Genomic DNA, 121,896 nt, shown 5'->3' with positions numbered 1-121,896 from the left:
TGCCGTCTTGCATTCAAAGATATGTCAGAGTATTTCTCTGCCAGGACCAATTGTTTTAGTAAAGATTCTGAGAACTTAATAACAACCTTTGGATGCTTTTAACTGAATGAAAGCTAATTATATGTTTCTATTCTTACCTTTAGGACACCACCAAGGACCCAAATAACGACAAGAGGGTTAACTCTGTTTCCATGGTGACAAAAGGAGTACCAGCAGATAACAATGTCACACTTGTGTTACAGGTCTGAAATCATTCCCAGTTTCTGTGAATGTTTTCTCACAGTAGGTAATTCTCCATCTTTTTCTTCCTCCAATATGCCTGAAGGAATTAATTATAAATTAGGTGGGACAAGTTTTTTTTTTTCCTTTCTATCTCCGCGTCACAGGAGGAATGAAAACCCCACAATAGATTTTTACCTTAATTCTACTGGCTACAGAGGTCTCTCCCTTCCTAATTTTCTGAAAATAAGCATTTTCCCATATTAGATGACAATTGATCATTTCTGTAGGGGTATACTAAAAAGCTATAAGAGAAAGCACAAATGCAGGGGAATTAAGAAGAAAAGCAAGGGTGAGACCAGGTAGCATGGGCACGTTCTCAGTCACTCAGTCGTGTCCGACTCTTGGCAACCACACGGACTATAGCCCACCAGGCTCCTCTGTCCATGGGATTTTCCAGGCAGGAATACTGGAGTGGGTTGCCATTTCCTCCTCCAGGGGATTGTCTCCACCCAAGAAACCAGGTAGAAGGTGATGCAAAATCTAGGACCAGTGAATTAAAAACATTCAATTACTTCACAATGGAATGAAGTGACAGTGTAAGGTCTGAGTTTCTTCCAGCTTTGTTGAAACATTTGCGTCTTTTCCCTACAAAGTGTTCCCTTCTTCTGCTATTGAGCAATGGGAATAATCCCAGAGAAAGCTCATAGTTGTGGAAGCTTTGAGAAAGGTCTGGAAAATAAACTCTGTAGTCTTAGTTTCCTTTTATAATTTCCTATAGACAATAGTCATTTTCACATCCATTATTTTTTGTTTATTCCTCAATATTTCATTCTTTTTTAAAAACTTTTAGTGGCATATCACACTATTTTGTTTATTCCTAGGTGTTTTATTTTCTTTAAATTTTATTGACGTATAGTTGATTGACAGTGTTGTGTTAGTTTCAGGTGTATGGCAAGTTCAGTTCAGTTCAGTCACTCAGTCGTGTCCGACTCTTTGCGATCCCATGAATTGCAGCACGCCAGGCCTCCCTGTCCATCACCAACTCCTGGAGTTCACTCAAACTCACGTGTATAGCAAAGAGATTCATATGTGTGTGTGTGTGTGTGTGTGTATTCATTCTTTTTCAGATTCTTTTCCCATATAGATTATTACAGAATATTGAGTATAGTTCCCTGTGCTATGCAGTAGGCCCCTGTTGCTTACCTGTTTGGGTAAATAACAGGTGTGTATATATTAATCCCAAATTCCTAAATTGTCCCTCCCCAGATCCCACATTTCCCTTTTGGTAACCATTAGTTTGTTTCAGAAATCTGTGAGTCTGTTTCTATTTTGTAAGCACACTCACAATTTTTAAGTTTATTTTTTTCCCATTTTGGTTTATCACAGGATAGTAAATATAGTTCCCTGTGCTCTACAGTAGGACCTTGGTTTTTATCCATCTTATGTTTAATAGTTTGCATCTGTTAATCCCAAACTCCCAGTCCATCTCTCTCCTACCCCTCTCCCCCTTGGCAACCACAAGTCTGCTCTCTACGTCTGCACACTCACTATTTGTATGGCAGGAAATAGCCGATTCTTTTGACAACTTCAGCAACATCATCAGCCAGTCATCTCAGAGACGCAAGGAAGAAATTGCCCGTTTAGCAACACGGTATCTTCACAGAGTGCAGTCGGCAGCCTATGAAGCTGCCCTCAATCTACCCACAGAAGGAACACTGAGGAGAGAGTCACAATTTATGGGTAAGCTGTAGTTATAGATACTCAGAACCATGAGAAAGACTTTTGAACTTAAATTGGGTTCAGGAAATGTTGGTTGAGCTACTATTTCATTGGCAGAAAATAGCCTTCTCTTTCTTTACACTGGCAAAATCTGTGTATGTACTTGACATACACTTGACATACACACATCTTATTTCTCTTCAGAACACTAAGTTTACATTGGATGAGGCTTGAAAGTTCATTTGACTGGACCATCCATTCATCATTCAGGTCTAACCTATTTTCAAAGTGAATCTTTCGTGGCTGTGTGTACTGTCACTTTTAATCCAAGAGTCACCCTAGAGTTATGTACAAATCTTTATCAAGGATACACTGAAGGATGAAGCAGCCTTTAGTCTTAGGATCAATAAAAGTTGGGGGCATAAGCAGCACCTAGTAAAGTGTCTGGTACTTCAAACCATTTACTAATCAATAAACGAATGACTGAATATATGAACAGAAAAAAAAATGTGGTGCTATCATCAATTAGAGGATAAGATTCCACTTTTTTGGAAAAAAATTATTTTATTGAAGTATAGTTTCCCCCCTCCATATCCTTAAGTTTTCAGACATTTTTCCCGTGATGACATTATGAGTAAGCAATGGTTTCTTGCTATAGTTTTATGTGCATTTCACTGATTACTAATGGACTAGAAATTGGATTTCATTTCTGTAATTATTCTGATCTATATTCTTTGTTCATTTTCCCTTATCCAGTTGTTCTTCGTCCATTATATTTTTGGTTTTCATCTTATTGAATTTGGGGACCTCTTTACATATGATGGACTTCATTTATGTTTCTAAATATCTTCTGCCAATCTGCGGTTTCTTGAAAGGACTTTTGGGTGAAGGTGTTTCCACTTTTAATGTAATCATATTTTTCTGTCTTAGAGATGTGGGGAGGGAGATAGCAAATGCCAGGGAAGCAGTTTGTGATGCTAATTAGACTGATTAGAGTAGGCTTGGAGAGGAGGTGAGATTTGTAAGAAGACTTGAAGGAAAAGAAGGAGTGAGCTACATGCATATCTTATGGAGAATGATCCTGGGCAGAGGGGTTGTGGTGAGCATTCCTGGTGTGCTAGAGGTACTTGCAGAGTGTCTGGAAGTGACTGGTCAAGGAACTGATGTAAGGCAAGATCAGACAGGGTCTTCCTGGGAATTGTAACAACACTGGCATTTATTCAGGGAGACACTATCTGAATCACATTTTGAAAGGATCCGACTGGCTGCTCTGGAGGAACAGTGAATGCAGTTATGTGATTGGGATCAGCCAGGAGAGATCTACTGGGGGTCTAGATGAAGTCAGTGCCCCCAGTCAGATTCACACCAACACTGGTGTCTTTTCAGCAAAAAGTGTGAATTTGCTGCCAGGTTTGAGAGAAAGAGAAAGGTTGGTGCTAAAGCTGATTAATGTGTAGGTGATTAAAATATTTGGCTTGTTCAAAACAAAAGAGACAGAAGAGTGAGGATGAAGAGATGGGGGGAAGGAGTAAGATGCATTGTGATTCATTTTTTAATTAATTTTTATTGGAATATAGTACTTTACAGGATTGTGTTAGTTTCTGCCGTACAGCAAGATGAATCTGCTACATATCCTCTTTTTCTGGATTTCCTTCCCATTTAGGACACCACAGAGCACTGAGTAGAGTTCCCTGTGCTGTACAGTAGATTCTCATCAGTTATCTATTTTATTTGTTGTTATTGTTCAGTCACTAAGTCGTGTCCAACTCTTTTGAGATCCCATGGACTGTAGCCTGCTAGGCTCCTCTATCCATGGGATTTCCCAGGCAAGAACACTAGATGGGTTGCCATTTCCTCACCAAGGGATCTTCCTGACCCAGAGATTGAACTCACATCTCTGGCATCTCCTGCACTGGCAGGCAGATTATTTACCACTGAGCCACCTGGGAAGCCCATAGTATCAATAGTAACTGACTTATATGCCTTGTGATTCTTCAGCATGTATCAAACTAAGTGAAAAAGTGTATGGTTAGTAAATAATAGCCTCTTAAACTCTTTAATTAACACCTCCTCTTGAATGGTAGTGTGGTCAAAAGAAATCAGTCTCATGATTAGAAGAGATGAGATGATCTCGCGCCAGCCTCACTCAACTCTACCATTGAATCTGTTCCCTCCAATAAGAGACTGGGTGCCCAAAAAAACCCAATAGCTTCTATGTGTCCACTCCAACTCCATCACCCAAACTCCAGTTTTCATTTGAAGCTCCTGCAGTTGTCAAAGTCTTCCCTGATAGCTCAGCTGGTAAAGAATCCACCTGCAATGCAGGAGACCCCGGCTCAATTCCTGGGTCGGGAATATCCTCTAGAGAAGGGATAAGCTTCCCACTTCAGTATTCTTGGGCTTCCCTTGTGGCCCAGCTGGTAAAGAATCCACCTGTAATGTGGGAGACCTGGGTTCAATCCCTGGGTTGGGAAGATCCCATGAGGAAATTCCTATGGGAATTTCTACCCACCCCAATATTCTTACTTGAAGAATTTCATAGACTGTATAGTCTATGGGGTCACAAAATGTCAGACACTCCTACAGTCATCATTTTTTAATTTAATTTTTTTTTTTTTTTTTTTTTTTTTGCCACACCACACTGCATGTGGAATCTTAGTTCCCTGACCAGGGATCAAACCCATGCACCTTGCATTGGGATCATGAAGTCTTAAATACAGGGCCACCAGGGAACTCCTTGTCAATTTTTTAAATGAGATGGACAAGGAAATTATATTTTATAACAAGTGTTTATAAAGATTTCCAATATTCACACAGATTTTTTTGTTTTTTAGTTATTGAAGTGCTGACTATCAAGAACAGCTGTGAAACAGAAAATGAGATAGTTAAATTACAGACTGAAAAGGAGGCAATGGACATCGATTGCAGTGTTGTCACTGGAGGAGGAACTGGAGGTAACAGAAATTACCTAGATTATCTCAACATCTCTAGAATTGTGGGGAGGGGAAATTTACTTTTATTTTTTATTGAATTATATTAATAATTAATACACAATACTATACTAATTTCAGCTGTACAACAGGCTGATTTGATACTTTTATACATTATGAATGATCAAATCACTGTGCAAAATTGTTATAATATTACTGACTATATTCTCTGTCTATAATTATATCTTTGTGACATATATAATTCCAATCACCCATCTTCTCCCCCATGCCCCCTTCATATTCTTTCCTCTGGAAAACACCACTTTGTTCTCTGTGTCCATGAGTCTGTTTCTCTTTCGTCTTGTGTTTTAGATTCCACATAGATGTGAAATCATGTGGGATTTGTCTTTCTCTGTCTGACTCATTTCACTCAACATAACATCATACCCTCCAGGTTCATCCATGTTGCTGCAAATGGCAAGACTTTTTTCTTTTTTGTGGGTCCGTCTAGACAAGGCTACGGTTTTTCCAACAGTCATGTGTGGATGTGAGGGCTGGACAATAAAGAAAGCTGAGTGCCGAAGAACTGATGCTTTTGAACTGTGGTGTTGGAGAAGACTCTTGAGAGTCCCTTGGACAGCAAGGAGATCCAACCAGTCCATCCTAAAGGAAATTAGTCCTGATATTCATTGGAAGGACTGATGCTGAAGCTGAAACTCCAGTATTTTGGCCCCCTGATATGAAGAGTTGACTCATTGGAAAGACCCTGATGCTGGGAAAGATTGAGGGCAAGAGGAGAAGGGGACAACAGATGATGAGATGGCTGGATGGCATCACTAACTCAATGGACATGAGTTTGAGTAAACTCTGGGAGTTGGTGATGGACAGGGAGGCCTGGCGAGCTGCAGTCCATGGGGTCGCAAAGAGTCAGACATGACTGAGCAACTGAACAGAACTGAACTGAATATTCCATTGTATATATATACCACATCTTTATCCGTTCATCTATGGAGGACACTTAGGTTGCTTCCATATCTTGACTATTGTAAACTGCTGCAAGAGACACAGAGGGTATCTTTTCTAGAATCCAGACATAGCCTTATCATCCTGCAAGTGGAAAGGCTTTGAAATCTCCCCCATCTCTTTTTCATGGATGTATGATCTAACAAAGTAGGGTTTAGGATTCTACATTCTGTATTTGACTTCTTAGAGACTTGCCAGATAAATTCTTAACTTTGGCTACACATTCCCCAGTCTCCTCCACAGGTTGATTGTATCCTTGCTTCTTTCAGGTGCTGTGGTCTTTATTTCTTACAAGTCTTTCGGGTCCATCTTAGATGGCTCCTTTGTGTCTAAGGAAAACCTAACTCTTGATGAAAAGCTGGATCACTTTCAACTGAATTCCAAGGTGATAAGTGGTACCACAGGATGCAAGAAGAATTGTTCCCTGGCCAAACCCGTGAACTTCACATTTCACCATATACAGGTGGGCAAATTATCAACTTGTTTGAGCACCTAGAGATTTCTACCAATCACGCTTGTAAACCCAGTAGTGAAAAAGTATGTTTTTTGTAGTCAATTCTTTCTCCCCAAGCTGGTTTATCAGGAATTCCCGATGGAGATTGGAAATTCAGCCCAGTGCTTGGTTACTAGCTACTCCAAAAATTACATGATGGGAATTATTCCCTCAACAGACTAAGAAATGATAAAAACTGTAGCCTTATTTACTGTTGGGAAATGAAAAGATAAAGACAACTCTTTGCAATCCCATGGACTATAGCTTGCCAGGCTCCTCTGTCCATGGGATTTTCCAGGCAAGAATACTGGAGTGGGTTGGCATTTTCTCCTCCAGGGGATCCTCCCGACCCAGGGATCAAACCCGTGTCTCCTGCACTGGCAGGCAGATTCTTTAGCACTGAGCCACCTGGGAAGCCCAAGATGTTCACAACAAGGTCTCTTAAAGTGAAATCATCAAGTCACATACTTTAAGTATGTACAGTTATATTTGTCAAGTATTCATCAATAAAGCTGGAAAAAATAAAAGACTCAATAAAAAAATTAAAAGTCAGATGAGAGCTTCCCTGGTAGCTCAATGGTAAAGAATCCACCTGCCAATGCAGGACACACGGGTTCGATCCCTGGTCCAGGAAGATCCCAAATGCCTCAGGGCAACAAAGCCCCTGTGTCACAACTACTAAGCCTGAGCTCTAGAGTCCTCTGGCTGCAACTACTGAGCCCACATGTCACAACTACTGAAGCCCACGCACCCTAGAGCCCATGCTCAGCAACAAGAGAACCCAGCCATCACAGTGAGAAGCTCTTGAGAGTAGGCCCTGCTCTCTGAAACTAGAGAAAAGCCTGCACAAAACAAAAACCCAACACAGCCAAAAATAAATAAATAAACAAATTTTGAAATCAGATGAAAGGGTTTTTTTTTTTTAACATTTGGAAGGATTTCATTTCTGACCCAAGAATTGAAACTTGAGCCTCTAATTAATTGAAGAAGAATTTGAAAATACATTATCTGGTCTTCCAGTTCTAAGATACTTTATATAACAAAGTCTATATTGAATATGGTATTTTGCATTTCAAAATTTGTTGAGTGTAGATCTTATAGTGTTCTTACCACAAAAACAAACAAAAAGCTGAAACAAAGGGACACAGGAAACTTTACGAAGTGTTGGGTATGTTTTGTTACATTGGTGATGGTGCTGGCATCACAGGTGTTTGCATATGTCCAAATTCATCATGTTTTATGTAGTGTGTGCTTTGTGCTCGGTCGTGTCTGACTCATGACTGTAACCCACTGGGCTCCTCTGTCCATGGGATTCTCCAGGCAAGAATACTGCAGTGGGTTGCCATTTTCTACCCCAGGGGATCTTCCCAACCTAAGGAGTGAATTCACATTTCTTGTGTCTCCTGCATTGGCAGGCAGATTCTTTACCTTTGTATAATAATTATACCTCAGTATAGCCATAAAAAAAAAACTGAATCCCATTACTTTTAAAACACATTAAAAATTGTCCTCACAAGATATTTAATGTAGGCCCCTGTGCTATATATTAGGACCTTGCTGTCTATCCATTCTAAATGTATAGTTTGCACCTACGAACGCCAAACTCCCAGTCCATCCCTCCCCCTTCCCCCTCCCCCCAGCAACCACAAGTCTGTTCTCTATGTCTGTGAGTCTGTTTCTGTGTAAACACAATTTTGCAATAATTATAAATGGAAAGTAACATTTAAATTGCATAAAAAATTAAAAAACAAAAACTTTAGTATAAAAAATTTTATTGGAGTATAGTTGATTTGGAATCAGTGAATTTAACTCAGATGCCCATTATATCTACTACTGTGGGCAAGAATATCTTAGAAGAAATGGAGTAGCCATCATAGTCAATAAGAGTCCCAAATGCAATCTCCAAAATGACAGAATGATCTCTGTTCATTTCCAAGGCAAACCAGTCAATATCTCAGTAATCCAACTCTATGCCCTGACCAGTAATGCTCAAGAAGCTGAACAGTTCTATGAAGACCTATAAGACCTTCTAGAACTAACACACAAAAAAGATGTCCTTTTCATGATAGGGAACTGGAATGCAAAAGTAGGAAGTCAAGAAATATCTGATAAGTGCGCTAGGCAGCCCCACGAATCTGTCTCTTGCTTCAGCAGTGCTTGGACAGAACAGACCCAGGGACACCCCTTGCTCCAGCCTCCGACCACCCTCCAACCTTTTTTCCAGTCGCAACCTCAGGAGTCAGCCACTCAGCGGTCCGTGATCACCAGGACCAGCCACCATTTTTTAACTCCTTATTACCAACCAATCACAAGCTCCCCTATTTGTCAGAATTATTCTACCGAAGTGGAGGCTGCTGTCAACCGCCTGGTTAACATGCAACTGCGGGCCTCCTACACCTACCTCTCTCTGGGCTTCTGTTTCAACCGCGACGATGTGGCCCTGGAGGGTGTGGGTCACTTTTTTCGCAAATTGGCCAAGGAGAAGCACGAGGGCACAGAGCATCTCTTGAAACTGCAAAACCAGCATGGCAGCCACGCCCTCTTCCTGGACGTGCAGAAGCCATCTCAAGATGAGTAGGGTAAAACCCAGGACGCTATGGAAGCCGCCCTTCTCCTAGAGAAGAACCTGAATCAAGCCCTGTTGGATCTGCATGGCCTGGCTTCTGCCCTCAGAGACCCCCACATCTGTGACTTCCTGGAGAACCACTTCCTAAATGAGGAAGTGAAACTCATCAAGAAGATGGGTGACCACCTGACCAACCTCTGCAGGCTGGCTGGTCCCCAGGCTGAGTTCAGCAAGTATCTCTTCGAAAGGCTCACCCTCAAGCTCGACTAGGAGCTTCCGTATACCAGTGGCCTTTGAAGAATCCGTCTAACATCAGGGCTGCCTGAAGCCCCTCTCTCCAGCTACTAGGCAGCTTTTTAACACCCTGGAGCCCTCTCTCAAGCCTTGGACCAAATGGAAACAATAAAGCTTTTTGCAGCATAAAAAAAAAAAAAAAAGAAGTACATGGAGTAACAGGTAAATTTGGCCTTGGAGTACAGAATGAAGCAGGGCAAAGGCTAATAGAGTTTTGCCTAGAGAACACACTGGTCATAGCAAACACCCTCTTCCAACAACACAAGAGAAGGCTCTACACATGGACATCACCAGATGGTCAGTACCAAAATCAGATTGATTATATTCTTTACAGCCAAAGATGGAGAAGCTCTATAAATTCAGCAAAAACAAACTGGGAGCTGATTGTGGCTCAGATCATGAACTCCTTATTGCCAAATTCAGACATTAATTGATGAAAGTAGGTAAAACCACTAGACCATTCAGGTGTGACCTAAATCAAATCCCTTATCATTGTACAGTGGAAGCGACAAATAGATTCAAGGGATCAGATCTGATAGAGTGCCTGAAGAACTATGGACAGAGGTTCATGACATTGTACAGGAGGCAGTGATCAAGACCATCCCCAAGAAAAAGAAATGCAGTAAGGCAAAATGGTTGTCTGAGGAGTCCTTACAAATAACTGTGAAAAGAAGAGAAGTGAAAGGCAAAGGAGAAAAGGAAAGATATATCCATTTGAATGCAGAATTCCAAAGAGTAGCAAGGAGAGATAAGAAAACCTTCCTCAGCAATCAATGAAAAGAAATAGAGGAAAACAATAGAATGGGAAAGTCTAGAGATCTCTTCAAGAAAATTAGAGATACCAAGGGAACACGGAACATTTCATGCAAAGATGGGCTCGATAAAGGACAGAAATGGTATGGACCTAACAGAAACAGAAGATATTAAGAAGAGGTGACAAGAATACACAGAAGAACTATACAAAAAAGATCTTCATGACCCAGATAATCAACATGGTGTGATCACTCACTTTGAGCCAGATATCCTGGAATGTGAAGTCAAGTGGGCCTTAGGAAGCATCACTACGAACAAAGCTACTGGAGGTGATGGAATTCCAGCTGAGCTATTTCAAATCCTAAAGATGATGCTGTGAAAGTGCTGCACCCAATATGCCAGCAAATTTGGAAAACTCAGCAGTGGCCACAGGACTGGAAAAGAGTTTTCATTCCAATCCCAAAGAAAGGCAGTGCCAAAGAATGCTCAAACTACCACACAATTGCACTCATCTCACACACTAGTAAAGTAATACTCAAAATTCTCCAAGCCAGGCTTCAGCAATACATGAACTGTGAAATTCCATATGCTCAAGCTGGATTTAGAAAAGACAGAGGAAACAGAGATCAAATTGCCAACATCTGTTGGATCATTGAAAAAGCAGAGTTCCAGAAAAGCATCTCTTTTAGCTTTACTGACTATGCCAAAGCCTTTGACTGTGTGGATTACAATCAACTGTGGAAGATTCTGAAAGAGATGGGAATACCAGACCACCTGACCTGCCTCCTGAGAAATCTGTATGCAGGTCAAGAAGCAACAGTTAGAACCAGACATGGAACAACGGACTGGTTCCAAATATGGAAAGGAGTACATCAAGGCTGTATATTGTCACCCTGCTTATTTAACTTCTATGCAGAGTACATCATGAGAAACACTGGGCTGGATGAAGCACAAACTGAAATCAAGATTGCCAGGAGAAATATCAATAACCTCAGATATGCAGATGACACCACCCTTATGGCAGAAAGTGAAGAAGAACTAAAAAGCCTCTTGATGAAAGTGAAAGAGGAGACTGAAAAAGTTGACTTAAAGCTCAACATTCAGAAAACGAAGATCATGGCATCTGGTCCCATCACTTCATGGCAAATAGATGGGGAAACAATGGAAACAGTGACAGACTTTATTTTTCTGGGCTCCAAAATCACTGCAGATGGTGACTGTAGCCATGAAATGAAAAGATGCTTGCTCCTTGGAAGAAAAGTTATGACCAACCTAGACAGCATATTAAAAAGCTGAGACATTACTTTGCCAACAAAAGTCCGTCTAGTCAAAGCTATAGTTTTTCCAGTAGTCATGTATGGATGTGAGGGCTGGACTATAAAGAAAGCTGAGCAATGAAGAATTGATGCTTTTGAACTGTGGTGTTGGAGAAGACTCTTGAGAGCCCCCTGGACAGCAAAGAGATCAAACCAGTCCATCCTAAAGGAAATCAGTCTGAATAGTCATTGGAAGGACATGCTGAAGCTGAAACTCCAATACTTTGGCCACCTGATGCGAAGAACTGACTCATTTGAAAAGACCCTGATCCTGGGAAAGATTGAAGGCAGGAGGAGAAGGGGAGGACAGCTGGATGGCATCACTAACTCAATGGACATGAGTTTGAGTAAACTCTGGGAGTTGGTGATGGATAGGGAGGCCTGGCGTGCTGCAGTCCGTGGGGTCCCAAAGAGTCGGACATGACTGAGCGACTGAACTGAACTGATTTAAAATGTCATATTGGTTTCAAGTATACAATATAGTGGGCTTCCCAGGTGGCTCAGTGGTAAGAATCTGCCTGCAACTGCAGGAGAGGAAGGAGATATGGGTTTGATCCCTGGGTTGGAGAGATGCCCAGGAGGAGGAAATGGTAATTCACTCCAATATTCTCGCCTGGAAAATTCCATGGACAAAAGACTCTGGTCGGACACAACTAAGCATGCATGCATGCATACAATATGTAATCCAGTATTTTTGCAGATTATATTCCATTAAATGTTACTACAAAATAATGGTTAGAGTTTCCTGTGCTATATAGTAAATCATTGTTGCTTATCTATTTAATAGATAGCAGTTTGTATCTGTTAATCCCATAGTCCTAATTTGTCTCTCCCACCCTTGATAAGCACAAGTTTGTTTCCTATTCTGTGAGTTTGTTTCTGTTGTTTATGTTCCATTCATTTGTTTTATTTTTTAGCTTCCACATATAGGAGACACTGTAGAGTACTTATCTGCCTGACATTTTACTAAGCATAATATCCTTTAGGTCTATCTGTGTTGTTGCAAATGGCATTCTTTCTTTCTTTCTTATGGTTGAATAGTATTTCATTGCATGTGTGTGTGTGTGCATATGTGTGCATGTATATGTGGGAAGCTTCAGATTTTAAATGATAGTGTCTCATGAAGAGCAATTTTCTTTCCAGATGATAGAGGAAAGCAAAAAGTCTCTTTGTGTCTACTGGGATGAGCTGGCCTGGTCTAATGAAGGGTGCCACGTGACCTTTTCTGACGGAGCTCAAACTGTATGCAGCTGCAGCCATCTGTCCACCTTTGCCGTCCTCATGGCCTCGGTCGAGCTGAAGGTACGTGTGTAAACACACATGACGCTGAAAGTCAGCTCTGCTGCAGGGTGGTGCTGGGGTGGAAGGCAGGGATCTTCAAAAAGAAGATGAAAAAATATGAGCAGAGGAACAGCTATGTTTCTTCCTCTCTTCTTCCTTTTTTCTTTTCATTTTTTTAAATTCAAGGATAATGCTTTACAACGCTGCGTTAGTTTCTGCTGTACAGCAACATGAATATGTACACATTCCCTTCCCTTTTGAGTCTCCCTCTTACTGAACCCCCATCCCACCCCATTAGGTCATCACAGATGCTATTGAGCATCTTCCAGTTAGCTTTTCTTTCACACATGGTAGTGTGCTTGTTTCAGTGCTACCTGAGAAGTCACAGTGTATATGCTCCAATGCAACTCTCTCAACTGGTTCCACTCTCTCCTTCCCCTGCTGTGAACACAAGTCCATTCTCTATGTCTGAGTCTCTATTCCTCCTCTGCAAGTACATTCATTCATCAATACATTTTTTCTAGATTCCACATGTATGCATTAATATAAATTTCTCTTTTATCCTGTTTAAAAAAATACTACCCTTTTAGGAGGTATGTAGTGGCATCTCATTGTGGTTTTAATTTATATGACCCTGCTGACTAATGGTGTGGAGCCTCTTTTCATATGTTCTCATGGGATAGAACTTGTGAGTGAAACATCCCTTCTATCTGGGAAACCTAGTCATCCAAACCCACTGCATTCAGCCTTTAGGAATTTGGTGAACTTCTGGTGGGTTTCTTCACACCCACTCCTGTAACAACTACCTGTTCCTTCTGTGCTCTGTTAAAACGGAAATAGTTTCCATGTCTCATCTCTCTTGGAAAGAATTTGAGTTAATGTCTCCTCTTTGCTGTGCAAACTCATCTTTCCAATGAGATCGAGAAAAAATACGATTTTATTGGCTATCATTTTTTTATTGTTTGGATGAGTGTCATGTTTCACTGCAATATTCTACATCTTTTTGAAAAATTATTTACTTTCAGCTGCCTGGGTCTTCACTGCTGCACATGGGCTTTCTCTATTTGTGGCAGTCAGGGCTACTCTCTAGTTGTGGTGCCCAGGCTTCTCATTGTGATGGCTTCTCTTGTTGCAGAGGAGCCCAGCAATGGGCTCTAGGGCACATGGGCTTCACTAGTTGCAGCACACAGGCTCAGTAGTTGCAGCAAGTGGGCTCAGTAGTTGTGGCACACGGGCTTAGTTGCCCCGCAGCATGTGGGACCTTCCCAGACCAGGGGTGGAACCCATGTCCCCTGCAATGACAGGTCGATTCTTCACCAGTGGACTACGAGGGAAGTCCAGTCCGACCACTATTGATCTGCTCAGTTTCTCACGAGGAAATTAACACCATGCATTGAGAGTTCTTATTGGAAACCACAATTGGCTTATTGGCCTATTGGGAACCACAGTCTCCAAAACAAAAACCAGTTGGAATCTCTTTTCTCCTGCTGCATCTAGGAGGATCCCGTGCTGACCATGATCACCTACGTGGGGCTGAGCCTCTCTCTGCTCTGCCTCTTCCTGGCGGCCCTCACCTTCCTCCTGTGTCGATCCATCCAGAACACCAGCACCTCCCTCCACCTGCAGCTCTCCATCTGCCTCTTCCTGGCCCACCTCCTCTTCCTCGCAGGCATCAAACGGACAGAGCCCAAGGTAGGAGAATTAGCCAAAACCCTTTCTTACTTATATTTTCTTTTGGCCGTGTTACATGACTTGTAGGATGTTAGTTCCCCCACAAAAGATTGAATCTAAGCCCACAACAGTGAAAGTGCCAATTCCTAAACTGGACTGCCAGGGAATTCCCTTATTCTTTTTTTATTTTTATTTTTAATTTTTTTTTTTGAACACCCAAATCTTTTATAGAGGGGGGACAGTTCGGGGAGGCCTCTCACTGCACAGCCTGTTCGTTGGCGCTGCTTCGAGTCCTGTGGCTTCACCACGTCTGGCAGCTCAGGCGGGCTGGGCCTCAAACGCCTCATCTGCCCTGAGGGCTAGCCCACAGTGGCTGGGGCCTGAGGCCGTGCTGCCTGGCTGCTGAAGCCACACTCTCCCAACGTCTTGCCGTCTTCGTCCAGAAGCTGTTCGTCCTTGTACAGCCGCTGCTCATCCGGCGGCCGCTTGAGGATACCCTAGACGATGCGCTTCAGCTCGAACACGATGCTCGACTCCTTGGCGTCCGTGAAGACGGTGGTCTTGTGGCGCCGGATCATAAGGAACACGACCTGGGGGCGGCGGGCCGGCGTGAGTGCGGAGCCGGGGTCCACCCCCACCCCCAGCCCCAGCCCGGCCCCGGCGCCCCTCCCCCCACGCTCCTCTTCTTTTTAAAACAGTGTTTTCTTTCAGTTTTTTTGGCGTATGGTTTCCTTACAAGGTAGTGCTAATTCCTGCTGTACAGCAGAATGAGTCAGTCAGAACAGTGCGTTAAGGAGAGTTCCCTGTGCTTACAGCAGGCTCTCCTTAGTTATGTTTTACACATGGTATCAACAGGATAATTCATCCGTCTGTAATTTGCCCTTTTTAAATGTACACCTCAGTGGCTTTCAGTATATTCGTGGAACTGTGTACTCCCATGGGTTACTTAGTACTCATTACATGTTCATACCCTCAAACTACATCCACCTTATCCTTACCCATTTTTATTTTTAGATAAGAGATTATACAGTATTTGTCTTTGTCTGACAATCTCCTGAGCATAAAGCTCTCAAGGTTCATCTGTGTTGTTGCAGAAGGCAGGAATCCTCCCTTCTCATGGTTAAATAGTATATTAGATATGTTGCTGGAAAATTCCACAGACAGAGGAACTTGGCATTATCTATGTCTATAATAGACATAGATACGTTGTTGTTTAGTCGCTAAGTTGTGTCCGACTCTTGCAACCCTATGGACCACAGCCTGCCAGGCTCCTCTGTCCTTGGGATTTCCCAGGCAAGAATATGGAAGTGGATTGCTATTTCCTGCTCCAGGGGATCTTCCTGACCCAGGGATCAAGCCCACATCTCCTGCACTGGCAGTCGGGTTATTTACCCACCTGAGCCACCAAGGAAGCCCAGGTATAGAGACAGAGATATAAAACCATCACCCTGATCAAGATAGAAAACATGCCCAGAACTCACAGAGTTTTCTTCATGTCCTTTCGCCAGTTAATTGTCACTTTAAAAACTTGTACATTACTTTACAATAATTAGTCTCCAACTAAAATAAATAATTTTTTTTAAAAAAGAATAAAACTGAAGAGGCTTAGATGCCTTAGGTATCTTCATAATATATTGAAAGGCAAATTATGGGATAAAATATGTCCATAATTGTTAAAACTGCTTATAGAGGGATCATGAAAAATTGTAAATATATAGGAAATAAATGTCTGAGGTGGTTCTTATGTAAAAAAAAATAATAACTTGTACAGACTGAATGAATGACACACAGTGGAGCTGGGTCCTGAGGGTCACTGATGTATGATTCCCAGCTAGCAGGTTTGATATCAAGCATTGTTTCATGCAACAGCATCTCCGAGGAGTGAGGGGGAGAAACCAGGAAGCAAATCGGGTTTTACAAGGAATGAGAGGTTGCTGGAAAGACTCAGGACATGATTCCAAAGAAAGGAGGGTTTTATTCATCGTGAAAAGAGAGTCAGTGGTCCAGAAGAGATCATGAGAGGTGTAGAGGAAACCCAATTCCCCTCAGACAATGGACAGTGGCCACTATTCTCTTGAAATGTGTGGAAAGCAGTGTCCTCAAACAAAAGTCAGGTTCTACTTTTATCAAAGACACGGAGTGGCGGGGAGGCGTCATTTCCCTGGTGGTCCAGTGGTTAAACTCCACACTTCCAGTGCAGGGAGCATGGGTTCAATCCCTAGTCAAGTAGTCCACAATCCGTAGTCCACATGCTACGTTGTGCAACCTAAAGAGAGGGGAAAATATGATTTTTTCAAGTTCCAGTGGTCCTAAAGACATGGAGGGAACATTCAGTGAATATGAAGAAGGGTGGGGGAGGGTTTGCTTACTATGGAAAATGTCATTCAGAGCAGATGCTTTCATAGTGGAGGAAACCATGAGCTGTTGGCTCAAAAGAGAAAACTATGGGGCTTTATGGGGATAAGAATATTGAAGGAGTCACTCATTCACTCACTCATTCATGTACCCAACATATATGCCACACAGACCAGAGTGACTTCAGTCCTGAGCAGTGACCAAGATAGAAGAGATGGTGATCACGGCAGGACAAGCAGGCTATAAGCTTTCTATGAGGATTAATTTCATCCTCAGAAGGGGAAAGGGGGCAGGGAGGTGGTTAAGGGTTCTTGGGATGGAGACAGCCCTGGCCAGCACCAGCTTCATCCGACTCAGAGAAGTCTAGTATCCATTAGCCAACAGGCAAAGGGCTATCTGATTTCTGTAGTCCTTAACACACTTTGAATATTGTCTTCTTCCATTTTAAGATGGACAAAGATCTCTTTGAACTTTAGTTACCTAGTTAGCTATTTTTGGCTGCGTTGGGTCTTTGTAGCTATGAGCTCTCTCTAGTTACAGCAAGTGGGGCTCCTCTTCCTTGCAGTACATGGATTTCTCATTGCAATGGCTTCTCTTGTTTCAGAGCATGATGTTTGGGCTTAGTTGCCCCATGGCATGTGGAATCTTGCCAGACAAGAGATCAAATCTGTGTCCCGTGCCTTGGCAAATGGATTTTAAGCCCTGGACCACCAGGGAAGCCCCCCATTGAACTTTAAACATGATACATTTCAGTTTTTCTTGGGTGGCCCAAGTGACACTCTGCCAAGGCATGGGAATAGACAAGGGGGACCATCCATCTGTTTGGAGACATGACTCTAAGAGAAGAAGGACATGTGAAGAAGGCTAAGGAGCATCTCTCACCAAAGTTACCCAGAGACAACCCTGGTGAAGAGCAGGTGGTGAGGTCATTGCACCCGGGAAACACTCCAGGGGCCCCCCTCTCCCCTCCAGGTGCTGTGCAAGGTCGTCGCCGGTGTACTGCATTACCTCTACTTGGCCGCCTTCACCTGGATGTTCCTCGAAGGGCTGCACCTCTTCCTCACTGTCAGGAACCTCAGGGTGGCCAACTACACCAGCGCAGGCAGATTCAAGAAGAGGTTCATGTACCCTGTAGGCTACGGGGTCCCAGCAGCGATTGTGACTGTGTCTGCAGCAATCAACCCCCAAGGATATGGCACCACTAAGCAGTGAGTCCGGTGCTGAAAATGTGCTGTCGGGGACGTGGGTACACACCTGTCTCCGTGGGAAACTGAGGGTGGAAGGAAGGGTTGAGTAGGTCATGACAGGCTGAGAACAAAGATGCTGAACATTTATTTCTCCAGCCCCTGGGGCGAAGTGTTTCATATATACCATTTCTCATGTCTATCAAAACGTCCCTAGAGGAAAGTTCTCCAATTGTTCCCATTTTGTATACTAAGCAAACTGAGGTTTAGAGAAAAAAGGTGAACGACTAGGGTAAAGTAACACAGACAGTAAACTGGAAGGAGCATGAATTCTTATTTTTTATATAAATGTCTATATTTATAAATGTCACATATTTATAGATCTTTACTACTTCTATTCCCAAAGTAATAACTGGTTTTATAAAAAATAATATTCTAATAAAGAACCTCTGTAATACCACTAAGCCCAGTATGTTTGTCACTCAGTCATGTCCAACTATGCACCCCCATGGACTGTGGCCCACTAGGCTCCTCTGTCCATGGAATTTTCCAGGCAAGAATACTGGAGTGGATTGCCATTTGCTACTCCGAAGTATCTTCCCAACCTAGAGTTTGAACCCGTGTCTCCTGCTTAGGCAGGTGGATTCTTTACCAACTGCACCACTTGAGAAGCCCTTATATATGTATAAATATACATATAAATATATATTTTTATAAAAATGGGATCATGATAAAGATACTGCATGTAATTTGTTTATTCCCTTAATACTCTCCAGGCTAGAATACTGGAGTGGGTAGCCTTTCCCTTCTCCAGGGGATCTTCCCAACCCAGGGATCAAACCCAGGCCTCCCACATTGCAGGCAGATTCTTTACCAGCTGAACCACAAGCGAAACCCAAGAACACTTGAGTGGGTTGCCTAACCTTTCTCCAGTGGATCTTCCTGACTTAGGAATTGAACCAGGGTCTCCTGCATTGCAGGTGGATTCTTTACCAGTTGAGCTATCAGGGAAACCCAATGTACATTTTATACATATAAATATATATATTTTTTATAAAAATGGGATCATGATAAAGGTTCTGCATGTAATTTGTTTATTCCCTTAATACTATGTAGTGGACTTTTTCTACATTAATAATACAGATATACATCATCATTTAATGTGTTACATTGTATATTCTTACCAACATTTTAAAATTAACCTCTAAGTGATAGACATTTGAAATTCTTCACAAATCTTTGCTGTCATAACCAAATGCTTCCATAAACTTCAAGGAGCATGAATTCTAGACTTGATTACCTGGTTCCAAATTCAAGGTTCCTCACTTACTAGCCTGGTGACTCTGAGGACAGTTAAATTCTTTCCTAGGTTTTCTCACCTGTAAAAGAAAGTCAGTAATACTCTCTACTTCCAAGTATTAGAATGGTGCCTGACACAAGTAAATGCTATATGCATGCTCAGCCGCTTCAGTTGTATCCAACTCTTTGTGACCCTATGGACTGTAGCCCACCAGGCTTCTCTGTCCATGGGTTTCTCTAGAATACTGGAGTGGGCTGCCATACCCTTCTCCAGGGGCTCTTCCCCACCCTGGGATTGGACCCACATCTCCTGCATCTCCTTGCATAGAAGATGGATTCTTTACCAGTGAGCCACTGGGAAGCCCAAAAAGTCCTATATAAATATTTTCTGTTGCAGGTCACTTATTGTATTCCATTACCTTTTTAAATGCTGCCACTGTTGCTTTCTGGTTTTCAGTTGCTGGATCAACCTAGAGAAAGGATTCATCTTGAGTTTCTTAGGACCCATATCAGCAGTCATCTTGGTAGGTTTATAGTGTGTGTGTGTGTGCCTGCCTCAGGTGCCATGTGTGTATAGAGTATGTGTGTGTGGTATGTAGTATTCAACTTAATTTGAAGATCAAAAGAGGTACTATTTTTTATTTTTTATTGCAGTATAGCTGATTTACAATGTTGTGTTAGTTTCGGGTGTACAGTAAAGAGATTCAGCCATATATATATATATAATGGAAAAGAATCTGGAAAAGTATATATCTATGGATACTTTTATATATATAAAAGAATATATATTTTTTTCTGATTCTTTTTCATTATAGGTTATATCAAAGAATTGAATATAGTTTCCTATGCTATACAGTAGGTCATTATTGTTTACCTGTTTGTATATAGTCATGTGTATACGTTAATTCCAACCTCCTAATTTGTCTTCTCCCCACTTTCCCTTTGGTAACCATAGTTTGTTTTCTGTTTGTCGGTCTATTTCTCTTTTGTATTTGAATTCACTTGTGTATTGTTTTCAGATCTCACATATGAGCAGGAGCATATGATATTTGTCTTTCTCTGACTTTGCTTCACTCTGTATAACCTCTGGTTGTACCCATGTTGCTGCAAATGGCATCTTTCACTCTTTTCATGACTGATTAAGATCCCATTGTATATATGTACCACGTCTTTACCCATTCCTCTGCTGATGGACACTTAGGTTGCTTCCATGTCTTGGATCCTATAAACAGAGCTGCAGTGAACATTGGGGAGCATGTATCTTTTCAAAGTATGGCTTTCTCTGGATACATGCTCAGGAGTGGGACTGCTGAATCATACAGTAGTTCTAGTTTTACTTTTTTAAAGAATCTCTATACTGATCTCCATCCCGGTTTTACCAATTTACATTCCTACCAATAATGTAGGAGGGCAAACTAGGTACTATTTTAACATTCATTTGTTTCCTTTTAATAGCAGATGTTTGAGCATATGTCTTTATTTACATTTTTTGAGCCTATTTTTGCCATCAAAAAGTCTACAAACAATAAATGCTGGAGAGGGTGTGGAGAAAAAGAAACCCTCTTAAACTGTTGGTGGGAATTCAAACTCGTACAGCCACTGTGGAGAACAGTGTGGAGATTCCTTAAAAAAAAAAAAACTGGAAATAGAACTGCCATACAACCCAGCAATCCCATTGCTGGGCATACACACCAAGGAAACCAGAGTCCAAAGAGACACATGTACCCCAATGTTCATTGCAGCACTGTTTACAATTGCTCGGACACAGAAGCAACCTAGATGTCCATCAGCAGACAAATGGATAAGGACGTTGTGATACATATACACAATGGAATATTACTCAGCTATAAAAAATAATGCATTTGAGTCAGTTCTAATAAGTGGATGAAACTGGAGCCTATTGTACAGAGTGAAGTAAGTCAGAAAGAAAAGCACCAATACAGTATATTAACACATATATATGGAATTTAGAAAGACAGTAATGACAACCCTACAACAAGACAACAAAAGAGACACAGATGGAAAGAACAGACGTTTGGACTATGTGGGAGAAGGCAGGGTGGGATCATTTGAGAGAATAGCATTGAAACATGTATATTACCACATGTAGAACAGATGACCAGTGCAAGCGTGATGCATGAAGCAGGGCACTCAAAGCCAGTGCTCTGGGACAACTCAGAGGGATGGTGTGGGGAGGGAGCTGGGAGGGGGCTTCAGGATGGGGGGACACATGTGCACGCATGGCTGATTCATGTCAATGTATGGCAAAAACCACCACAATATTGTAATTAGCCTCCAATTAAAATAAATAAAATGTTTAATGATAAAAATAAAAATTAAAAAAGGAAAAAAAACTTGAGCATATTTAAATGCTGATGAATAGAGACGAAATCATCCTTGTATCGCTAATATCTAGCGTGCCATATATACTTAATCTATATTTGTTGAATAAACAAATGAGTGGATGTGTAAAAATATAATTGTGACTATAATAAAATTCTGTGATTTGGAAGTTATTTCACCAAGTGTTCTTAAATCTTCTTCAGTTTGTTCAACTCTTAGGATATAGTCTGATGATTAGTCAGTTTAGGCTAAAGTATGCTACAGTGACAAAGAATTCCCAACGTCTCAATGGCTTGACAGAGCAAATATGTTTTTGTGTGCTATTTTCGTAAAGTCCAATGTGGATCAAGAGGCTCTTCCCCATGTGAGATTCAGCTTTACTTTTTTTTATGACTGTGCTGGGTCTTCGTTGCTTTGTGCAGGCTTTCACTAGTTGTGGTGAGTGGGGGCTACTCTTTCTTGGGTGCTCACATTTCTCACTGAGGTGGCTTCTCTTGTTGTGGAGCACAGGCTCTAGGCATGAGGGCTTCAGAAGCTGCAGCACATGGACTCAATAGTTCTCGCACATGAACTTTGTTGCTCCGAGGCATGTGGGATCTTCCCAGACCAGGGATTGAACTCGTATCTCCTGCATTGGTAGGCAGATTGTTAGCCCCTGTGGCACCAGGGGAGTCCTCAGCTTTTCTTTTATGATTCTATTATTTTGACACATGACCTCACTGGTTGTTGCTGGAGGGGAAGACAGTTGAAGACTGTGTAGGATTCAGGCATATGTCACTGCAACCAACATTTCATCCACTAGAATTCAGCCACATGCCCCAGACTATCTGAAATGAGGCTGGAAAATATCTGCCCATGGCCCATATGTGCAAGGAAAGGCATTGATGGAGACACCACACTGCATTGTGTTTGTGCCACCTGACCACTCACACATGTTCTTTTGTGGGCTTTCAGGAGCTCCTTGGTGATGTTGTACAAGTATCCCCAGTCTGCTCCAAAGGAATTTCAATATATTCTCTTTTCTAACTTTTTGGCTGTGCTTGAGGCATGTGGGATCCTAGTTCCTGACCAGGGATGGAACCTGCATCCCCTGCATTGGAAGCATGGAGTCTTAACCACTAGACCACCAGGGAAGTCCCCAAGTTTCAACATATTCTAACTATAAAATCTCATACCTTTTCCCATGATCTTCAGTGCTTTCTAGTTTGACTCTATTTTTTCCCTTAGGGTATACTTGCCTTACGATGTTGCACAGCAAAGTGCATCAGTTATAGCATGTAGCATGTTAGTCACTCAGTCATGTCCAACTCTTTGCGACTCCATGGGCTATGGCCCACTAGGCTCTTCTGTCCATGGAATTCTCCAGGCAAGATCACTAGAGTGGGTTAGCATTCCTTTCTCCAAGGGATCTTCCTGACCCAGGGATCAAACCCTGGTTTCCCGCACTGCAGGCAGATTCTTTACTTTCTGAGCCATCACATATATCCCCTCTCTCATGGCCCTCCTTCCCACCCACCCCCATCTCACCCTTCTAGGTCATCATAGAACACCCAGCTAGGCTCCCACTAGCTATCTGTAGCTATCTACACATGGCATCTTTACACATGGCAGTACACATACGTCAGAGAAAACCATTAAAAAATTGAAATGATAATTCTCAGAATGGGAGAAAATAATGGCAAACAAAGCAACTTACAAGGAATGAATCTCCAAAATATACAAACCTCTCAGAAAACTCAATATGAGAAGAAACACACCCAATCAAAAAATGGGCAGAAGACCTGCTTAGACATTTCTCCAAAGAAGACACACAGATGGCCAAGAGACACATGAAAAGATGCTCACCATCATGAGCTATCAGAGATCAAAACTACAGTGAGTAGTTCACCTCACACGGGTCAGAATGGCCGTCATTAAAAGAAAACTTGACTTTGTATGTTGGTCCACAGTTAGTATCTTTTTTTTCTTTCAGATAAACTTTATCTTTTATTCGATAACCCTGTGGATTTTGAGGGACCGACTCTCTTCCCTCAATAAAGATGTGTCCAAGATACAAAACACAAGGTAAAATGGGTTTAGACAGTTTAATGGGCTTGACAGTTTAATGGGCTTAGCATAGGTTGTAGTTCTAAAGGATTGCTTTTTCAAGCATGCATGCATGCTCAGTTACTAAGTGGTGTCCACCGCTTTGTGACCTCATGGACAGTAGCCCACCAGGCTCCTCTATCCATGGGATTTCCCAGACAAGAATACTGGAGTGGGTTGCTATTTCCTCCTCCAGGGAATCTTTCTGACACAACAATCAAACCCATGTCGCCTGCATTGGCAGGCAGATTGTTTACCTACTGAGGCACCTGGGAAGCCCCTAAACAGTCATCTGTAAAGAGTTGCCTACCATGTTAGCCTGCTGCTGCTGCTGCTGCTAAGTCGCTTCAGTCGTCTCCGACTCTGTGTGACCCCATAGATGGCAGCCCACCAGGCTCTCCCGTCCATGGGATTCTCCAGGCAAGAACACTGGAGTGGGTTGCCATGTTAGGAACTACTGTCAAATGAGAACCACCCGTAAAATCATATATATGTGAAACTTTGAAGTTAATGAGAAGATTCAGAGAACCAGAAAGTAGAATTGATGTTGCCAAGGGCTGAGGGTAGGAAGGAATGGGTATTTATTGTTTTTTGGTACAGAGGTTCAGTTCTTCAGGGTGAAAAAAAGCTCAGTAGAAAGATAGTATTGATGGTAGTACAACAATGTAAATGTATTTAATGCTTCTGAACTGCATGCTCAAATACAGTTGTAGTAAATTTTGTGTTATGTGTTTTTGCCACATTAAAAAAATATAATGGTAAAATACCTTTCCTTGAGGAGGAAATGGCAACCCACTTCAGTATTTTTGCCTGGGAAATCCCATGGACACAGGAGCCTGGGGGACTACAGTCCACTGGGTCACAAGAGTCGGACACGACTTAGCAACTAACAACCACCACCACAAAATATCATTCCAATTATAAATATTCATATTAGAGGAAAACACCATGGAATGAACTCATGTTCATCTATTACAGTTTTTACAGTGGAAATGATAGCCATTACTTCCAAATATTGCGCTCACAACCACAGTTTCTCCAAGTCCATCCTGGCTTGAGAAAAGTTCACAAGTAATTAGAACGGTGTCCCAGGTGGCTCAGTGGTAAAGAATCTGCCTGCCAATGCAGGAGACATAGGCTTGATCCCTGGGTTGGGAAGATCCCCTGGAGAAGGAAATGGCAACCTATGGAAACCTACAGTATTCTTGCCTGAATGATTCCATGGACAGAGAAGCCTGGCAGGATACAGTTCATGGGGTCACAGAGTCAGACACAACTTAGGGACTAAACTACTACACTTGGAGAGGAAGGCAGATGGGGCCTGAAGACAGGACAACATACTACTCAAGAGAGAAGGTGGTGGGTTGCTGACTGTCCTTGGTGTTAACAGGATGCTGACGTTTAAAGCCATTGCTCAGCTCTTCCTCTTGGGCTGTTCCTGGTGCCTTGGCTTCTTTCTCACTGAACTGATAAAGGAACCCCTCAGAACCATCCTCGCCTATGCTTTCACCATCACCAATGTCCTGCAGGGAGTCTACATCTTCCTGGTCCACTGCCTCCTCAACCAGCAGGTAATAGGACCCATCCCGTCTTCTTCCCAGCTCCCAGCTGGGGTCCTCTCATGCATTTACCTGGCTAGCCCTTCTCTCCCACGTGATACCCTCCTGCCTGATGGTGTGTTCCCATTTTCCCCAAGCCTACCATTCTCCACTGAGTCCGAGAGTTCAAGCCCCTGTTTGTAGAAGCATTTTTTATGTATCTGTAGGGTGAGGTGAGTTCCACATCCTACCACTCCACCATCTTGATTCCCCTTTGGGAGTTCAAGTCTCCGTTTTCCAATTTTCCAGTTTCCCAACTCATGAATCTGTAATGAGTATTGGATGGTAGCGTCCCCGTTCTTCTCAGGTCAGGAATATGGGGTCTGACAGCAGCAAAACTAAAGTTTGGGGGACAGTGGTTTCCATTTTTTAATATTCAAATTGGATTTTAATGATTATTAGTTGCTTGGCTCTGGGGGATCCAGGGGCTGCTTTCTGAACAGTGAAGAAATCAGAAATGGGAAACAGCATAATTAGACATTGAATAACCAACTGTGATTTGCACCATGGGGAAAATTGTTAGGGGGACATTAAACTACCACATAGGGCTTCCTTAGGCTTGACAGTGAGGGGCTTAATGTGGGTGGGAGACAACCAGCCAAAGAAAGGAAGTAAGGCTGATGTGGAAACCCTTGCCAGTCCCAGAACCCAAACAAAGACATGTAGCAAGGGCAGTGCTCTGAGTATAGGAGACTGTGGTGGTAGTGAAGATCCAAGTGCCAGCATTGACTGGACCATATAAGCTTTTTAAGTAGTGATTTTACATTGCATTCTGACTCAATAAATAGGCAGATATCTCTAGGTTTCACACCAGTGGAGTTGTATGGATTTCAGAGAGACATGTAGTCAGGTATGAATGTGAAAGTGGTACCATAGAGAAGGCTGATGCTGAAGAATCAATGCTTTCAAACTGTGGTGCAGGAGAAGACTCTTAAGAGTCCTAAGGACAGCAAGGAAATAAAAAACAGTCAATCCTAAAGGAAATCAGCCCTGAATAGTCATTGGAAAGACTTATGCTGGAGCTGAAGCTCCAATCCTTTGGCCACCTGATGGGAAGAGCTGAATCTTTGGAAAAGACGCTGATACTGGGAAAGATTGAAGGAGGGCAGGAGGAGAATGGGGAACAGAGGATGAAATGGTTGGATGGCATCATCGACTCAACGGACATGAGTCTGAGCAAATTCAAGCAGATACTGAATGACAGGGAAGCCTGCTGTGCTGCAGTGTAGGACAAGACTTAGCAACTGAACAACAACAACATTGAGAGGAGGAAGCAATTCTCAGTAGTTACAGAAAATGCTCATGTTCTTAGGGATGATATAAATGCTATGCTATCATTAACATGAATATGAACGGGCTGATCCACAAATAATATCTCTGTAATTACTCATAGGGGGCCTCTCTGGTGGCTCAGACACTAAAGAATCTGCCTGCAGTGCAGGAGACCTGGGTATGATCTCTGGGCCGGGAATAGCCCCTGGAGAAGGGAATGGCTACCCACTCCAGTATTCTGGCCTGGAGAATCTCATAGACAGAGGAGCCTGGCAGTCTACAGTCCATGGGGGTCTCAAAGAGTCAGACATGATTGAGCCACTAACACAATCACTCATAGTTCAGTCTGTTTGATATAGCCTCTATGGGTTATCTGCAAATATAATTGGAAAAATAAATACTATTTCTGGTAGCATTCGTGCATATATCTAGAATGTATTTAAATGCAAGATTTTCATTTACCATCTTTTCCAGGTGAGAGAGGAGTATGTAAAGTGGCTTAGAAGTATGAGTAAAAAGACAGAGTCTGACAGCTACATCCTTTCCAGCTCTACCATCCAAACCCATGTGGTAAGATGATTTCCTGTCCCCGTCCATGCTGTTGCCTAATTTGAAATATTCTCTTCTGCTGGCAGTTGGGTCTGCCCCTCACCCAATAGTGTGATGAGACCACACGTTGACTCTTGGTACAGGAACCTGTTCGCGTCTCTGTCTCAGCTTACTGTGCAATATCTGACTCAGCATCTCTAGGGTGGGGCAATAGCATACTTACCACATATGATTTTCACAGTGAATGATTTTACTTTTCTGGAATTATTGGTTTCTGAGTCCAAGAGCTTCCCCGGTGGCTCAGTGGTAAAGAACCTATCAAACAATATAAGAGACATGGGTTTGATCCAGGGTCAGGAAGATCCCCTAGAGAAGGAAATGGCAACCCACTCCAGTATTCTTGCCTGGAAAATCCCATGGACAGAGGAGCCTGGCAGGCTATAGTCCAAAAGAGTAGGACAGGACTTAGCAACTAAATAACAGCAGCAGCAAGCTGAGTCCAAACCTTGGAGTTACAGAAACATCAATGAAACTTTTTCTTGATACGTTTTATCATAACTAAGTTATATTAGTTCATGAATTCCACAAAGTTGCCAAACAGATGTTTCACTGCTGGTATGCTCTGAGCCTTAACCATGCCTATGCTTTGTAAACTTTCAAAGAAGCCACAGAACTTGGCACTTGCCAAACATCTTTGGCCAGGATTTTTTTTTCCTGTAGAAAACGTCTTTACATTTTGTAGAACATTGGTGTTTTTTATAAAAGATGTAATTTAAGGACTGTTGGCACAGGCAAAATAGTACTTGAAGAAACTGATAGACATTACAAAATACTTTTCTTCCTTTACTTGATAATGATGAAGGGAAATGAATGAAGGGATAAATAGGATGGATTTAGGTGAGGTGTAGGAGTATGACCTTGGTTTCAGTCCTACTTTTGAAATTAACTTTGGTGTGATATTGGCATCAGTCTCCTCATGGCTGAGATAAGTGGGCCAGACTTCATCATCTTATGATTACTTTCATATCTTCAATTTTCTGAGATGCAAAAAACAAAGGTAAGTACATTAAGCCTGGAAGAAAAACACTCAGACTTTCCCTGGGATCCATGCTTCAATATGAACCTCATCTTTTTGTCAAGAAATTCCCAACAAATGATGTTAATAATTACTTTCAGGAATATTTCAGCATTATTTCTCTTTCTGTTTCTCCCGTAAATTTGCACATGGAGATGGAAAAATCATCCAATTTAGGGGGGGAAAGAAGAAGCAATACTTCAGTCTGAAAATGACAAACAGTTCCATGTCATCCTCCCAACCACCCTGGAGAAAGAATCAGCCGTGTGACTCAAGCACCCAGGAGAACTGCTTCATCCTACAGTAGAATCGCTCACAGAATGTATGCTTTGGTTGAATATTTTGTGTAGTGTTACAGTGCTCTATGCTTTCAATTAAGATATTTTACACAGAGACATGTAGATCTTACACTTGGTAAGTTTGCAAATATATATACATGTATATGCTGATTTTATTTAGTCAGTCTGTTGTCTCAACTCATTTGTGACCACATGGACTTAGTCCAGCAGGATCCTCTGTCCATGGGATTTCCCAGTCAAGAATACTGGAGTCAGTTGCTATTTTCTTCCCCAGGAATCTTCCCAACCCAGAAATTGAACCCTCTTCCTCCTGCATGTACATCTATTAACTATATCAGCCAAGTCAAGGTATGGAGTATTTGCATTACTCCTGAAAGCTCCCACATAAATCCTTTCAATCATTTGTCCCCAGTCTTCCACCCCAGAAACAATTATTCTGATTTCTATAGCAATAGATTAATTCTGTCAATTCTTTAAGTCCATATACATGGAATCGTACAGTATGACCTCTTGGTGTCTGCCATGTTTCACTCATCTTGATGATGACTTTGGAATTCATCCATTTCATGCGTATGTTGTCAGTCTCTTCCTTTTGTTGCTGAGTAGCATTTCACACTATTGTATATCACAATGTGTTTATCCATGCCCCTTTCAATGTATATTTGAGTTATTTCCATTTTTCCACTATAAATAAAGATGCTATGATCATTTTCATATAATATTTGCATGTGCGTATGTGTGGCCATGTGTTCTCACTTCTCTCAGGTAAATACCTGGAGCTTTCTGTCTCTGAGTCCTATCTGATTGATGTGCCAGGATTCAGATCTTGGTATGTGGTGCCTATACTGGTGGCACTGGCATCAGTTGGGAAGCCAGAAATCACATTGTGGGTCTCTCCCTGGATTCACTTGGGTTTAGATCCAGAAATCAGAGTTGTAACAACCCTCTGAATGTCTGTGAGGCACAATGTAATTTGAGACTCATTTCTGCAGGGAGAGAGGAGGGTGGCTATCCAAATGATATGAGAACATTCTCCATGACTGGCAGTCATTTCATTCCCCCCCTCCCCTATTTAATAATCTTCTCTTTTTATTCAAAGTAAAATTTCATTTTGCTTTCAAAGGACAAGCTCAAAAGTAATATGATGCCTCAGACATTGGAGAAGAAAAGACAATACTATTTAGACAAGTCAGAGCAGAGCCACTGTGATGAAACTCCACTTCCTATAAGGCTGACCAGCTGCATTTTCCAGAGACCAGTCACAAGGATAACCTCACATCCTGGCAATGTGGTCACACACCATCTATACAAGGGGACCTTGGGAAAGCCCCCAGCAAGTCTGTGCATTCAGGAGACTGCAAAGTCTTCAGGCCTACAGCCCAGTAGGAGAACCTTTCAGGACCATGGACAGTGCAAAGGTTTCCAGGATCTTTGCCCAGCTTAGTGTGGGTGAATCCCTGGGCCATGTTGGTGCCTGATCTCTGCACACCAGCCCTGAGCCCATCCTTGCCCATTCTTCAGATGGGGCAGAGCTGGACCCAGGATTGGGTCCTGGAGTATTCCAGTCCGTGGCGTCACAGAGAGTCATACCCAACTGAGTGACTGAACAACAATAGTGAACAAACAGTTTCTGAGTCAGGGCACCCAGGGCTGGAACAGGAAACCTAAGGAGGTTGGGCTCCTCCCAGGTGTAATGGCCATCCTTGCTTTGGTTGGGGGCATGGCTGGAACTCAAGAGCTTGGGGCTGCAAATCTAAGCTGATACCACTCTTCCCCTAGAGGGCATTTGGGTCAGGGCCATAGGGGTTGGACCAACACCACATAAGCTGGTTGTTCTCCTTTCCAAGCACATGAACTCACACACATGCCCATAATGGCAGTTTCTGCCCTGGCCAGAGGCAGAACTGGTACCTAAGGTAGCTTCATCCCCTCCAAGTGTCCACATGATCGCTGTGAAGGCAGCTGCTGCATTAGCGGGAAGCATCACCAGAGCAGGAGGTCTTGATGTGGGAGCCCAAAGGAGGATGGAAGGTGCACTGGGGCCATCCAGGCCAGCTTTCCAGAGCACCAAGTTGTTTTCAGCTTGCTGCCTCTGTGCTGGATGAGAGAGCAAGAAAGTCTGTGCATCTGCTCTTCAAGAACGGAGTCTAGGGCTTCCCTGGTGGTGCAGTGGTTAAGAATCTGCCTTGCAATGCATGGGACACCAGTTCAATTCCTGATCTGGAAAGATCCCACAATGCTGTGGGGCATCTGAACTCGTGTACCACAACTGAGCCAGCACTCGAGAGCCCAAACCCACAACCCACATCTACTAAGACCAAGTGAAACCTGAAACCTGCACACCCTCAAGCTTGTTCTCCCCAACAAGAGAAGGCACTGCAATGAGAAGCCGTCGAGCCACAATTAGAAAGAAGCTCCTGCTCACCACAACTAGAGGAAGTCCACACCCAGTAAAGACGACCCAGCACAGGCAAAAATAAAAAATAAAATAAAATAAAAAAGAATGGAATCTCAATTTCTTTCAGTGCTTGTTTTACTGAATAAGTTGTTTCTAAGTAAAATGAATTGTTTATTGAATAATTGTTTGTTAAATAATTACAAAATTATGAAGTGTCCCACGCTGTGAGGTGGAAAAATTGCAATGACTCCAGACCTATTTCAGGGCAAAACAATAAGTTTGCTGGCAAGTCATTTTCCACATCAAATGTTTTTAGAGAATATGTTCCTTCTTAATAATCTAACGTTAAATCTAATTTTTTAAAAATAGCCACAAATTTTTAGGCAAAGATAAGGATGTAACAGGATGCATAAGTGCTAATTAAATTTACATTAAAATGTCTTACGTTTGATCTAGCGTTTAGCACAAAATGAAAAAAGGATGTAGCTTACATTAGAATGAGATGTAAAAGCAAGCTGAATAAAATAAGATTTCTACAGAGCTAATTGACATTAAAAATATAATCTCTTTAAAAACACAAATACCACATGATATCACTTATATGTGAAAGTGAAAAAATTACACAGATGAACTTATTTGGGGAACAGAAACACAGCCACAAACTTAGAGAAGAGATCTGTGATCTCCAAGGGGGACAGAGAAGGGGAGGGATGGATTGGGAGCTTTGGCATCCCTGGTGGCTCACACGGTAAAGAATCTGCCTGCAATGTGGGAGACCTAGGTTAGATCCCCGGTTTGGAAAGATCCCCTGGAGGAGGGCATGGCAACCCACTCCAGTATTCTTGCCTGGGGAATCCCCATAGACAGAAGGCCTGGCAGGCTACAGTGCATGGGATCACAAAGAGTCAAGCAGGACTGAGTGACTAAGCACAGCACAGCACAGATGCAAACTAGTACATATAGGATGGATAAACAAGGTCTTACTGTATAGCACAGGGAACTATATTTGATAGCCTGTAATAAACCGTAATGAAAAAGAATGTTAATATATATGTGTAAGTGAATCACTTTGTCATATATCAGAAATTTGCACAACATTGTGGATCAACTATACTTCAATGAAATTTATGTATATATATAAAATCTCTTTAGAGTAGGCATTTCTTCCTTGAGTGTAAACAATGTAAGAAAATGTATAAAACACTAAATAATCCTTCAGGCTAGATAATCTCTGTAGAATTTAATATAAAATTCAATTTTTTAAATCACAGTAAATAGAAGTTGAGGTGCACAAGGACAAGCAAAAATTTTTTTTCTTGTCACATGAAACCCAACCTCTTACCCACAGAAACATTTCCTCGTCCCACATTTGTCAAACAAAAGGGTTTAACAGAGTACAGTGTTAATATAACAAAGCATCTCAATCCAGATTAAGAAACAAGGCTGACATTCAAGGACGCAAGTATCATGGAGGGATGTCCCTTCCCCACCCCCCCCACCCCCACCATAAACTACTTCCCAAGGGCCACACATCATTCAGTGTCTCCAGGACGATTTTCTCCTGTTTTTTAATGTAGCTCTCAGGACTCCTGGCTCTCTCTGCCTCCCTGGCAAGCCTGTCTGCCCTCCAGGCCATAGCCAATCTCTTCCTTGCTCTCTTCACTTTCCAAGACTGCTGATGAATATCTCTATCTGTTACTGGTTGTCTGCAGAGGGTGTGTGGGAGGAAGAGCCCCAATCCTGGGTCCAGCTCTGCCCCATCTGAAGAATGGGCAAGGATGAGCTCAGGGCTGGTGTGCAGAGATCAGGCACCAACACGGCCCAGGGATTCAACATTTGCTCTGTTCATGGTCCTGAAAGGTTCTCCTACTGGGCTGTAGGCCTGAAGACCCTGAAGTCTCCTGAATGCACAGACTTGCTGGGGGCTTTTCCAAGGTCCCCTAGCATTGACGGTGTGTGACCACATTGCCAGGATGTGAGGTTATCCTTGTGACTGGTCTCTAGGAAATGCAGCTGGTCAGCCTTATAGGAAGTGGAGTTTCATCACAGTGGCTCTGCTCTGACTTGTCTAAATAGTATTGTCTTTTCTTCTCCAATGTCTGAGGCATCATATTACTTTTGAGCTTGTCCTTTGAAAGCAAAATGAAATTTTACTTTGAATAAAAAGAGAAGATGATTTAAAAGGGGGAGGGGGGAATGAAATGACTGCCAGTCATGGAGAATGTTCTCATAGCATTTGGATAACCACCCTCCTCTCTCCCTGCTGAAGTGAATTGCAAATTACCTTCTATATCACAGGCATTCACAAGGTTGTTATAACTCTGATTTCTGGATCTAAACCCAAGTGAATCCAGGGAGAGACCCACAATGTGATTTCTGGCTTCCCAACTGATGCCAATCCTGCTAGTACAGGCACCAGACACAGAGAAGTGAATCCTGGGGCATCAGCCAGATGGAACTCAAGGATAGAAAGTTCCAGGTCATCACCCAGCACCAATTCCAGACTTGCCCCTCCACCATCCTCTTAGAGGATGTTTTCACCTTCCAATCTCTGTCACTGTCAACCACACACATGGTGATACCCCCAAATCCACCAGTATTCAGACAAAGAGATCACAGGGTTCTTTGAATCCCAAGACATTACATCTTCACTTCTACCCCCAACTCCCTTCTTCACTCAAGTATTCCCCTGCACCATACTCTCATCCCCAAGCTCCTTTTTCCCACTATAAATAACCATTTTTACTCCCTGACTCTCTTCCTCCCCTCCTCCTAACCCTCTCTCCCCTATCTCACTTAATGATCAATGCTTCTTAGAAGTTGGTTCTGTTCTCACATCTGTTCTACATCTTCACCTTTTTCCAAGCAATCCCCTCCATTTCCCTAGCTTCAGATACCATTCATGAACTAGAAATGCTCACAGATTCATCCATTGGCTTCAGCCTCAAGACCCGAATATCCATCTGTCCACCCACCACATCAGTCATAATATTTGTGACTCAACTCTCACTGAGCAGGTCCCAAGTTGAACCAATTAGTTTTCCAAATACATCACCCATATCTCAGTGTCCCCAAAACTCGCTTTTTGGTATTAATATCCTATGCCACTGAGTGTCATTCTGGATTCCCTGCCACTCCATGCTTCTATCAGTTAACCCTCCATTCTCCTTTTTGAGGGCTTCCCTGGATAACTTAAAGTGATTTTACAAAAGGGAAAAAAAAAAGGTACAAAGGATCACTCTTGACATCAATATGGATTCCTCACTCACCAGAGGAGGCTGGCTTGGAACACTTGTTGGTGTGGCTTAGTAGGTAAAGAATCTGCCTGCAATGTGGGAGACCCAGATTCAATCCCTGGGCAGGGAAGATCCCCCAGAGAAGGGAACAGCTACCGACTTCAGTATTCATGCCTGGAGAATTTCATGGACAGAGGAGCCTGGCAGCTACAGTCCCAGGGTTCACAAGGAGTCAGACATGACTGAGTGACTAACGTTTTCACTTTTCCTTTCTGAATCCACCTAAAAGTTGCAGCTTTTCAAATAATTCTTGAGTATCTTTCAATTTTCATCATAATACCATTTCCACTGAGTGAATTTTTCCATTTTTAAATCTTATGTACTATTATTTTGTGTGTGTGTGTAGATTTTCTTACTAAGTTGGATACTCAATAATGAGATGAATAATGGGAACTTTAATGTTTAATACTTATTGCTTTGCTCTTTGAAGGTGTTCAGATATCTTTTTTGAAAGAAATTCTGCAAACTCAACTGAAAAAAAAACTTTCTAAATTTTTCAAATAAATTTACCCAAATACAAAGCATAAAATGACATAATCTCTTTTGTGGTAAACTGCAATAAATTGTCACTAAGATTTTAAACTCTCTATGCCTGTAATCCATTTTAAGACTCTACTCACAATAATCTTTTTAAACTGTAAATCTAATAAGTGCACAGTTCCTCACAAATCTCTCATTTCTCTCCTCAGAAGATTTTTTAAGGAAAAACAAGCTTCATTTCATTCTTTTTGTTATGCCATAATTATTAATACTACTCCTTTTATGTCCCAATTTGGTGGGGAGATTACTGCTGCTGCTGCAGTTTAGTCCCTAAGTCATGTCTGATTCTTTGTGACCCCATAGACTGTAACCTGCCACGCCCCTCTGTCCATGGGGGTTCTCCAGGCAAGAATGCTGGAGTAGGTTGCCATTTATTATGCCAGAAGATTTTCCTGACCCAGGGATTGAACCCATGTCTCCTGCTTGGCAGGCAGAATCTTAACTACTGAGCCACCTGGGAAGCCCAGGGAAATTATTAGATCCTCCGATTTACAGAGCACTTATTATATATCAAGCTGTGTATTCAAACTCTTGACTCAGAATTTCAAACAACTTCACTTCTCTAGTTTATTTTAATCTTGGTAAGAGGAAAAAAATTAATAGAGCAACGAGCATTTAATGCAGTGTTGGGTATAATTTGGTCCTGTGATAAACAATAAGACCAACTCAAGAGACAGAGAGAAAAAGCAGAAGGGATGGAGGAAGAGAAGTCAGAAGGAATAAACAGAGAAAGAAATTAACTGTAGTGATGAATGATGAGATTAGAGAACTAAGGACATATTTGAGCAAAGAATTGAATTTTGAAATATGAAAAGACCAAATACATTATGCGTAAAGAATTTTCCAGAGCAGAGAACAGTTTAAACACTCTAAAGTCAAAAGGTATTTCCACTTCCTAGTAACTTTGGCCAAAAAGGAAAACACATTTTGTCTATTATTCTAAGAAAACCTTATATACAAAAATATACAAAATCTTAAATATGTCTTAACAAACATTAACTGCAAGGAAATAACCTTCAAAAAATATCTTCTTGTGTTAACAATTACCATTTGCTAACAAAGTGATTTTACAAAAGGAAAAGAAAGATACAAATGGCCGCTTTTGACATCAATATGGACTTCTCACTCACCAGAAGAGGCTGGCTTGGAACACTCATTGGTGTGGCTTCTCCCATGTTGGAAATTGTCCTCTTACCCACTCACTACTCAGATGCAGGCAGTCTGTGATTTGCTGGAAAACATGCTTCTGATCCCCCATTTATGGAGAGAGTGAGTAATCCAATCAGTGGATAATCCAAAGAAGATATCCTATCTCACACCACTGGAATTGAAGAGATTTTTAAATCACATTCAACAATACACTAAAAAGATGATACACCACTATAAACTGTGACTTATTCTGAAGATGCAAACCATTCACAAATCATTCAATGTGATCCACCACATTATCAAAACAAATGATAAAAATCACATGATCACCTCAATAGATGCAGAAAAAGCATTTGATGAAATTTAACACCCATAGAGACCATTATACCAGCTCCTTAAAAAATCTAAGCCTAGAACCACTACTTGACCTAACAATCCCACCCTTGGGTGTATACCCTGAGAAAATCATAATTCAAAAAGACTCATGTACCCCAATGCTCATTGCATCACTGTTTACAATAGCCAGGACATGGAAGCAGCCTGAATGTCCATTGACAGATGAGTGGATAAAGGTGATGTGGTACAATGGAATATTACTGAGACATAAAAGGGAACAAAACTGGGTCATTTGTAGCAATGTAGATGGGGACGACAGAGGATGAGATGCTTAGATAAAATCACCAACTCAATGGACAGGAGTTTGAGTAAACTCCGGGAGTTGGGGATGAACAGGGAGGCCTGGCATGCTGCAGTCCATGGGGTCGCAAAGAGTCAGACACAACTGGGTGACTGACATGAACTGAACTGAACTGAGATGGACCTAGAGTCTGTCATATTGAGTGAAGAAAGAGAAAAACAAATATGTCAGAAAGTGAAAAACAAATATCAAATCTGAATGAATATATGTGGGATCTAGAAAAATGTCACTGATTTGCCATGCCTAGTCGCTCAGTGTTGTCTGATTTGCAGAGCAGGAATAGAGACGCAGATACAGAGGATGGACGTGGGAACACAGTGGGGGAAGAACGAAGGGGAGAGTGAGAAGTTGGGATAGTAGAAATGACATATAGACACTATAGTGTGTGAAATAGATAGCTAGTAGGAAGCTGCTGCAGCTTCCCTGGTAACTCAGCTGGTAAAGAATCCGCCTGCAATGCGGTAGACCCTGGTTCAATTACTGTGTTGGAAAGATCCCCTGGAGAAGGAATAGGCTACCCACTCCAGTGTTCTTGGGCTTCCCTAGTGGCTCAGCTGGTAAAGAATAAGTCCACAATGCAGCAGACCTGGGTTCAATACCTGGGTTGGGAAGATCCCCTGGAGCAGGGCATGGCAACCCACTACAGTATTCTTGCCTGGAGATCCCCATGGACAGAGGAGCCTGGAAGGAGCAAAGGTTGCAAAGGGTCAGACAACACTGAGCGATTAAGCATGGCAGAGGAAGCTGCTGCATAGCGCAGGGAGCTCAGCTTGGTGCCCTGTGATGACTTAGAAGGGTGGGAGGGACGCTCAAGAGGGAGGGGATATATGTATGTATATGTATATATATATATATATATATATATATATATATATATATATATATATATATATATAGCTGATTCACTTCATTGTACAGAAGAAACTAACACAACGTTGTAGAGCAATTATACTCCAATTTTTTTTAAGTTTGTAAAGAAAGATGTGCATGCAGGCTCAGTCATGTCCAACTCTTTGTGACCCCATGGGCTGCAGTGCACCTGGCTTCCTTGTGCATAGGATTTCCCAAGGCAAGAATACTGGAGTGGGTTGCCGTTCCCTTTTCCAGGGGATCTTCCCAACCCAGGAATCAAACCCGAGTCTCTTATGTCTCCCGCATTGGCAGGCAGGTTCTTTACCACTAGAGATGTCTGGGACGCCCTTGTAAAGAAAGATAACAAAGAAAGTGTGTCATTAGAAAAATATTTTGAGAACATTTTTGATGAAACATGGTAGAAAAAGAAAAGATATGACAACAGAAGGGAAATGTGGGATAAAGAACAAAGTTCTTTTTCATTGTGACACATTAAAAAGTTTGATGCTGAGTGCTTGATACCAGAATTATACTCAGCACAGAACATCAGGCTGAGTGCATGAATGCTAAGCCACTTCAGTCGTGTCCAATTATTTGCGACCCCATGGACTGTAGCCTGCCAGCCTTCTCTGTCCATGGGATTCTTCAGGCAAAAATAATGGAGTGGATTGCCTCCTCCAGGGGATCTTCTCCATCCTGGAGAGAAAACAAGTAAAAGAGAAAAAGATGCAACATTCTAATCTAAATCACAACCTAGAGACCTTAAAAGTAGCTGTTACATGAGATAGAAACTTGAAGACTTCTGTGTCTCCAACATCATAAAATACAAAGTATAGAAGGGTTATAGTGCTTTTATTTGTTAAAATATACACAATATTGAATGACTTGAATTCTTCCATCAACACTGTACAATTCCAATCATCTTAACAGTAAGATTCCATCATTTGGCAGATAAATAGGTAGGTATGAATAAGCTATCTTTAAAATAGACTTCTCTTGCTCATGAACTTACTGAAGGATATGCAACATCAAAGTAGTGTTTAAAACAAGAGAGAAATAAAGAACATGGGACTTGAGAACCCACAATAAAACATACATGTGTTTGCGGGTACCAAGCTTGTCTCTGAAAGGACAGAGAGAGAGAGAGGCCAGGAGCAGTTTTTGGCTCTAAGAAGAGAGAATGGATACCTGGGGAAATAAATTCACAGGATTAAGAATCCACATCCTTGGTGACATCACTGAGCCAGCCTAGACCCACCATATGCTGAAGATTCAGGCTCCAGGCTGACTGTGTCTTGTCTTACCTGTAGCTGAAAGCATTCTTCCTATGTTATGAATACAGAATCTTAATCTTGTATTTGAGTATTACATCATAGGCAGTCTGTCTATACAGTGACAATAAAGGTGATCATGTTAAAAAAAAAAAAACAGGCCAAAAATGAAGAATTTCTGAAGCTGAAACACCGAGTCTTTGCTTTTTCCCCAGATGCAGAGCAGTCTAAAGCTCTGTATCCAGTGCCCAGCCTAAGAGTATCCAAACAGTGAGAGAAATCACTGCCTCCCTCCCCAAGGACTTGACCTTCCTGGGCTTTGATGATTCTCTGGGGATGTCACTGACTTGTTCATCTCCCTCCTCCTGTGCTTTCTCTGCTCCTTACTCTTCATCAGTCGTCCCCACACAGCCACCTGCGTCCTCCGACAGACCACATTTGGAGCTGTGTTCACTGTGGCAGTGGCCACTGTTTTGGCCAAAATTGCGACTGTGATCTTGGCGTTCAAGGCCAGGAAACCAGGAAGAACCATGAGGCGATCGCTGGTAACAGGAGCTGCTATGTCTTTCCCGTGTGCTCCTGGATCCAGGTGATTATCTGTAGAGTCTGGCTGGGAGTCTCTCCCCCTTTTCTTGAGATGGACACTCACTCTGAGCCCAAGGAGCTCCTCATCATGTCCAACAAGGGCTTGGTCACTGCCTTCTACTGTGTCCTGGGCTACCTGGGCTCCTTAGCCCTGGGGACCTTGTCCTTGGCTTTCCTGACCAGGAACCTGCCTGACACCTTCAGTGAAGCCAAGTTCCCAACCTTCCACATGCTGGTGCTCCTCAGTGTCTGGGACACCTTCCTCCCCGTGTCTGCCACAGCACCAAGGGCAAGGTCATGGTGGCCATGGAGAACTTCTCCATCTTGGCCTCCAGGGCTGGGCTGCATCTTCGCCCCAAAGTACTACATTGTTCTTATAAGAACTGATAAAAACTCCTCAAAAAGTTTAAAGAATAAGTTAAGTTCCAAGGGAAATAAACATCTCATGAGTCTCTATCACATTTTTAGGATTTTGAACAACAAAATGTTTAAATATTATATATAACTTATAATATCTGAGTGCATTAAATCAAATTTACTATTATATCAAATGTTCATTCAGATATCAAAAAACAACCAAAATTGCTTTACCTCTATTTGTCAGTGGATTCTACTCTCTCTTTTTCAGAGTGTCTGTGTATAACCGCATTGTCATCAAGACTCACACATAGGTTTTCTCTCAGACTAACGGCAACCCATAGGTTTTCTGCCTCAGACTAATACAAAAACTATTGAATCTAACCATTTCTTCCATCATTAAATATGCACAGCCTCTATTTTTCCAGCCTCTCCTCTATCCTAGTAAAAGGTATCTCATAACTAAGAACTTTTCAGAGCATTCTTTGTTGTATCTCCTCCTACTACTTCCTTTTTCTGGAAGAACACAGTGCCCAAAATTTCTTTCCTGTACCTTGTAAGAAATATCTGTATATCTAAGGCTGAACAAATCCTCAGGCTCCTCAGGCCACCCAAATGGTGCGAGCCACAGAGACAAGGATGGGGGAGAGGTTCACCACTACCCCATGGCCTGGGCCAAGGTCAGTGAGGGCTCTGGAGCTCTGCATGACACAGGCCCCAGCCTGGTCCCTGGGCACCCAACCCCACCCCCAGCTCACCAGCTGGCCAAAGGCTGGGTGAGCTGGAGTGCCCCTGGGAGAAGGCCAAGCTCTTTCTGTTACCTCACTCTCCACCTCATGACCACCACTCCACCAACCCTTGGCTGAATGAGCCAAGAGTCACCCATTGACATCTGTTTGCTTGGGGGAAGGGCCCACTGTGGCGCCAACCAATGACTGAGCAGGACCACTAATGGCCCCACCTTAACCGTTGCTTGGTAACAGGGTGGGGCAAGTAATGGCTCTGAGCAGCAGCTGCAGGCTAAGGGCTGCACTCAGCGGGCTCTAATACAGTCTTGAATGGAGGAGGACCTCTCCCCATCCCCATGGCCTCTGTGACCTACTGGCAGCAGCAATCTGCATGGGTTGCAGGCCAGGGGACATGGCCCCTACTGTGTGGGAGGACCAAGGAACCTGAGGGCCAGCTGGGTCCTGGGTGACTGGCTCCTTCAGTATGACGGCTGGACAGCAGTCTGGGGACTTGGCCCTGAGGAAGCTGCCAGCAGAGATCTTCCTCTTCAGCCTGGCCTGGGTACTGGTAGGAGGATCCAGACTGGGTGCTGGACAAAGGTTCTTGGGCAGGGTAACAGGCCCCTGCAGGGAACCCCACCTCTTAGCCACGACATGGACCTCGGAGGGTGAAAGCTGTGACTTGGGAACTTATCCTTTCTTGTCAGAACAGAGAATAACATTTGTTTTGTGGCAATTTACAAGAACCCCTGGAGAAGGGAATGTCTACCCACTCCAGTATTCTTACCTGGAGAATTCCATGGATAGAAGAGCCTGGTAGGCTACAGTCCATGGAGTCGCAAAGAGTCAGACACGACTAAGTGACTAACACTTTCACTTTAAGAGAAAATCATTACCTGAATGTGACCCTGATGTTAAGATCTGACAACAAGAAGTTTGCAACAACTTACCACGCCCCTCCCTCACCTTTTCTAGAAAAGGGCTTTGCTGAAAACTTTCAGGGAGTTTGGGGGGTTAAGGCATGAGCCACGCATCTCCTTGCATGCCTCTGCAATCAATCTCTCTGCTACAAACTCCCACATTTTGGTATTATTTGGCCTCACTGTGCTTACAGCGCATGGACTTGTGGTCAGTACAGTTAGCACTGTTGTTGATATCTAGAAAAGATATTCAGAGAGTAATCTTAAGAATTCTCATCACACACACAAAACTCTTTTTTTCTTTATCTTTTTAATACTATTTGAGATGATAGATGTTAAATAATATTGTGGTAATCACTGCATGATACAGATGTCATACCATTATGCTACACATTTTCAAAATATATAGTACTCTATGTCAACATCTCTTGAAAGTAGGAAAAATATTACAAGGTAAAAATTTAAAGTACAAAAATCTATAAATGAAAGCAGACAAACTATAATTGTTTTTCTTTTAGAATTATTTTACTAAATAAAAAAATCTACAACTGCTTCTATACTCTAAAATTTAATGAATAACATTATTTCTTATTACAACATACTTCTGGCTAATAGCTTTTCAAAACTTGAGTAAAATCTTTAAAAAGTTTTCTCATGTCACCTGAAACTTGCAAAGTTAATGTTATCAAAGAAGGAATGCTTCTACAATCTCACAAAGACCACGACAACAAAGAAACAGGAAGAAGTTGAGAAACTGTCTCCAAGGCATTTTTTTCTTGGTAGAAAGCCTTCTAAGTTCAAATATAATTTCATTATATGATATAGAATTATTTTCTTTTACCCCTCCAGGAAAAGGACAAGTAACTTGTCTTTTACTAAAAAAAAAAAAAAATCTATTTCATCAAAGTTTTCAAATTCACTTGCATAAAATTCACAAGTGTCTTTTTATACAGCCTTCCAATCCACCGACAGAAAGGCTCTCTGGACCTGTTCTGTTGTCTTCTGCCACATCACTATCTATTTATTCATGACTGAGATAAGAGTTTCCTTAATATCCTTAATTCAAAAGCCTGAAAGTGTATATCTGGGCTCTCATCCTCTGCTATTTAGACAGTGAAGCCCAGGGCAAACAGGAAGAAGCTCAATATCCACTTCTCTCTCCATAACCCCCACGTCCTCCACTGCCTCCTGGGCCATAATTTCCTCCACAGTATGGGGCTGCCTTGTTCCTGCCAACGCCAAAGTTTCCACTTCTCATTGGACCATAGTTAGAAGGTTGCTGGTCATAATTTCCAAAATTGTCATAACCACCTCCAGAGAACCCACCACAGTTGCCAAACCCAGAGCCTCCGCCACCATATTCTCCACCTCCCCCTCCATAACAAGGGTAACCTCCAAAATTCCCACCTCCAGGTCCTCCTCCATACCCATGACAGCCATCCCTAGATCTGGGGCCATCTCCATATCCATCAGCTTCTCCTCTAAATTTAGTTCCTGGCCCTCGTCCAAAATTTCCACCCCCACTACAAGAAACACTAAAATCAAAAGGGTCTCCTTTTCTACTTCTAGAACCTTGGACTTGCTGCATTTCCCATATTGACAAAGCCTTCCTGACTTCTGCATGATGACCATTGATGGCATGGCATTTCTGCAACACTATCTTATCCACGGGATCATAGTCATCAAAAGTCACAAATCCAAAGCCTCTTTTCTTGCCTGACTGCCTATCAGTGATGATCTCAATGGCATCGATTTTTCCATATTTCTCAAAGTATTCTCTAAGATGATGCTCCTCGGTATCCTTAATTCCACCAACGAACAGCTTCTTCAGGGCCCAGTGGGCCCCTCGCTGCCCAGATGCCTCTCTTGGGACAGCACGTCTGGGTTCAAGCACTCTGCCGTCGATGGAATGGGGTCTGGCCGCCATGGCAGCATCCACCTCGGTCATGGATGAAAAGGTGACAAAACCACATCCTCTTGATCTTTGACTGGCAAAGTCCCTCAGGACCACACAGTCTGTGAGTTCTCCCCACTGCTGGTAGTACTTCCTCAGACTTTCTTCTGTGGTTTGAAAGCTCAAGCCGCCAATGAAAAGTTTACGGATTTGTTCGGCCTCTTTCTTTTGCCTTCTCATAGGAACAGATTTCCAGGTTTTCTCCATCACGGAGTCGGTTGCTTCAGCCTGATTTCCCATAGCTGAGGGAGATGAGAGAGATCTCAGGGATGAATGCAGACCAGACATGTCCTGACTCTGCGGTGAGAACCTCTGCTACCCCAGGAAAATGCCTCTAGGAGCACCTCCACGGGGACCCAGCAATGCTGCTATGGCCTCTAGGCACGTTTCCGCCTTCCTGCAAAACACCATTTCCATGAGTGACCTTTCCAGACCCAGTCATCAAATTAACAACGCATTTTCTCTATTAGTTTCCAATTTTGAAATGTATGTTTTATCAGCTCTTTTTTTGTGTTGATTTTCTCACTAAGTTGGATATTCAGTGGTTTACAATTAGTCACTGTTCACTTAGTCACTTTGCTCTTAGAAGGAGCTCGAATATATTTTTTTGAAAGAAACTATTCAAACTCCCAAAAACACTCTCTAAAGTTTTCTCAGAAAATCAACTTCAGTTGTACAATGATATCACCTTTATTGTTATCAATCAACTCTCAGTAGGATTTCAACTCCTTTCTCTGTTAATCCATGTAAGAATCTGATCATCACAGTCTACTTAAAATGTAAACCTAATCAGGGTATCCTTTCTTTTACACTTAACACTTCTTTCCTCAGAAGGTATTTTTAAAGGAGAAAATACAAATATCATTTCATTTCTGTAGTCCCGCCATAATTATTAATATTACCCCTCTCAACATCTAAGATGCCACAGTTTGGAGGAAAAAGGCACTTGAACCTCCCATTTACAGAGCATCTATTATATGCCAAGTTGTGGACTAAAATCCACGATTCAAAATTTCACTTAACAAAATCATTGCCCCAGTTTATTTGAATCTTGATGCAAGAAAGGGGATCATAGACGAAAGAATGTTTACTACAGCGTTAGGTACAGTAAAGTGCTGTGATAATAAGGACAACACAGTAACAGAAAGAGAAAGATGAAGATGTGGGAGAAGAGAAATAAGAAAGAAAAATATTAATGACAAGTATTAATGATGAAGAGATTGGGAAGGGTCAAATTGATGATATGTGAAGCAGAGAAGTGAAGTTTTGAAGAGAAAAAGACCAAATACCTTGTGGGTAAAACATTTTTTTCAGGGAGAACTATTTAAACAGAGCCTAGGCAAACACTACATCTACCTCATACAGAAAGATTTTACAAAAGACAAAAGTAGACAGACACTCTCTTGCCATCACTCACCAGAAGAGGCCAACTTGGAAATCTGGTCAGTGCAGGTTCCTCCAGTTCTAGGAGTTGTCCTCTGACCACTCTTGAGATGCAGTCAGGCTCTGGGTCCCTGGAAAGTCCACTGGCTTCTGCCTCTGACTCTTCTTTTATAGGGGAAGAGAGTGGATAACCAAATCAGTAGACAACCCAATCAGCAGACAACCCAATCCAGAGGACATGGTCTCTCTCAAATCCAAGGTATTGGAGAGATTCCTAAATCTGTACTCACAAACACAAGAATTTGAGGCTACTGACACCATCGGATACTATTGTACATGAAAAACCTCAGGGCCCAGACAAATACCACTGCCACTTCATAATGATCTTGTTTTTTAAAAATTAGCTTATTATCCCCAAGAAAACTTCATACACATAAATACACAAAACTTTTAATCTCTCTTTTTTTTACCTTTTCACTTGGTGCTTTTTATTCACTGTATTTTTTAATTTACTGTATTTTAATATAAATGTATTTATTTTAATTGGAGGTTAATTACTTTACAATATTGTACTGGTTTTGCCATACATCAACATGAATCCACCACAGGTATACATGTGTTCCCCATCCTGAACCCCTCTCCCTCCTCCTTCCCCGTACCATCCCTCTAGGTCGTCCCAGTGCACAAGCCCCAAGGATCCTGTATCATGCATCAAACCTGGACTGGCAATTTGTTTCATATATGATATTATACATGATTCCATGCCATTCTCCCAAATCATCCCACCCTCTCCTTCTCCCACAGAGTCCAAAAAACTGTTCTATGCATCTATGTCTCTTTTGCTGTCTCACATACAGGGTTATCGTTACCATCTTTCTAAATTTCATATATATGTGTTAGTATACTGTATTGGTGTTTTTCTTTCTGGCTTACTTCACTCTGTATAATAGGCTCCAGTTTCATCCACCTCATTAGAACTGATTTAAATGTGTTCTTGAGGTACTATTTCACGCCAGTCAGAATGGCTGCGATCCAAAAGTCTATAAGCAATAAATGCTGGAGAGGCTGTGGAGAAAAGGGAACTCTCTTACACTGTTGGTGGAAATGCAAACTAGTACAGCCACTGTGGAGAACAGGGTGGAGATTCCTTTAAAAACTGGAAATAGAACTGTCTTAATCTTTCTTAATACTAACACCAAAGAGTATAACTTCCAATTAGGTGACATCTTGTCTTAAGGGCTACTGTTTCCTAAATTAAAGAGATTTTACAAAAGGCAAAAGTAGACACACAAACACTCTCTTGCCTTCAATATGGATTCCACACTCGCCAGAAGAGGCTAGCTTGGAAATCTGGTCAGTACAAGATCCTCTATCTTCTAAGAGCTGTCCTCCGACCACTCCTGAGATGCAGACATCTTGTGACTTGCTGAAAAGTCCACTGACTTCTGCCTCTGATTCTCCTTTTATAGGGGAAGAGAGTGGACAGTCTAATGAGTGGACAATCCAATCCAGAGGACACTCTCTCAGGAGGAAAGCACGGGAGAGATTCCTAAATCTGTACCCACAAACATAAGAATTCGAGGTTACTGACTCCATCAGATACTATTGTAGAAATACAAAAAACCTCGAATAGCGAAAACAATCTTGAGAAAGAAGAATGGAACAGGAGGAATCAACCTGCCTGACTTCAAGCTCTACTACAAAGCCACAGTCATCAAGACAGTATGGTACTGGCACAAAGACAGAAATATAGATCAATGGAACAAAATAGAAAGCCCAGAGATAAATCCACACATCTATGGACAACTTATCTTTGACAAAGGAGGCAAGAATATACATTGGAGAAAAGACAATCTCTTTAACAAGTGGTGCTGGGAAAACTGGTCAACCACTTGTAAAAGAATGAAACTAGAACACTTTCTAACACCATACACAAAAATAAACTCAAAATGGATTAAAGATCTAAACATAAGACCAGAAACTATAAAAACTCTTAGAGGAGAACATAGGCAAAACACTCTCCGACATAAATCACAACAGGATCCTCTATGACCCACCTCCCAGAATATTGGAAATAAAAGCAAAAATAAACAAATGGGACCTAATTAAAATTAAAAGCTTCTGTACAGCAAAGGAAACTATAAGCAAGGTGAAAAGACAGCCTTCTGAATGGGAGAAAATAATAGCAAATGAAGCAACTGACAAACAACTAATCACAAAAATATACAAGCAACTCTTGCAGCTCAATACCAGAAAAATAAATGACCCAATCAAAAAATGGGCCAAAGAACTAAACAGACATTCCTCCAAAGAAGACATACAGATGGCTAACAAACACATGAAAAGATGCTCAACATCACTCATTATCAGAGAAATGCAAATCAAAACCACAGTGAGGTACCATTTCACGCAGTCAGAATGGCTGCGATCCAAAAGTCTACAAGCAATAAATGCTGGAGAGGGTGTGGAGGATAGGGAACCCTCTTACACTGTTGGTGGGAATGCAAACTAGTACAGCCACTTTGGAGAACAGTGTGGAGATTCCTTTAAAAACTGGAAATAGAATTACCTTATGACCCAGCAATCCCACTGCGGGGCATACACACTGAGGAAATCAGAATTGAAAGAGACATATGTACCCCAATGTTCATCGCAGCACTGTTTATAATAGCCAGGACATGAAAGCAACCTAGATGTCCATCAGCAGATGAGTGGATAAGAAAGCTGTGGTACATATACACAATGGAGTATTACTCAACCATTAAAACGAATACATCTGAATCAGTTCTAATGAGGTGGATTAAACTGGAGCCTATTATACAGAGTGAAGTAAGCCAGAAAGAAAAACACCAATACAGTATACTAACACATATATATGGAATTTAGAAAGATGGTAATGATAACCCTGTATGCGAGACAGCAAAAGAGACACAGATGTATAGAACAATCTTTTGGACTCTGTGGGAGAGAGGGTGGGATGATTTGGGAGAATGGCATGGAAACATGTATAATATCATATAAGAAATGAATCGCCAGTCCAGGTTCGATGCAGGATCCTTGGGGCTGGTGCACTGGGATGACCCGGAGAGATGGTACAGGGAGGGAGGTGGGAGGGGGGTTCAGGATGGGGAACACGTGGCGTATTCATGTTGTTGTGTGGCAGAACCAATACAATATTGTAAAGTAATTAGCCTCCAATTAAAATAAATAAATAATTTTTTAAAAAAGGAAAAAGAAAAAACCCAATACGTTTGGAGGGGTGGTATTTGTAGTCTCTACCAACATGTAATGTTTTTCTTTTACTCAGTTGGTAGCCAATATTTTATGTGAATAACCTTTAAAAAGGCATTTTTATACCATATTTCCTTCACAGTAAGGTGTGTGTGTGTGTGTGTGTGTGTGTGTGTGTGTTCAGTTGCTCAATCTTGTCGAACTCTTTGCGATCCTATGGACAAGTGACAGACTTTATTTTCTTGGACTCCAAAATCACTGAAGATGGTGACTGCAGCCATGAAGTTAAAAGACACTTGCTCCTTGGAAGAAAAGCTATGGAAAAGCCTACATAGCATATTAAAAAGCAGAGACATTACTTTGCGGACAAAGGTCCATATAGTCATAGCGACGGTTTTTTTCCAGTAGTCATGTATGTATGTAAGAGCTGGACCATAAAGAAGGCTGAAGGCTGAAGAATTGATGCTTTTGAACTGTGGTGTTGGAGAAGACTCTTAAGGGTCCCTTGGACTGCAAAGAGATCAAATCAGTCCATCCTAAAGGAAATCAATCCTGACTATTCATTGGAAGGACTGATGCTGAAGCTAAAGCTCCAGTACTTTGGCCACTGATGATGAAGAGCTGAATCCTCAGAAAAGACCATGATGCTGGGAAAGATTGAAGGTGGGAGGAGAAGGGGACGACAGAGGACGAGGTGGTTGGATGGCATCACTAGCTCAATGGACATGAGTTTGAGCAAGTTCTGGGAGATGGTGATGGACAGAGAAGCCTGGCATGCTGCAGTCCATGGAGTCACAAAGAGTCGGACACAACTGAGCAACTAAACAACAATGGACCATAGCCTACCAGGATCCTCTCTGTCCATGGGATTTCCCAGGCAAAATACTGGAGTGAGTTGCCATTTCCTACACCAGGGGATCTCCCTGAACCAAGGATCAAACTCGAGTTTCTGTATTGGTAGATGAATGAGTCACCTCATTCATTGGAGTCACCTGAGAAGCCCCCACAGTAAGGTAATGTTCTTAAATAAGTTGATGGATTCACAAAATGACTCTCTGCAGCTGCTCTGGTGAATTGGGTAGATTGGTGTTTGTTACAGGACATTTCAGGCACAGTGTTCTTTCAGGGAAAAGAAGGTCTCCTCTGTTGCTGAGGCAGCTCGTGAGTTATAAAGCAGACCTGGAGCCCTGGTGCTTCCAAAGCTATAATGAAGTGCAGAGAGCAACTTCCATTCTTGTATTTGTAGATTTTATCCCAAGGGGAAGAAAACATTACAATATCGGTAGACATTGCAAATACCTACCCAGGCACAAATGTTTGTTGTTTTTTTTTAATCTATGACAGTATCTGATGGTGTTAATGGCCTCAGAATCTTGTGTCTATGAGATATAGATTTAGGAATCTCTCCAATGCCTTGGATCTGAGAGAAAGCATGTCCTCTAGATTGTGTTGTCCACTCTCTCCCCCTATAAAAGGAGAGTCAGAGGCAGAAGTCAGCAGACTTTCCAGGGAGTCACAAGCTGTCTGCAACTCAGGCATAGTCAGAGGAGAGCTCTTGGAACTGGGGGAAACTGCATAGACCTATTTCCAAGCTGGCCTCTTCTGATGAGCTTGGAATCCATATTGATGGCAAGAGAGTGTCCATTTATCTACCCTTGTCCTATGTAAAATCTCTTTAATTGCCTGGAGAATCCCAGGGGTGGCGGAGCCTGGTGGGCTGCGATCTATGGGGTCGCGCAGAGTTGGACACAACTGAAGCGACGCAGCAGCAGCAGCCCTTAAGACAAAAAGTCACCTTATTGAAAGTTTTTTCTGTGGTGTTAGTATTAACAAAGATTCAAGGGTCCTTATATCTGTATGTATGAAGTTTCCTTGGGGTAAAAAGCCAGATTTTTTTTAAACAAAATCACTATGAAGTAGAAGTAGTATTTGCCCGGGGTCTGTTTAAATATTTCTCTCTGAAAAATGTTTTACCCACAAGTTTCTTGGCTTTTTTTTTCCAATTAATTTTAATTGGAGCTAATTCCTTTACAATGTTGTGGGGTTTGCCATACATTGACATGAATCAGCTATGCTGTCCTCCCGTCCATATGTCCCCCCGCGCCCCAAACCCCCTCCCCCCTCCCTCCACATCCCATCCCTCTGGGTCGTCCCAGTGCACTGGCTTTGAGTGCCCTGTTTCATGCATCGAACTTGGACTGGTCATCTATTTCATGCATGGTAATACACTTTCCAATGTTATTCTCTCAGATCATCCCACCCTCACCTTCTCCCACAGAGTCCAGAAGTCTGTTCTTTATATCTTTGTCTCTTTGGCTGTCATGCACATAGCGTCATCGTTACCATCTTTCTAAATTTCATATATATGCATTAATATACTATATTAGTGTTTTTCTTTAGTGTTTACAATAGGCTCCAGTTTCATCCACTTGTTAGAACTGACTCAAATGCATTCTTTTTTATAGCTGAGCAATATTTCATTGTGTGTATGTACCACAACTTCCTTATCCATTTGTCTGCTGATGGATATCTAGGTTGCTTCCATGTCTGAGCTATTGCAAACAGTGCTGCAATGAATGTTGGGGTACATGTGTCTCTTTTGACTCTGGTTTCCTCAGTGTGTATGCCCAGCAGTGGGATTTCTGGGTCGTATGGCAGTTCTAGTTCCAGTTTTTTTAAGGAATCTCCACACTGTTCTCCACAGTGGCTGTACTAGTTTGCATCCCCACCGACACTGTAAGAGAGTTCCCTTTTCTCCACATCCTCTGCAGCATTTATTGTTTGTAGACGTTTGTCTGGAGAATCCCAGGGACGGGGGAGCCTGGTGGGCTGCCCTCTATGGGGCTGCACAGAGTCGGACACGACTGAAGTGACTTAGCAGCAGCAGCAGCAGCAGCAGCAGCAGACGTTTTGATGGCAGCCGTTCTGACCACTGAGACATAGTACCTCATTGTGGTTTTGATTTGCATTTTTCTGATAATGAGTGATGTTGACCATTTTTTCATGTGTTTGGTAGCCATCTGTATGTCTTCTTTGGAGAAATGTCTGTTTAGTTCTTTGGCCCATTTTTTTGATTGGGTCTTTTTTTTTTTCTGGTATTTTCTTTCTTCCTTCCTTTTTAATTCAGCTCTCTGCTGCTCCATCCCAGAGTCTCTGATTCATCACATCTGGGAGCAAGGCCTAAGACTCTGCATTTCTAGCAGTAATTCCCCAGGCTTTGTTGCTGCTTATGGTCCAAGGATTCATCTTCTCACTCTGAAAATCAGTGGTCTAGCCTGGTGAGGTGGAGAAGCTTTTTGAGACTTGACAGGAGGGTCCTTATTACAGATAGAGGCCTGGGTTGACCCCTTGGCAGAAATGCACAGGCACTACCCCAGACTCTGCCATACTGGGTTTCAGATTTCTTTCTCTTCGTATTAATAGTGCTTATAATGTGGGCTGAGGAGGCAGTGCTCCCATGAAAGGCAGTTCTGAACTAAATGACACTACAAAGCCCAGACTATCCCATTTTTAAGCTGGAAGAAGACAGAATGTTCCAGCCATCTGCCTGATACATCAGGACAGGGCCTGCTTCTCGGGGTTTAGTTCCCCTGTGGTGGCCCTGAGCTGCAACAAAGGCAGCACAGACGTCCATGGGCCCTGGGGGTGACAAGGCGGTGAGGTGCTAGGACTTGTGGTAAGGGTTTTGTCTGTGATTTGCCTATATCACTCACACCAGGGTCAAGGTGACTTTTATTTTACAGTGTCTTTTCTTTTTTTCTCGCTTTTTGATTTCTCTACCTGAGATATCCTCTGAGGCTATGTCTAACTGTACCTCATTTCTCTTCCAAATTAATCCAGTACCTTTGTGTATTTTTATGTTTCTATAAAGCTCCTGATGTTCAAGCTGGTTTTAGAAAAGGCAGAGGAACCAGAGATCAAATTGCCAACATCTGCTGGATCATCGAAAAAGCAAGAGAATTCCAGAAAAACATCTATTTCTGCTTTATTGACTATGCCAAAGCCTTTGACTGTGTGGATCACAATAAACTGTGGAAAATTCTAAAAGAGATGGGAATACCAGACCACCTGACCTGCCTCTTGAGAAATCTGTATGCAGGTCAGGAAGCAACAGTTAGAACTGGACATGGAACAGACTGGTTCCAAATAGGAAAAGGTGTACGTCAAGGCTGTATATTGTCACCCTGCTTATTTAACTTATATGCAGAGTACATCATGAGAAACGCTGGACTGGAAGAAACACAAGCTGGAATCAAGACTGCTGGGAGAAATATCAATAACCTCAGATATGCAGATGACACCACCCTTATGGCAGAAAGGGAAGAGGAGCTAAAAAGCCTCTTGATGAAAGTGAAAGAGGAGAGTGAAAAAGTTGCCTTAAAGCTCAACATTCAGAAAATGAAGATCATGGCATCCAGTCCCATCTCTTCATGGGAAATAGATGGGGAAACAGTGGAAACAGTGTCAGACTTTATTTTGGGGGCTCTAAAATCACCGCAGATGGTGACTGCAGCCATGAAATTAAAAGACGCTTACTCCTTGGAAGAAAAGTTATGACCAACCTAGATAGTATATTCAAAAGCAGGGACATTACTTTGCCGACTAAGGTCCCTCTAGTCAAGGCTATGGTTTTTCCTGTGGTCATGTATGGATGTGAGAGTTGGAGTGTGCAGAAAGCTGAGCACCAAAGAATTGATGCTTTTGAACTGTGGTGTTGGAGAAGACTCTTGAGAGTCCCTTGGGACTGCAAGGAGATCCAACCTGTCCATTCTGAAGGAGATCAAACCTGGGATTTCTTTGGAGGGAATGATGCTGAAGCTGAAACTCCAGTACTTTGGCCACCTCATGTGAAGAGTTGACTCACTGGAAAAGACTCTGATGCTGGGAGGGATTGGGGGCAGGAGGAGAAGGGGACGACACAGGATGAGATGGCTGGATGGCATCACGGACTCGATGGATATGAGTCTGAGTGAACTCCGGGAGATGGTGACGGACAGGGAGGCCTGGCGTGCTGCGATTCATGGGGTCGAAGAGTCGGACACGACTGAGCGACTGAACTGAACTGAACTGAACTGATGAAGCTTTGTTTAATGTCTACTGCTTCCCAGGTGGCGCTACTGGGAAAGAACCTGTTTGCCAATGCAGGAGATGTAAGAGACTCGGGTTCAATCCCTGGGTCTGGAAGATCCCCTCAAGTGGGGGAATGGCAAACCACTCCAGCAGTCTTCCCTGGAGAATCCCATGGACAGAGGAGCCCAGAGGGTTACAGTCCATAGGGTCGCAAAGAGTCGGAAACGACTGAAGTGACTTGGCACGCACACAACGTCTACTGCATTGCCAACAGATTCTTTAGCGTCTGAGCCACCAGGGAAGCCATCTTTGTACATTTAATGTTGTCTAAAACAACCTAGAACCTGCTTTGATGTTGGGCTAAAATAATCTAATACATCACTGGCTCTTGTATTTCTGGGAACATTTAGCAAACAATAGAATGTTTTTAAAAATTCAGCTCTCTGATCCATATGTGTCATCAGTTTGCCCTTCTCCAGTCTCTTTATCATCGATAATTGTCATTAATATCTTCTCTTTCTTCTTACTTCTCTTCCTCCCTATCTCCCTCTTTCTCTGCCTCTGTGATGGCCTTATTGATGATCACAGCACTCTATCATACCTAACACTGTAGGAAACATCTTTTAATCTATTAACCCCTCTCTCTCCTGAGGCTGAGGAGCGCGGAGGCGACATGACTCCGTCTCCCATCCTACGCAAAGAGCGCTCTGACGAGCAGTCCGCGGATCGCTTAAAGATACAGGCGCTGCCCAGCAGTCCGGCGAGAAGGACCGCGGCAGGGATAAAGCTCGGAAGCGGCGCAGGGCCTCGGGCGGTAGCAGCAGCTCGGGGGCTCGGTCCCGCGCGGGCTCCAGCCGCGGCTCCAGCCCGCTCTCAGCATCTGGCCGCTCGGGACGCTCCAGTGGGTCCCGCAGCTCCAGCTCCAGCAGCTCCTCCGACTTTCCGAGGCCTTGCTGCCCCCGAGACCACGGGCCGCCGTCCCGTTCCAAACCCAAACCACCCAGACGAGATGAGAAGGAAAGGAGACGGCACAGCCCCGCCCCTAAGCCCACCAAAGTGCAAGTCACGAGGCTCACCCGGAAGGTGACCAGGGAGCACATCCGGGAGATACTCTCCACCTTCGGGAGAGTTAGAGAGATCAACCCGCCCAGAGAAAGGATGCGCGCGCATCCGTCTCAAGGCCACGCCTACTTAGAGTTCAAGAATCCGGAAGAGGCTGCGAAAGTGCTCAGGCACATGGACGGAGAGCAATCGACGCCCAGCAGATCACGGCCACAGCCGTGCTGGCCCCCTGGCCCCAGCCACCGCCAGGCGACTGAGCCCTCCCCGGAGAATGCTGCCACCACCCCCGACGTGGCACAGGCTGAGGAGGAGCAGGTCGCATTCCCCTTGGGGCAGATCCCCCGAGCGCCAGCGAACCTGCTTCCCCTGCGGCCCCTGCCACTGGAGCGGCTCCAGCTCCAGCTCCTGCCAAAGATGAGGGCAGCAGTTGACACGTGTCCCCGAGCAGTTAGAGCTCAGGCTGCGGGGGTGTTGCTGGTTTAGGGTTGTGGTTGTAAAGATGCCCTCCAGTGTTCTGGCTGGAAAACTTCCAAGTTTCTATAGTTAGCAAATCCAGCGGAGATGAGCCAGGGGGCTCCAGGTGGAGGGACATCCCCAGCCTGGGAACACGTTTTCCCATGTCCCAAATGAGCTGGGCTGATCTGATGGCCCGGTCCTGCCGTGATGCCATTCCTGTTATCCTAGCCCTGCTCCCCTGCTGGGGTCCTCTTCTGACCTCGGTCAAATGCCCTATGTTATCTGCCCCAAATAGTTCTTTTCACGTGTGTACACACACACACACACACACACACACACACACACTCCCCTCCCTTTCTCTGAAATTGGCAAGTTGTGAGCCAGATCTGCCAGCTCGTCACAGAACCACCCCTACCAGGGGCAGTTGTGTTGCTGTTCATGGTCCTGCAGGCTACCTTGGCAATGTGTACATTGCTATTTTGGTTTTTATTGTACAGTCAGTACTATTTATTTCTGTTTGGGGTTTTGTAACTTTGTGTCATTTTAGATGATGTTGTGGTGGTTCTTTGTTGTGTAGAGTTAACCTAGGATTAGAATTTTAAAAAAAATCTTTTCTGTCACAAAGATTCAAATAAATTGGGGCAACGACTTTGTTCAGTGACATTTTGAATCATGGGTCTTAGTCCACAACTTGGCATATAATAGGTGTAAACTCTGTAAACATAAGGATCACATAATTTTCTTTCCAAACTGTGAAATACTGGGTGTTGAAAGGTATTGTGTTACTAATTATGGCAGGACAACAGGATTAAAATATTTTTATTTTCTCCCTCTAAAAACATCCTCTGAAGACAGAAGTGATGGGTTGTAAAAGAAAGGGTGCACTGATTAGGTTTACATTTTAAGTAGATTATTATAGTTAGAGTCTTAAATGGATTAAGAGAGAAAGAATGTTAAAATCATAGTGACAGTTGACTGCAGTCTCCCACCAAAAAGGTGGTATCATGGTATAACTGAGGTTGAGTGACTTTCAGAGAAAACTTTAGAAAGTGTTTTTGGAGATTGAATACTTTCTTTCAACAAAATGTATCTGATCCCCTTCTAAAGGCCAAGTGAATAAGTAAGTATGAAGTATGTCAGTGTGAACCAGTAAAGTCCACATTACTCTTCCCTTCATTGGGTATTCAACTAGGTGAGAAAATCAACATAAAAGGAAGAGATGATAATACATATGCAATTCACAATTTGAAAACTAATAGATAAATTGGAATATTAATTTTAATGACTGAGTCTGGAAAGGTCACTCTCTTCAACTGATATGTTTTGCAGGAAGATGGAAAATCGCTCAGGATTGCTTCAAGGGAGACAGGAGCTGAGAGGCCATAGCAGCATCGCTGGGTCTTCGTGGAGATGCTCCTAGAGGTATTTTCCTGGAGCACCTTAGGTTCTCACCATAGAGCCAGGACAGTTCAGACCTGCATTCTTCGCTGAGATCTCTCTCATCTCCTTCAGCTATGGGGAATTGAGCTGAAGCAACTGAGTCTGAAACCACAGAAGAAAGTCTGAGGAACTACTGCCAGCAGTGGGGAAAACTTACAGACTGAAACTCTAGTCCAGGAGGCAGTGGAGGAAGTGGGGGTTGGGAGGGCAAAGCTGATATTGAGCTTCTTCCTATTTGCCACGGGCTTCCCTTGTGGCTCAGCTGGTAGAGAATCCGCCTGCAATTCGGGAAACCTGGATTCAATCCCTGGGTTGGGAAGATCCCCTGGAGAAGGGAAAGGCTACCTACTCCAGTATTCTGGCCTGGAGAATTCCATGAACTATATAGTCCATGGGGTCGAAAAGAGTCAGACATAACTGTGCAACTTTCACTCACTGTCTAAATACCAGAGGATGAGAGCCCAGAGGTAACAGGACAGCTTCAGGTGATGGAAACTCTTGTCTCAGTCATGAGTAAACATGCAGTGATGTGGCAGAAGACACCAGAGGAGCTGCAGAGAGCCATTGGTGAATGGAGTGGATTATTTAAGAACATTACCTCCCTGCAGAGGAAAAACTATATAGAAAATGCCTTTGAGACAGTTTCTTAGCTTAATTATTTTTTTCTAGTGGTCTTTGTCAGAGTGTAGAAGCATCCTTATTTTGATCATGTGAAAACATTTGCAAGATTTTTCTCAGATATTGAAAAGCTGTTAGCCGGGAGTATGTTGTAATGAGGCATAACATTGTTCCTTAAATTTTAGAGTGTAGTTATAAAGCAGGTGTACATTTATGATTCAATAAAATAATTCTGAAGAAAAACACAGTTGTTTGTCCTCTTTGATTTATACTTTTTTGTGCTTTTAACTTTTTCCATAACAATTTTTGTTCTGATTTCATGAGATATCATTGACACACAATTGACATACAGTACTATATATGTTTGGGCTTCCCCCATGGCTCAGTGGTAAAGAATCTGCCTGCAATGCAGGAGTTGCAGGAGACGCTGGTTCAATCCTAAGTCAGGAAGATCCCCTGGAGGAGGGCAGGGCAACCCACTCCAGTATTCTTGCCTGGAGAATCCCACAGACAGAGGAGCCTGATGGGCTATAGTCCATAGGGCCACAAAGAGTCTGAAGCGACTTAGCACACATGCACACAGTATAGACGTTTAAAGGGAATATAATAGTATAATGATATGACATCTATATCATGAAATGATTGCCACAATAGCTTTGACATCCATTATCTCATTAAGGTACAGTACTATATATGTTTAAAGTTTGTTAAAAGCTTTATTTTTTTTAATATCTGTAAACTCATGTATTAACACAATACATTAGAGACTGTTCACATGTTTACCAGTAATTAATGCCCAAATTGTATTAACAAATCTGGAATGTCTGCATCCCACAGCCATGCCAGAGAAATTAGTTTTGTTCATTTGTGTTTCACCTGCATGCATGCATGCTCAGTCATTTCAGTCATGCCTGACTCTTTGCCACCCCATGGACTATAGCCTGACAGGTTCCTCTGTCCATGGGATTCTCCAGGCAAGAATACTGGAGTGGGTTGCCATGTCCTCCTCCAGGGGATCTTCCCGACCCAGATCAAACCTGAGTCTCTTATGTCTCCTGCATTGGCAGGCTGGTTCTTTACCACTAGCGCCACCTGGGGAAATTACTAATAAATACGAAGTTACTTCAACCATCTGACTCTTTCCCTACTCTTTGCACTAAACTCTCTTTACTTCACTGACTATGACTTAACTCTTTCATTATCACATTGTTCCCTGTATAAACGTTATTTTCATATACAAATATTTGTGGTTGCATTAAATTATGAATTCATGAGTATTATGAATTATGATTAAATTATGGTTCCTTCGTTTAATGTAGCCTGATACAGATAATTGAGCTTCCCTACTGGCTCAGTGGTAAAGAATCCACCTGTCAAGCAGGTTTGGTTCCTGGATGGGGAAGAGTCCCTGGAGAAAGAAATGTCAACCCTATCCAGTATTCTTGCCTGAGAAATCCCATGAACAGAGGAACGTGGTGGGCTACAGTCCCTGAGGTCACAAAAGCGTTGGACAAAATTTAGTGACTAAACAACAAATACAGATAATCATTTTTACCACTTTTCTCAAAGCTAAAATCTTGAAATACTTTCAATTTCATTTTAACTTTCCTGGCTTTTCTATTACTGCTGTCATGCATTTTAATTCTACATATATTTTAATCTCCATGACATGTTTCTTGAACTGTTTATAAAGCAAAATTCATTGGTATTTATTTTAAATTCTCTTTTATTGACTCTATTCTTTCCTGCAACCCTAGTTTTCAATTTGGAATTATTGTCCTTTCGACTTAATAACACTGTCTAGTATTTTGTCTAATTCAAGGCTGCTAACAGTGAAATGCTTCATTTTAAGTTTTTCAGACATCTTTATTTGGGACCATTTTGATGTTGGGTATAGAATTTTGTCTTGACATGAGATTTATTTTAGCACTTTAAAAAGGTTCTCGGGACTTCCCTGGTGGTCCACTGGTTGAGAATCCATTTTCCAGGGACTTCCCTGGTGGCTCAATGGTAAAGAATCCTCCTGCCAATGCAGGAGGCATGGGTTTGATCCATGATCTAGGAAGATCCTACATGCCTCAGAGTAACTAAGCCGGTGCACCACATCTATTAAGCCTGTGCCCTAGAGCCTATGCTCCAAAACGAGAAGCTACTGCCGTGAGAAGCACCACAACTAGACAGTAGCCCCCATTCGCTGCATCTAGAGAAAAACCCACACAGCAATGAAGACCCAGCATAACCAAAAATAAATAAATATATAAGAAAAGGAATCCACCCTCCAACACAGGTTAGATCCCTGGTCAGGGAACTCAGATCCCGTATACCACAGGTCAACCAAGCCTTTGGGCTGCAACTACTACTCTTGCACTCCAGAGCTCGTGATCTGTAACAAGAGAATCCCATTGCACTGCAACAGGAAGCCCATGGACTGAGCAAGGGAAGCCCACATGCTGCCCCTGGAGGTAAGCCTGTGTGAAGACCCAGCACAGCCAAAAAAAAAAAAAAGAAATTAAAATATTTTCTACAATAAAAAAGTTTCTGTATTGCTATCTATCTTAGTTTTTATTTATGTCTAGGCATCACCAATTAGCCTCTGTATTCTCTAAAATGTCTAAAACCTTTTTACATTAACTTTGGCATTGAGACCATAGTGTATCTCATTCTTTCCTCTGTGTTTTCGTTTTTGTTTTGTTTTTTGCTCAAAGAACTTTGAGTTACTTACATCTGTGAGTTGATGTATTTCATCCATTTGGAACATGCTTGTGTATATTTTCACTTGTGATATCAATTCCTCCCCGCCTTCTCTCTAGTCCACTCTTCATCACTTCCCACTTATCTTTTAACTCTGTTTTGTCTATTTTTCACTCTGTGTTTTTGTTTGAATATTTGCTCTTGAACTGTCTTGAAGCTTACCAAATCAGCCTTTTCTTGGAATCAGAACCTTCTTAGTTACTTAATTCCTTAATATCAGTTATAATTTAAATGCCTTCTTCCACAGGTTTAATTTTTTAAAAAGAAAAAAGCAGTTTTGTGATGAGAATTTATTCCTTCTGATACAGTAAAAGTCAAATAGATAGCAGAACATTGTAATTTGGATCATATTAAGATATAATTGGAGTCAGAATTCATCACACTGTAACTGAAAGTGGGGTCCAGATGCTCACTGCTCAAAAGCCAATAAAAAGGCAATATTGATGGAAAGGAAAATTTGCTTTATTTTGGATGCCAGTGACTAGGGCCATGCGGGAGGGCAGACTCCTGTCCAAAGGGCAACTTCCCCATTGACAATCATGGGGCAAGACAGTGTATAGGCAGAAGAATGGGGCTACATGTAGAAACAGCAGTCAGCTCTAACAGTAATCTTGAAATTGGCCACCAGTGGTCTGACCAACATCATCTTGATTGTTTTAAACACAGCTGATTTTAAGTTCCAGGGTTGGTTGGTTCCCATTTCCTTAAGGCCAGTGCTCACAACTTGGGGAGCTCTGTCATGGCTCCAGCCTGGCCATCATGCAGTTAACCTATTCCACTTGGCGGGAGTTTCAGTATCTACAAGGCAGCTCAGGATATGGCTCAAAATATTATCAAATATATCAAAATATTGAGAAGGAGCTAAAGTTCCTTGACTATGCTTAATGACTAAACTATTACTGTTTTGTCCTATTTGACTGCTTTTCTTTGCTTCTGCATTTTCTCACTTCTATGATTAAACTTATTCTTCTAGCTAAGTTTTTTTTTTTTTCCCCCACAGGATGAGGACATGGGGTAGGGGGATGGTAAGGACTATAGGGACTTGCTCTATTTCATCTCCACTCCTGGGTATATATCTGAACAAAACAAAAGTCATTATCCTGAATAGTCCATGTTCATTGCAGCATTACTTACAATAGCCAAGACATGGAAATGACCCTAAATATCTATCAAAAGATGAATGAATAAAGAAAATGTGATTTTACATTTTATGCATATATACATGTATTTATACACATGCTCATATACATATATACATACACATACAATGATAGACTGTTTGACTATAAAAAAATAAGGAAATCGTGCCATTTCCAACAACATGGATAATCTCTTGAGGGCACTATGCTAAGTGAAATAAGTCAGAGAAAAACAAATACTATAGCATCTCATTTATAGGATGAACTTAAAGTTTCCTTTTTAATCTCAAAGGAAAAGATACCACCAGAGGTGGGGAATTTGTGGGCAGAGAAATAGAATGAAGGTTGCCAAAATGTACAAACTTTTGGTTAAGAAGATAAATAAAGTACTAGGGCAACCAACAGCAGTGGAAAAGCCAGGATATAGTCAGCTCCTGGGTGGGCTTGTCAGCTCCACTGGTGGACAGCAGCTCCCAGGCAGCAGATCAACTCCAGAGTAGCCAACGGCAGCAGTGAGGTGGGGGTGCCCTCCACTCCTGGGCATCCTCCAACATCAGTTCCAGCATTCCCCAGACCCTCTTTTCAGCCACTCCAACAGGGCCTTTGCCTCAAACTCTGGCCACATCTTGACTGACTCCTGATGGCCAGTGAAGGTTTAAATGCTCACTGAGGACCAGCAGTGGGAAAGCCAAAGCACAAGGCAATTCATCCAGCTACGCTGAACAGCTGAAGGGCATGTCCCCGCTAAAAACGTGGTACACTGTAGAAGGGAATGGCAGACCACTTCAGCATTCTTGCCTTGAGAACTCCATGAACAGTTTGAAAAGGCAAAAAGATATGACACTGAAAGATGAACCCCCCAGGTCGGTAAGTGCCCAATATTCTACTGGGGTAGAGTGGTGAAATAGCTACAGAAAGGATGAAGAGGCTGAGCCAAAGTGAAAACGACACCCAGGTGTGATTGTATCTGCTAGTGAAAGGAAAGTCCGATGCTGTAAAGAACAATATAGCATAGGAACCTGGAATGTTAGGTACATGAAACAAGGTAAATTGGATGTGGTCAAACAGGAGATGTATATTGTCACCTTCGGAGAAGGCAATGGCAACCCACTCCAGTACTCTTGCCTGGAGAACCCCATGGATGGAGGAGCCTGGTAGGCTGCAGTCCCTGGGGTCGCTAAGAGTCGGACACGACTGAGCGACTTCACTTTCACTTTTCACTTTCATGCATTGGAGAAGGAAATGGCAACCCACTCCAGTGTTCTTGCCTGGAGAATCCCAGGGACAGAGGAGCCTGTTGGGCTGTTGTCTATGGGGTCGCACAGAGTCGGACACGACTGATGAGACTTAGCAGCAGCAGCAGCAGCAGCATATTGTCACCTTGCTTATTTAACTTCTGTGCAGAGTACATCATGAGAAACGCTGGGCTGGAAGAAGAACAAACTGGAATCAAGATTGCCGGGAGAAATATCAATAACCTCAGATATGCAGATGACACCACCCTTATGGCAGAAAGTGAAGAGGAACTAAAAAGCCTCTTGATGAAAGTGAAAGAGGAGAGTGAAAAAGTTGACTTAAAGCTCAACATTCAGAAAACGAAGATCATGGCATCTGGTCCCATCACTTCATGGGAAATAATGGAGAAACAGTGGAAACAGTGTCAGACTTTATTTTGGGGGGCTCCAAAATCACTGCAGATGGTAATTGCAGCCATGAAATGAAAACACGCTTACTCCTTGGAAGGAAAGTTATGACCAACCTAGATAGCATATTCAAAAGCAGAGATATTACTTTGCCAACAAAGGTCCGTCTAGTCAAAGCTATGGTTTTTCCAGTAGTCATGTATGGATGTGAGAGTTGGACTGTGAAGAAGGCTGAGTGCTGAAGAATTGATGCTTTTGAACTGTGGTGTTGGAGAAGACTCTTGAGAGTCCCTTGGACTGCAAGGAGATCCAACCAGTCCATTCTGAAGGAGATCAGCCCTGGGATTTCTTCGGCGGGAATGATGCTGAAGCTGAAACTCCAGTACTTTCACCACTTCATGTGAAGAGTTGACTCATTGGAAAAGACTCTGATGCTGGGAGAGATTGGGGGCAGGAGGAGAAGGGAACGACAGAGGATGAGATGACTGGATGGTATCACTGACCCGATGGACACGAGTTTGAGTGAACTCCAGGAGTTGATGATGGACAGGGACGCCTGGCGTGCTGCAATTCATAGGGTCACAAAGAGTCAGACACAACTAAGCAACTGAAATGAACTGAACTGAACTGAAACAGGGGATGGCAAGAGTGAATATCGACATTTTAGGAATCAGTGAATTAAAATGGGTGGGAATGGGCAAATTTAATATAGATGACCTATCTACTACTAAAGGACAAGAATCCTTTAGGAGAAACGGAGTAGCCCTCATAGTCAACAAAAGAGTCTGAAACGCAGTTCTTGGATGCAATCTCAAAAATAACAGAATGATCTCTGTTCATTTTCAAGACAAACCATTCAACATCACAGTAATCCAAGTCTATGCCCCAACCTCTAATGCTGAAGAAGCTGAAGTTGAACTATTCTATGAAGACCTACAAGACCTCCTAGAAGAAAAACCAAAACAGATGTCCTCTTCACCGTAAGGGAGTGGAATGTAAAAGTAGGAAGCCAAGAGATACCTGGAGTAACAGGCAAGTTTGGCCTTAGAGGAGTATAAAATGAAGCAGGGAGAAGGTTAACAGAGTTTTGCCAAGAGAATGCACCGGTCATAGCAAACACCCTTTTCCAACAACACAAGAGATGATGCTAAACATGGACATCACCAGATGGTCAGTGCCAGAATTAGATTAATTATATTTTTTGCAGCCAAAGATGGAGAGGCTGTATACGGTCAGCAAAAACAAGACCTGAAGCTGACCGTGGCTCAGATCATCAGCTCCTTACTGCAAAATACAGGCTCAAATTGAAGAAAGTAGGGGAAAGGAAATTACTAGGCCATTCAGTTATGACCTAAATCAAATCCCATATGATTACACAATGGAGGTGACAAATAGATTCAAGGGATTAGATCTGATAGACAGAGTGCCTAAAAAGCTATGGATGGAGGTTCCTAACATCGTACAGGAGGTGGTGACCAAAACCATCCCCAAGAAAAAGAAATGCAGCAATGCAAAGTGGTTGTCTGAAGAGGCCTTACAAATAGCTGAGAAAAGAAGAAAAGCAAAAGTCAAAGAAGAAAGGGAAAGATATACTTAACTGAATGCAGAGTCCCAGAGAATAGCAAGGAGAGATAAGCAAGCCTTCTTAAATGACCACTGCAAAGAAATAGATGAAAACAATAGAATGGGAAAGACTAAAGATCTCTAAGAAAATTGAAAGATACCACGGGAACATTTCATACAAAGATAGGCACAATAAAGGACAAAAATGGCAAGTACCTAACAGAAGCAGAAGAGATTAAGAATACACAGAAGAACTCTACAAAAAAGATCTTCACGACCCAGTTAACCACGATGGTGTGATCACTCACCTAGAGCCAGACATCCTGGAGTGTGGAGCGTTGCATTAAACAAAGGATTGGAAAGCATTGCTATGAACAAAGCTAGTAGAGGTGATGGAATTCTAGCTGAGCTATTTCAAATCCTAAAATATGATTCTGTTAAAGTGCTGCACTCATTATGCAAGCAAATTTGGAAAACTCAGCAGTGGCCACAGGACTGGAAAACATCAGTTTTCATTCCAATCCCAAAGAAAAGCAATGCCAAAAGATATTCAAATTACTGTATAATTACACTCATTTCTCATGCCAACAAGATTTTGTTCAAAATCCTTCAAGCTAGCCTTCAGCAGTATGTGAACCAAGAACTTTCAGATGTCAAATTGGATTTAGAAAAGGCAGAGGAACCAGAGATCAGATTGCCAACATACCCTGGATCATAGAAAAAAGCAAGAAAATTCCCAAAAAACATCTGCTTCTGCTTCATTGACTATGCTAAAGCCTTTGTGTAGATCATGACAAACTGTGTAATATTCTTAAAGAAATGGGAATAACAGACCACCTTACCTCCCTCCTGAGAAACATGTATGCAGGAAAAGAAGCAACAGTTAGAACCAGACACAGAACAATGGTCTGGTTCAAAATTGAGAAAGGAGTCCATCAAGGCTGTATATTGTCACCCCGCTTATTTAACTTCAGTGCAGAGTACATCATGAGAAATGCCTGGCTGGCTGAAGCACAAGCTAGAATCAAGATTGCCAGGAGAAATATCAATGATCTCAGATATGCAGATGATACCACTTTAATGTCAGAAAGTGAAGAGGAACTAAAGAGCCTCTTGAAGAAGGTGAAAGAGGAGAGGGGGAAAGCTGGCTTAACATTCAACACTCAAAAAACAAAGATCATGGCATCCAGTCCCATCACTCCATGGCAAATAGATAGGGAAACAATGGAAACAGTGAGAGACTTTATTTGGGGGGGGGGGGCTCCAAAATCACTTTTGATGGTGACTGCAGCTACAAAATTAAAAGACACTTACTCCTTGGAAAAATAGCAATGTCAAGCCTTGACTGTTTTTAAAAGCAGAGACATGACTTTGCCAACAAAGGTTCATCTAGTCAAAGTTATGCTTTTTCCAGTAGTCATGTATGGATGCATGGAAAAGACTCTGATACTGGGAGGGATTGGGGGCAGGAGAGGAGGGGACGACAGAAGATGAGATGGCTGGATGGCATCACTGACTCGATGGACGTGAGTCTGAGTGAACTCCGGGAGATGGTGATGGACAGGGAGGCCTGGCATGCTGCAATTCATGGGGTCACAGAGTCGGACACGACTGAGCAACTGAACTGAACTGAACTGATGTATGGATGCGAGAGTTGGACCATAAAGAAGGCTGAGCACCAAAGAATTGATGCTTTCAAACTGTGTTGCTGGAGAATACTCTTGAGAGTCCCTTGGACTGCAAGGAGATCAAACCAGTCAATCCTAAAGGAAATCAACCCTGAATATTCATTGGAAGGACAGATGCTAAACCTGAAGCTCCAATACTTTGGCCACCTGATGCGAAGAGCTGACTCATTGGAAAAGACCATGATGCTGGGGAAATTGAGGGCAAGAAGAGAAGGGGGCAACAGAGAATGAGACAGTTGGATGGCATCACTGACTCAATGGACATGTTATTTGAGGAAACTCAGGGAGATAGTGATAGAGAAACCTGGCATGCTGCAGTTTATAAGGTTGCAACTGGTCAGACATGACTCAGCGAATGAACAACAAGGGATGTAATGTGCAACATGATGACTATAGTTAACACTTGTTTTTTGTCCCATATACCTCAGGACAACTAAGCCTACCTGTTACAACTACTGAACCTGTGTGCCTCAAGTAGAGAGCCCATGCACCTTAGAGTTGGTGCTTTACAACAAGCATCCACACACTGCAATGAAGACCCAGTGCAGCCTAAATAAATGAGTGATAGTGGTCTGGTGGTTTAGTCACTAAGTCATGTCTAACTCTTGGGACCCCATGGACTAAAGCCCCCAGGCTCTTCTATCCATGGGATTTCCCAGTTGTTAATACTGGAATGTGTTGCCATTTCCCTCTGCAGGGGATCTTTCCCACCTGGGGATTGAATCCACGTCTACTGCATTGGCTGGTGGATTCTTCACCACTATGCCAGTCAGTTTTCATTCCAATCCCAAAGAAAGATGATGCCAAAGAATGCTTGAACTACCGCACAGTTCCACTCATCTCACACGCTAGTAAAGTAATGCTCAAAATTCTCCAAGACAGGCTTCAGCAATACGTGAACCATGAACTTCCAGATGTGCAAGCTGGTTTTAGAAAAGGCAGAGGAACCAGAGATCAAATTGCCAACATCCACTGGATCATTGAAAAAGTAAGAGAGTTCCAGAAAAACATCTATTTCTGCTTTGTTGACTGTGCCAAAGCCTTTGACTGTGTGGATCACAATAAACTGTGGAAAATTCTTCAAGAGATGGGAATACCAGAGCACCTGACCTGCCTCTTGAGAAACCTATATGCAGGTCAGGAACCAACAGTTAGAACTGGACATGGAACAACAGACTGGTTCCAAATAGGAAAAGGAATACATCAAGGCTGTATATTGTCACCCCACTTATTTAACTTCTATGCAGAGTACATCATGAGAAACGTTGGGCTGAAAGAAGCACAAGCTGGAATCAAGATTGCCTGGAGAAATATCAATAACCTCAGATATGCAGATGACACCACCCTTATGGCAGAAAGTGAAGAGGAACTAAAAAGCCTCTTGATGAAAGTGAAAGTGGAGAGTGAAAAATTTGACTTAAAGCTCAACATTCAGAAAACGAAGATCATGGCATCTGGTCCCATCACCTCATGGGAAGTACATGGGGAAACAGTGTCAGACTTTATTTTGGGGGGCTCCAAAATCACTGCAGATGGTAATTGCAGCCATGAAATGAAAAGACGCTTACTCCTTGGAAGGAAAGTTATGACCAACATAGATAACATATTCAAAAGGAGAGACATTACTTTGCCAACAAAGGTCCAGCTAGTCAAGGCCATGGTTTTTCCAGTGGTCATGTATGGATGTGAGAGTTGGACTGTGAAAAAGGCTGGGCAGCAAAGAATTGATGCTTTTGAACTGTGGTGTTGGAGAAGACTCTTGAGAGTCCCTTGGACTGCAAGGAGATCCAACCAGTCCATTCTAAAGTTCAGCCCTGGGTGTTCTTTGGAAGGACTGATGCAGAAGCTGAAACTCCAGTACTCTGGCCACCTCATGTGAAGAGTTGACTCATTGGAAAAGACTCTGATGCTGGGAAGGATTGGGGGCAGGAGGAGAAGGGGACGACTGAGGATGGGATGGCTGGATGGCATCACTGACTCAATGGATGTGAGTCTGAGTGAACTCCAGGAGTTGGTGATGGACAGGGAGGCCTGGCTTGCTGCAATTCATGGGGTCGCAAAGAGTCAGACACAACTGTGCGACTGAACTGAACTGAACTGATGCCACCTGGGAAGCTGCTAAAAATAAACCGTAAATTAAATAGTATATATCAATAATACCTCATAAAAGTAGAAAAAATTACTTAAAAGATAAAAATTTTAAAGTGAAAAAGTTATAAATGAAAAAGGACACATTACAACTGCTTTTCTTTTAGAATTATTTTATTAAATCATAAAAGTACAACTGCTTCTTAACTCTACAGACACAAAGTTTTAAAGGAACAACATTCTGTCTATTGTGCTGATTCTGGCTAATAGTTTTAAAACTTTGAGAAAAAACCATTTAAAAGGTTTCACATGTCACCTGAAACTTACACATTTAGCATTATCAAAGAAGGAATACTTCCACACTCACTAGAAAGAAACAGTTAAGTTAGGATACTGTCTCAAAGTCAGTATTTTTTTTTCACAGTTTTTCCTCCACAGAAGGTAATGTTCTTAAATAATCCAGTCCATTCACAAAAATGACTCTTTGAACCTGCTCTGAGGTCTTTCTGACACATCACTAAATATTTATTCATGGCTGAGATAAGAGTTTTCTTAATGTCTTTATTTCAATAACCTGAAACTCTTCTGTTATGTCTGGGCTCTCATCTTCTGCTATTCAGACAGTGAAGCCCAGGGCAAACAGGAAGAATCTCAATATCCATTTCCCCCTCCATTACCCCCACTTCTTCCATTGCCTCCTAGGCCATAATTTTCTCCACCATATGGGGCCGCTATGTTCCTGCCAACACCAAAGATTCCATTCCTCACTGGACCATAATTAGAAGGTTGCTGGTAGTAATTTCCAAAATTATTGCCATAACCACCTCCAGAGAATTCCCACTGATTGCCATACCCAGGACCTCGACCACCATATTCTCCACCTTCTCCTCCATAACAAGGGTAACCTCCAAAATTCCCACCTCCATAACAAGGGTAACCTCCAAAATTCCCACCTCCAGGTCCTCCTGCATACCCATGACAGCCATCCCTAGATCCGGGACCATTTCCATACCCATCAGCTTCTCCTCTAAATTTAGTTCCTGGTCCTCGTCCAAAATTTCCACTCCCACTACAAGAAACACTAAAAGGGCCTCCTTTTCTACTTCTAGAACCTTGAATTTCCTGCATTTCCTGTCTCGACAAAGCCTTCCCGACTTCTGCACGATGACCATTGATGGTATGGTATTTCTGCAACACTATCTTATCCACGGGATCATAGTCATCAAAAGTCACAAATCCAAAGCCTCTTTTCTTGCCTGACTGCCTATCAGTGATGATCTCAATGGCATCGATTTTTCCATATTTCTCAAAGTACTCTCTAAGATGATGCTCCTTGGTATCTTCCTTAATTCCACCAACGAACAGCTTCTTCACAGTGACAAGCGACCCCTGTTTTTCAGATTTCTCTCTCGCAACAGCACGTTTGGGGTCAACCACTCTCCCATCAATGGAATGAGGTCTGGCCGCCATGGCTGCATCCACCTCAGCCACGGAGGAGAAAGTAACAAAACCAAATCCTCTTGATTTTTGACTGGCAAGGCCCCTTATGACCACACAGTCTGTGAGTTCTCCCCACTGCTGATAGTAGTTCTTCAGACTTTCTTCTGTGGTTTCAGAGCTCAAGCCACCAATGAAGAGTTTACGGATTTGTTCGTTTTCTTTCTTTTCCCTCTTCACAGGAACAGATTCCACAGTTTTCTCCATCGCCGGTTCACTCGCTGCAGCCATATTTCCAGTAGCCGAGGTTAACGCGAGATCTCGCGGGATGAACAGAGAGCCAGCAGGTCTCTACTGCGGGGTGAGGCCCTCTACTGCTCCAGGAACGTCAGGTCTAGGAACCTCCAAGGGAGTCGGTGATGCGGCTCAGACCTCCAGAGCCGCTGCGTCTGGAGCCCTCGAACCAGTCTTGAGCACCTTTCAATGTTCCTGAAAAACACCATTTAACACAGTGACCTTTCCTGATCCAGTCATTAAGATTAATATTGCACTTTCCCTATTAATGTTTCCAATTTTGAATTGTATGTATACCATCCAGACTTCCCAGGTGGTGCTAGTGGTAAAGAACCTGCCTGCCAATGCAGGTTAGATGTGAGAGACACAGGTTCTATCCCTGGGTCGGGAAGATCCCCTGAAGAAGGGCATGGCAATCCATTCCAGTTTTCTTGCCTGGAGAATCCCATGGGCAGAGGAACCTGGCAGGCTGCAGTGCATGGGTTCACAAATAGATATGACTGAAGCAACTTAGCACGCAGGCACATCATCTCTTTATCTTGATTTTCTCACTAAGTTGGATGACCAATGAAGAGAAGAATAATGTGGACTTTAGCGGTTTACACTGACAGACTCACTTATTCACTTTGCCCTTAGACTGGGCTCAGATATATTTTTTGAAAAAGACTGTTCAAACTCAAAAAAATACTTTCTAAACTTTTCTAATAAATTCACTCAACTTCAGTTATACAATGATAAAAATCTCTTTTGTAGTAGACTGTCTAATCGGCACTAGGGCTTCTAATCCTTTCTCTATGTAATCCATTTAACCTCTAATCACAATAATCTGATTAACATGTAAACCTAATCAGCACACCCTTTCATTTAAATCTATCATCTCTGTCTTCAGAAGATATTTTTAAAGGGAGAAACTAAAATTTTTATTTTATTTCTGTTGTCCTGCCATAATTATTAACACTATCCCTGAACATTGATCTAGAAGTCCAAGTTTGGAGGGAAAATTATTTGATCATCCCATTTACAGAGCATCTATTGGGGGGACTAATGCTGAAACTGAAGCTCCAATCCTTTGACCACCTAATCTGAAGAAAAATTGAAAAGACCCTGATGCTTGGAAAGATTGAAGGCAGGAGAGGAAGGGGATGACAGAGCATGAGATGGTTGAATGGCATCACCGACTCAGTGGACATGAATTAGAGCAAACTCTGGAAGATAGTGAAGGACAGGGGAGCCTGGCATGCTGCAGTCCATGGGATGGCAAAGAGTCAGACATGACAGCGACTAAACAACAATTATATGCCACATTGTACTAAAAGCCTTGAGTTTAACTTAAAGTCACTGCCCCAGTTTATTTGAATCCTAATGAGTAAAAAGGGTTGTAGACTAAAGAATATCTACTATTGTGCTTAGTCTGTCCGTGGGGATTCTCCAGGCAAGAATACTGGAGTGGGTTGCCATGCTCTCCTCCAGGTCATCTTCCCAACCCAGCGATTGAACTCAGGTCTCCCACATTGCAGGCAGGCTTTTTACAGTCTGAGCCACCAGGGTAGCCCAAGAATACTGGAGTGGGTAGCCTATCCCTTCACCAGGGGAACCTCCTGACCCAGGAATCTAACGGTGGTCTCCTGCATTACAGGTGGATTCTTTACCAGCCGAGCTACCTGAGAAGCCCTTATCTACTATAGTTTCAGGTATAATTAAGTATTGTGATCATCAATAAGGCCAACAGAGAGACAGAGAAAGGAGATATGGAGGAAGAGAAGTAAGAAGGGAGAAAAAATTAATGACAATTGTTGATGAAGAAATTGTGGAAGGCCAAACTGATGACCTATTTGGAGCAATAGGTTCAAATAGTTCTTGAAGCAAAGAACTGAATTTTTTTAAAGAAAGGAAGGAAAACTAAACACATAGTGTGTAAAACAACTTCTCAGAGAGAACTATTTAAAGAACGCAGCCAAATACTTCTACTTCATAGTGATTTTGTTTTTTAAAAATATATATACTACCTGGGATTTCCCTGGTGGTCCAGTGGTTAAGACTCCAAGCTTCCACTGCATGGGGTTTGATCCCTGGTCTAGGAACTAAGATCCCACATGCCAAGAAAAAAATCTGGGCTACTATCCTAAGAAAGCTTCAGACTCAAAAATATACAAAATCTTCAGTATATCTTAACACTAACACCAAGGAAATAACTTTCAACAAGGTAACCTCTTTAAGAGCTATTGTCTGCCAACTTAAAAAGATTTTGAAAAAAAAAAAAGTATATAATGAACACTCTCTTGCAATCAAGAGAGATTCCACACTCACCAGAAGAGGCCTGCTTGGAACTCTGGTCTATGCAGGATTCCCTGTCTTCCAAGTGCTGTCCTCTGACCACTCTGGAGATGAAGAAAGCCTGTGACTTGCTGGAAAGTACAGGAACTTCTGCTTCTGATTCTTCTTTTATAGGGAAAGAGAGTGGACAACCCAATCAGGGGACAACCCAATCCAGAGGACACACCCCTCCCTCAGATCAAAGGCTTTGAAGAGATTTATGAAACTTTATCCTCAAAGTTGAGAATTTAGGCTATTGACACTGTCAGATACTCTTGTAAATGAAAAAAAATGTAATACGTTTGTGTCTGGGAGTGGTGTTGGCAGTTTCTACCAACATTTTAATGTTTACTCTCAGTCAGGATACATTCTACCAAAAAAAATTATTTCTATACACAGAAATATCCATAAGCTTATGTTTTAACACAATAAAGTAGAGGCTGTTTAAATGTTTATCACTAAAAGTCCAAATCTTTATTAAAAATCTATAAAGTCTATGCCAATAGCCATTCCAAAGAAATCAGTGTTTTGTGCATTTGCTAAGTCACTTCAGTCATGTCTGACTCTTTGGGACCCTATGAACTGCAGCCCACCAGGCTCCTCTGTCCATGGGATTCTCTAGGTGAGAACACTGGAGTGGACTCCCATGGCTTCCTCCAGGGGATTTACCCCACCCAGGGATCAAACCCACCTCTCTTACATTTCCTGAAAGGCAGGTTCTCTCCCACTAGAGCCACCTGGGAAGCCCTTTAAATAGTCTCTTAACTGTCTTTATTTCACTGACTGTGATTTAACTTTTTCTTCATTCTGATGTGGATTACATTTTGAAATAATTTCAATTTCTTTGGTAAATAGAAATAGTATAGAAACCAATTTCCTCTCTGTTTATTTAATGTGTGTTTTAAAATAATTAAAATTATAGACCTATGTGCACTACCATGTGTAAAATAGTGGGAAGTTGCTGTAGAGATAGTGCTCTATGAGATAGTGGAGGACAGAGGAGACTGGTGTGCTACACCCCATGGGGTGGCAAAGAGTTGGACACGACTTAGCGATTGAACAACAACAAGACCTTGCTCCAAGGTTGCTCTTGACCGTTTCTCCCTGGTCTTGCATTCCCACCCTTCCCTAATTAACAGCTGCTTGAATCTGCCCATTGGAGCTCAGGGAAGGTCATGGGGGCTGAATGAAGGCTGTTTCCTGTAATCGAAGAAATGGGGGACATGGAAAGTCTTTGTGCCCTGGAGGCCCATAGACCCCTGCTCAGTATCAGACTCAGAAATCAGACTGCAAGGTTTCTCGCTTTCATAACCATGTGAGTGAATTCCTAAATAAATCTCCTCTTCAATATACTTTATATCTTACTGGTATTCCAGTGGCTAAGAGTCCACACTCCCAATGCAGGGGCCCTGGGTTCGATCTCTGGTCAGGAAACTAGATCCCACATGCTGCAACCAAGAACCCCTGTGCCACAACTAAGCCCCAGTACAGCCAAATAAATTTAAAAAACAAGATAAAGTCCAAAAAAAAGTGCACCTGGAAGGAATTTACAATGCATAGGAGCTTCCCTCAAACCCCAGAAGGAGACAATCCACTCCCCCACAAGAGTTTACGTACATGAACACATGAAAAAACACTCAAATGTGAATAAATGCTCATATTTAAACTATCTCCCTCCCTTCATCTCTCTCTGTCTTACTGTTGATCACAGCATTTGTTTCTATATGATGTTATGAACTCTTTGCTCTACTTACCACTTCCTTTCACTAAGGAAATGGGAGCAGCACTGTTTAATTCTGGACCACAAATTCTATACCAGCACTTTGCACATAGTAGGTGCTTTGCAAAAAAGGTGACTAAATTTTTTCTCCAAAAAAAAGAGACACTTTGAGACACATTGGGGAATAAAGAAGGCAGTGTTATTACGGCAGGACAACAGGATAAATATCTGCCAAAGACAAAAATGAAAAGGACCCAAAAGTTCAAGTAAATGATCAGGTTTGCATTTTAAACAGATCATTGTGATTAGAATCTCGAAATTGGATTATGTGGAAAAAGGATTTGAAATCTAAGCTGTAATTCCTAGTTTGTTGCAGTATATCATTCAAAAAGTGATATCTTTACCTAAGTGTATGCTGTATTATGTCTCAGCTGGTAAAGAATCCATTTGCCAATGCAGGAGACACAGGAAACGTGGGTTCCATCCCTGAGTTGGGAAGATCTCTGGAGAAGGGCATGGCAACCCACTCCAGTATTCTTGCCTGGAGAATCCCACAGACAGGGGAGCCTGGTGGGCTACAGTCCAGAGGGTCACAAAGAGACATGACTGAGTGACTAACATTTTCACTTTAGGATGCTGCAGGTGGGTAATGGTGTGCTCAAAAGTTCAGTAGTGTCAGACTCTTTGCGACCTCGTGGACTGTGGCCCCCCAGGCTCCTCTCTCGATGGGATTCTCTGGGTAAGAATACTGGAGTGGGTTGCCATTTCCTTCTCCAGAGGATATTCTTGACCCAGGGATGGAATCCGAGTCTCTTATGTCTCCTGCATTGGCAGGCAGATTCTTTACCACTAGCGCTATCTGGGAAGCCTGCAATATGAAGGTCAGAGAACTAGCTGGTTTAGATGAGGATGTTCATGACAACATTGGCTATGGAGCTTGGTGAATTCCAGAGATTCTTGTCCTGTGACCTTGGTACAAAGTTCCACACCTGCAACTGTATAGGGCTCCACACCAACTTCACAGAGGAAGCAATGAGACCATGAAACAGGCCAAGCAGAAAACTGGCTGAAGCTCTAGACACTCAAGAAGACTGACCAGAGCTTCCCTGGTGGCCCAGTGGTAACAAATCCATCTGCCAATGCATGAGACATGGGTTCAATCCCTGGTCCAGGAAGACCTCACATACCTCAGAGCATCTAAGCCCATGCACCACAGCTACTGAGCTTGTGCTCTAGATCCTGTGCTCCACAAGAGAAACCAGCTCAGTGAGAAACCAAGCACTGCAACTAGAGAGTAGCCCCGGCCCTTCGCAACTGGAGAAGAGCCTGAGCAGCAACAAAGACCCAGTACAGCCAAAAGTAAATAGACTAAATTACTGTTTTAAAAAAGGAGAAGAAGACTGATCAGCTGCATATTCCAGAGATCAGTGACTAGAATAGCTTTCCAGGCTGACAGTGAATTCTGGCGACAGCCAAAGGGAGGAGACCTTGGAGAATGAGAGAACGCAGGGACTCCTACTTGCAGCCATGAAGAAGGTGAAAGTCCTTTGGATGTTACAAATGCCTTAACAACAATTCCACCAAATAGTTCAGGTGAAAGTCTGGACCAGCTTAAGGATGGGAAATGTGTGCACACCAGCCCTGACACCACCAGTGGTGTCCATAACAGCTATAGAGGAGTCCAGGAACCAGCTGGGATCTCTCACAGCCTGTCTGCAAGAAACAAGTAACCTCTGGAGATGGCAAGAGTCAGATGCATATGGTGAAGAAGTAAGAGGAGAGACTGACTCTGGCCTTGAGGGCCAATAGGATTGCCAAGGAGGCAGAGAGAGGAACCAATAAAGAGCCCTGAAAACACAGTGAGACAGGCTACGTTGGTGTCAAAGAAAAGGAGAGTGGGGTGGTCCTTGAGAAAGACAGACTTGACTTTCACCCACATCTCTTTGCAACATCTATCATGATCTTTCCTTTTCATGATAAAGCTCAATATTTATTTACCATAATCTTTTTTCATTTTATGTTAAAGTCTGCAGGACAGTTGGGCTCAGGAATTACTTAGTGTTTTGAACCTACATTCTAAATGTCTTATCAATAGACAAATGGAGGAGGGATGGGAGGGAGGCTCAAGAGGGAGAGGATATATGTATGCTTATGGCTATTGTGTGGCATGCTGTTGCATGGCAGAAACCAACACAACATTGTAAAGCAATTATACTCCAATTAAAAATCTGAAAATATTTTTAAATAGATGAATGGATAAACAGGATGTGGTATGTACATAATATGGAATATTACTCAGCAACAACAAAAAAAGAAATCTTGCCATTTGCAACAATACAGATGAATCAGGACAGTATTATGCTAAGTGAAATAAGTCAGACAGAGAAAGGCAAATACTGTATAATCTGACTGATATGTGGAATCTAAAAACAAAACAAACAGAAACAGAGCGAACTGGCAGTTGCCAGAGGGAGGGGATTGGGGGTTGGGCAAACTAGGTGAAGGGGATGAGGAAAGGCAAACTTCTATTTATCAAATAAATAGGTCATGGGGATGTAATATACAGCACAAGGGATACGGTCAATAACACTAATAATTTTGGAGAGCGAGAGAACTTACTGAACTTCTCATGGTGATGATTTTGCAGTGTATTTGATGGTTGGATCACTATATTGTACACCTAAAACTAACATACTATTATACGTGATCTATAGTTCAATTTTAAAAGTATGCCTATATATGGAATCTAGAAAGATGGTAGTGATGAAGCAGGGCAGCAGTGGAGTCGTAAACATAGAGAACAGGCTTGTGAACACAGTTGGGGAAGGAGAGGGTGGGAAAAATTGAGAGAGGAGCATGGAAACATACGCATTACCATACGTAAAATAGATAGCCAGTGGGAATTTTCTGTGTGCTGCAGGGAGTTCAACCCAGTGCTCTGTGACTGCCTAGAGGGGTGGGATGGGGTGGGAGATGGGAGGGACCTTCCAGAGGGAGAGGACATGTTTCTACCTATGACTAATCATGTTGATGTAGGGCAGAAACCAGTACAATATTGTAAAGCAATTATCCTCCAATTGAAAGTAATTTTTTAAAAAATACATTAATGGACTTCCCTGGCAGTCCAGTGGTTAAGACTTTGCTTTCCAATGCAGGGGCTCAGATTCAATCCCTGGTTGGGGAGCTAAGATCCCACATGCTTCATGGCCTAAAAAAGCAAAATGTAAAACAGAAGCAGTATTGTAACAAATTCAATAAAAACTTTAAAGATGGTCCACATCAAATGAATAAATAAAGTATATTAAAATAAGAAACCAGTTTTCACCAACGAGTCTTTTAATGCTTCTTAAACACTCTGAAAAAAATGCCCCCCCAAATACATAGAATTATCATATTGAAATCACTGGAAAATACATAATACATTAATTGAGAAGAAATATTTCACCAAAAGCATTTTTTAACTCATGAAAAGTATTTAACTTAATTTTTAACATGAAGAAACTTTTTAAAAGAACAAAAGAATATCAAGGAAAGCAGGAAGGAAGGAAAAGCAAATATTATTTCTTTAGGAAATACATAGTTCTTAATCTATTTTTAAAAATCAAGCACTTGTTTTAGTCCTCTAACCAAAGACAAAATAAAGTTTGAATGTCTAATGAACATGAAGCAGACTAATGATTTATGTTCGATAGTCACACTTTGGCTTTTTTTGTTTCAGTTGCTCTTGTTTACATCTGTTTTCAAGGCTGGACTTAAGAGCAGAGATGGAGTTTCTTTTTTAAGCTTCCAAATGAAACACTCCATATTTCATTTTTTAAGGAGATATGCATGGTTTTCCATCTTTATACAAACACACATACACACACACCTATGGCACACACACACTTATGGCACAATAGTTTGGCATCAGAACATCATGGGTTCAAGCCCCAGCTGTGCCACTTTCTGGAAGTGTGACCACTGATGACTTATTTTCCCTTTTTGAGTCTTTTTTCTTACACATAACACATGCTAGTCACTACATCTCAAAAGCTGTCATGAGGGCAAAATAACATATACTCAGTAGATCAATTGGTCAAAAATGTTAATTATTACTAGCATAATTATCAATTCAGTAATAAGGAAGTCTCAAGTTTACAAAGTAGGGTCTTCCATTCATGCATGTGTGTTAGTCACTCAGTCATGTCAGACTCTTTGTGACCCCATGAACTGTAGCCTGCCAGGCTTCTCTGTCCATGGAAGTCTGGCAGGCAAGAATGCTGGAGTGTGTAACCATTCTCTTCTCCCAGGGGATCTTCCTGACCCAGAGATGGAACCTGAGTCTCCTGCATTGCAGACAATTTCTTTACCATCTGAGCCACCAGGGAAGTCCCCCTTCCATTCATGTAAATAATGCTAAAAATAGGGCAAGAATCCACTAAAATATATTTCTTTTTATTTTTTTGTTGTTTTTTTTTTGTTTTTGTTTTTGTTTTGGGGAAATTCTTTTTTTTTTTTTACTTTATTTTACTTTGCAATACTGTATTGGTTTTGCCATACATTGACATGAATCCACCAAGGGTGTACATGCGTTCCCAAACATGAACCCCCCTCCCACCTCCCTCCCATAACATCTCTCTGGGTCATCACCGTGCACCAGCCCCGAGCATGTTGTATCCTGCATCAGACATAGACTGGTGAGTCGATTCTTACATGATAGTATACATGTTACAATGTCATTCTCCCTAATCATCCCACGCTCTCCCTCTCCCTCCGAGTCCAAAAGTCCGTTATACACATCTGTGTCTTTTTTGCTGTCTTGCATACAGGGTCATCATTGCCATCTTTCTAAATTCCATATATATGTGTTAGTATACTGTATTGGTGTTTTTCTTTCTGGCTTACTTCACTCTGTATAATCGGCTCCAGTTTCATCCAACTCATCAGAACTGATTCAAATGTATTCTTTTTAATGGCTGAGTAATACTCCATTGTGTATATGTACCACAGCTTTCTTATCCATTCATCTGCTGATGGACATCTAGGTTGTTTCCATGTCCTGGCTATTATAAACAGTGCTGCGATGAACATTGGGGTACATGTGTCTCTTTCAATTCTGGTTTCCTCAGTGTGTATGCCCCGCAGTGGGATTGCTGGGTCATATGGCAGTTCTATTTGCAATTTTTTAAGGAATCTCCACACTGTTCTCCAAAGTGGCTGTACTAGTTTGCATTCCCACCAACAGTGTAAGAGGGTTCCCTTTTCTCCACATGCTCTCCAGCATTTATTGCTTGCAGATTTTTGGATCGCAGACATTCTGACTGGTGTGAAGTGGTTACCTCATTGTGGTTTTGATTTGCATTTCTCTAATAATGAGTGATGTTGAGCATCTTTTCATGTGTTTGTTAGCCATCTGTATGTCTTCTTTGGAGAAATGTCTATTTAGTTCTTTGGCCCATTTTTTGATTGGGTTGTTTATTTTTCTTGAGTTGAGCTGCATAAGTTGCTTGTATATTTTTGAGATTAGTTGTTTGTCAGTTGCTTCATTTGCTATTATTTTCTCCCATTCAGAAGGCTGTCTTTTCACTTTGCTTATATTTTCCTTTGTTGTGCAGAAGCTTTTAATTTTAATTAGATCCCATTTGTTTATTTTTGCTTTTATTTCCAATATTCTGGGAGGTGGATCATAGAGGATCCTGCTGTGATATATGTTGGAGAGTGTTTTGCCTATATTCTCCTCTAGGAGTTTAATAGTTTCTGGTCTTACATTTAGATCTTTAATCCATTTTGAGTTTATTTTTGTGTGCGGTGTTAGAAAGTGATCTAGTTTCATTCTTTTACAAGTGGTTGACCAGTTTTCCCAGCACCACTTGTTAAAGAGATTATCTTTACTCCACTGTATATTCTTGCCTCCTTTGTCAAGGATAAGGTGTCCATAGGTGTGTGGATTTATCTCTGGGCTTTCTATTTTGTTCCATTGATCTATATTTCTGTCTTTGTGCCAGTACCATACTGTCTTGATGACTGTGGCTTTGTAGTAGAGCCTGAAGTCTGGCAGGTTGATTCCTCCAGTTCCATTCTTCTTTCTCAAGATTGCTTTGGCTATTCGAGGTTTTTTGTGTTTCCATACAAATCTTGAAATTATTTGTTCTAGTTCTGTGAAAAATATGGCTGGTAGCTTGATAGGGATTGCATTGAATTTGTAAATTGCTTTGGGTAGTATACTTATTTTCACTATATTGATTCTTCCAATCCATGAACACGGTATATTTCTCCATCTATTAGTGTCCTCTTTGATTTCTTTCAGCAGTGTTTTATAGTTTTCTATATATAGGTCTTTAGTTTCTTTAGGTAGATATATTCCTAAGTATTTTATTCTTTTTGTTGCAATGGTGAATGGAATTGTTTCCTTAATTTCTTTTTCTGCTTTCTCATTATTAGTGTATAGGAATGCAAGGGATTTCTGTGGGTTGATTTTATATCCTGCAACTTTACTATATTCATTGATGAGCTCTAGTAATTTTCTGGTGGAGTCTTTAGGGTTTTCTATGTAGAAGATCATGTCATCTGCAAACAGTGAGAGTTTGACTTCTTCTTTTCCAATTTGGATTCCTTTTATTTCTTTTTCTGCTCTGATTGCTGTGGCCAAAACTTCCAAAACTATGTTGAATAGTAGCGGTGAAAGTGGGCACCGTTGTCTTGTTCCTGACTTTAGGGGAAATGCTTTCAATTTTTCACCATTGAGGATAATGTTTGCTGTGGGTTTGTCATGTATAGCTTTTATTATATTGAGGTATGTTCCTTCTATTCCTGCTTTCTGGAGAGTTTTTATCATAAATGGATGTTGAATTTTGTCAAAGGCCTTCTCTGCATCTATTGAGATAATCATATCGTTTTTATTTTTCAATTTGTTAATGTGGTGAATTACATTGATTTGCGGATATTGAAGAATCCTTGCATCCCTGGGATAAAGCCCACTTGGTCATGGTGTATGATCTTTTTAATGTGTTCTTGGATTCTGATTGCTAGAATTTTGTTGAGGATTTTTGCATCTATGTTCATCAGTGATATTGGCCTGTAGTTTTCTTTTTTTGTAGTATCTTTGTCAGGTTTTGGTATTAGGGTGATGGTGGCCTCATAGAATGAGTTTGGAAGTTTACCTTCCTCTGCAATTTTCTGGAAGAGTTTCAGTAGGATAGGTGTTAGCTCTTCTCTACATTTTTGGTAGAATTCAGCTGTGAAGCCGTCTGGACCTGGGCTTTTGTTTGCTGGAAGATTTCTGATTACAGTTTCAATTTCCATGCTTGTGATGGGTCTGTTAAGATTTTCTATTTCTTCCTGGTTAAGTTTTGGAAAATTGTACTTTTCTGAGAATTTGTCCATTTCTTCCACGTTGTCCATTTTATTGGCATATAATTGCTGATAGTAGTCTCTTATGATCCTTTGTATTTCTGTGTTGTCTGTTGTGATCTCTCCATTTTCATTTCTAATTTTATTGATTTGATTTTTCTCTCTTTGTTTCTTGATGAGTCTGGCTAATGGTTTGTCGATTTTATTTATCCTTCAAAGAACCAGCTTTTGGCTTTGTTGATTTTTGCTATGGTCTCTTTTGTTTCTTTTGCATTTATTTCTGCCCTAATTTTTAAGATTTCTTTCCTTCTACTAACTCTGGGGTTCTCCATTTCTTCCTTTTCTGGTTGCTTTAGGTGTAGAGTTAGGTTATTTATTTGACTTTTTTCTTGTTTCTTGAGGTATGCCTGTATTGCTATGAACTTTCCTCTTAGCACTGCTTTTATAGTGTCCCACAGGTTTTGGGTTGTTGTGTTTTCATTTTCATTAGTTTCTATGTGTATTTTGATTTCTTTTTTGATTTCTTCTGTGATTTGTTGGTTATTCAGAAGTGTGTTGTTCAACCTCCATATGTTGGAATTTTTAATAGTTTTCCTCCTGTAATTGAGATCTAATCTTAATGCATTATGGTCAGAAAAGATGCTTGGAATGATTTCGATTTTTTTGAATTTATCAAGTTTAGATTTATGGCCCAGGATGTGATCTATCCTAGAGAATGTTCCATGAGCACTTGAGAAAAAGGTGAAATTCATTGTTTTGGGGTGAAATGTCCTATAGATATCAATATTTCTTTTTAATACAGGACTGCTACTCTTGCTTTCCACAAGTCCATGGGAGAAACCATGAACCCAACTCCTCAAGGGATGGGAAGAAGCTGGGCAGATACTTAGCCTTGGATCTAAGGTCTTAGCAGCTGCACCATAAATTGGTACTTCAGTGAGATGGGTGGAATGGAGAACCACTAAGATCACACCCGCAGCCCCCTCTGTGATTATCGCTTTGCCCTGCGCCCAGCTCTGCGGAGAACTTTGACCAAAGCCATCCACACTTCCCGGTTCCTCAGGCTGTATATGAGGGGGTTGAGTGTGGGGGTGATAAGGCTGTAGAACAGGGAGACCGTGTTGTCCTGGTGTGGGCTGTGGTAGGCGCCCGGGACCATGTACATGAACGCGGCTGCGCCATAGAAGAGTCCCACTGCTGCGATGTGTGAAGAGCAGGTGGTGAAGGCTTTGCGGCGGGCCTCCTCTGAGCGCATACTTAGAACAGCCCCCAACACGTGGCCATAGGAGGTGACAATGAGGGAAAGGGGAAGCACCAGGATCAGCACTCCCGAGGTGGACAGCGCCAGTTCATAGGCGGACGTGTCCGCACAGGAGAGCTTCAGCAGCGCGGGCAACTCACAAAAGAAGTGGTCCACGGTGTGCGAGGCACAGTAGGGGAAGTGCAGAGTGATGGAGGTCTGGATGCAGGCATTGAGCACACCCGCCAGCCAGGAGGAGATCACCATGAGCAGGCACACCTGGCACCTCATGAGCAGAGAATACTGCAGCGGGTGGCACACAGCCACATAATGGTCATAGGACATGAGGGCCAACAGGATGCCCTCAGCCACACCCATCAGCGTGAGGAAGAATATCTGAGCTGCACAACCCCCAAAGGAGATGGAGCCTTCTCCTTGCAGAAAGTCTGAGGCCATCTTGGGGATGGTGACCAGGGGGAAGCCAACATCAAACAGGGAGAGCTGACCAAGCAGAAAATACATCGGTGTGTGGAGCCGGGAGTCCACGCAGATCAGAAAGAGCAGAGTGGTGTTGCCCAGAAGCCCCATGATAAACATGACAGCCACCAGGAAGAACAGTAGCTGAGGTGACCCTGAGCGGCTGAAGAGGCCCACCAGAATGAAGTCAGAGGCCACTGACTGATTCACATCTGTCATATTTTACACAACATACCTTTGCTGCAAGAAGAACTGGAGACCCATGGCAAGAAGCCCAAGTCGGGGCTGGTATATACGTCTCATCCCACGTGCCAATGGCTATTGATTGGTAAAGGCTGCCTGGAGTGCCATCTGGAGAAGAGCTATGACGTCACTGCTAAGATTAATAGGTAAAAAAAGCCATGATTGATTAGTGATGTCTGTCACAGGTATGGGATGGGAAAACCGTAACTGGAACCTCTGAATGAGACACTTGGCCACACGCTGGTCAAAAGCTACCCACCTACTCTTTTTTTTTTTTTAATAATAGCAATATTTAGTTTTTCTCCTTTTTAAAACATTAATTTTTATTGGAATATAGTTGCTTTCAGCAGTAAAATAATCTGCCTGCCTCGCAGGAGACATGTAGAAGACCTGGGTTCAACTCCTGAGTTGGGAAGATTCCCTAAGAAGGAATGGCAACCCTCTCCAGTATTCTAGCCTGGAGCATTCATGGACTGAGGAGCCTGGTGGGCTCTGGTTCATGGGATCAAAAAGAGTTGGACATGACTGAGTGACTCACACACATAGTTGCTTTACAAAGTTGGGTTCCCACTGACTCTTGCAGTCCCAATTTCATGGTCCAAGTCAAAGACAGGAACACAACCCCAGTAGGACAATTCAATACCCTCCATCCCAGTGGTGCTGGGGCCAAAGCAGAAGCGATATTCCAAAAGGACTGGTAAATAGATGGAGTTGAATCAACAAACCAAGCAAGAAAACAGAGAAAGATCTGGGTCCAGTGGCCTGGATGAGAATCTGAATCAAAGAGAAATCTGATGGGCAAGCACTGGGATCAAATTGATGGTCTGGGGACTTCCCTGGTAGTCCAGTCAAAGATTGTATTAAATAAGTCCTGGGAATATCTCACTATTTCCCCGGCTTCATAAAGAAAAACTTAAAAACTAATTCCTAACAATTTTCTGCCAATGTGGAACCGATCGATTACCTTAGTCACCAAGTTCCCCAGCTGGTAAAATAACTTCTACTGCATACTCGTGTCAAGGGCTATTTAAAAGTCAAAATGAACCTAGTCTTGCTCTGTTCACTCACTATGCTCATCTTGAGAGGAGCTGACACCAACTGAGCACTAACTGTATAGTGGGTATCTGGTTATTTCACAGTTAACGCTTCAATATTCCAATACTTTGGCCAGCTGATTCGAAGAGCCGACTCATTGGAAAAGACTCTGATGCTGGGAAAGATCAAAGGCAAAAGGAGCAGAGGGTGGCAGAGGATGAGATGAGATGGTTAGATAGCATTACCAACTCAATGGACGTGAATCTGATCAAACTCTGGGAGACAGTGAAGGACAGGGGAGCCTGGAGTGCTGCAGTCCATGGGGTCACAAAGAGTCAAACATGGCTTCAGTCCAGTTCAGTTCAGTTGCTCAGTTGTGTCCGACTCTTTTTGACCCCATGAACCACAGCACGCCAGGCCTCCCTGTCCATCACCAACTCCTGGAGTCCACCCAAACCCATGTCCATTGAGTCGGTGATGCCATCCAACCATCTCATCCTCTGTCGTCCGTTCTCCTCCTGCCCCCAATCCCTCCCAGCATCAGAGTCTTTTCAAATGAGTCAGCTCTCCGCATTAGGTGGCCAAAGTATGCAGCACAGTCCTTCCAATGAACACTTAAGACTGATCTCCTTTAGGATGGACTGGTTGGATCTCCTTGCAGTCCAAGGGACCCTCAAGAGTCTTCTCCAACACCACAGTTCAAAAGCATCAATTCTTCAGTGCTCAGCTTTCTTCATAGTCCAACTCTCACATCCATACATGACCACAGGAAAAACCATAGCCTTGACTAGATGGACATTTGTCAACAAAGTACTGTCTCTGCTTTTTAATATGCTATCTAGGTTGGTCATAACTTTCCTTCCAAGGAGTAAGTGTCTTTTAATTTCATGGCTGCAATCACCATCTGCAGTGATTTTGGAGCCCAGAAAAATAAAATCAGTCACTGTTTCCACTGTTTCCCCACCTATTTGCCAATTGCCAAAAGTGATGGGACCAGATGCCATGATCTTAGTTTTCTGAATGTTGAGCTTTAAGCCAACTTTTTCACTCTCCTCTTTCACTTTCATCAAGAGGATTTTTAGTTCCTCTTCACTTTCTGCCATAAGGGTGGTGTCATCTGCATATCTGAGGTTATTGATATTTCTCCCGGCAATCTTGATTCCCGCTTGTGCTTCTTCCTAGCCCAGCATTCCTCATGATGTACTCTGCATATAAGTTAAATAAGCAGGGTGACAATATACAGCCTTGATGTATTCCTTTTCCTATTTGAAACCAGTCTGTTGTTCCATGTCCAGTTCTAACTGTTGCCTCCTAACCTGTATACAGGTTTCTCAAGAGGCAGGTCAGGTAGTCTGGTATTCTCATCTCTTTCAGAATTTTTCACAGTTTATTGTGATCCACACAGTCAAAGGTTTTGGCATAGTCAATAAAGCAGAAATAGATATTTTTATGGACTGCTCTTGCTTTTTCCATGATACAGCCGATGTTGGCAATTTGATTTCTGTTTCCTCTGCCTTTTCTAAAACCAGCTTGCACATCTGGAAGTTCACAGTTCACATACTGTTGAAGACTGTCTTGGAGAATTTTGAGCATTACTTTACTAGCGTGTGAGATGAGTGCAATTGTGCGGTAGTTTGAGCATTCTTTGGCATTGCCTTTCTTTGGGATTGGAATGAAAACTTACCTTTTCCAGTCCTGTGGCCACTGCTGAGTTTTCCAAATTTGCTGACATATTGAATGCAGCACTTTCACAGCATTATCTTTCAGGATTTGAAATAGCTCACCTGGAATTCCATCACCTCCACTAGCTTTGTTCATAGTGATGCCTCCTAAGGCCCACTTGACTTCACATTCCAGGACGTCTGGTTCTAGGTGAGTGATCACACCATGTTGATTATCTGGGTTGTTAAGATCTTTTTTGTACAGTTCTTCTGTGTATTCTTGCCACTTCTTCTTAATATCTTCTACTTCTGTTAGGTCCCTACCATTTCTGTCCTTTATTGATCCCATGTTTGCATGAAATGTTCCCTTGGTATCTCTGATTTTCTTGTGCTTTGCTGGAGCAGCCATGAAGAGATACCCCACGTCCAAGTTAAGAGAAACCCAAGTAAGATGGTAGGCACTGAGAGAGGGCATGAGAAGGCAGACAGACTGAAACCACAATCACAGACAACTAGCCAATCTGATCACATGGACCACAGACTTGTCTAACTCAGTGAAACAAAGCCATGCCATGTGGGGCCACCCAGGATGGTTGGGTCATGGTGGAGAGGTCTGACAGAATGTGGTCCACTGGAAAAGGAAATGGAAAACCACTTCAGTATTCCTACCTTGAGAACCCCATGAATAGTATGAAAAGGCAAAAAGATAGGACACTGAAAGATGAACTCCCCAGGTTGGTATGTGCCCAATATGCTACTGGAGATCAGTGGAGAAATAACTTCAGAAAGAATGAAGGGATGGAGCCAAAGCAAAAACAACACCCAGTTGTGGATGAGACTGGTGATAGAAGCAAGGTTTGATGCTGTAAAGAGCAATATTGCATAGAAACCTGGAATGTTAGGTCCAAGAATCAAAGTAAATTGAAAGTGGCAAGAGTGAACATCAACATTCTAGGAATCAGCTAACTAAGATGGACTGGAATGGGTGAATTTAACTCAGATGACCATTATATCTATACTGTGAACAGGAATCCCTTAGAAGAAATAGAGTAACCATCATAGTCAACAAAAGAGTCCGAAATGCAGTACTTGGATGCAATCTCAAAAGTGACAGAATGATCTCTGTTCTTTTCCAAAGCAAACCATTCAATATCACAGTGATCCAAGTCTATGCCCCAACCAGTAACATTGAAGAAGCTGAAGTTGAATGGTTCTATGAAGACCTACAAGACCTTATAGAACTAACACCCCAAAAAGATGTCCTTTCCATTACAGGGGACTGGAATGCAAAAGTAGGAAGTCAAGAAACACCTGGAGTAACAGGCAAATTTGGCCTTGGAGTACGGAATGAAGCAGGGCAAAAGCTAATAGAGTTCTGCGAAGAGAACACACTGGTCATAGCAAACACCCTTTTCCAACAACACAAGAGAAGACTCTACACATGGACATCACCAGATGGTCAACACTGAAATCAGATTGATTATATTCTCTGCAGCCAAAGATGGAGAAGCACTATACAGTCAGCAAAAACAAGACCAGGAGCTGACTGTGGCTCAGATCATGAACTCCTTATTGCCAAATTCAGACTGAAATTGAAGAAAGTGGGGGAAACCACTAGATCATTCAGATATGACCTAAATCAAATCCCTTATGACTATACAGTGGAAGTGAGAAATAGATTTAAGGGTCTAGATCTGATAGGCAGAGTGCCTGATGAACTATGGACAGAGGTTCATGACACTGTACAGGAGACAGGAATCAAGACCATCCCCAAGAAAAATAAATGCAAAAAAGCAAAATAGCTGCCTGAGGAGGCCTTACAAATAGCTGTGAAAAGAAGAAAAGCAAAAAGCAAAGGAGAAAAGGAAAGATATACCCATTTGAATGCAGAGTTCCAAAGAATAGCAAGGAGAGATAAGGAAACCTTCCTCAGGGATCAATGCAAAGAAATAGAGGAAAACAATAGACATGGCTTAGCAACTGAACAAAAACAAGCTTCAACCTTCAAGTCCTGGTGAGGGATAGTGTGGGTGGTTACACAAAAATTTGAATATACTTAATGCCATTAACAGTACACTACAGTGGTCTAAATGGTAATTTTTATGTATTAAAAGTATGTATTGGAAAAATCCTGATGCTGGGAAAGATTAAAGGCAGGAGGAGGAGGGGACAACAGAGGATGAGATGATTAGATAGCATCACGGACTCAATGGGTATGAATTGAAGCTAACTCCAGAAGACTGTGAAAGACAGAGAAGGAAGCCTGATGTGCTGCAGTCCATAGGGCCTCAAAGAATCGGACACAATTGAGCAACTGAACAACAACAATACATATTTTATAACAATAAAAAAAGAAACACTGACTATAGGTCTTCCTGTTTTTCTGTATTTTTTGGATGAGAAACAGATATTCAGAGAAGTCTGGTGACTTGTCCAGCAAGAAGTAACCGAATCAAGATTTGAACAAAATAAGGATCTGATTCCAAAGTTCCCATTTTTCCCTTTGCATTCTACGCACTCCTCCCAAGCACTGTAGTTATGCATTTCAGATTTGTTATACACACTCACACACTCAGTCCTGTGTGCCTGCAAACTCACCCTTCCTTCCAGGATTCCCAGGTGGTCCCACTGTTGATGCATCTAAACCTCTGGGGTTTTGGAATCTCTAGCCTGAAGTCCTTTGGTGGCTAGAGACTCTGATTGTGATTCCCTTGTGTCCTAAGCTTTCGATAAACTCGTTCTCCTACAAAATCTCTCTTGGAAAAAAAATTTCCAACCTCCTCCAAGAGCTGGGCACAGCTAGCCAGGATTCACTCAAATCTGGGCTGGATTATCTTACTGTGACTCACAACAATGCTTCTCATTTGGGTCGAAGAGGATCCCCTTTGGCAAGTTTCTAAACTGTATATTACCTCTTCCTTTCCCCATTTTCCTGCATGATGCCAAAATTTGCATCTGGGGGGCCTTCTGTCGATGCTGAGTGACCTAGGGAAAGAGACTGACATTATTCACTTTCTGGTTGCCCTTAAAACTCTCACATCTCTCCACCATGACCAGATAAGATCTGGACTCTTCATCCTCTTAATAAACAGAACCCTGTCACTGACATTGTTGATTTAATCCTCACATTCAATTACCCCGTCTCAATGATCCACAACAGATTTTGTTCAATAAACAGTAGGCAAATGAACACATTCTGTGAGGGAAACACTATTGTGTTGGAACTAATGTTATTGACAAATGGGTTGAGAGAGGGTGAGTGACTTAACTAATGTAACACAGCTGTTAAGAAAGCAGGCTAGGATTTCGAATCTGTCTAAAGGAGTCCAAATTCTGAGCACTCTCAACTCTGCATGCTGCCTCTTTCTTAAAGAAAAAGATCCACTCTTCTGCCCAGGAGCTCAGAACTGAGAATTCCTCAAAGAATTCTTGTGGATGGCCAGTCCTCAGAAAGTGAGCTAAAGGTGTCCCCAACCCATGCCAGACAAGTTGTTCTGGCACTGGCTCCGAGACCATGGTCAGGTACCAGTGCTTGGCAGCTTCCAAGAGCTTCTCTAGAAAGTCAGCATGGGTTGACATTCAACATGGATTGCACATCAATAAAGATGACTTTCTGCTGTCTGGAGGACTGACCTTCTTGGGTTCATAACAACAAAGACAGACAGGGAATTAATAAGTATTCAGTGTAATAAGATAGCTGCCTTCCAGTTGGCGAATATCAAAGAAATAGACAAGAACCCATCTTTCCATTCAAATATCTACATTGACTCAAGCCAGTATATCCATGGAAAACTTAGTCAGTTCTTTGGCTCCATCCCACCACTAATGCCTAACTTCTAAATCAGGCCTGCATCCCCAAGACCCCCAGAAGGCTGGCTGAGTTCCAAGTCCTCTGCCCCACTTACCAAGGTCTGTGTGTAGACTGAAGAACCTTTCTCATCACCCCATTTGCATGTCAACACCCTTCTTCCAGGATTGTCCCTGATAAAACCTCCCTGGATTCCAGTGCCATGGGTTTCACCAGGGTTTCCCCTGTCTCTGCAGACTTAGATGTCATCATCTAGGAGCTGAGGCTCCAGAGAGCACTGTTGCCTCAGCAATCCCTCTGGGTCTTTCTGCTAGAGGGAGAATGAGTTGCAGCAGAAGCCAAGAAGCCTGGCTATTTGGATTGTCCCTGGAGGATAATGGAAAAACATTCACTCAGCTCAACCAAAGGCAGGACGGGCATCACTGGTGTGGATCTTTGCGTGTGACAGATATCCAAGCCCTTCTTTGGGCATCTAATTAGGAGGAAGGGGTGTGGCAATGCATTACTGCCAATGGGCCCCATGCTCAAAAGAAAAAAAGCAATTCTGAAGGCCAGGATATTTCCTCTGCATTAAATAATGAGACAGTAATGGTAGGGGAACAGTCAGGAGACAGTTTTCCTGGGTCAGGAAATTCCTTCCTCTAAACTCCATTCTTGAGGGGCCTTTAAGATTCAGGAGATACAATGGTCTAGACACAGATGTTTCTAGTGTTGAGAGTTTATTTTGTGCCCATGGCCAGAGCTTAGGGTAAGGACAGAGATCAGAGAGCCAGGCTACCCGGATCACGGATGCTCACTGCAAGAATTCACAGGAGCGGCCAAGACAGAGTGAGTTACTATTAGGGGACACACACTGACTGAAACTGCCCTCCCTGGCCAGGCACCATAGTAACCATTTGCATGAGTTGTTTTACAACAGGAGGTCCTGGTAAGGAACACAGAACTAATAAGCCACTGCCAACTGGAAGAGTTCAGGGAATGTCAAAAGGAGACACCACATGTCCAACCACCTCCCAGAATCCTTCTCATTGGCATCCATCTTGGCTGAACAAGGCGTGCACCACCAGAAAGGACTCTGAGACAGAATGATTGGCTGAAGACACCCCAGAAACTAATCCCATCACCATAAAAACATTCCCTTACCCTACTGTTCTCTGCCCAGGCGCCCTTTCCCAATAAAATCTCTTGCTTTGTCAGCACATGTGTCTCTTCGGACAATTCATTTCCAAGTGTTAGACAAGAGCCCAGTTTCGGGCCCTGGAAGGGGGTCCTCCTTCCTACAACATTACCAAGAGTGCTGCTCGAAACAAAGCTGAAAGGGATCAAAAGGTTCATTCTTCCAGTAATAAAATAAACAAGTCAGGGGGGTGCAATGTACAGAGTGGTGACTATGGTTAATAACATTGTGTTGCATGTTTGAAAGTTGCTTAGAAAGTAGATCTTTTAATTTTTTTTAATTTATTTGGCTGTGCTGAGTCTTATTGTGGCATGCGGGATCAAGCTCCCTGACCGGGGATCTAGCTGCCCTGTATTGGGAGCACAGTCTTAGCCACTGGACCACCAGAGAAGTCCCTAAGAGAGTGTCTCTTAAAAGTTCTCATCATGAGGGAAAAAAAAAAAAAGTGTAACTATGTATGGGGACAGATGTGAATTAGATTCATTGTGGTGAATATTTTGCAAAATATACAAATAATGAATCATATTGAACACTTGAAGCAATGTTTTGCCAAAAGTTTTCACTTTGTCTCAGGTTCAAAGGATTTGTTAACAAATAAGCCTCTTACTATATACAAATAAATAATACAGGTATTTATTAGAGAATTTTCTAGCTTACTTTCAACATACTAACATTAAAAGAAAAGAGAAATAGAAAGAGCAGAGGATACATCACCAAATTGGGTTTTGACCGACATCCAGACTTCCAACAATGCTGGGAAGTTTTGTGTCACAGGAAAGGATCCCAGTCAGCGTGTCACACCACCTTACTCCATGGCCTACTTTAGCATTGATCTCATTGCTTTCTACCTAAGTCTTTTAAAGCTTCACGATTCAGCATAAGGTACAACCAAACTTTACGAACTGGATTTGACATTCATCATGAAATGATCTCTTCAAACTCTAGACCAGTACTCAAAGCAGTGGTGACAGTCCGCATGGAGATAAAGAGCTTGCACCAGAAAGTTATATAGTACACTGCTTCCTTCATTGAGAAATGCTTGCTGTGTAAGAAATATCAGTAGAATGAAAGTTTAGTGATATTGACTTATTATCACAATATTATTAACCATGGTCACCACTCTGCACATTGCACCCCCCTGACTTGTTTATTTTATTACTGGAAGAATGAACCTTTTGATCCCTTTCAGCTTTGTTTCTTCTAGAGCTCCTTTCTCTTCAAGAAATGGTAACAGTTCATGAACCACAATTTGAGTAAAACTGCCGTAGACCATAGACACATGCTGGTAAGGTACCTGTTATTAGCCATTTCTGTGTAGCTGGCACCCAAGGCACATGGACACATCAATATTTATTGATGCAGACAGGAGGTTGGAAAGAGAAAATGAGATACGGAGAAGTGGCTGGTGGGTCTCGGATTCTCAACACCTACCACACTGATGTGCGTCAAAGACGGATGGGTGGGGGAGTGACCGAGATGACAGAGTAGGAAGACCTGAGTTTGCCTCTTCCCAAAGGCATATTGAGATTGCAACTATTTACAGAGCAGCTATAGATGAGGAAGGCCTGAAGACTGACAGAGAAGATCTTCTACATCTAAAGATATAAAGAAGTAACCACAGGGGAATTCCCTGGTGGTACAGTGGTTAACATTCCACACTTTTGACACAGGGGATGTGGATTCCATCCCTGGTCAGGGAACTAAGATCCCATGTGCCGCATGGCCAAAAAAACAAAAAGTATGCCAATATCATCATAATAATTTTTTTTTAAAAAAAGAAGGAACCACAATGAAATGGGTAGGAAGGGCAAAGATGTGGTATAGTCAAGACCCATACACCTGGATAGATGTCCCACAAATGGGGGATTAATTACAGTTCCAGATGCTCTCCCCCAAGAAGCAATGGGTTTGAGATCCACACTGGAGGTGGGGGGTGAGGGGAGAGATGGGAGGTGCTTTTTTTCCCCAGCTTTACTGAGATATAATTGACTTATAACACTGTCAATTTAAGTGTATGTATTGATTTGATTGCCCAGTAAGACCCAAAACTCCAGTACTTTGGCCACCTCATGGGAAGAGTTGACTCATTGGAAAAGACTCTGATGCTGGGAGGGATTGGGGGCAGGAGGAGAAGGGGATGACAGAGGATGAGATGGCTGGATGGCATCACTGACTCGATGGACGTGAGTCTGGCTGAACTCCAGGAGTTGGTGATGGACAGGGAGGCCTGGCGTGCTGCGATTCATGGGGTCGCAAAGAGTCAGACATGACTGAGCGACTGAACTGAACTGAACTGATTGATTTGATACAATTACATATTGCAAAATGCTTCCCTGGTGGCTCAGAGGTTAAAGCGTCTGCCTCCAATGCGGGAGATCCGGGTTCGATCCTTGGGTCGGGAAGATTCCCTGGAGAAGGAAATGGCAATCCACTTCAGTATTCTTGCCTGGAGAATCCCGTGGACGGAGAAGCTTAGTAGGTTACAGTCCACGGGGTCGCAAAGAGTCAGACACGACTGAGTGACTTGACCGACTTCACCTTACCACCATCTACTATCTTGCATAATTATCATCTCTTTTTTGAGGTGAAACACCAGCATGAGTGCTAAGTCACTTCAGTCATGTTCGACTCTGTGCAACCCTATGTAGTGTAGCCAGCCAGGCTCCTCTGTCCATGAGGTTCTCCAGGCAACGATATTGGAGTGGGTTGCCATGCCCTCCTCCAGGGGATCTTCTCAACCCAGAGAGTGAATGCACGTCTCCTGTGTCTCCTGCATTGACAGGGAAATTCTTTACCACTGAGCCATCTGGATCTATTTTATTGTTGATGTTTTTCACTCGTTTAGTTGTGTCTAACTCTTTGTGACCCCATGGACGGTAGCCTGCCAGGCTCCTTTGTCCATAGGATTATCCAGGGAAGAATACTGAAGTGGGTTGCCATTTCCTACTTCAGGGGATCTTGCCGACAGAGGAAATGAACTCACAGACCTGCATTGGCAGGTGGATTCTTTACTGTTGTGCCCCCTGGGAAGCCCTATCTATCCTGAAAGCTCCCTTCTGTATCCCCCAGTCACTCCCTTCCACCAAGAGAAAGCAGATAAAGTCCCTGCAGTGAAGGCAGACAGCTCCTACCACCACCAGGCAGGAAAGAGAGGGAGAGGGAATCAAGGAAGACTTACAGGAGGAGGTGTTTTCCTGCTGTGAATTGAAGAGCAAATTCCTGCCCTGCAGAAATGGAAAGGGAGGCTGTTTCAGGCAGCAGGAAGAGCAGAAATGTCAAAGAATCTAGTATAGGGGGTGTCTGTGTCTCTCTTTGCCTCCCATCCCAGGCTGGTTTCTGTTTCCCCTGGGAAAACAAAAAGCTGGGACTTCCCTGGTGGTGCAGTGGCTAAGGCTCTACGTTCCCAATGCCCAGGGCCCAGGTTCAATCCCTGGTCAGGGAACTAGATCCCACATGCTGCAATGAAAGACCCCGCACAGCTAAATAAATAGATACGTACTTTAAAAGTACTTAAAGAAATCAAAGTCACCCTAATGCCAACTACTTTCTGATTAGTATTCTAAGGACCAATATTTTAATATTCTAAGGAGAACTGTGAGCAGCTCTTAGAGACCACACTATAAATAACTTCAAGACAAGGCATCAAGAGAAGGATTTCTGGGTCTTACTGAATCAGGGCGCTGGGTCAGAGGTTCCTCTTTGGACGCCTTCTAGCTTATTCCTTCTCCAAATTTGGCACTGCGGTGGGTGGGTGAGGGTAGGGAGAATTCAGAATAGATGAATACACTGGGGATTTTCTGCAGAAAGGGAGGGTCCACCCCTACCCCCACCCCCCACTTCTGAATTGTGAGCAACAGAATGATGTCACAGACCCCCGGCCCAGCCCCTTCTCCCTCTCTCTGCCTGTGCTTGCCCCAGGCCCAGCCTCTCCACTCCCACCCCCACCCCCACCCGCACCCCAGAGAAAAGTAGTCCGCTTTGCCAAGCAGCCCAGGCAACTACTCACAGCTATGGATCCAAATCAGAGCAACCTCTCGGAACCCCAAGCCTCCCCGGAGATCCCCAAGCCTCGCCTGAACCTCGGCTCAATCCTGGCAAACGGCACCCTCCCTCAGGAACCCCCCAGTATGGTGGGCGACAGACTGCCCCCAAAGACCGGGGCGGTGGTCATCGACATGGGCACAGGTACATGTAAGGTGGGCTTCGCCGGGCAGGCCCGGCCCACCTACACCGTGGCCACCATCGTCGGCTGCCAGCCCCAGAAACCAGCCACCTCAGGGCAGCCGGTGATGGAAACCTTCATCGGCGAAGCAGCCCGCAAACGCCCGGAGCTGACGCTGGTGCAACCCGTGCACAGCGGCATCGTGGTGGACTGGGATGCGGCCGAGCTCATCTGGCGCCACATGCTGGAGCATGACCTCCGCGTGGCCACCCGCGACCACCCGCTGCTGTTCTCTGACCCGCCCTTCAGCCCCTCCACCAACCGCGAGAAGCTGGTGGAGGTGGCTTTCGAGTCGCTGAGCTCCCCGGCCATGTACGTGGCTTCTCAATCAGTGCTGTCGGTCTACGCACACGGGCGGGTCAGCGGGTTGGTGGTGGACACGGGCCACGGAGTCACCTACACCGTGCCCGTCTTCCAAGGCTACAACCTGCCCCACGCCACAGAGCGCCTGGATCTGGCGGGCACCCACATGACCGCCTTCCTGGCGGAGATGCTGCTCGGCTCCGGGCTGCCCCTGGGGCAGCAGGACCTGGACACAGTGGAGAGCATCAAGCACAGATATTGCTACGTGGCCCCGGACTTCCTGAAGGAACAGGCCCGGCCAGAGCTGGAATGCCGCCAGACCCTGAAGCTGCCAGACGGACGGACGGTCACGCTGGGCAAAGAGCTGTTCCAGTGCCCCGAGTTGCTGTTCAGTCCTCCAGAGATCCCAGGGCTGTCCCCCGTGGGCGTCCCCACCATGGCCCAACAGAGCCTCTCCAAGGTGGCCGCGGAGCTGCGGACCGACTTGGCCCAGAACGTGCTCCTGTGCGGGGGCTCTTCGCTGTTCACCGGGTTCAAGGCGCGCTTCCAAACGGAACTGCTCCGCAATCTGCCATCAGAGGCACACGTGGTGGTGATGGCCCAGCCAAGCAGAAATTTCTCTGTGTGGATCGGGGGCTCCATCCTGGCCTCGCTGCGCACCTTCCAGTCCTGCTGGGTCCTGCGGGAGCAATACGAGGAACAGGGGCCCTACATCGTGTACCGCAAATGCTACTGACTGGGGGCGGGGGTGGCGGGGAGGCAGTCCTGAGCAGTAAAGTTTCTGCTACCCAAGCTGGTTCCGTCCTGCCTTCGCCCAGGTCCACTGCTGGACCCATCCCGAGGCACCTGGTTCCCACGCCACAGACTTACCTTCCCCGACTCCAGGTGGTCTGCCTCTCAAGATATCTCTGGTTTTGCCCTGCCTGCACTCACCTCCCATGAAAGTGAAAATTTTTAACCGTTCAGTCGTGTCCGATTCTTTGCAACCCTATGGACTGTATCCTTCCAGGCTCTTCTCTGTCCATGGGATTCTCCAGGCAAGAATAGTGGAGTGAATAACCATTCCCTTCTCCAGGGGATCTTCCTGACCCAGGGATCGAACCCGTGTCTCCCACATTGCAGGCTGAGATTCTGGTCTCAGCCATCAGGGAAGCCCCATGAGACACCCCAATTCTGACTTGCAGAACCCCCTCCCCCACAATCGGTCCACACTGCACACACAAATACCATCATGTCTTAACTCTGTGAAACCCAGCTTCCATGATCCTAGTCTCCTCCAACACTCAGGTTGGGGTCTACTTCCCAGGCCCATCCACAAAGACATATCTGGTTCTGGGCACCTCAAATCCACCCTCTCATTGGTCTCTCAGTTCTCATTATCCAAAATTTTCGGACACCCTGATGTCCTGAACATCCCCCCAAGTACTGAACCCCCACACCCATTACAAAGATCCCAATTCTGACCCTCAGGGTCTCTCCCTACAGTGACTCACTAAAGGATGCCATGTTCAAAGCTCATCCCCTAAGTTCCACCTCTGCCCACCCTGCATGATCTGTTTTCCCAAACTTCTTTCATCCAGATGCTCCCACAACCCCACCCCATCTGTACTCCCAAAGGACACCATGCTCTGACCACCACATCCCCCCCCACCCCAAGGATGGTGCCCTCTGCTCTCAGCCCTCCCCCTTGCTCTGCAACTCCCCCAGAAACCCTCCCACATGGTTTCTCAGTGTACTTCCGGATCCCATTCTTCAGCCCCTAGAATGATCCCAGGAAAGCTCCAGTCTCCAGGACCATCCTATGATGATCCCATTAACACCCTAGGCTGACCCTTGTGTTCTGATTCTCCAGCTGCCTCCCCAAAGACACTTTCCCAGGGCTGCCCTATGGTGAGCCCCAGAACACCCACCCTGGGGTTCTCAGACACCCCAGAACTCACCCCCAGGACCACCCCCCAAGGTCCCATCCGTTTAATTGAGACACCAATGGCCAGTGACATTCACAAGAGCTGCCCAAGACAATGTAACCCTGAGGCAGATGCTCGGGGGGGGGGGGCTCCCCCTGGACCCTGACTCCCTCCTGCCACCCCCATACAAGTCTGCAGGGGCCTATCATCCTGGGCTGTCCATTCCCATTCCTTCCATTCCACTAGTAATTCATTCCAAGTTAACTCCATCTCCCCAAACCTCTTTCAACCTATTCCTACTATGCCACTCCAGGGACTTTCTCGGGGACCTGCCTGAGGACATCCTAGGTGGTCTCTCATACCCCACCTGCTGGGGAGGGGCCAGACATTCTCCCCACAGGGTGCCTTCAGTCCCCTCCACTCCACCCTGCCACCCTCATCCTCAGACACCTGGGCCCCTGCTGGAGGCAAGACCCTTTGCCTTTATGCCATCCAGCCTGGTGAATATCAGGACCCCTGGACACATCCTCCCAGTGTATCAACAGAATTAAGCCTGAGCTGCCAGAGCTTTATCCATGTTTACTTTGGTTCCAAGGGATCCTTCATTCATTCCTTCCACCAATCATTACTTACTGAGCATCACTGCCTGTCTTTGTCTCTCCCTGGGTCTTTCTGTGAGTCTCTTTGTTTTGGATTTTTATTTGCAAACTGGATGTGGCCCTCTGACTCACCACCTAGCACTATTTCTTTTTTTTTTTTTTTTAACAGTTAAAAAAAATTTTTTTTAATTTATTTGGCTGCACCGGGTCTTAGTTGCAGCATGTGGGACCTAATTTCCTGACCAGGGATCGAACCTGTGGCCCGCCACTTTGGGACTACAGGCAAAGTCTTAGCCACGACCACCGGGGAACTCCCAAGAGGTTAGGAAGTGGTGAGGGGAACTGCTCATTCTTCCCACCAGGGGGCAGCCTCTCCAAACACAAAGGCTACTGGGGAGCACAGCACGGAATTTAGAACCACAATGACTGCAGCAAACCTGGCACCCTAGACCCACCCACACCACAATATCAGGGCACTGCCAGGCACACACACACACACACAGAAGGGATGTGGGACAGGCTGAGTCTCAGAAACCACAGAAACTGATGATGCAGAAATCCCCACGACCCTTGGGCTGCTGGGAAACCCAAAGGACTCTCATTTAGACCAGACTAAGCTCCTCCCAGCTCCAAACCTTCCCTGGGACAGAGATTTGCTCTACAACCCTCTGGAAATGTGCCTCTCCAGCTTGCATACTCCTGGGAATGGGGAGCTCACTACTTCAAATCTGTTAGAAATCACAGTTCCTCCCAGGAGTCTTAGGTAAACCTCTGCACTCTGCTTGCCACCTTCAATCCAGAGCACTGAGGGCTACAGAGACTCTGAGTTCCCCCCAACTCAGGCGCATGAACACCCGTAGAGTCTGCTCTCTCCCAAATCCAACATCATCAAATTTTCCCACTTCTGGTTTTAAGTCATTCACGCATCCTGTCCAGAAACATTCACTGGCCGCCCACTACATGTCTGGCATTCTACTCGAATCTAAGGAAACCACAGTGAACAAGAAATGCAGTCTCAGCCTACCAAACCCTCCTTGGAAGGTCTTACCAGAGAAAATGGATTGATCACTTTCCATCAACTTCCCACTGGCTGATATCTATTCCACACACTGACCCACAAGTCCTTCCCTTCTTTTTTTTTTTTAAGTAATTTGTGTAATTATGGGTCTTTGTTGCTCCACGTGGGCTTTCCCCAGGTGCAGCGAGCTGGGGCTACAGTCAAGTCGCAGTGCACGGGCTTCTCACCACAGTGACTTCTCTTGTTGTGGAGCACGGCTTTACAGCGTGGGCTCAGTAGTTGCAGAGCACGGGCTCTGTTGCTCCAAGGCATGTGGGATCTTCCCCAACCAGGGATCAAGCCCATGTCCCCTGCATTAGTAGGTGGATTCCTAACCACTGGACCACCAGGAAAGTTCCAGTCCTTTCCTTCTTGTGGCTTCAAAACCACCCACTTCCTTCCTTCACACCCCAGCCCAGTTCCCTTCATTGCTCACTTGAAAGATCAGGGGATTCTCCTCACTGGCACTTTGATCACCCCTCTCACCTTCCAGAAGAACTTGCAGAGGATTTTTGCAAAATGCAACTTAAAACACTCTGGTGGAAGACAAAAAACCAAGTTCTCATGACAGCTCTGAACCCTCTGCCAACGTCTCCCAACTTTTCCTTGGCTTTCCTTCCCACCACCTTCTCCTTCTGGGCTTCCCAGTTGGCACTAGTGGTAAAGAACCCACCTGCCAATGCAAGAGACATGGGTTCTATCCCTGGGTCAGGATGCTCCCCTGGAGGAGGAAACCCGCTCTAGTATTCTTGCCTGGAGAATTCCACGGACAGAGGAGCCTGGCGGGCTACAGTCCATGGGGTTGCAAAGAGTCAGACATGACTGAGCACATCTTCATCATTACTACACCAGTCACATTTTTGTCCCTCAAAGGCGGTACTGCCGTGGCCTGCACTGTGACACTGCCATCACCACCCCACCGGCAAATTCACATGTTGGAACCCTGACCCCAGCACCCCAGAATATGACTGCGTTTGGAGATGTGACCTTTAAAGATATAATTAAGATAAAGCCATTAGGGTGGGCCTTAGTCCAATATGGCTAGAGTCCTTATAAAAAGGGAGAAATTATTATACCACTTGGAGAAAACAGCCTGTGAGGACATAACAAGAAGACAGCCATCTATAAACAAAGGAGAAAGGCCTCAGAAGAAACCAGCCCTGCCAACGTCTCAGTCTTGAATGCCTAGCCTCCAGAATTGTGAGAAAATAAATGTCTGAGGTTTAGGCCACATAATCTGTTAAGTGTTTGTTATGCCAACCCCAGGAGACTAAGAGAAATTTGGTACCAAGGGTGGCTCAGAAGGTAGTTATAATATCGGCTACAACCATGTGACAAGTTACGCAAGAAATGACTATAATTGTCATGAGAATTTCTCCCCTGTTTTGTTATGAATAAGTCTGGATAGTACAAATTTACACATATAATTGCTTCCCAGGTGGCTCAGATGACAAAGAACCTGCAATACAGGAGCTGCGGAAGATGTGTTGACTTTATAACATAGTGTTTAAGTATCATACCTTCACATTGTAGTATTTTTTAATTGTTTATTTGGTTTTGGCTGCGCTGTGTCTTCGTCATTATGCGCAAACTGTCCTCTAGCGGTGTAGAGGCGCTACTCTCTAGTGGTGGTACACAGGCTGCTCGCTTCGGTGGCTTCTCTTGCTGTCGAGGGGCTCTAGGGCACGCGGGCTTCAGCAGTTGCAGTTCCCAGGCTCCAGAACACAGGCGCAGTAGTAGTGGTCCATGGGCTTAGTTTCCACACGTCACGTGGGATATTTCCAGACCAGGGATTGAACCTACGTCTCCTGTCTTGGCAGGCGAATTATTTACCACTGAGCCACCAGGGAAGCCCCTACATCATAGTATTTAAACTAGGATATCCAAGAGAAGGGTAAACATCACTCAAGGACTTTATCTCCTCTTCTGAGGCAAGGGTTAGCATGTTTTCAGTCATTTGCAGGACAGCTTTATCATATTAGGTGGAGGTATCATCTTGTTATTGTCTTTCTTTGCAGATTAAGTATGGTTTAAGGAGTCTGTGTGCGTGTCAGGTTGATAGTGGGTAGATCTGTGATGGCTTGTTTTATGTGTCAACTTGGTGAGGCCATGGGTGCCCAGAGGTTTTCAAAGACCAGTCTAGATGTTGCTGGGAAGGTATTGTTTTGTTTTGTTTTTTTAGATAAGATTATCATTTAAATCAGTAGACTTGGAATAAAACAGATTACCCCCCCCAACAATGTGGGTGAGTCTCATCTAATCAGTTGAAGGTCTAAGGATCAAAGGCTGACTGCCCCAAGAAAGGAGGAATTCTTCAGCAGACTGCCTGCGGATCAAGTTGCAGCTCTTCCAGGGCCCTTAGCCTGCTGGCCCATCACGCAGATTTTGGATTTGTCAGCCTCCACAACCACACGGGTCAATTCCTTAAAATGATATTCCCTCTCTATGCACACATCATATTGGTTCTGTTTTTCTGGAGAACCCTGACTTACATACCTCAGTATCTTTGCACCTGCTATCCCCTCTATCAGAATGCTCCTTTCCACCCCCTATCTTATCAAAGGAAGGTCCCCCTTATCAGTATAACACAAAGCTCTGATGCCATAAAAGGAATAACTAAAACTGCTATCTCATGTAAACACCAAAAAAAAAAAAAAATCTGGTAAAAATCACCCTGCACAATGTTAAGACAAATGACAATTCAAGAATAACAAACTCTTAAAAGGCAAATGACAAGCAATAAACAAAGGAACATAACACAAAGGGACAATGTCCTTAATATATAAAGAACTCTTAGAAACAATAAGACAAATATTATAACAGTCCATAAAGATGTTAACAAAGGAGATGAACTTTGAGCTCACAGAGGAAGAGAAACAAATGGTTCTTAGTCACAAGAGAAGATTCTCAACTTCATAAGGGAAGTGAACATTAAAACTACACCACAATACGATGTTTAACCCATCAGACTGGCAAAGATCAAAAGGTTTGATAACACCTCATGTTGGTGAGGCTCTGAGGAAACTGGCACTCTCTTATTCTGATGATGAAGAAGGAAACTGGTACAAACTCTATGCAGAACAAGTGGTAATATCTACCTAAATGACAAATGCACACACCTTCCAAGCCAGTTATCACATTTCTAGGAATTTCTCCTCCAGATACAATCACTTGTATGTGAAATGACGCAAATGCACCTGTCCATCATACACTGTAGCACTTTATTGTGGCAAAACATTGGAAACATCATGTGTTGCCAACATTATGTGAGCATCCATGAGAACATAAATTTCATTCAAACAGAGAGGAATACTGCTGCTGCTGCTAAGTTGCTTCAGTCGTGTCCGACTCTGTGCAACCCCATAGATGGCAGCCCACTAGGCTCCGCTGTCCCTGGGATTCTCCAGGCAAGAACACTGGAGTGGGTTACCATTTCCTTCTCCAATGCATGAAAGTGAAAAGTGAAAAAGTGAAGTCTCTCAGTCGTGTCCGACTCTTTGTGACTCCATGGACTGCAGCCCACCAGGCTCCTCTACCCATGGGATTTTCCAGGCATGACTCTAAAAAAGCAAGCTCTGTTCACTGACATGGAGGGTTCACCAAGATATACTCTAAGTGAAAAAAAAAAGAAGGCCACAGGATGGTTTGTGACCATTTATGCTAGAAAAATAAATAAAGGAGGGGCTTTCCTGATGGTCCAGTAGATAAGAATCCACCTGCCAATGCAAGGGTCACAGGTTCAATCCCAGGTCCAGGAAGATTCCCACATGCCTCAGAACAACTGAGCTAGCACTCTAGAGTCCATGAGCCTCAACTGCCAAGCCCATGTACCACAACTACTGAAACCCGAGCGCCGAGAGCCTGTGCTGTACAAGAGACGCCACTGCCACGAGAAGGCCGCGTACCCCAGTGAAGAGGAGCCCCCACTCGCCACAACTAGAGAAAGACCACGTGCAGAACAAAGACCCAGTGTAGCCATAAATCAATCAATCTTCTTTTAAAAAATGAATACATGGAAATGTAGATATTTGCTTGAAAATGCCTAGAATATCTCTGGAAATTCTCAGAAAAAAATCTGAGTAGTGGCTGCTACTAGATCAGAGGTTCTCAAACTTTATTTCATTATTACACGTTAAGGAGCAATCATTTTTAGACATGTTTTAGTTGCCTTGTATCAAATGTTAATGCCACAGAACCAGTACGTATCTACCATATCTAAACATATACAGTCTATGTATGTCTGTGCACATATCCCCAAACCACTTTTCCCTCCTTTGAGGATAATATCAAGCTGCTCAGGTGGCTCGGCAGTAAAGAGCCCGTCTGCCAATGCAGGAGACATAAGGGATGCATGTTCGATCCCTGGGTCAGGAAGATCCCCTGGAGGAGGGTATGGCAACCAACTATAGTACTCTTGCCTGGAGAATCCCATGAACGGAGGAGACTGGCAGGCTACAGCCCGTGAGTTCCAAAGAGTCAGACAGAGAAGTGACTTCATGTGCTAGAGAAGGAGCCACAGGAGACCTGGATTTGATCCCCAGATCTGGAAGATCCACGAGAGGAGGAAATGGCAACCCACTTCAATCTTCCTGCCAGGATAATCCCATGGACAGAGGAGCCTGGCAGGCTAAAGTTCATGGGGTTGCAAAGAGTCAGACACAACTTACTGACTGAACAAGTCTGAACAACTGGAAGATGGCATCTTAAAATTTGACACTTTATCATGGAATTTTTTGCATTAATGTTGATTTTTTTACGTGCATTGATGCCAGGAGCTGAGGGTAGAGAGGGATAGAGAGTGATGTCTGTGGGTATAGGGTTTCTTTCTGGGATGATGAAACAATTCTGGAGGCGGCAGGGGTGATGGCTATACAACCTCGTGAATATACTAACTGCCTCCGAACTATATGCTTCCAACGGGTGAATTGTACAGCACAGAAAACACTCTCAATTAAAATCATTACATTGGGACTTCCCTGACAAGACTCTGCTTCCCCTGCAGGGGGCATGGGTTCAATCCCTGGTCAAAGAACTAAGATCCCACCTGCCACATGGTGTGACCAAAAAAAAACCCCGAAACAAACAATAAAAAACATTGCACTGAAATATTATTTACTTGATAAGCCCTAGAGATTTAATGCACAGTCTAGAGCATACAGACAACAATACTGTAATCATCAAATTTGCTGAGACTGGAACTTTATTATTCTAACCACTAAAGAGAAATGATAATAATGAAACAGAAGTAATAATGATAGTGATATGTGTACGTGCTAAGTCATTTCAGTCGTGTCCAACTCTTTGGACCCCATGGATTGTAGCCCACCAGGCTCCTCTGTCCATGGGATTCTCCAGGCAAGAATATTGGAGTGGGTTGCCATGCCCTCCTCCAGGGGATCTTCCCTACCCAGGGATCGAACCCACATCTCTTAAGTCTTCTGCACTGGCAGACAGGTTCTTTACCACTAGTGCTACCTGGGAAGCCCCAGTAATAGTGACAGAGGTATAAATATTACTACAATGGCAATCATGTTACAATGCAGCAATATCTCCAATTAGCATATGGTACACCTTAAATTTACACAATGTTATATGTGAAGCATATTTCAAGGTTTATTCACTTTGATTACTGAGCTGGCAGGCAGAATGCCTCACTCGCCTCGCCCTAATCTCAGCTGTGTGGATGAAGACAGGGGAGGCAGTGAGGCACTGAGACAGTGTGCATGAAGCTGGCCCAAAGAGGGACTGGAAAATCAGGCTCCTGGAGACCCTGGGAACAGGGCGTGCTTCCCATGGAAACCAAGAAATCATCGACACTGCTGCCCCTACCCACAGTGGGACACCTGCAGCTGCTTCTTGGCCCCCGTCCAGCTCACTGCCCCAGGAGAAGAGGGACACAGCCAACACCCACCCCACCCAAGCACAGTGTAATTAAATTCTGGTTTTTGCAGGACTGTTCACACAATCACACATGTATTCTCACCCCTATTACCTGGGGTCTCTTGAAACTTTCCATGGACAGACATGGCTGCCAGATGGGGGTGGGGAGGTGGAGGGGGTACTAGGCCAGGTGACAGGGTTCAAGGTCAGGGGGACTTTCCATCCACCTCAGGACCTTTGCACAATCTGTTCCCTCCACCCAGAGCACTTTATTTTCTCCTGTCTTTCCCGAGTTAATGCTATGCCCCTGCTTCAGATCTCAGCTCTGGGAAGCCCTTTGTGAGCACCCAGGCAGGTCAGGTCCACCAAGCACCAGGCTTCAGCCTAACATGTATCAGGATTATACATTATGTCTGTCTGCACAGGTAACACAACTCACTTCAGCCTCCCCCAATGAACTGTGACTTCTGGGAGGTCTGGACACTGATTCATAGTAGGTCCTCAGCCAACACTTCTTCTGCCCAGATAATAAACATGGAAAGAAATAAGACACATGGTAGAAAATGCCCTGAAGAAAATTAAACAAGGTGATGTAGGACCTCCCTGGTCGGCCAGCAGGTAAGATTCCGCACTATCAATGCATGGGGCCCAGGTTCAGTTCCTGGTCAGGAAAGTAGATCCCCCATGCCACAACTAAGACTCGCCACAACCAACTAAATATATATAAATAAATAAGAAAAAAAGATGATTAAACAGGGTGGCGGGATGGGTGATAGGAGAGGAACCAAGAAGATGAGGGAAGAGCATTCCAGACTGAGGGACCCACAAGGACCAGCTTGATGGGTTTGGAGATCACAGTGGATTGGGTGAGAGGGAGCAAGGGAGGGGTGAGGGCAGGTCATGCAGGCCCTTATGAAGCACAACAATATTAAATTTGCCTGAGACTTCAATATTAACAATATTAAACTGCACTGATGGTACAGTGGTTGACAATATTCCTTCCAATGCAGGGGACATGGGTTCGATCCCTGGTCAAGGAACTAAGATCCCACATGCTGCAGGGCAACTAAGCCCACACACTGTGAGGGAACTAGAGAGAACCCTGGGCACCACAGCAAAGACTCAGCACAGTCAAAATTAAATTAAAAACATTTTTAAAAACAATATTCACACATTGTACATCAACAGTACCTCAATAAAAATAATCTTAAAAAAACATACTTGGCTGTATGTGGAATAGAACATATTCCAAAACATGTAAAACATTTTTTTAAAAATAAATTTTACCAAAGCTCTATGATCTTGGAAAATGCTGAAAATTAAGAATCCCCTTCCCAACCTCTCATGTTCCACCTTTCATGGTTACTCTAAGGAACCACCCTCCCATATGACTTAGAGGAGTCCCACAGATAACATGCTCTGATGGTTAATTTTATGTCTCAACTTGACAGGGCCACAGAGCCCAGATATTTGGTCAAACGTTATTGTGGGTGCATCTGGGAGGGTGTTTGTGCATGAACTAACATTTAAATCTGTAGACTGGGTAAAGCAGATTGCCCTTCCTGGTGAGGCTGGGCCTTGTCCAATCAGCTGAAGGCTGACTAGACCAGATAGCTGATGGTCTTCCTACTAAGACAGAATTCCACCTGCCTGAAAGACCGTCTGTTTTCTGGCCTTGGGACTTGACCTGAAACCTCACTTCCTCCTGCTGATCTCATTTTGAGCCTGTAGATCTTGAGATTTGCTCATCTCCATAATCACACAAGCCAACTCCTTATAATAAATAGGTGTTCCAGGCTAGAGACACATATCTAGAGCTATAGGCCGATCTCCAGACAGATATGATATCAAAGTGGACAGCTATCTAAATACATATGTAGTATGAAGTGAAAGTGACAGTGTTAGTCACTCAGTCGTGTTTGACTCTTTCCAACCCCATGAACTGTAGCCCACCAGACTCCTTTGTCCCTGGGGTCTTTCAGGCAAGAATTCTGAAGTGGGTAGCCATTCCCTTCTCCATGGAATCTTCTCGACCCAGGGATTGAACCTGGGTCTCCCACATTGCAGGCAGATTCTCTACCATGTGAACCCCCAGGGAAGCCCAATATATAGTATGCTGCTGCAAAGTCGCTTCAGTCGTGTCTGACTCTGTGCGACCCCATAGACAGCAGCCCACCAGGCTCCCCCGTCCCTGGGATTCTCCAGGCAAGAACACTGGAGTGGGTTGCCATTTCTTTCTCAATGCATGAAAGTGAAAAGCGAAAGTGAAGTCGTTCAGTTATTTCTGAGTCTTAGTGACCCCATAGACTGCAACCTACCAGGCTCCTGTGTCCATGGAATTTTCCAGGCAAGAGTACTGGAGTGGGGTGCCACTGCCTTCTCCAAATATATAGTATAGATATGTAATATGTAGATACACCAGGCTTCCCTGGTGGCTCCGTCAGGAGAGCATCTGCCTGCAATGCAGGAGATGTCAGAAATGCAGGAGTTTGATTCTTGGGTCAGGAAGATCCTCTGAAGAAGGAAATGGCAACCCAATCCAGTATTCTTGCCTGGGAATTCCCATTAACAGAGGAGCCTGGCTAGAATGTATAGGTATATATAGATATCTATATTAAGCTTTAGACAGATCTCTAGATGTCTCTCAGAGAAGGGATAAGTCACTGAAGTGACTTAGCAGCAGTAGCAGCAGCAGCAGCTAGATATCTCTAAGATCTATAGATATCTATATTATATAGATATTATCTATATTTATAGCTATATGAAAAGTGAAGTGAAAATGTTAGTTGCTCAGTCATGTCCAACTCTTTGTGGCCCCATGGACTGTAGCCTGCCAGGCTCCTCTGTTCATGTAATTCTCCAAGCAAGAATACTGGAGTGAGTTACCATTCCCTTCTCCAGGGGATCTTCCCAACCCAAGAATCAAAAATGGGTCTCCCATATTGCAGGCAGATTCTTCACCCTCTGAGCCACCAGAGAAGCTCTTATAGCTGTGTAGAGATAGACAGATAAATAGATAGAGAGAGATATATAGCAGATAAAGAGAGATGAACTGTAGATTTATAGAAAGATGATATACAGATAAATAGATAAATGATAATCCCCATTCTTTGCCTCCTAAGTGAGTAGCTGGACTGCATGTCTCCACTGACCAACTAAAACAAAATGCTTGCCAACCAAACTTTGATTAACTCCTCTCCTTCCTTCAGGTCCCTGAACTTAACCACCAGCAGATAGCCCACTGAGAACAGGCTGGCCCCAGCGCAAAGCATCCTCTCATCTGGTATTTCATCCGGCCACTCTCTCATCCCCTCCCTACAACTGGTCCTCTCTGCCGTTTATTGTCTTCATGAAAAGAGCACCCTCTGGCCTCACTCTTGGGAGGCTTGCAGACTCCACAGTCAGAGCCTTCTCCCGGGGAATCATCTTTCTCCACTCCCCTTGCCATAATCCTTTTGAATAAAGGCTCTTCTTACTAAGTCTGGTCTTCCCTGGTGGCTCAGATAGTAAAGAATCTGTCCACAATGCAGGAGACCCGGGTTCGATCCGTGGTTCAAAAAGATCCCCAGGAGAAGGAAATGGCAATCCCCAACAGTATTCTTGCCTGAAGAATCCCATGGACAGAGGAACACGGTGAGCTATGGTCCATGGGGTCGCAAAGAGTCGGACACAACTGAGCGACTAACACTAACTAACTTACTAAGTCCAGATTTGTTTTTTTTTACTGACAGCTGCAGGGAAGACCAGATTTTTTCTTCTAGGAGCAATAGGGCCCCATGGAAGGCTTGAGAGCAGGGGCGTGGCACCCTTGGGACAACCAAGTGGATTCAGGGAAACCATGAAAATGCTCAAGCTGTAAATCTGGCTGGAGAGTGGACAGATTTAAGCTACATTTTGGAGGACGAGTAGGCAGAACTACGAGAATTAGAGGCAAGTCTCTGGAGGTCTCCAAACCTCCAGCAAGTTAAATTTCAGGGGTTCCACTGTTTGTGGCAAGTACAGCCCAGGAAGGTGGCTTAGCATCAGAAGATAAGAGAAACCTTGAGGCAGGAGAGTACTGGGTAGGAGTGCCCACCAAGGTTGTTCATCAAGGAGGCTTAGAATCACAGAACATCAGAGCGCACAAGGAAAACTGGCTGCCCAGTGCGCCCTTGGCAGAGCCGGATTCGAACCCAGGTTCCCTGTCTCCCGGATCCGGCTGGCCCCACTGCTCTCCCTTATTTCCGGAGAATCTGAAATGTGACTGATTCCTAGGTTTCATCAGGGAGGCAGGAGAGAGACATTCTGGGCAGCAGACCACCAAGCTTCCGTGTGGAAGCTGGAGGTGTTGGGGAAGTGGGGCGGAGCTAGGGGCAGGAAGTGGATAATAATAGCCTCTAGCCCTTCCTACCTGCTAGACTGCTGCGCTTACCGCCCAATGCGAGTCACCGCCTCCACTTGTCTCTCTGAGGTTGGGACTAATTGATATTATCTCCGTTCTACAGAAGAGAAGACTAGGGCCCCCGGGAGGGGATGTCAAGATCCATGAAGCCGTCCAGAGCCGCCTCCTCTCGGCCTGGGACCCCGGGGCTAAGAGGGCGTGGCTCCCAGCCATTCCCCCTGCCCCTCCTTTAGAGGCCCCCACCTAGGCCCCAAGACAGGAAGACAGTGGCCAGGACAGCCCTGCTAGAGGGCGGGGGAGGGGCTGCACCAAACCGCGGACAGGGTTTCTCAGAATTTACAGTAGGACGGGGGGAGGGGACGCTGGGGCTGCCCCCCTGGGCCTGCGCAACCACGGGGAGAGTGGGTGCCGGAGAGAGGGGTGATGGGGGTGGGGAGGCCCAGCTCAGGCCTCATGAAAAGGGCCTCCTCTCTCCTCCATCCCTCCACCTCACCCTCACATGATGAGGAGACTTGTGGGGCCCCCTTTACACTAGGCGTTAGCCTGCGTGTGCATGTGTGGTTCATGTCTCCACGGAGGCCCCGGCACACAGGTGTACATGCATGTCATGTCACACATGCACACCCAGGCCAGAGTGTGTGAGTGCGGGTGTGTGTGTGTGTGTGTGTGTGTGTGTGTGTGTGTGTGTGTACGCCGCGCACGCGCATATACCTGCTCAGTGAGTCGACTCAGGTAGACTCAGGCGTTTCACCCCCCCCCCCCAGTCACCCAGGCACACCACAAAACCCAAGATAGATAGGCCCCCACGCTGAGCAGCTGGAGATCCTCCCCTATGAACAGAAACTCCAAAACAGCAGAAGCTAGAGCAGACTTGAGCCTTGCCGGGATGAGAGCCAGAGACCACAGATTTCTCATTCTGGAAGTCAAGGAGCTGTTCCTGGCGACACAAGTGCAGAAAGGCCCCTTGGAGGTCCGAAATGGAGTGATGTCAGCCTACTGATGGGCCTCTGTGCTGCAATCCGTCTTGGCTAAGAGATGCGCATGCACACAGGAGGACCCTGCGATACCCTCCATACGGGCTCAGGAAAAGCAAGACAGAGGCCAGAGGAAACCCGGAAGACATGCCCCGTAAAAGTGATTCAAACTACCAGGAGGGCGCGACTCTCTCTCCGAGCCCACCCGTGTGCCTATCCGCACGTGCTCCTTTTTCCTCCTAATAAGCACTTCACTTGTTTCACTACTTTCTGTCTCTGTGTGGAAATTCATTTCTGCACAGCTGACGGGCCAGGGGCCTGGTCACTGGCCCGTGGTCCCCGCTGGTCTGGTGGTTTGGATTCAGTGCTCTCACTGCTGCAGCCGGACTTTAGTCTCCAGCCGGAACCGAAACCCTGCTGGAGCCGCTGCAGGCGGAGGTCACCGGAGATCGCCCCCGCCCCCATCTCCTTGAGGGCAGCGTGTACAGGCGGGGACCAGACCCGGGGCCATATCCTTCCTTCCACATACCCCCCGCAGGTTGAACCCAGTTCTCTGGCCAATTTCTTTCTTTCCATCCCTCAACTGACCATCAGTCCTCCGTGCAGAGCAGACTCGACGGCATTTTTGTTTTTTAACTTGAGGTGGAATTCACAAAACAGAAAAATTAACATTTTAAAGTGAACGATTTTGAGGAATTTAATGCATTCACCACCACCTCTATCTCAGCCCAAAACATTTTCATCACCTCCAAAGGAAACCCTCTGCTCAAGAAGTCATCACTCCTGACTCCCCCCTCCCCATCCCCCAGCCTCTGACAACCAACCATCAACCACTGTGTGCCTCTGTGGATTGGTCTATTTTGAACATTTCATATAATGGAATCATACAACATGAGGCCTTCAGGGACTGGCTTCTTAACACTTACGCTTTCTAGATCTCAGATCAAATGTCACCTCCTCCAAGGGGCCTCCCTGACATCCCCCGTCCCCAGACACCTCGGCCCACAATCCTCAGCAGCATCTGACATAATCTTGACCTTCTGGTTCTCTCGGTGGTCCTTCTCCCCAAAGGCACAGGCTCTAAAGGACAAGGATGGGTTTCATCCTCTCTGGAAAGTTGTCAGTGACTGAATGAATGACCCGTGTGACTCTGTCCTTTCCTGTCTCTCTCTGCCCGGTAATGTAGCCTCAACTTCCTCTTCAATCCTAAGATTCAGTACAACAGTATTTAATCATGCACCTACTGCTTGAGAGGTCCTGTCCCAGATACTGGGCTCCCCCAGGGGAAACAACAGCACCTTCATCGTCCAGGTAGAGACAGTCTACCTGGTGTCAACTTAAAAACTATTCACAACCTAAAAATTGAGAGTTATGTTTTATTCAGCGGAAATTTTTAAGACTTTAAACCTGGAAGACAGCATCTCAAATGACCCTGAGAGAACTGCTCCTTCAAGGAGGCAGGGGAGGAGACAGGTTATTTAAGTTTTGCAATAAAAGATAAGTAGTCTGGACATCAAAAGATAATTGTTAATTAAAGAAAACCAGATATCCCAAGTTAAGGAATTTAGCACTTTTCTATGTATGGGAAGATGCAAGAGCCTGGGGTCACTGAAATTATTCCTTTCTTATGCAGCTCAGCTCTCCGGGGCCAGTATCCTTTGTTTTCACATCTTGAGCTCCCCTGGTGCTCACCGTAGGGAGTGGCTGCACTCACTGATGGCTGCTGAACATGTTAGTTGCTCAGTCATGTCCAGCTCTCTGCAACCCCATGGACTGTAGCCCACCACGCTCCTCTGTCCATGGAATTCTCCAGGCAAGAATACTGGAGTAGGTAGCTATTTGCTTCTCCAGGGGATCTTCCCAACCCGGAGGTGGCTGCTAGATTGTAGGTATTCTTCTCCTTCCTGAGTGCTCTTAGGGCTCACTGGCTCACCTTGGAGGACTGCAATTGCTGATAAAGTGTGACATCCTTGTTTACTGATATGGCATAAAATATTCAGTTTCTCACTGCTGACACAGGATTTAACTGCAATCAAAGTTGTTACTAGAAGGATCAACTGTTCCTATCCAACTTGCTTATTCATTCAACAGATATTTATGGAAAACTAACTGTGTGTAGGATTGACATAAATATTAATATCTGCTATTTTACAGTGGGTGTTGAGGGATAGTCTTTCCGAAGAGAGCAGTGTTTGGGACTTCCCTGGTGGTCTAGTGGGTGAGACGCTGCACTCCCAATGCAGGGGGTGGAGGTTCAGTCCCTAGTCGGGGAACTAGATCTCCCATGCCACAACTAAGAGTTTGCATGCTCCAACTAAAGATCCCACATGCTGCAACCAAGACCTGGACAAGCCTAAATAAATAGATAAATAAATAAAAAATTTTTTCAAAAAAGTAATGTTTGAACCGAGAGAGTCATTTAAAGACTGAAGGTAAATAAAGCATTATAGGGAGAAGGAATAGAAAGGACAGAGACCTGGGATTTCAAGGAGGAGAAAGTTGGCCATGATACCAGTGCAGTGATGAGGGGAGTGAAATGGCCCATTCACTGCTGGCTGTTTGAGCTTAGGCAGCATACATTTAACTGCCCCAAGCTTCAGTTTCTCTGTCTGTTCACGAGGATATAATAATGAAGCCTTTTGTAGAAGATGAAACAAAATCCAGTGCACAGGAACCAGCTCAGAACAGGCAGCCAAGAGATGAGCCCACTTGTCCTGGGTGACTGACTCCAGGGGGTCACAGCCGTTGTCGGGTAGGTGTAAACCTCTGCCTCCTCCAGCCTTTGGTCTTGCAGAGCCAGCCTCCCACTGTTGCCAGCTGGAGCCAATTATCTCCAGCTTATCTGAAGCCCCTCCAATTTACCTGAGCCGCCCCCCCCCCCCACCTCAGCTATTCCTGCTCACTACCGTGCTGACCTTTCCCCTCAGCCTCAGCAGGTCCTTCATCTTTCTGGGATTCCACCCCTCCCCCCACACCAACACACACACACCTGAAAGCCCACCCTCTCACACTTGCCCTAAATGGGTTTTTGTGGAAGGCAGTTTTACAAAGCAGAAAAGAAAACCACATGAATTTTTCTTCCATGAATCCTCCTCATGGAGCAGCTTTACCTGCTTCATCCCCTCACAGCTCAGAGAGGGCTGGAAACAGGGATAGATGAGCAATTTGGCGGGGGTGCTGAGGGGGACGGCCTGTGGCCACCCGTGGGAAGATGAGGCACAGCAAGGCTGTGGTCAGTCACCCCTTTCTCAAGATGATGAGCCAGCCAGCTCTCCTGTGCTTGTGTGGTGGCTTTATTTATTTTCAGTCAGTCTCATACACCACAGGATGGAGTGGGGTGGGAAAGAAGGACAGTTATAGCAGAAATACACTCAGAAACTCCCCGGCACCCCCATCTCACTCAGAGAGGAAACCAGACTCCTCACCTCGACCCACAGGCCCTGCGTGACCTGCCCCCCATCACCTCCCTGTCCCCACCTCCTCCCACGCTCCCCCTCCATCACAGCCTCAGCCGCATGAGCTTCCTCTATGCTTCACCAACTCAGCCAGCATGGGCCCATCTCCAGGCCTTGGCACAGACAGTTCTTTTCGCAGAAGGAGGGTGTCTTCCCCTAGTACATATATAGCTCGCTCAACTCTCGGCTCAAACGTCCTCTTCTCAGCAGGGCCTTTCCTGATCTCTCAATTTCAATTTTTATAACTCACCCAATGCTACCTCTCCCAATCCCCTTACCTCTTTGTTCTCCATGACGTTTATCACCACTGACTCTACGATACATTTTTTCTTGTTCATTTCTATGTCTCCCTCACTAGGCTGCTGGCACTACAGAGTCAAGATTGTTCATTGCTCTTTCCTCAGTGCCTGAAACATGGTATCTGATCAGTAAATATTTCCTAGATGAGTAAAGGAATTTTCTAAGTGAATGAATGAATGAACGGTTATGATGACTGAGCTGTTAAGTTTAGCCCCAAGCCCCCTGGTGGCCAAAGTAGAAAGGGAAACAAAATTAGTTACATTCTCTGTGAGGATGAAGGACTTCCCTGGTGGCTCAGACAGTAACGAATCTGCCTGAAAGGCAGGAGACCTAGGGTTGGATCCCTGGCTCAGCAAGATCTCCTGGAGAAGGGGATGGCAAGCCACTCCAGTATTCTTGCCTGGGAAATCCCATAGCTAGAGGAGCCTGGCAGGCTACAGTCCATGAGGATGCAAGAGTCGGACATGACTTAGGGACTAAACCACAACCCACCACAAAATGACACACACATACACAAAGAGATGGGTTAAGCAAAACCTGTAAACATTTATCGGAATGTTTAGGAGACTATCTTCATGACCTTGAGGCATGGAAGAATTCTTAAACAAGACAGAAATGTACAACTGTAATATAAAAGAAGGATACTTTTGGCAACATCTGATTTTAGAACTTGTCTTCAACAAAATCTGCCAGCAAAAAGATGAAAAGACGAGTCAGGCAAGAATGCTGTGATGTTCTTATGTGACAGAGGATGTATATCTGGAATATATAAAGAGCTCTGAGAAATCAACAAGAAAAATGTAAATATCCCAGCAGAACAGGCAAGTCATAGAAGAGGAAACCCAAGTGGCCAACAGATTTTGGCAAAGATGTTCAGCAGATGAATGCAGGTTAAATTCATTTTACACTCACCAGATTGCCAAAAACCAAACAGTTCATAAAAATCATCACGTGTCGGCACAACACGGACATCCTCTGCATGTAAAAGAGTGTGAATTGGTAATACCACTCAGTGGAACACTTTGACAGTGTCAAGGTTGAAGACAAACACCAGGCAGGTCTGCAATTTCTCTCCTGGGTATATACCAACAGTAAACTATGGCCGTTGGGCCAATTCTGGCTACACCTATTTAGGGAAATAAAGTTTTACTGGGACACAGCATTGTCCACGTATTTACATACTGTCTGTGGCTGCTTTCGTGCTACAGTGAAAAGATGGAGTAGATGCAACAGCAGCCATTCCACAGACTCAAATATAGTCACTCTGCGGCTGCTCTGCGAAGGAAGAGTTTGCCAACCTCTGCTTTGGGTCACTGCTTCTCAAACTTCAATGTGCATATGGATCTCCTGGGAATCTTGTTAAAACACAGCTTCTGACTCAGCAGTTCAGGGAGGAGCCTGGGACTCTGCATTTCTAACAAACTCCCAGTGATCCTAAATGATCCTAGCTCATGGATCATGACTTGAGTGTCAAAGATCCAGGGAGCACAGGGTTCCGCCGAGATGTGTCTGTGAACCCTTGCAGACAAAGCTGAGAAACGTGGCCTCAGCAACATTTTCAACTCATTTTATCTCTGCCCCCAGCAGTCACCAATCAGGTGGGCAGAAACTTTCATTCAACATCTATTGCACATTCAATATGAGCCAGGCACACCCGAAGCAGGAAGGGAATCTCATGCACTGATAGCCAAAGAAATCTCCCCAGCCTACAAGGATGGGTGGAAGAGGAAACATAACATGTGGTTGCACAATGTCCTAAAATCTGGTCCCCAATTCAATCATGTTGTTGCAGACATGACCCAAGGGGCCCGTGGATGCCCCAGAGTGGAACATGGCACTGCACAGTTCTTACAGCAGCAACTCCCAGGCAGCGACATGGAAGGCTGCAGCTGTCAGAGGGCAGAGGCCACACCTATGGCCCCAGAGCCCATCAAATGAGTAATCGACATGTATTGGGTGAACAGTTTAGACATTTGTGCAAGTTTCCACTTGCAAACATTTCAGTGTGGAATACTTCTTCCCTCATCCAGTTCCTGTTTGACACACAGTTCAGTTCAGTTCAGTTCAGTCCCTCAGTCGTGTCCGACTCTTTGCGACCCCATGAATCACAGCACGCCAGGCCTCCCTGTCCATCACCAACTCCCGGAGTTCACTCAGACTCATGTCCATCGAGTCCGTGATGCCATCCAGCCATCTCATCCTCTGTTGTCCCCTTCTCCTCCTGCCCCCAATCCCTCCCAGCATCAGAGTCTTTTCCAATGAGTCAACTCTTTGCATGAGGTGCCCAAAGTACTGGAGCTTCAGCTTTAGCATCATTCCTTCCAAAGAAATCCCAGGGCTGATCTCCTTCAAAATGGACTGGTTGGATCTCCTTGCAGTCCAAGGGACTCTCAAGAGTCTTCTCCAACACCACAGTTCAAACGCATCAATTCTTTGGCGCTCAGCCTTCTTCACAGTCCAACTCTCACATCCATACATGACCACAGGAAAAACCATAGCCTTGACTAGGTGGACCTTAGTCGGCAAAGTAATATCTCTGCTCTTGAATATACCATCTAGGTTGGTCATAACTTTTCTTCCAAGGAGTAAGCATCTTTTAATTTCATGGCTGCACAGTAGGAGATCAAAAAAATTTATTGAAAAATATATATGTATTTGATGAATGAAGAAACAATTCATATTCAGTCCCAAGAGCCATCATATATAAATGACATTGACAAAAAAATAGTAAAGAGCCAGGTCAGGGTGAAGGGAAACAATTTTGAAGAACGAGAGGACATTTCCCCTGAAGACAACACTACTCTGGGGTTGGGAGCGTGAGTGCTTTCTAGAAAGGAAAAGAAGAGAGAGGAGTTAACATCTGTTGAACACTTGTGTATGAAGTGCTACGCAGTCGTAAATGAGATTTAATCTTCTCAGACCATCTGAGGTAGGTGTGGTGGTCTCTACTTTGGAGAAGAGGAACCAGAGGCTCCACAGGCCACCTCCAAGTAGAGGGAGGGGTGGAGGAAGGGGTCTGAGTGGTCCCTGTGGTAAGAATAGGATCAGAGGTAGAAGTTTGCAAGCAGTGGGTTCTGGCTCTAGAGAAGGAATGGTAATGGGGCTTTGAAGGGAGTGAGTTCTCTGTCCCTAGAGGAATTCAGGCAGAGACTAGATAACCACTCATCACTAGATTCTCAGAGCCCCTCCTGATGTTGAAATTCTATGACCTGTTTTAGGCAGATCCTTCTCTGGGCTTTTAAAACTGGAGCTGGAAGGTTAAAAAGGACTTGAATGATCCAAGGGCCACCAACCCCCATTCCCCTGAGTACATGGGGTGTGAATGAGCTGGGCTCAGACACTTCAGACACACCAGGTGAGTGGACTCACCAAGAGGAAGCACCAAGCTACCCACATCTCCCAGAGGTGGTATGCTATGCCCCAACTTCCTTCTTCTGTCTGCTTGTTAGCATTTCTTAACATTTCTAGGGCCAAGCCTGCATTTAAGGCCTCTGTGCATGATCAGCCACAACTATGTGGCATCTTTGTGTTGAGAGCCAACTTCTCTGCACCCCCAGTCTACCCTTTTCCAACAGTGGGCTCTGGCTAAGAAGGGAACAGGCTAGAGCTGCCACCTCCAGGCAGCCCTCCTTCCTGCTTCCTCAGGATCTTCTTGGGAGATGTAAGTCTCCAAGCCCAGGATGTGTTCTGGGGCTGAGAGGTCTTCCAGAGTACAAGTAGTCAAAGAGAGAGAGAAGACTAACATGCACACCCTTAGATACTGAGGGTCTGTTCTGGAGGCTCAGGCTGTGACTCAGCGCACAGAGGAAGCCACCTGAACTGAGTAAGTCTGACCTCCACACCAGGTGGTAAGTACACACACCTGGCCCTGCAAGAAGTGAGGGGTCAGACATCCTAAAATTTTACCTCCCCCTTCAGTATGGCCCTCAGTATGTCTGTTCCTAGTCCCCACCATCCCCCTAGAATAGGAACCCCAAAGCCAGGAAGGTGTTCTCATGCTTGTTACTAAGCTGGGCACTATGAATTGTAAATAAGTGAGAGAATGGATGAATGATCAACTGAGCACATGAAGGAGTGATTAATGTACAAAAGAACTGATGAATGGATAGACATAAAGGTAGGTAGTTGAATGGATGAATGGATAGGTGTGCAGATTCAGAGTAAAGTGGTTGGGTGGATGGATCAATAGATCTAAGGATGGATAGATAGAAGGAAGGGAGGGAGAAAGGGAGAATGGGTGGGTGAGTTGATGCGAGTAGATGGCTGAGTGTTTAGATGAATGAATAGACAGATAGAAGGATGGAAGGACGGAAAGATGGATGGATAGACAGATGGACAAATGCATAGATGGGTGGATAGATGAATGGGTGGGTGGGTATATGGATAGGTTGATGCATGAATGAAAGGTAGGATGGATGGGTGGGTGGATGGATGATGGACAAATGCATAGATGGGTGGATGGACGAGTGGACAGATGGACACACGCAAGGATCAGTGAATGGATGAATGGATAGGAGGGCAGACAGGATAGATAGATGGATGGATGGATGAATGGATAAATGGAAAGAGGAAGAAAAAGTGACTACCAAAAACATATTTCAGGCAGAATAGGAACCACGGTATGACCCAAGATCCCACAGACTCTCCTCTTAAAAATCTGGTCTGGACACTAGAAAGTGGATTCTACCCCCAGCCTTGCCCAGTTTTTGGAGCTGGGTCAAAGCCAAGCCACTCATACTCCCAGACAAACCCATGATCAGTCCCCACTGCAGCCTTGCAGGCCTGGCCTTGCCCAGGGGAAGCTTTCAGATGGGGCTTCCGCCACCCTCCCAGCCGCAAGGTACTCTGCTGGAAGCTCGGGACTTGATTCGCAATTTGTGGGGCAGGGAGGCCTGAGCCAGATCTTCCCGGGGATGGTTCTCAGGGACCGGGCAAGCAACTCTGGGAGGCAACCCCATGGGATCCACACCGGGTGTCAGCAACATGTCGGAGGACCCTGAGGCCCGGCACGCAGTGGGTATGGGTGACCACAGCCCCCAGCAGGACCTGAGCTCTGGTCTGGGGCCCCCATGCCTATCCAGGAGGTGACAGCTGAAGAAGGCAGCAGGCAGGGCGGCCTGCAAGGCCATGTCCACTCTTTTTGAGGCAGGGTCCTGGAGGGCCCTGGGGGGAGTGGCCAGGCTAGTCCACCTGTGAGCCACTAGGCAGCGCCAGCATCCTGGAACCCCAGCGTCCAAGGAACACGGTCTCAAGAGGCAACCGTGGGAGCCAGGTAGAGTCAGGGTCTGATCAGCCCTGGGACTGGAGTCCCCAGGCCAGGGGGAATCCCATAGCAGAGTAGGCAGGGTCCGGGTCCCCCCCGTGGCGGGCAGGAGGCCAAAGCGATGCTTGAGCGCCCGCAGCTCAGCCCTGAGCAAAGCGTTCTCCTGGAGCAGGGCGGCCAGCCGGCCCTCCAGGGCCGCGTCATTGAGGCGGCGCTTCTCGCGGGATCTCTTGGCCGCCTCGTTGTTCTTCCTGCGCTTCTCCCAGTAAACCGTGTCCTTCTTCTCTTCCGGCATAAACTCCCGCTGCCGGCGCACGGCCGGACCTCGGACCCGCGCTCCCGGCAGAGTTTTGCGGTGACCCTGGGGTACATCCGGGAGGACCAAGAGACCCACATCCATGGTCGCCTGGGAGCCCTGGGGGAGGAAAGACGAATTCTTGGACTGGAAGCAGGAAACTGCCCCGAATGACTCCTCCCTCTAATTTATCCTGTATCTCCACCATCCCCAGGGGAGGGGCCCAGGAAAGAGTGGAAACTGGCTAGAGAGCTGGGTGGGGGCAGAAAGGAGCGTAGCAGAAAGAGTGGGGAGCTGATGGGATGGTTTGATGTCTGAGGGAGAAGTGAGTAAGGCTGCCAGAGAGAGGATGGATTTCTGGCTTAAAAGGAAGCCACTGGAGTCAGGGAGAGTAGGTTGGGTACCATATCCTCAGGAAGACCGAGGCTCTTTCCCGGGAGTTCTTACCACTAAGGAGGTCAGCACACAAGCCAAGGGCTCAGTTCAATCTGAGCTCCCGGGTAGGATTCTTGGAGACCCAGAGAGACACCGGAGGAAAGCCAAACCTAGAAAAAGAGAATATGTGTCGGTGGAGTTAAACTGAGCCAAGGTGGGGTCAGAAGATAAGCCGCTACTCACCTGAAAAGTGCCAAGGTTGTACACCAAGATCTCCATCTGCAGACAGAGATTTCCACCTGCCCATCCACCCTACTTATATATATTCATAAGGTCTTCTATTCGCCCACTCACTCAGTCATACACCCTTCACCGACCTACCTAGCCAACTCCCATTCCATCCATTCACCCTTTCATCTACCAACCACCATCTATTTATCCATCCATCCCGGTCCCATCACTTCATGGCAAATAGAAGGGGGGGACGTGGAAGCAGTGACGGGTTTTATTTTCTTGGGCTCCAAAATCACTGTGGATGGTGACTGCAGTTACAAAATTTAAAAATGCTTGCTCCTTGTAAGGAAAGCTATGACAAAACTTCACAGCGTGTTAAAAAGCAGAGAAATCACTTTGCCAGCAAACGTCTGTATAGTCAGAGCTATGGTTTTCCCAGTAGTCATGTACAGATGTGAGCGCTGGACCATAAAGAAGACTGAGTGCCAAAGAATGGATGCTTTCGAATTGTGGTGCTGGAGAAGATGAGAGTCCCTTGGACTGCAGGGAGATCAAACCAGTCAATCCTGAAGGAAATCAGTCCTGAATATTCTGAGCCTGGAGCTCCAATACTTTGGCCACCTGATGAGAAGAGCAAAGACCCTAATGCTAGGACAGATTGAAGGCAATAGAAGAAGGAGGTGGTAGAGGATGAGATGGTTAGATAGCATCACTGACTCCATGGACATGAATTCCATCTCCATGGATATGAATTTGAGCAAACTCCAGGACAAGGTGAAGGACACCCATCCATCCCCCATTTGACTGTACAGTCCTCTGTCTATTCCCTGCCCACTCGCTCATCCATCTGTCAGTTCATTCACTGTTAGCTTTATCTTTAAAATAATATTGTGCCTACAGGAAAAATAAAAATTAGACAAATTGGACCTCACGAAAATGTTTAAATTTTGCACAACAAAGGACACTATCCACAGAATAAAAAAGCAACCCACAGAATAGGAGAAAATATTTGCAAATCATAAAGCTGATATAATTTGCAGGTTACATGGGTATTTGTACCCAGAGTATATAGGAAACTCCTAAAACTCAACAACAACAAACATCAAACAACTCAATTCAAAAATGAACAAAGGACTTGAGTAGACATTTCTCAAAAAAAGCTATATAAATGGTCGAAAAGCACATGAAAAGACACTCAGTATCAATAATCATTAGGGAAATGAAAATCAAAACCGCAATGAGATACCACCTCACACCTCCTCAGATGACTACTATCAAAACAGCAGAAAGTAGCAAGGGTTGGCCAGGATGTGGAGAAACAGGAACTTTTATGAACTGCTTCTGGGAATGTAAAATGGTATAGCCATTGTGGAAAACAGTATGATGGTTCCTCAAAAAAAATTAAAAATAGAATTACCACATGATCCAGCAGTTCCACTTCTGGCTGCTGCTGCTGCTGCTAAGTCGCTTCAGTCGTGTCTGACTCTGTGCGACCCCAGAGACAGCAGCCCACCAGGCTCCCCCATCCCTGGGATTCTCCAGGCAAGAACACTGAAGTGGGTTGCCATTTCTTTCTCCAATGCATGAAAGTGAAAAGTGAAAGTGAAGTCGTTCAGTCATGTCTGACTCTTCACCACCCAATGGACTGCAGCCTACCAGGCTCCTCTGTCTATGGGATTTTCCAGGCAAGAATACTTGAGTGGGGCGCCATTCCCTTCTCCGCACTTCTGGCTATACCTGCTAAATCACTTCAGTCGTGTCTGACTCCTTGTGACCCCATGGACTGTAGCCCACCAGGCTCCTCAGTCCATGGGATTCTCCAGGCAAGAATACTGAAGTGGGTTACCATACCCTTCTCCAGAGGATCTTCCCAACCCCAGGTATTGAACCACCCTTGTCTCTTACATCTCCTACATTGGCAGGTGGGTTCTTTACCACTAGCACCACCTGGGAAGCCTACTGGATATATACCTAAAAGAATTGAAAGCAGGGTCTCAAAGAAACATTTGTACACCCATGTTCATAGCAGCATCATTCATAATAGCCAAACAGGAGAAGTAATCCAAGTGTCCATCAACAGATGAATGGCTAGGCAGTCCATCCATACAGCAGAATATTGTCCAGCCCTTAAAAGGAAGGAAATTCTTAAAAGGAGACCCTGCTTTCAATTCTTTTGGGTATATATCCAGTGTATAAGGCTTCCCAGGTGATGCCAATAGTAAAGAACATGCCTGTTAACACAGGAGACATAAGAGATATATTATCCATCCCTAGGAGTGGGTTGGCAACCCACTCCAGTATTCTTGCCTGGAGAATCCCATAGACAGAGGAGCCTGGAGGGCTACAGTCCATAAGGTCACAAAGAGTAGGACACAACTCCAGTGACTTCACACACACGCATATGTGTAACCAATGTACTTAGTTGTACACCTGAAATGGACACAACATTGCAAATCAACTATACTACAATAAAAATAATTTGTGTAAAAAAAGGAAGAAAATTCTGACACATGGTTCAATGTGGATGCAATTTAAAGGCATGCTCACTGAAATAACCCAGTGACTAAAAACTAAATCCTCCTTTCGTATGATTCCACTTATTGGAGGGACTTAAGGTAGTCAAGAACGGTAGCCCATCAGGCTCCTCTGTCCATGGGATTCTCCAAGCAAGAACACTGCTGTGGGGCTCCATGCCCTCTTCCAGGGGATCT

The 121,896-nt window shown here is 44.0% G+C and overlaps 4 protein-coding genes and 4 pseudogenes across 4 annotated transcripts; 3 read left to right on the top strand and 5 right to left on the bottom strand.

Annotated features, from left to right (window-relative positions):
• Positions 1–12,459: 12,459 nt before the first annotated feature.
• Positions 12,460–39,123, top strand: LOC138086183 (putative adhesion G protein-coupled receptor E4P). The gene is made up of 9 exons (XM_068980993.1): positions 12,460–12,618; positions 14,095–14,289; positions 17,596–17,831; positions 19,564–19,630; positions 23,422–23,513; positions 24,925–25,105; positions 26,879–26,974; positions 38,691–38,800; positions 38,928–39,123. The coding sequence occupies exons 1-9, from the start codon at positions 12,460–12,462 to the stop codon at positions 39,121–39,123; spliced, it is 1,332 nt and encodes a 443-aa protein (XP_068837094.1).
• On the bottom strand, positions 14,525–15,270 carry LOC138085510 (elongin-B pseudogene; annotated as a pseudogene).
• Positions 39,124–42,261: 3,138 nt separating the features above from the next.
• On the bottom strand, positions 42,262–43,281 carry LOC138086578 (heterogeneous nuclear ribonucleoproteins A2/B1 pseudogene; annotated as a pseudogene).
• A 10,150-nt stretch (positions 43,282–53,431) lies between these two features.
• Positions 53,432–55,696, top strand: LOC138086106 (RNA-binding protein with serine-rich domain 1-like; annotated as a pseudogene).
• A 12,161-nt stretch (positions 55,697–67,857) lies between these two features.
• On the bottom strand, positions 67,858–68,910 carry LOC138086587 (heterogeneous nuclear ribonucleoproteins A2/B1 pseudogene; annotated as a pseudogene).
• Positions 68,911–81,290: 12,380 nt separating this feature from the next.
• OR2Z1 (olfactory receptor family 2 subfamily Z member 1) lies at positions 81,291–82,235 on the bottom strand. The gene has a single exon (XM_068980992.1). It carries the CDS (start codon positions 82,233–82,235, stop codon positions 81,291–81,293), a length of 945 nt encoding a protein of 314 aa, XP_068837093.1.
• An 11,715-nt stretch (positions 82,236–93,950) lies between these two features.
• Positions 93,951–95,201, top strand: ACTL9 (actin like 9). Its single transcript, XM_068979305.1, has one exon. It carries the CDS (start codon positions 93,951–93,953, stop codon positions 95,199–95,201), a length of 1,251 nt encoding a protein of 416 aa, XP_068835406.1.
• A 22,622-nt stretch (positions 95,202–117,823) lies between these two features.
• Positions 117,824–118,681, bottom strand: NFILZ (NFIL3 like basic leucine zipper). Its single transcript, XM_068979465.1, has one exon. The coding sequence runs from the start codon at positions 118,679–118,681 to the stop codon at positions 117,824–117,826; it is 858 nt and encodes a 285-aa protein (XP_068835566.1).
• Positions 118,682–121,896: the final 3,215 nt, after the last annotated feature.

This window comes from Capricornis sumatraensis, chromosome 9 (genome assembly GCF_032405125.1).
Source record: "Capricornis sumatraensis isolate serow.1 chromosome 9, serow.2, whole genome shotgun sequence".
Taxonomy (NCBI): Eukaryota; Metazoa; Chordata; class Mammalia; order Artiodactyla; family Bovidae; genus Capricornis; species Capricornis sumatraensis.
Note: the sequence above shows the minus strand (reverse complement) of the source record. Positions and strands in the feature narration are given on the sequence as shown.

Excerpts from the sequence above, each read along its gene's own strand:
- OR2Z1 (XM_068980992.1), bottom strand. The coding sequence starts at position 82,235 with ATGACAGATGTGAATCAGTCAGTGGCCTCTGACTTCATTCTGGTGGGC.
- NFILZ (XM_068979465.1), bottom strand. The coding sequence starts at position 118,681 with ATGGATGTGGGTCTCTTGGTCCTCCCGGATGTACCCCAGGGTCACCGC.
- LOC138086183 (XM_068980993.1), top strand. The coding sequence starts at position 12,460 with ATGATAGAGGAAAGCAAAAAGTCTCTTTGTGTCTACTGGGATGAGCTG. Across the intron at positions 17,832-19,563 it reads GGATATGGCACCACTAAGCA|TTGCTGGATCAACCTAGAGA; the intron begins GTGAGTCCGGTG and ends TCTGGTTTTCAG. Across the intron at positions 26,975-38,690 it reads CTACCATCCAAACCCATGTG|GCCAAAAATGAAGAATTTCT; the intron begins GTAAGATGATTT and ends AAAAAAAAACAG.
- ACTL9 (XM_068979305.1), top strand. The coding sequence starts at position 93,951 with ATGGATCCAAATCAGAGCAACCTCTCGGAACCCCAAGCCTCCCCGGAG.